Source organism: Sander vitreus, chromosome 15 (assembly GCF_031162955.1).
Source record: "Sander vitreus isolate 19-12246 chromosome 15, sanVit1, whole genome shotgun sequence".
Taxonomy (NCBI): Eukaryota; Metazoa; Chordata; class Actinopteri; order Perciformes; family Percidae; genus Sander; species Sander vitreus.
Genome location: NC_135869.1, coordinates 17,573,770 through 17,716,727, shown reverse-complemented (window position 1 = coordinate 17,716,727; position 142,958 = coordinate 17,573,770). Strand labels below are relative to the sequence as shown.

Below are 142,958 nucleotides of genomic sequence, written 5' to 3'. Positions count from 1 at the left end.
CCCCCCCAGAAATTATTCCAGCGGCGTTGACTGCTCTTTCTCCTCTGTGATGTCACCACCTCTGGGTTTGTATATGTTCAACCCGTTTGTGGCTCCGCTGTGCTGAGGGCCAAATGCAAATTGTATCTTAGTGGGCAGCTAGCAGGCCAAAGGAGGTTGTGTTCTGTCGGATTCGGGTGTGTTTGTACAGACGTTTTTTTTAAGGGTGCTGAGGACTTTCCAGCTGTGGCACTGCAGTTTGCCTCAGGACCATCTGAAAAACAACATTAACATTCGCGTTACAGAGAGGGGACTGAAAACACGATCCACTCCGCAGTGTGTTTGAAATGTTAACTAAAGAAAACAAGCTGGCTAATGGTTTTGTATTTATATTTTTATTTTGGAGGCTTTGAACTCAGAGTCCAAGTTGCATGTCAGCCCCAGGCAACTCTAGAAAATAGCCTAACTGTGAATGTAAAGACACCAAAAAAGAGCTTGATTTAACCTTTGCCTCTGAGGACTTAATATATTTCCCTACGTTTTTTTCTTTAAAGCTACATTATGTTAGCCTGGTTGACACCAGACCCTTCTCAGTTGTAACTGAGAGTGGGTCTGGGAAAGGTTCATTGACAGTTCATTTCCAAAGGGGCGTCACCAACGGATGCCGCTCAAATGCCTCTGGGCGCATTGGATAGTCCAACCAATCAGACCAACAATCCGGGTGACGCTGCTCTTCGGTAGCCGTCATGTTAAATGTAAACACAAAGCTGCTCACTCCTTGCCGTCGCTGCGCTATCGTCGTTGCGTAAAGCCCGCCTCAACGGTTGTGATTGGTGTAAAGCCCGCCTCAGCAGTTGTGATTTGTGCCTCGATTTTGGGGACATTGGAAATGGGTTTGAATGGGCTCTTCGCCAGACTGACTTGCAGAGCAAATCTGAAATTTGCCGGAAGTTCGTCAGGGTTTACCCAGGCTAACATTGTGTAAGAATTTCTCCCATCTAACGGTGAAATTGTATATGACAACCAACTGAATATTACTTTCTAGCCCTGGAGGCAAAATTAGCTCTCTCCATCGTTTACACGCAGCTGTTCTAGCCACTCCAATATTAACTTTGGTCTTGTTGCTTTGCCTGTCGCGTTGTCGTTTTAATTCTCTTTTTCGCTTACCTGGCGAGTAATGGTGCCAATAGGTGTAAGAGGGCGAAATGCGGAGGTATGTCCCTCTTTGGCTAATGTATTTTAAAGATGGAGGCGCTACATGGCTGCCGTCATTCGAGCGAGTCGCTCCTATGTATTCTGAATGTCAGATTCTACGGTTACGAGAATACTTTGATTAGTTGGTGGAAGTAATTACACATGAATGAGTACATATTTGTGAAAGAACAAAGGTTTTTTTGCTAAGAATCAACTCAAAAAATTACACAATTTACGTTTAAAGTCGTGCCCGAAATTTGTCAATTTTCATTGAAATATTATCGCCACTGCTCCAAATGCCCTCAAGCCCAAATTCATTTGTTTTTATAGAGGCACTTTCCACATGTTTGATGATGTAGAGGATTCAATGAACAAATTTCCCCAAAAAGAAAAAAGAGGATTGTTATAAAAAAACATTATATTGTTATAAAACTGCAATCACTCCCACCAGCGTTAGATTTGTTGTACTTACCCTATAGGTACAATACATAAGGCTTGTGGGTGTGTGTTCTATTCAAAGAGTGTAAGGTGGTAGCCAATACACTAAGCTAGTTACCAGTTTTTTTGTATTGTTTTGCTTTGTAGCTCAGTGATGTTTCTGTACCCCATAATTAATTTACCAGTTCATTACAATGCCCTGTAATGTCTTCCTGTCTTTTATACGTTTATACGTTTGTTTTGAGACTCTTTTGTTCCCACATAACCATATCATTGTACCCCATATTTATTGTGTAATTACCCCATAAATACTGAATTATTACACTGCAATTTTCAGGCTTTCCTCAAAAGCATTGACCCGTCTTTTTATGCCTGAAGTCTAAACTGAATGGCCATCTTTAAACATTAGTTTTTGACTTTTTTGCATTTAAGCCAAATGAATGAATTCATTGTTTAGAACTACTTTTAACGACCAGTCCCTATGAAAACAGTTAAATAGATCATTCAGTGAAATGGGGGCACTGTGTCCAGAATTTAATGTAATGTAACCCACACAAACAAAACCCCAAAATATCTGCATGGATAGATACCACCAGAGTCACATGAGAAAATACGGGGGGGGGGGTTGTTTTGTTTTCTTGTGTGTGTGTGTGTGTGCGCATGGGTGTGTGGGCTTGGGGGTTATTACTGCTTCTTGTTGGTTGCGGCTCAGTACTGTCTGTCCTGTGGGACATCTGTGGGTTGCGTGATGGGCTTTGTGGAACGGTGCTCTGTTAGTGGAGTTAAACAGGCCCAGTCACGAGCTCTACCAGACGCCATGGGCACAAGTAGCCTTGTCTCTTTGAGGCTTCGTATACACGCACATATGCCAACATACTAAAACATTAAAAAAAACACAAAAATGACACTGATACGGAAACATAACACACATTCCGTTATAACCACAGGCAGATATCCAGACACATTTAGTTTAGGTATACTTAATGCCAAGGAAAATATTTCAATGGAGGACATGTAACATCGATGTTCCCACCATCCTGCCCAAGCTGGCCAAATCGCAGAAAACTGTGAATGAGTTGTCCTGCAGCTGTTAAATGTTTTGGCCTTCATTAGCTTACCAGCACATGTTTGATACATCCCAACCGCACCAGCACCCACCATCCATTTATCAGTAATGTGTGCGGCCTGCACGTATTTGAAAGCCTTTACACATCAGCCAAGATCCTACTTTTACTCCTAATGTGTAGCTATCCAACACTTTAATAGCTGCCTTTTTATGGTTATTGATTTATTTTATTTGAGGAGAGAGTGGGTGTCTGTGTGTGTTAGCGTTTTATCTCCCTCTTTCCCATTTGTCAGAAATCGAGCCATAATCCTCCCTGGAGGTTGAGAACAGAACATCCATTACAACTACCAACCGTTTCGTTCAAAGCGACGCAAGATCCCACATAAGATGTGTAATCTGGTAGGAGATGAAGTGATATTGGCTGGTAAATGTTGTGTATCGGAGTGGTCATTGCCCCATCTCCCTCTAAGCTGAAATGTTCTCCCTTCTCATGTCAGACCCTGATAGATTTCAAATGATTTTAAGGGCAGAGGAGGATAATGAAGACCAGAGTGTAAACGGGTCAGAGTGATGTTAAAAAGAGAGGAAAAACTTGGGGAGATCAAACAGCCAGTCTATTGACTTTGATGTTTGTCTCTTTCGTTCTGAGGCGCGGTGGTTTCAGACATTTTATTAGTCTTCCACCAAGACGCTTCATCTCTTCTTCCTGCCACCTATTTTTCACATGCAAATTTTAGGTTTAACTAGAACAAAACTTAACTTCCTAAATTATTTGCTCAATGCAAAACTCTCAGATGGAAGCATAAAACCTCCTTTATCCAAAGCTTGTGTATGTATGGTGAAATATTTCATTTAAGGATCAATAACATTACCTTAAAAGAATCTGCATCTGCATACACACACACACACACACACACACACACACACACCCTCCCCCTGTGTGCATAATGACAAAAGAAAGTGGCCCTTATATGTTGTACTTTCAATCATAGGGATGCTCTTCATGCTGCCTTGTTTTGTTTTCCTCCGCTCTGATTTTTAGGAACAAACCAGCAGAGCCACACACACTGGGATGCCAGCATGGGAGGCCTGGCTGGCTTGGCATGCAGTCTCAGTCCATCAGAGCGGTCGGCCTTTTATGAGATTACATGAAAGCGCGGGAAATAACGACAAGCTTTTGATCATCGAAACCAAGCTGATTTACTGCCGAACCCAACACTGTAGCTTAGACCTGGCAAAGCATCACCTATGCCCGCCTGAGAGAAAGATGAGAGTGAAACAACACACTCTCACTTTACTGCCATGGATTTAGGTAGAGGATTGGTGCCAGGCCTCCTGGTCCCGTTCAACCGAGAAAGCTTTACCTTTACTTGGTTAAACTAATGAGCTAATGCAGAGGAAATCTTTAACTTGTATCAGACACCCACACTCAACAGAAAGGAATGAACAGAATTCTTGTCAACCAAAATGGAATGGTCTGTTTTTCATTTCTGGGCATTATGTCATGGGATCACACTTCCCTTTTGAAGTTGTTTTTACCTGAGTGTAGTGGGATTATTTACCACATGTTTGTGTTGATTAAATAGTTGATCGTGTTATTTGTGTTGGCAGTTGGAAACTAGCAGGCTATAAAATCTTCACTCACACCAAATACTTCCCCTCTAAGCACAGTCTGACACATAACCATCAATGGCTGAGTCAATGTCAAGGCCACGGGGAAAAGCAATATCATTTAGGATTAACGTATTTGTTTGATAGCGGGTTGATTTAAAAGTAAGTAGTAAGTTTGATTATTTTGTGAAATATTCTTAAATTAGAATCTTGGATTGGTGATTATGTAAAGAATGTGCCTAAAATCAACACACTAACTGGGGTCTTAAATATTTTTGCTCTCCAATGCGTGTCAAAGAGATAGGCCTTTGATGAGAGAATGCCTGACAGAGATGGAGACAGACGAGAAAAGACAGAGACCCACTAGAAACCACAGTAGTCAATGGCATGCTTTACAAGAGACAAAACATTGAACAAAAGAAAAAATAGGATAAAGGAAGTATTTGCTTCAAAGGTCTTACTGTAAGTGTAATTTTCAAAAGGGCTGGGTTGCCCCCGTTCTGTAATTAAGTTCTTCACATTGGGTTTGTCTGGAATTAAAAGGACTATTGCCACTTTTCAACATGGATGTTTTTATATGTCTATGTTTGTCTGTGGTGAAGGATGAAAGGGAGATGCCTTCCCCTGTCTCCTGAAAAGTCTTTACACCAGTGGAAAGTAGACGAGGAAGAGACTCTGCAGTGTTTGAACCTGTGTCTCGTGCCTTTCTCGTCTTCAACCAATCAACAGAGGTGGTTTCATTTTTATTGTGTGCCTGACTATATGATGCTTTTGTTTTCTGTCCATAAACTCTGCCCAGATGACTGTAGATGATCCCAACAGTAAGGACAGTGTCAGAAATGTCTTCTCTTGATGAGAGAATTCTTTATTCTTATTATTCTTTACTTGCGGCCCTTCCAAAGTCCTTCCTGATCCATTTCAGTTTCTTCAATTTGATCTCTAAAATAATCATCAGCAACTTTTTAAACATGTTTCCTCCACAGCTCTTCGATTGTCTTAAGTTTGACATCAGCGCAATGCCCTTTGTTTTGAAGGAAACTGGAACGACAATCGTTTTCAAGTGTCTTACAAAGTGAAAATCTGATGACAGTAGTTGAGACTAGTGGACTGTAAAGCATTATCTGTGGTTCCGTGGTTTCTTCCTCAAAGTACAGCTCCAGGGCAGCTCTCAGAGTTTAAACACAACCCCTGCTCTGCTTCCAAGACTACTTTCAAAATGACAATGATACACTGACGTCAGACACTGGTGTTTTGCTAAAAAAAAAAATCCAAGAAAGAAAAATAATAATAATACAATAAGACACTGCTGATTTTCCTGGAAGCTCTGATTCATCGGATCCAATGAATTGAAGCCTCTTTGCTTTCTTAGGTCTTTTTTTGTGTGTGCCAGACATTATGTCTTCCTGATGAAGGATAGCATTCTTCAAAGGCACTTAAGATGTATAATTAATAACAGAAATCAGTAATTTGAAATTACAGCAGAAGACACCCAGGTCTCTTTGAACTCATGAAATCTCCATGGATGACTTGTGGTCCTTTAATTAGCCAGGATTGAAAAATTGGGTGGGGTCTGTCTACCCTGTACCCACCAACTACCACCTCCACCCAACACTCTAGACTAAGAAGAGACGTTATTCTTAACGTGCTAACATTTTCTTCTTATGTGATCCCAAAGCACACGCTAATGTCATCCCTTGACAGTGATTTTTTCCTGTTGGAAAACATCTCCTCATAGCGACAGCGGAATTGGTTGGCCTCTCATCCTCACAGGCATCCCACAGGCTACTGACGGAGCCTCCCCTCGTCTTTTGCAGGACTTTTCTGTCAGTCAAAGCCCTGAGATGAACCACAAGCATTAACCAGAGTCTGTGGTGGTGGTGTCTGTAAACTTCATGTGGTGCAGCCCTTCACGTATTCCTCCAACCCTCTGTCTCTGGACTCCATGGATCATACCTTAGGCGGCGAAGTGGAGTCATCACGTGCTTGTCTAAACTCTGCCAGCTTTGTTTATGGCTCTCCCTTACAGCTACGGCAGTCAAGAGGTCTGTCAGAGAGACAAGAGCTAAATATAGACCGGGCCTGTCATTATCAGGATCATTTGGGAGTAAAGCTGTTCCCATTATGTGATAAGCCAGCAACCAAAACAATGACATGCAGTAGGTTGTGGGAGCAGGATCTAACTATACCGTAGAATTGATATCTCTGATGTGCTTTGAAATGATGAATTCAGACTGATGACACTACAAGTGCCGGCGTTTGTTCTTGAGATGCTTCCATCAGTCAACCAATACAAAGACAATGCCATTCACAAGAAAGGGCCACATTTCAAAAGTGTTGGGACAAAAAAATCTTCTGTCCTTCTTCTCGCTCCTTCCTGTATTGGCGGTGCCATAGAGGTCTTGGTGAAAAACAGAGCATGTGGCCAGTCTCATGTTTCTCTTTACTCTCTGTGGGTGGTCCCATGGGGGGCCGTTTGATTATTCTGGGATAATCTTTTGATTACAATTCAATATAGCCCTCTTGAGAGAGAGAGAGCCAATGGAATTTCCTTTTTCTCTCCTGTGTGAATGTGAATAAGTTGATTACGTGAGCAAAAACAGGCATCATCTCTCTGTCCTACCTTGAAGTCAAGAAGAGTTTGGCATTTGTTTTGTTAATTTACCAGTTTTAGTTTCTCGTCTTCAGTGAGTCTATCCCAAGATCTTTTGTATTTGATGTTTGTTTAAATGTCTGGGAGTAGAAATATGAAAATAAATCAGAAAAGTGTATCCATGTATGCATACTTGGCAAGATTTTGTCTTTCAACCATTCATTTTGTTTGACGTGTACGTCTGGGAAGAGTTTGGGCATTCAGTGAAGAGGTGATTAACAGACGAAAGACGACACCGGAGCTTTGGGAAAAGATTCATGAAATACCACCATATACGCAAGTGTTTGGCCTAGATGACGCAATTATCTACAGAGGAAATTAAGAGAAAGCAGAGGGGTGCGTATGTATCATTCTAGCAGACTACTTTAGCCAAGTCCCAGATCAGTAGCCAAGATGACTTTCACAACTTGGATTGCCGCCCTTGGTATAACCTCCAAGACGTATCTGAAGGATTCACTATTTTTTGCTAAATACCGTCTATGTTTTTCTTGATGTGTGGTGGTGAACAGGTGCACCTGTCCTTGCAAAGTCTGGCAGGAATTTTGTTTTTACTGTGAAGGTAAGGCTGCAATTCCTTGGGGATAACAACATGCAAGGATCTAATTGAGAAACTAGCTGCATGCCCCCCCCCCTGTTTTCAAAACCCTCACTGTCCGTTTTGCTTTCTGTGCCCATAAAGGGACAATGGATTAGCCTCCCCCCCATTTCCATGTGACCTCATCTGTGTTTGATTTTTCTGCCTACTTGAAATTGGCCATGGGGTTAACATTGAGTCCTTTGATCAGTCCTGCCAGGAATTGGACTTGTTTATCTTGTTTATCTGATGATGGCCCCTTAATGGGGGGGGCATACATTTGGCAGGGGCATGCCTTGATGTGGGCCTTGATAGCTGCAGGACACAGAGAGAAGAGAGGACGAGGACCTTGTAATGGTCGGAGGTGAAGGAAAGACGATTGCAGATGTGGCTCCAGGGCATCTGAACCTTGTCTTTCTCTGCCTCTTTCCTCCAACACTATCTGGCCCCATACAGATGGCCCCTCATCATCATCAAAAAGCACAGATATCCAGCATCCTTTCTTTTTTCAACCTAAACAGCTCCTCTCTGTAGCTCTCTGAGATTGACAGTTATTAGTCGACATTCTGACGGCTTTTCTAGGTAGCCTGTAAGTGCAGGGAATGGCACGTACTCAACAAGCTTATCAAATTAGATGTTGCCCCGTTCCTGTCTTCATTGACTTGCTGACAGAGATGCAAGGAAACGGTGCAGGTAGACAACCAGGCCTCATCCCATCCCTTGCCTGGCTCGACCTCAGCCCCCTGAAATGAAAGCTTTCCTCTCCTGCACCACAGCTGGATTCCAGGGAGCCTGCAGAGGGCCTGTTTATTTGTGCAACAATGTAATCAGGGGTCTGTCGTTACAAGGCCTAGCCTTTGCACCTTCTCTCTCTCCACCAGCCCCATCCTTTCTTCTGTTCCCATCAGCTCCCCTCCCCTTCTTTAACCATCTCTCTTTCAGCACCCTCAATCTTTTTCTTTGAGCCTCATCATTATCCAGATCCTTTCGCTGACCCTTGTTGACCTTAGGATTTGTTTGATGTGGTACTGGCAATGAGAGGAGATGGAATAAAGTTGAAAGTTTATTATTTCAAGGGGAAATTGCCATGATTAGGGTTTTAGAAATAAACTTTACCTAAAAGATTGTCGAGTCCTGTGTGTGTTCTGTGTGTGTGAGACAGCAGGAGAGAGACGTCTTGCGGTGTCCGTGTGTTAATCTACCCGGATGCCCATTGATGTTGGTCGACACATGCACACTTTCTCCTGTTCCAATCAAAGGGGTAAAACGTGTGCAGTGTGGTAACATGCTAATAATTTAGTCTGTTATGTTGTGGTTTAAATCATGAGATTCCTGTAGTTAAAAGCCAAGCGTAAGTAAACAAGCTCACACATGTGGCCACAATATTGCTGTTCTTCTGTCCAGAGAGGTTTTCTCTGTGGGGAAAGGGGGTGTTATCCATCATTTTCATTCAGTGTTTTCCACTGATACATGACAGAACCTACGAGAGCCTCAAGGTTTTGTCCAAATGTATAGGAATGTTATGCCAAACAACAATGACTGTTAAAATGTCTCACATTCATATGCCTATTTTATGCAAAATAATGTATTTTCATCTTTTTCTAGTAGCATTTTCTTATCCATACATACAAGCAGCTGAAGTGGGTGATGGTTAAAGTTGATTGGTTTCATTCTCCATTTTGTTTTATCTCCATGTTTGAATATTTTTTATTAATACATCTAAAATAACTGATGTAGCCATGTGTGCCCATTTCATATAATGTTTACAAGTTATGGAGAGTTAGTTGTAGATTAAGAGTACAATCTGAGATAGTAGTAACTAATCCTTCAAATTCCCTGCATGTTTACATCTTTATAACCTGTTGTGTTTGCTACTCCGAATTAAAAGTCTGTCGCTTATCCTGCCCTCTCACTCATAATGACTTCCAAGTTCCTCTACAAATCTATGATGTCTCGTGTTTGTCTCAAGAGACAGACAGGCGGGTTGGTTTGGGCTGGTCTGCTTTCTGAACAACAGCATCTCCAGTCTGCGCCGCTCTGCACAGAAGAAGCATCTTGTTTTTCAACTGGTGGTTTTCCTAAGCCACAATGTTTGATGTGGGCTTCCCTTAATCACACAACATGCTCTCTAAACATGAACTACATTCATCTTTGCTCCACGACTTCTGCACTCCCCCCCCTGGTTTGTCGCTGCTTTTGTTGCGTTATTGTGCAACAGAGTAGAGAAGAGTAGTGAGAGAAGAGGAAGACAGTGGCCTTGATCTCAATGAAGTGATTTTGATCTGGCCAATCCAGCAATTAGGCTACTGAGGGAAGAGTGAACCCCTAATCCCGGATGGGACACATGTGTTCTTTGTAGTCCTAATGTCTCTCTTCCTCCTCTGTCCACATCACTATCTGATGGGACACAGAGTAAGTATTAAACCAATGCCTCAGATGGAAGCCTACCATTAAGATGGAGATGCTGTGCCCTTTGAGGCTAAAGACTTTTAATTATAAACTGTAGGCCCGATGTAGTTGTGTTTCCTTCATTCTGCTGAATAGAGGGTTTGCTCTGTGCTGGCTGGAGACCTGGTGCCAGGCTCTGCAGTCAGTGTGTTACTGGCGGGTACTTTGTCGGTACGAGACAAGGCATGCCGCCACGCCAAGCGTGACTCTACAGGAGCCCCACATGGGGGCAGAGATAAAAGGCTTTTATCTCCCCTTCCCACCGTCCCCTTTCCCTCATGGCTCTGACTGGCAGGGCAGTAGGTGGAGAATAGAGCTAGAATAACCAGACCGGTTGTTAACATATCAGCCGTTGTTGAAGCTTCAAGGGCGTCCAGTGAGATCAAAGCAAAGCATTCAGTCCAAAAGCACGACATTGTCTTGCACAACAATCCATCAAACCTCCAATTCATCTGTCAGTAAATGAGGAAGTGGTCATGAACGGCAATGGAAGGCCTTTCACTGTCCCCTAATGGGCTTTGATGATCTAGCACAAAGAAAGTGTCATAATGGTCTCATACAAAGTCTAATGTCATTTGTTTATTGTTGTCATTAAACCAAGAATGACCCAACCCACACCTTTGTGTATTTAGTAAATGATGATGAATGTCTGACAAATGACTGCTACTGAGCAAGTTAGGGTGTTCTTTCTTTCTTTCTTAGTTTTTTTTTTCTTTCCCCCTCTCCCTGTTTCTTTATTTCCTCCTGTACATAGCAGCTCTTTTTCCTTCCCCCTCTGGGGTGCTGTTGTAGACATCTCCCATCCCCTGTGGGACTTCTTTATTTTTCTGTTTTGTTTTTCAGGCACTTTGCATTTACACACAGCAGCCCTTTGATGTTGTTGCCTGGGTGCTGGTGGACAAAAGAGCCTCCATCAGCTGGATTTAAGGATGGGGTGGTTGGGGGCTCGGAGGGGGGTGGGGAGGGGGGATGAATAAAGAATCAAAGTTACTGGAATGGGGTTTGGAGGCGGAGGACTCCATGTGAAACTATGAACCATGTACCCCTCTTAAATATGGGCCAGGAGTTCACAGTTGTCATTGCTTTTCTTTCTTGGCTCTGTTCCCCTTTGTGCTACATGCCATTGTCTCCATATGTCTATTTGCGGCCGTGTTTGTTCATGCCTTTGTTGGCACTGTATGTTCTCATTCTTTAAGTCGACCAATGGGACAAAAAGGCCCATATTTTGGTCTTTGTAGTCAGGTGACGTGAAATACCACCAGCGGCTGTTGCACCTTGTAAAATGTTCTTCTGATCACTGCTGCATGCCATGTTACAATGCCACTGTGGCACTGCAGTCTGTGGCACTGCGGTTATAACCTCTTCCACTCTGTGCTTTCTGCCCGCCTAGCCATGCACAGCAAGGGCTACTGATGCTACTGCAGCCCCTCACACCCCCACAGTGGGGGAGAGACAGTCTGTGCTCCCTCAGCCCATCAAATCCCCGCAGGACCACTCTGGTCCACTGGAGGTGAATTCAGGAAGCAGCTTTTGGTGGTGCCGACACAGCAGCACTCTTTTACCGAGGGCCTCATTAAACCTGACAACATCCCCTCAGCCTGGACTTCATTGTTCAGCCAGCTTAATGGTAAATGGCAATTAAAGGCATCACCAAGGTGCAGGTATTAATGCCTTTGAGGAGCACAAAGGCTTTGTAAGATAAAAATGGCAGCTCAACAGTAATTGAAAGTTGTCTTTGCCATTGGAGGAAAGATACACTTTGTGTAACCCTGTGTAACCTTTATTCAGCATTTAAATGCACAATAACAGCGTTAAAGCATCTGTAACTGATATTTTTACAATAACAGAATATCATGACAATGTAAAAACAATGCAGCAAGAGCATTCAGAAAGGGGTTGTTTGTTGCAGTGAACCTACAGGGAATTATCACCTGAATCTGCAGCTCCTACCTCTGCTTTATGGAGCTTTTATAGTAAGCTCATTGTTTAGCTGTCTGGCTACTGTTTTGGTTCACTCTCACTGCTCTCATCCCATCGTTTTCAGCCACAGCAGGCAGCTGTGAATCTCTAAAAACTCGCTGTACACTACCCGCTCAGCACCAAACAGCAGACAGTCAAGAGACTAGCTGGTGAACATAGTGGATCTTTTTTTAGCTAAAAAGCCAGATATTTATACTCTAATGAGTTTGTAGAAAACAAAAAGAGCTAAAAGAGAGTGAACATTGTACTTAAGGTTTGCCAGATACAAAACCAAAAACATTACTCCAAATGAATGATAATGTTGCTCCATAACTGCTGGTTATGTGTATAAACATGTTTGCTAACAAGTTCACATTATCACCACAACTTGTTTCTGCTGCCCCCAAGTGGCCAAAAAAAGTCTTGAGGCTACGTGTTTTCAGGAATCATTGTAGATTTGTTTGTGATTCTATAAACGCTTTAATTGAAAAATCATCTAGAACAAAGAGCTTCACCTGCTGGACCTCCACATGTATGTCTTGGACCGTTTTAGTTGTTTGCAAGGTGGAAAATTCAGGTAATGAAGTCAAACTGATCACAGCAGTTTTGTTGCCAGGTTGTTTTCCACTATAATTAGCAGATCAAAGCATAACGTTCTGTGTCACTTGTTTAACTCACTCCACATATACAGTCATCAGGGTCTGTTTAGATCTCGTACCCGCCAGGCCCCGCTGCTCCATGGGTTACTTGTGGACATACATCTTCACTTTTTATTTATTTGCATGTGTGCAGTCACGAAACAAGCAGAGGGTACAGAGCATGGGCTCCACATGCCGGAGGCGCTCCGCTATGTAAACCACCAGACTCGGGTTGGCAAATGGATCCAATTGGGAATGGTCATAGCACAGATGAATGAAGACAGTGTAAACAGTCTGCCAACCATCAATATGAACTTCAGCATGGTGGAGGGATGCAACTGTAAAATCTGTCCTACCAGCTCCACTTGAGGGTGATTAGGCCATATTTATAGGCGGCACAGGAAACAGACCCACAGCTTATCTTATTGTGGACAGGTTTAACACAGCTGGTTTGAGGGGACAATTAGAGATTCCAAGGAAAGACAAGGCAAGACTGGCTGCCTGTACAGTATTTGGTAGTCGCATAGTGTGTTGTCAAAGCTTACTCCTCTGTGAATCCTGTCCAGCAGATTTTATCGCCAGTTTTTGATTCAGAGAAAGTGCAGAAACCAGCAGACAGTTCTCTAAGATTTCACGCACTCTCTCAAAACTTCAAACACACAGTGAAATAACAAAAGGAAGTCTGGCAATCGAACGTGGCTATGTTTGTCTATCTCTATCATTACCACATTTTGAGGTTTTTGCATTTCAAAAATCATGTCTTCAGTTATATAAGATAGACTTAAGTAGTTTACTCAGCTGTGGATGAACAAGCTCTGCTTCCTCTCTCGAGAATAAAAGAATAGAATTGCTCTGATGGCTGCTGTTTTTACATTGTTGCTGAGCATCTGACCTTCCTTTTCATATTGTGACAATATTTCTTCAACTGAGAAAGATGAAGGAAGGAGATAGGTTGCTGTCAGCAAACACATGGTTTCATAACCTCAAAAGCACAGTGCGCGTTACGTTCTGTCCTTTCTGTGTTTTCTCCACCTGGGTCAGCAGCTCACCCTGGGATACGCGTTCATAAAATAGCCTATGTGTAACTTTTTCCCATAACCTCAGCGGGATGGAAATTCGTCTGCTACTGAGCCTGAAACACCTCTTTTTGACACTGAATTAATATTTGATTTATTTATTTCTCACAAGAGCAGTTTTATCAGACAAAAACATTATTAGTTATGATATTGACACATACAGTTTTAGTGAGTTTTTGATGGTTGATTTAGAAAGCATCACTTTGGGTCAGGTCAGCGTGTGCTGTGCTCCTCTGCAATTATGGTGACTAAATAATGAATTCATTAATTGAAAAAAAATGGTCAATACATCAGTCAATAATAACTAGCAGCCCTAGTGTTTTTGACAAATGTGCGTCCCATCGATGATTGATTAAAAGCATTCTTCCTATCTATCTTTGCTCTATGGATCGTTTCTTTTGTAGTTGATACATTTCATATCATCACTCTGAACTATGTCTCTGTTGAAAGTTTTTTTTCTTTTGGGAAGGTCTTCATCCAGCCCAGAAAATAGAAACCAGCAGCTCACTTTAGAGACTTTAATCAAAAGCACATTTCAGTAGAATTGTCACTCCTGCTGCTGCTACACATTTGATTTCAGTTCAGTTTTTATTTACAGTAGGTGCCATACGGGAGGGTACATGGGATTATACTGTGTGGTTATGTGGTTAGATCTATACGGTGTTGATATAATCGGCTTTGGTAATCTGGGATACCTCATACACTGAAATGCCACACTAAATTGCCGGTTTTCTTCTTTGTCAAATTGTGTCTGAGTTCCCCTGTCAAGCAGCAATTGTAAGTCAACTAAGTCCTCACTCCCACACAGCTCCACGGCTCAGTGACCCTGGTTTCAGTAGCTCCGTGGTGCTGATTGTTAGCAGGATCAGTGCTGGATGGGGGGGGGGGGGGGGGAATGGGAGAGGAACTGGGGGACACCTGACCTTTTCTCTTTGGGCACTCAGACATGTCACAGCTTTGCCTCTTGACAGGATCAGGATGCTGAATATTGCCCTCCCACTGATGAAGCTCCTCAGCCAGTGTAGTGTACCAATCCAATCAATTCTGACCCTCTTATATATGACAGAAGATTAGCTTTCAGCCCAAGTTAGGCACCTATACCCCGGGGCCATTTAGCACCCGAAAAAGACCGAGATTTAGACCATGCTGAGAAACATGGAGCTCTGTTGAAACTATCACCATAATAAGACTGACTGACAAACCTATCCCTAACCCTAAACCACTGTTTAGCCAACAGTCCCTTAGTCAGAGACCATAAAAGCCTCTGCACATAAAGTGAAAGGAGTCTCTGTTTCCTTTGCCTGCTACATCTCTCTCCGTCTCCTTCTCAGTGTGTTTCATCGCAGGGTGAGCGATTGAGTGGTTTGAGAACATACTGGTGCTTTGTTTTATGTACAGAAAAGTAATAGCACCAGCGGCCCCTTTGAAGCCCCTTTAAATTTATTGTTGTTTTTCCAGGAGAGGCGTTTTTTAAATTACAGCTCATTGTGAGTGGATCTGCTCCTTTGCTGTTTTTGGAGAGGGGTTTACATTTTATGTCTGGAAACAAGTATTGCCCTTTCCTCTCCGCCAGATGACGGTAGAACATTTAAGGGAGAAGGTTTGTGCAATTCACTTGCCTTCAAAGGTCAGAGATCATCCTGTGTTGACACCCTCGTCTTCTGTATTTGATTGTTAGAAATTCTCACAAAGAGCAAAAATCAAACCATGTGAGCCAACTGTCCCCTACAGCAGTAGCCATACATCATCCAAGCTCCCCGTGTGTGATGTGAAACTGTGCATTAACTCCGTCCCCTTTCTGCTGCTCCAGTCCAGCGTGTTTGCAGCAGCTCTGGTTTATTTCCAGTTTGATGTCAAGACAAGCTGGTCGCCCTGTTTTCATGCCAGAGAAACAAAAAGAGCCTGAATTGGCTCTTCCAGAAAAAGAGATACCTTGCAGCGCAGCACCCTGCTGTGTCTCCTATTGACCCTGAAGTTTCACCTTCCCTCTAGCACTACAAAACTACATATGTGCAGAAACAGGTGCACCTTCAAAGTCTGAGGGTGAGCAGGAGCATCGGTGCAACTGCAAATATATTTTCAAATGAAACATTCATGTCAAAGATCAAATCAATTATTAAGGGCAGACCTCGAAATCTCAAAGGTTGTGGTTCAGGATTTGTTTGAAGTAAATCGCTGTCAAATAAATTTTGATAGTGAACTTTGCTGCTACAGATCTTACATATTTCAAGCAGATTTTGTTAGATTAGAAGGCCAGAACAACTACCTGATCTGATCAATCACGTTTACTATCATCCTGCATTAAACTGTATTATTAGAGCCACTGGAACAGCGATGCTAGCGGGAGACTGTACATTGACACAGCAGTGCTTTGAGCTTAAAGCTATAGTGCGTAGTTTCTGTCTCCCCCATGAGGAATTCTAAGTAATGACAACAAAACTGTTGGCGCATCCACATGACAGAAGCCTTACGTGATCGCGCACCACCCCCACCCCTCCTCCACGTAGTTGCTTGTAACCAAGGAGGACATGGAGGATTAAAAAAACATGATGGACTCTTCAGAAGAGGTCATCATCTTCGCATGATTTTCTGGGTGCAAAAGTCGCCGGACGACACCAGTTTCTAAACAGCAATACTGAGAAATACAGAGAGAGTTTTTTGGAGCTAATAGTCTTAATTAGCTTTGTAGCAACTTATTTGGCAATGGCTTGAATGTAACGGACGTTCATTAAAAAAAAGTTGCGCACTAAAGCTTTAACTAACGCTAGCATGGCTAATTTTAACATACTGATGTTTAGCAGGTATGGACCTTTTTTACAGCAGACATTTTTGACTTGTCATAGTAGGAAAAGCACAGCTGAAATTGATAACCTTAACGATGGCTCAATTTTATTCAAGTGTCCCAGTAAGCTATTTCAGTGAGTCAGCATGCACAATACCAGGGCCTCTCCTAAGTGGAATGCAGCCATCATTAATGGTTTTGATAACCTGTGCTTTTCCTACTATGACATGTCAACATGTCTGCCGTGAAAAAGGTCTATAATGTTTACAATGATTATTAGTTAATATTAGTATGTCAGCATGCTAACATTTACTAATTATTAGTTTTGTAAGTATTTAGTCATGAACCAAAGTATTGGATAAATAAAATTTTTGAACTGGTGCTGGCACCAGATGAAAAGTGAGTGAAGTACAATTCATTCCGACATGAAAGTTTGTACCAAATTTCTAAGCAATCCACCCAGTAGTTTTCGAGACGCATCTCACTTAAAACCAAAAATGTCAACCTTGTGGTGGAGCTAGGAGAAAAGTCATGGCATCGCCAAAGTTGGTAGGATTCATCCTCTCAGCAACATGAATATTTGTACCAAATGTCATGGCAATCCATCTAATAGTTCTCAAGGTATGTGTCATTGAAATCCAAAAATGTCAACCTCATGGTGCTTCTAGAGAAAAAAGTCAGGGGATCACAAAAGCCAGAAGGATTCATCCTCTGGGGGGCCATAAATGCCCATACGAAATGTCATGCCAATCCATCCCTTAGATATTTTCATCTGGATCAAAGTGGTGGACCGATGGAGTGATGAGTCCCATACACCAGAGAGTGAGGCAATCCCTTTGCTTTGAACCTGAATCACAAGGGATTACCATTGAGGTTTGCACAACACAGCAGACAGGAAGCTGTTAAATACGAGGACAAACACTGCATCCTCACCTCTGGCCCTTACACCCTGACCTCTCCTACAATCTGACATGAGCCCTGTTGACTCACCAGGGCTAATTTAGAGTTCCGGTGCCCCTGACCACTGTGAGGACAACATGCTGTCCTATGGAAGGAAGTTGGAAGACAGACTTGTTTTGACCCAGTACCCTTAACTCTAGTTTTCACTGGCCTCCTTCAGGCTTGATATTTGTTTTAACTACATACACTGAGAGGCAATATGATGCAAAGCTGTGCTGATGCTAAAAACTCTTAACATAAGCCTGATGGTCTTTTCTCCAATAATGCTTACATTTGACATTAAAGACAGGCAGCAGTTTGTCCCAGTTTACCACTTTTGTCCAAACAATTTGTACGGTGTTATTGCAGTTAATATTAGCCCGTCGCCGATGCCTTCACATGTCTGCTAATGAAGCCCTTTAACAAGTCTCACAAAGGCCAACCTCACACTGTGCTACCTGCCAACAAGCTAAAGAGATTTTCGGTCATTACTTGCTCCTTTTTAAATATCATCAAACATCGGCCCTTTCATCATTCCAAGTGCGTGACCTTCAAGTTCACAGCTTCTCTAAGCACAACTGCCAGATCTTGTGAGGGTTAATGCTGGACTAATTTTAAACCACTGCTTTTAATGGGACCTAAAAATAGAGTGCTCCGCTGACCTCCGGTCCAGTCAGGTCTCGGCGGCTCATTTGAGGTCCACCTCCCACCACACACACCCCTTTTGACGTCACCTCGACCTAACTGCTTCTTTATTTTTAGACGCTCCCAAAATTAATTGAATGCTCTTGTTTCGTACAGTGTTATGTAAGGGGATTACTCTTTTGTTATTGCCTATGCCCTGACCATGTAGGCTACCACACAAAGGCGGGAGGTGGAGACAGAGAGTAGAGGGGACTTGGGGTGGAAGAGGAGGGTAATGTAGTTAAGGTAGTAGTACAGGGCTCCAGAAATAACCCAGCTGTGGGCCTAATTGTACATCTCTCTTGCTCCCTTTTCACTCTTCAGCTGCATGCCAAGGTCTTTGACCTTATCATCCACCTCACTGGTTCCGGAAGAATCCTTTCCGCCCCCTGTGGCTACCAAAGCCCCGACCAATACGCAGAACACAGCAGCAGACCATCTCCAGCCTCAGACTAACAGCCAAGCGCCACAACCAGTTAGAAGTGATCCCAGAAGAGCGCCCTAGTGGCTCAAACTGCCAGGTATGTTCTAATCATCCCCAGCGTGGGCCCCGTGGCTCCTTAACAAAGCTTAGCCTTAGGACCCCAGGCCCCTCAGAGAGGCCCGGGGCCTCCAGGAAACCCGCATGTCACAGCAGTATATACAGTCAACAGAGATGCTGCCTCTGTATTTGCGTTCTCTCCACACACGCAAGCTTTCTGTAAAACGCGTGCAAACCAAACGTCTGCGACCAGGTTTTTTTTGTTTTTTGACAGCGCTCTAAATGTTTGTAACCTTTCATGTGTGCGTGAGTTGCGTGTGGAGCATCTAAGAGGAATGCACTCGCTCTGTGTCCCCTGCAGCATTCCTCCATAGTTATACAGCTCCATGCCCATGAGGGGGCCACAAGGGCCTCTTGTCTCCTCAGGCATTAATGCATCACAGGCCCAGATCAAGCACAACAAGCATGCAAGCACATACATGCACACAAACATCCGAGAACAGATTTCTTCAGAAGAAAGAAAATCATATTATTACTTAAGTTTTCACTTGCAAGGATAATGCATGGCATCAAATATTTATTATGTAAGTACTCACAAACATGGTTTTAAATGTTTGGGGTAAATTAGCAATAATAGCAGATGACACCTGTAGCTTCTTTGTGGATTCAGATTTCCTGTCGTCCTGTCTTTGCAACAATTATACATTTGCTTATTGCTTATTTGTCTTTCCCTGACGTCATACTATCAACCAAATATTTTATCCAGATTCAAAAAAGTACAAGGTCTGTCAGATAAAAAGAGCAAAATGATGTATATGGTACAGTAAATGTTTTGTTATGTACACATTCCTGGTAAAAGTGAATGTTTTATGTGTCATATAAGCCTATAAACTTTTATGTAACTCATCACTTTTGGATTTTGCTTGCTTGCCATTGCAGAAGATCCAACAGTCACGGATATGGGTGTATTATGACCCTAGTTTTGGCCCCGAGAAGAAAGGGGCTTTGAGATGACAGAAAGTTGGAGAGATGGGAGAAGCTGTGTCATTCTAACAGAAAAAACAACCACAGACTAGTGAGTCAGGAATTATGAAGCGAAATCTGACATAATCCTAACAGACCCTCACAGGGACTCTCAAGACCGATGCAGACAACTCCACCCCAGACGTCACCCTAAACCACGGTTACTGTTAGACGCAGCCTTATCAGTCTCCGGAACAGACTCACAGCCAAAACAATGGACAGGTATTCTCCAAATTTATACATGCCTTTAGTTTTATTTTATCATAAATGATCATGCTGGCAATTACTGGTGCTTCCATAAAATCAGTATTGATATTGATGGCTACAATCAGGCAGATATCTTCAAGTGATGAGGGCCTTGTCCCATGTGCAGCGCTGTCCAAAGACCAGCCAGAAGGCTGGAGACAGATCAGTCTGTTCCTCCTGGGAAAAGCTTCTCACTCCAGAGCGTCTCGACTGGCTGTCGACACTCCCTGCCTTTAATGTACGATCAAGAAAAGCTTTAACTCATTACTCTCTTCAATGCCCCTCCCCATTCTTGTCCTAACTGCTTTCAAATGTTTAATAATACTGCGTTCAGATGTAATTTGTTCCACTCTAATGCATATAGAGAAATGTTGTACAGTAGTTCACTACTTCAGGACAGACCTTCCAACAACTCATTGTGGAAAAGAAGAAAGAGATGAGAGATCCAACAGTCATTTTTATTTAATCTGCAAGGATTGACAGCTGGAGAGCCATTTCATCGCTAATAAACCTCCAGAAAGGCCACAGTATACAAAAATACACCTTTTACTAATTCGTTTCTTACCGTGGTAATAAGTAAGGATGTATTGTACTCTATTAGCAAGATTATTTGGTGTCATATCTGGTAATAAAATCATCTCATCTGAGTGAGCAGGTTGTCAGAGCGGTGGATCTGCAGTTTACTACTCAGAACTAGGGGGCAGGACTTGCTGCTGCGAATGACTGTTTATAAACCCAACAAACGATTTACCTCACAAAGTTGTGTTTTGGCAATACTGGTCATGGCATCACTACAATAATCTTCAACCAACCCAAACACACCTTCTCCTGGGAAACAAATCCAGTCTGGGCCCTACTGAAAATGTGCTGCACCTATCTGAGCCTGGACTCTTGACTTTAGCCTAAGTTGCTTCCAGCTCTATGTGAGCAGCAATTGTAAGTGTAGTGAGTCACTCAAGAGCCAAACAAATAGTGTAAAGGTGTTGTAAAGCTATGCTGACTCATGGTGAAGACATGTTGGTCAAATACACCACTGGTGGAAAACCATCTGAGGCACTTGGGTTAGAAAACCCTACATTACCCTCTCCCTTGTGGGCCCAACTTCCTCCTCTGCTGTGATGAAAGGAGAGAAAGCACCTCTACTACTCGCCTCTTTTGTTTATTTACCTTCAGAATTACACCCTGCTCTTCTTGAACCATGTTCCAATGTGTTTTGTTATGGTCCCTTTCAAACAGAATATCTATGCGTGTGGTCTCTGGCCTTGTTTGGCTAACGCGTGCACACATTCGTGCACGCACACTCCCATTCAACTTTCCCCCTGTGCCAGAGGTCCCCTTTGCCCTTCCCCCCACCACTAACTAAACATCGCAGGACAGCAAGAGGGAACTTCAAAGTGGCCAGAGGGGTTACTCCTTTTTTCCTGGCACTTGTCATCATCTAAGGGACTGGCTGCTCCCCTTATTACTCTAATTGCTTCCAACTGCTCCAGGAGGCTTTGATGAAGGGCACTATGGAGCATGCTGGAAGCACCTGTTGTTGCACGGAGGAGCACAGGTGGGCCTTATTGGTGGTGGCATAGAGGCGTGTGGACAGCACCACTGCTTTCTATTTTAAATCACACAACTCAAATACATACTGAATGAGTATCTTAATGTAATCTCAAATTTTAGTGATTATGAAATTGCAGTTATACAGAAAAAATAAACATGTTGGAATTGAAGTTGTAGGATTAAAGCAGGAACACACAGGCAACACTCTGGCTCCATCTTGTGGCATCACTGTGCTAGAAGTCCAGCAGCTGCATTGGAAAAGAAATGAAAAACTGAGGAAATTGGAAATGGAACTTTTGTGCATTGATGATGTCTTATGTCCAATTTGCTTTTTATGTTTGACCAGCATTTTATATAACAAACAAACTACTAGCAGTTTAAGCCGGTCCAACATGGGGTTTCAGAAAAATGGATTTGATGCACTGAATCTCTCATATGCCTGAGCCACATTCACCAAGAACAAGAGTTATGGCTGAGATGTATAGACAGAATCTACTAAACTTTATCAACAATATAAAGAATACTAACTAAAATCCAAAAAGAAAAAGTTTAACAATACTGGGTCAGTGATGATCGCATGGAGTGCCCTATACTGTACTTGTTCTTATGATTAGCTGTAACAGGCAGCAGATGAAATAATGTATAAAGTGCATGATAGTTGCACAGATAATCAAACAATATAATCTGATCCAGCCTGAGTGTGCATCACAGAAACAATTCAGAATTCAGGAGCCCAACATGAAAAATACAATTTCCTGGATCACATCCCTAAAACAGCCTTATGATTTTAATGTATGGCTGTTGAATAACACATTAAAACTCCAACTTTGAGCTACGCACCAGCTGAGGCAGGATCTTTTCAAAGTGCTCGATGTCTACTTGGTCGCAGTCCTCAGACTCAGCTTGTTTCTGTGATCTCACAGCAGCCTCTGGAGATAAGATAACACATTAAGGTTTATCATTAAGTGATCTGTATACGACTATACCCAACAGAACTCCTTACCTTGGACAAATACTTTTAGCAACTCTGCCATGAGCAGCGCAGCATCACCACTTACTGTAACAGAGTGAGATTTGTTGAGCTGTAGAATCACAAATAAAACGCGTTTTGGATATATCAACACAATATTGATCAAACTCACATCTGGTTTTGTCCTCCTTGAAGGAACTTGACAAGAGTTTGCTTACTGTCTCCTGTAAATTGGGAGATTAGAGAACATTGTAATGTACTACAGTGTATGAGACAGACTCAATAGTTGTTGTTTTTTTTCTAAGGAGTAAGTTGCCAAAGGAAATAGTTTCCCTTTAGGATGATGATCTATGTTTATCAATGACGAAAACTAAATACGCTAAAGTTACACTCAACTAAAACATTTAGTGCACAGACCTTGTTGTGTATAGACATGAACACAGGTTAAAAAAAAATACGTATCTCATTCTCTACCTTTGCAAAAGCCCTCTAGATAACATTTTACTGCTTTTGTCTTATAACTTGCTGATGTTCTACGTGGCTTCCTTATACCAAACTGCCTTTGGAAAAACGAAAATGTAATGGGAGAAAGTACTAACGCTAGTATTCCCGTAATAGTGACTATAGAGCACTGTTTTGCATCATTAACAGTTCTTTCATTCGGCATACATAGCGTTGTATTGTTAATTCACTGAATTTCTTAGCAAAGTTGTATCGTCTGACGAAGAATTGATGTGCTCTGTTGACAGGGTCAGCGACGGCGTGAATGTTTGAGAGCAAATACATGCAATTCAGCGACAAAGAAGAAGCAATATTCGTTTTTATTTAACCACGGAGAAAACCTAGTGAGTATAAACAACCATAATCAAAGCAGCGCTTTTCTTCTACCTTTTTGAATCCAAGTTCTGCGTCTTTCTCCGCCATGTTTTCTACGCTGTGAGAAATTTGGCGCTCTGCTGCGTAGGGATTTGTCATTTGATCTCTGACGTCATTCGCACCGCCCAATATTAAGTCGACGTACAAAACTGTGGAGTAATTGATTTATTGTTATTTTTGGAAAATATATGACATGACATGCATATCTGTTCGCAGTCGCATATCTGTTCGCAGTCGCAGTTATAGTTCATTAATTTGCTTATTATTTTCACTACATTTTAAATTCACAAATTCTAAAGCAAAAATCCTATCTTTTCAGAGCTGACTGTCTACTACCAAACAATACATTTCCTCTATATATGGATGCACAAACAAAAAAGCTGCTAAAATGTGTAACCACTGTATAAGCTTCACAACGTTTTATTCATTTACATTTTTAAATTGTATTATTTTTATTTTTTTAGGCTACACAAGGTGTTGTAAACTTGCTGTTAGATTATGTGATAGCTACATCTCTTTAGGCAAATATAGATGGGTTAGCAGTGTCATATCATTTATTAATTACTAATCATACTGCATACATCAACAGTGGCTGCACAAAGGGAGTTAACATCAATCTATATTTTAACACCACTATGTTCTACACAAACATTAAACAACACATAGAATACGTTATCCACCCAAGGTAGACAATCATAAGACACAACATAGAATCAGCACAATAAAATATATATCACATCAACTCGGCTAAACAGATAAACAAATAGCCATAGGTGTAGGATATGTGTTCTTAGAACTATAGCCGAGGATTGGCTGCTTTATTTACAGTTGTGTTCGAAATAATAGCAGTCAAACATCACTAACCTCATAAATCAATTTTTTTGGTAGAAGTGATATTTCTATATGGCAAATAATTTACTAGTAAGTGTTGTAGGACCATAGAAAACCAACAGACCCAAAAGTCATGACATTCATGCTGCTCATTCTGTGCAATTGAATCTGTAATTGCAAGGGGCATGTTCAATATAATAGCAGTGTTGTGTTCAATTAGTGAGGTGATTGATTCTGTGAAGAAACAGGTGTCAATTATGGCACATATTTAAGGAAGGAAGTAAATGTTGTGCATGCTGGTTATAGTGCATTTCACACTGAAAAACTCAGCAAAATGGGTCGTTCCAGACATTGCTCTGAGGAACAGCGGACTTTGATTAAAAAGTTGATTGGAGAGGGGAAAACATATAAAGAAGTGCAGAAAATTATAGGCTGCTCAGCCAAAATGATTTCAAATGCCTTGAAATGGCATGGACATGGGAAAAAACGCTCAACTACCATTCGAATGATGATTGAAGAATAGCCAAAATGGCAAAGGCTCAACCAATGATCAGCTCCAGGAAAATCAAAGAAGACTTAAAGTTACCTGTGAGTACTGTTACGATCAGAAGAAGGCTATGTGAAGCAAAGCTATGAGATAGAAGCCCCCACAAAGTCCCATTGCTGAAAAAAAGACATACTGAATATGTTGACATTTGCCAAAGGACACATTGACTGGCCAAAGAAGAAATGGGGCAACATTCTGTGGACTGATGAGAGCAAAATTGTTCTTTTTGGGTCTAGGGGCCGCAGACAGTTTGTCCGACGACCCCCATGCACTGAATTCAAGCCACAGTACACTGTGAAGACAGTAAAGCATGGTGGTGCAAAAATCATGTTATGGGGATGTTTCTCATACTGTGGTGTTGGGCCTATTTATCGCATACCAGAGATCATGGATCAGTTTCAATACATCAAAATACTTGAAGAGGTCATGTTGCCTTATGCTGAAGAGGAAATGCATTTGAAATGGGTCTTTCAACAAGACAATGACCAAAACACACCAGTAAGCGAGCAGAGTCTTGGTTCCAGATGAACAAGATTGATGTTATGGAGTGGCCAGCCCAATCCCCAGACCTCAATCCCATAGAAAACGTGTGGGGTGACATCAAAAATGCTGTTTCTGAGGCAAAACCCAGTAATGCAGAGGAATTGTGGAATGTAGTTCAATCATCCTGGGCTGGAATACCTGTTCACAGGTGCCAGAAGTTGGTCGACTCCATGCAACACAGATGTGAAGCAGTTCTCAGAAATAATGGTTATGCAACTAAATATTAGCGCAGTGATTCAAAGTAAAGCAAACCTTTGAGACATTTTTTAGTTTATACAGTAAATGTTTGAGTTTGTAAAGAAAAATGCAAATACTGCTATTTTGAACAGCCTAATATTCATTTTTCTTCACTTTCTGTAAAGGTATAACACAAACTTGATCAATTTTGGTCATGTTTTGATTTGGAATTGAATGTGCAGTGTTCCCAATGCATTGTTATTATGGAATTAAAAGCTATTCTAAGGATTTTGAGCATTATTCACTTTTTTAAACAGACTGCTATTATTCTGAACACAACTGTATATCCTTGTGTTTTTTGTGTGGTTACAGAATATTTCACTGCAGCCACGTTGACTTTTCTTAGCCACGTTAGTTAACAATTTCTAAATTAATTCAAACATACATTTATGATTTTAAATTTAAAGACAAAGTTGCACGGTATTCGTTTATCCATCCAACTCATTATAACCACTGAGCATCTTCCAGTAAGTAGCCCAAGCCCATTGAACGGCGTGGTTGAGGCATAGCAACGGCTGCGGTGGCCTCCTCATCTGAATCCTCCATCTGAAAGATTTTTATAGTCAGCCAATGAAGACGCAGACAGCAAATGTAGCCTACGCTTTTAAAATCAAATACTGCTAAAAAAAAACACTAACACACAAACATTGCTTTTTACAAGTTTTCTAATTTTATGTCCGTTATGAGAACAGGCAGGAGAGAAACCGCTCACCTTTGGACTAACAACTTGTTTTACTTCCACATCGCCTCCAATGTAGGAGGACCAGCCCATTCTGCTCTGTCCACTTCATCCTCTGTAGACAACCTCACATACGCCACTGCCTTCTTTCCCTCCAAGTTGGAGCGCATCTTAATCTGGAATCCAATCATCAGGAGGGAATTTGTATAATTAAGTGACAAAATCTAGATCTTCACAATTAATTGAAAATGTAACAAAAAAAAATATAATAAAGCATTCTCTTTTCAGTTACCTTACATGCTGTGAAAGTGCCCCATTCTCGAAAGTAAGCTTGTACATATTTCATTTACATAGGGGTTCAGCTCTTTTATAACCAACCAATGGTCCTGTTAAATGATGAAAAATCATAACCTTCATGACATAATGTAGTTCAGGTCAAAAAGATAAAAAATGAAGTTATGGGAATGAGAGAAATTGTTTACCAGTTCATAATGTTTAGCAAAAGCGGCAACATATTTCTTTGGAAGACTGATGTACACTCTTGTTTTAGATGTCTTCACTTCCATTATCTGGAGGGAAAAATTGGTTGGGAGATTTTTTATAACACTGTGCTTGTGGGGAGGATCGTAAAACAATTACGAAATAATAAAAAAATTAGATCATTTAAGAATGTTTTAACAAGGACTTGCAAAAATCAAAAGTACGATTGCTTTACAATGTAACATTACATTTATGTGAAATTAGGAACATCATTTTTTAGTACATGAAATCAAGAAAGCTGGTACTTACCAGAGGTCGTTACGGAGAGGTTTAGCAACCCGCTCTTCCAAGTAGACCAACTCTCCAAGTACAGAGTAACTTGCTGTGGAGTGGGTTTATATATTGGGATTTTTCTTGTGACGTTTACTGGGACAAGACTGAGTGGCTAGTCAAAGAGTTACCCAACTTGTTCAGCAGCCAGGGGAAAAGTAAATGCCAAAGAAATTGTTGACATTGAGAACTTGGTAATGGAGCTGCAGACTTAACAGCAAGTTTGTTTGATGTGTGACATCAGTGTAGTACAGGTTTTCAGCTGTAGTCAATTGTGTAACATGTAATAACAATCCATTGTTTACCTTCTCCATTTTTGCTTTTTTTAAAAAACACCAGCTTCGTAGTTATTTTTTTGATGTATCATTTTTTATTCTCAGCATACATTAACATTTTACATAACATTGTGTTGAACGTGTTTTTAGAAAATCTTGAGATGCTACAAGAAAACATTTTACACTCTTTGTTCTGTAAAGCATGCTTGGAGGAAACTTAGGGCACAGCTACAATAAGGATGTTGCATTTAGTAGTTCATGTTGATAGCAGTATGTTGTAATGCGCGGTTATTTCCCCATTCTGCTGGCTGTGGTAGCAATTGTTTGACACGGACACATCACAAAAAAGTGCTAAATATTCATTTGTTTGTTTGTGTTCTGGTGAATGACATGGAGGAATACTTGTAGTGTTTGGGCCAATCAGATACAATGTTTTCAAATAAGTTGACAGTTGCATGTTGTCGAATTTTCCAAAAACGCATCAAGAGAGTTCCTCATTCCAATAACACGTTAGATGTGTTCAAACAAATGTATTTTCATACAACATGTTCAAGATCATTATTCATAAGCATTAACAGAATTTGAAAAATAACTACACATAAAAAAAACATACATCCTGAGAGAGAGAGAGAGAGAGAGACGCCAGATTAGTTTCTCCAGTACATTAAGAAGCTAAACATTATGGAATAGATTTGAAATTAATACACTTTACTGTTACTGGTTTTGCTTTGACTTGTGTTCTCATTGTAGCTGACATTCCATTTGACGTTGACAACCATCTGTCAATGCCGAGATGCTTGTCACTGCTAAGTTAATAACTTTGCATTGCTTCAGTGTGTATATTGTTCAGCCACAGACTGGGTGGAGAAAAAGAGGAAAACTGTTGTGGTCACATGAGATTGTAAGCGAGGTCATAAAAAAAAAAAAAAGTGTGCAAACAAAGACTGTTACAACCACACAGATGATATACAGTTTTCAGACTACCCACCTTAAGGGGAAACCAGACCACTCCGTTCATGAATGGCTTGCAAATTGGTGATGAGGAACTGTTTATCTTTACCCTCCTGTACACAACAGAAAATATACACATATACAATAAGATTAATATCAACATACTGTACAGTCATTGGTTTTTAGACATGCTAGCAAATGTTTCTTGCAAATGTCAACTTTTTAATTGATTGTTTAGACTTTGGTAATGCCCTTACTTTACCTCTAGCGTAGCATTTGTTTTTTTCATGGCATGTCTCGACAACTTTTGGATAGATTGCTATGTAATTTGGTAGAGATATCCATGGTGCCCCAAGAATGATTCCTACCAACTTTGGTGATCCCCCAATTTTTCCTCTAGTGTCACTGGAAAGTCAGATTTTTTAGGTATTATGGACTATATGGGTTACCAAGGGTGTCTCCCTCAGGATGAACTGTAATTGTTTTGGTATCCTTTAATTTTTCCTCTAGCGCCATCATCAGATCGACATTTTAATTTGTCCAATATGGTTTATTAGCGATCACTGATGACATTTCCATCTGCCTCAGTTGTAAATTTTCCTAATGAGCAACTGCTCTTTAAGACAATTTATACTAAATTACGATGGTGAACATTTTGAACATTACACCTGCTAAACATCAGCATGGTAACATTGTTAGCATGCTGACATAAGGTTAGCATTTGGCTCAAAGCCTAAGTACAGCCTACAGAGCTACTACGTTACTGCAATGGAGGAAGCTGCAGTTTCAGGACTACAGTGATAAGACCGCATTTCTACAACGCTATTTACCAAAACGAAACTGGAATACTGCACAAATGTCAACACGTAAGCTAGCAGCTAGCTAGCAATGAAGGATTAAGTTAAAAGACAGGGTTTAGGTAACTACATTCCAGCATTTACACAAAAAACTAGGGTCCCAGGAATGTGGTCCTGAAACTGGAGCTTCCTCTATTACAGGAACATGTATGAACTATTACTAGCATCCCTGCTAGAAAGAAAAAAACAGCATAGACCAGCATATATAGCTGTCGATTAAGCATACATTTTCAATTTGCTTTTCTAACCGACTGATGATTCTCCTTTGGCCATCAATAACCTGAGTGTGAAAATATATCACCATTCTGAAAATACAGAAAGCATAAGAGATCAGTTCAAATTGAAAGAGCATAAACATTATTAAGACACAGTAAATGTTTCTAGAAGGCAGACACTTTGTTAATAGCATTACCACCACAATACATTAATAACAATACAACGAATGAATACAATGAAAAATCATCATATAAAAATTATTACATCCCCATGTCACCACTTACAGAAAGACTCCAGTGGCGAGGAATAAGAACAGTGGGTTCTCCACCAGAGAGTTGTAGGCCCTGCTGAGCCAAGACAGGATCGGGTGGGCGTTCTCCAGCTCCTGGGCCCACTGCTGCCCGGACTGAAACATTGTAGTGAGATTCCTAAAAGGACCACACCCTGACGAAGGTTTAATCCTGTGGGCATCAGATTGATTTGAAAATATGGTGCCGTTTGTAATTATTTGGATAATAACAACTTTTCAATTGCTCTAAACTCAAGCACATTGGATTTAAAGATGAGAATAGCTTGGGTTGTTATTCTAGATCTGTGGTAACGTATCACATAAAGAGAGCAGAACCATTAATGTGTTAGTCCATCACGCGATAGTTTCCCTAGCCCATTCAATTCAAGACATAAATCATTAAAAGGAATAGTGTAACAGAGACATGAGAGTGGTATCAATGTTCTCATCTAACTCTCACTAAGAAAGCAAATGAGTATATTTTCCCAAAATGTGTTGACTACTTTGAGCTGTAGATTAATACACATTGTGATTCATCATAATGAAGGAATATGTCACAGAGTGTAACTCTGATGCTAATTGATGTGTTTATTACAACAATGGATGTCTATGGCACAAAATAATAGCTATATTAGGCACACAAACTTACTTGTTAGTAGTTTAAATGATTGTTGGTTTTGGTCTTTTCATGGGATTTGTGACAATAAAAAACAGAATATAGCCCCAGCCTTACACTACTAGGATACAAGGATAAGGGTAATATCTAGTATTTGTATTTATTAGGAACATCAGCTAATGTAAACATGGTGAAACTGAAATGGGATTCTCCTTTTAGTCACTGTTATATTTTCAATTTAACATACACTTCAAGTACAGTAAATGCCTGCAGTATATTGAGAGAGTCTTTATGTTGAAAGTCTGTTTTCAGAAAGCTGCGTGTCTGAGATTGTGGACTTCATGCTTACTTTGTCATTATGAGAGGGGACAGTGTTTGTTGTACTCACGTCCAAATTGTGTAAGTGACAGACACGGCAGCGCCAAGAAATGAGGGGAAGCACAAAAGAGAAACGAAAAATGTTGTCATCTGATTGGCCCTCCAGGGCTTCCTCGATGCCTGACAGTTCAGCACCAGACTGCTCTTTTGAAGAAACCAGAGGAAGAATGTGAAGTGTATCATACAAGTCAGTGTCTGTACAATGTTGAAACAACACCTGCTGTACTTACCTTCTTCATGTAGAATAGCACAAACAGTTTTATGATCTGGACTGCAGGAAGCAGTGGAGCAAACAGCACCCCGAACCTGGGAAGAACTGAAGATCATTAATGTTTATTTAAACTTTTATTTGTTAAATAAGTGTTGGGTGTAATGTTGCATCATTACCAAGTAAGGGTTTGGCCATATATGAGTTCCAGCACATTACGAGCAATGTCAAACACTGGCATCCTGTTCCTTTTCAGCACTTGCTTGGTAAAGAGCCTAGATGGAAGACGCAAAACATTCAGTGAATGGTTTTATAAACAGCAAACAACAGAATCAAGTTACGTGATTCGTGGGTAAAGCGCCAACTTGCCTCCACAGGAACTCTCCGAAAAAAGTGTAAAGCACTGTGAAGACAAAGTCCATCAGGAGCAAGCGATACAGTTCTTGCCCCACAAAGGTCTCCCAACACTAAAGGACAACAGAAACATATTGTAAAGATCACATCATAAGGGAGAATTGGGTCAAAACCAAACATGTAATTACTTATTGTGTCTAAATCCTTAAGAACATTGCATAGTGTCGCTCCACAACTACAATTATGAGAAGTTTAAAATGTATATGAGAATGTTTTTAACCTGTAAACCATAAAGTTCTGGTTCCACAGCAATTCTCCCCAGCCAGCGGAAACACAGCACTCCAACAATACTGACTTTCAACAACAGGTTCCTGAGAAAATAATGATTACAGCCATGATTATTGCTAAAAAAAAAAAAAAAGTAATATTTTAAGGCTAGACACAGCAGGCAAAAACTGGATAATTGGATTTATGGGCTGGCATTTCAGGTTGGCACTGGATTTGGGCTATTTTGCTTCCATAACATTTATTTTTTCAGACTAATGAAAAGAAAACATCCAAAATACACATTTAGGTGTTTATTTTTATTAATTAATAGTTCATTTTATTTTCATTTTGCTTCTACCCTGCACTTTGGGACTAATCTGTCAGTGAAAAGAGCTCTACAAATAAAATGTATATTATTATTATTATTATTATAATAATAATCATCATCTATTTGCATTTTTATTGAGGGTATAGGATATACGCCTATGCATATAGAGCTATAGGATGCTGTTGTGTTTGTAAATAGTGGTTCCAATTAAAATGTAATCTATGGAATTTTACAACATATCTTTAAAGGCTGTGTTTTCAAAAAGTTTATTCTCATAAACAGACATGTAATGATTCATTTGGGTGATATACAAGGGGAATACATAATATTAGATAAATATTCTCTACACTACAATAATACTTCATAGAATGAAATTGAAGAGGGATAATTAAAGCTAAAGTTTATAATAAGACACTGAAAGCTCCAGATTTAAACGACTGACTGAAATAAATGGTAGAGATAACATTTTATGAGTCTATGTACAGAAACTTTAAATAAGTGGAGGGAACATTTTTTGGTCTCTCCCAATTTTGTATGTGCTCGTTATTTTTATTTGTTTTTTTAAAACTTAAATGCCAAAAAAATCTTCTATGCAAATAAAACAAAATTAAAAGAACATTTATTTTCTAAAACATTGGCTGCGTTTCATGCAGTTCTTTTTCTCACCTAAAGATGGAGACGTAGACGAGAACACTGGGTGAGTCATAATTCTCGACCCAAGCACACAGATTGAAGAGGCCCGGGAGTAACAGGTTAATGCCTGACACCACTGCAGCCAAGAGCAGCAGCTCAGTTTCTTTCAAATGACTCGGTTTAATGGCATCCTGTGAAAGAAAATGGACAAATTACTGTAATAACTGCAGACACCTCATGAGAGAAACTAAAGTTGAAAAGACCTCTGAATCTGATTCTTTTGGGAACAACAAAGAAACAAGATAACTCCGATTCGGGTTACCAAGATTTATTTAGAAAGCAAAAATCACAGGTTTCAGAAAGTCAAGAAACAATCATTGGCTAACTGGTCTGTTCTAAAATAGAAAGTATATCTTGCTCTCAGCAGGACACTTGTGTTTTGTGTCTCTGGCAGTGTGCGCGCAAAGTTGAACAAATACTAGTTCCCTCAATGTTTTACCAGTTGATTAAAGTTGCCACGTCAGGTGAGGATGCAGGAATTTCTCCAAAAGTAGGAAATAGTTTAGGAACCACTATGTTGAACATACTCTTGAATTTGTGCTGATTCTCACGCTTAGCAGTTTTGTAAAAACCCAACAGACCAAAAGTGATAAAACATCTACCGACAAAGAAAAAGAAGAAGTAAATAAACTGCAATTGTAAGGCACTTCTTTAGCAGAGCTGTCTTGAGAAATGTGCATGAAATCTGTCATGGCTGGCTACACAGCACCTCTAACCTCTGACAGGCAGTGGACTGCCATAGCGCTCAGGAAGATGGTTGCCAGACATGTAGCCCATGCCACCAGGTGCACCATGAGGCAGCAGAATTGCTGCATGCAGCTCTTTTTATTTTCTCCATGGAACATCTCAGACAGCAGTTCCTGTTGGAAGAGCAGCAGTTTGTAAGGATCTTGGTGACATATTCAGTTGATTATGTTTAGAACAGGATATTAAAACATCATTCCTTCATAAGAAAATGGCCTTCTTCAGCCTCTTTGTGCATGTTGAGGAGCCTACAGCTAAACAGTCACAAGCTTCCTGTGTTGAACTGGGTTGGTTTGTGGTTGGGTAGGAGACTTAGAGGGAAGTGACACACTGTTTTCAATATGCCTTGTTCACCATGGCCTGTGCTATGTGTCACCAAAAATGTAAACTTAAAAACTTCCTGTGTGACATGGAAGCTATGCAAATTATGTCAAATATCTATCACTGAGGATCATTAAAGATTATTATCTGCTTTAAGAGAAGTATGTGTAGCCAGTTTGTTGGAATCATCATCTCGACTTCTGAAATCAGTTTGTATTTATATCAAAAATCTCTCTCTCTCTCTCACCTTGAGCTGAGTACTGATTTTCTCAGACTGCAGTCTGACAGACGACTTCTTGCTGACTTTAAAGTCCCAGAAGCAGAAAACTTTTATCGCCAGATTCCCATTAGACTTGAGGACTTGAAAACCTCTCCCGAAGGCCTTGGACATGCTGCGGGAGAACAATTTAGCAATACACAGATGAAGTAAAATAAGGTCTATAAGTTACATAGATAAGTTATTTTGTAAGTAATCTATTTATTGTCCAACCTGTACACGAGGATGATGCAGATTGTGACGAAGGCGATGGTGATGGTAAAGAAATAGGCTGCAGGTATACTGTACGGCACTTTCTGGGGCTTGTTGGAATCACAGACTGGCAGATCAGGGGATTCAGCAGCAGTGGAGTTAACAGCTCGACAATTTTTGGGAATGGTGTTGGTGTAGTAGCCATAAAACATCACACTCTGAGAGAGGTAGCCCTGAGGCAACAGATAGTTAATTTTTAAGAGAGTGCCACAGAAATAAGCATGCTCATACTGCTGTGATGTATCTTACAGTGCCTGCGAGAAGCTCAAGGCCAGTGAAACTGTCGAGATCAGAATCATGAGGACGAGGAGGAGGGTTGACGGCTTGAGGGAAGACCAGGAACAGGCCGTTGATGACGAAGAGGAGGAGGTTAAAGAGCAGGAGGGTCCGGAGAAACAGGAAGTAGGAAAGTACCCCGGTTCCGAAACGTCCGCTCAGTCTCTTTATGGGTGAATGCCACAGCTTGAGGGAAGTGAGGACAGGTAGGCAGCTAAACAGGCAGTGATGCCAAGTCTGGGGGGAGAAAAACATGAGTGAAGGACTGATACACAAATAAAAATGGTTTATATCTTATGTAGCACACTTATTTGTACTCACCCTTGAAATTGACATACTTAGACGACTGTAGCATGGGATATTTCCGATGAGTGAACTCTCAGCTACATCACTAAAAGCAAGTTGCCTGATAAAAGATAAGAAGTTACCACAGTGCTTGTAGCTTTATTTTGCAGGGCATTGAATGTTCAGTGCCACATGTACCTGACTTCCATCTTATCTGCCAGGCTGAGCGGCGAGGCTCGCAGCTTGCTCATGCCCTCGCTCACTGAGAGGCCTCGGAGGATGGACACCAACTGCTCCTTCTTGTTTTCTGTAAACCAAAAAATAGAAACGACCAAATTACTGACACATTCAAAGACGAGTTGCTGCAGCCAACACTGAATCTCAGTTCAGTTTCTGTAGACCTTCATTACTGATTTCCTCCTCGATATTGGCCTGGACAAAGTCTTCCTGCATTGGTCTGGAGGGCTGAGAAGAATCTTGGCAGGTTTGGTGTTGGTGTAACCGAGACAGGTTTCTGGCATGTCGGGGAATTACTGCAGCACTATTTATTCCTGTGTGGACAAGGAACAGTCACTTTAATACCTCGAATATGTGTATAGATTGTAGCAGATACCCGGACATTAGTCTCACTTTGCCAGACCGTCCTCCAATGCGCGCTGAAGGAGAGTCTGGCTACTCCACATAATCTTAAAAAATAAGAGAATCGTCATGGGCAGTGCTAAACTCCGCACAGAGCCACTTTTTCACACACACACACACGAGGGGAGGGAGCGCACACACACGGCGCTGCAGGCCCTAGAGCTCCATCAGGGCCTCGGCATTTGGTAGTCCAGTAACGGTGACTTTGCACGAGTATGGAGTGCCGTGGGCTGCCAGCCGTGACGGAGCTCCATCTACCTGTGATGGTCTGTAAAGGAGGGCAGGCCAGGCGGCAAGGCAGCAACACAGGCAGCACTGGCCGCTAAACTCTGACACACAGTCGGACAAAATTTGTAATTAGCCATCAATTTTCGTAAAACAGCCCATATTTGACCTCTACATAGTTGATTTCTCGCATAAAAATGTCTCAGAAGTGAATTTAGTGATGAAATAGCAGACGAACAATGTATAAAATTTCGGAGATCTGCACGATCTAGATTCACAAGACAAACTGGTCCCAGATCAGTTAGTGGCCTATGTAAATGTTGGGGCGTTACAAAGATAGAAGATATAGAGCCAAATAAGGTAGGAGTTCAGGAGTTGACGTCAACTTTTAGCTTTGTTGAGATTTGCCCATTTTCAGCAGCAGTTTCAAAGATTTAAAGAGGGGTCAATGGGACTTTGAGGTTCTCTGTATGTTCTTTTTATCCACCAAACTGTCGTAATTCAACTATGACAATGCCCATTGCATATACTATGCACTAAACCGTTCAGACTCTTTTTTCTTATGTTAAACAGCTATTTTGTATATTTGTTTCTGTTTTTATTGTTTGTCTCATATTAATGTTCAATATGTTTGTTTATGTATGCACCAACCACCAAGGCAAATTCCTTGTAAGTGTTACTTACTTGGCAATACATACTTGTCTGATTCTGATATCAACATTGCCAAGAAACAAATAGGACAGTAGAGGAAGGTTTCATCTCACCAGCAGTGCGACTGGGCATTGAGGCAAGGACTTTTAAGGTAGCAGCTGACCAGTGATGCCTCTGTAGACAGCTCATCTGCTCCCTGTCGAGTGTCTCGTCTCTCATGTGGCTGCTTGCAGTAAGTGGCAGTTGTTCTGTATTTATACGCGTGCATTCCCTAAAAACGTCCATTTGTAGGGTTTGAGGACACCTCTGGGTGCTGACTGCTGGCTCTGCAACAAGCTGGAAGGAGTCCTGACCTGGTTCACTTTCTCCCAGGTTCCTGAGGGAGAGTAACCATCAGAGGAAATAATGACCCAGAGTCCCCAAAGGCTTCCGATTGCTTTCCAGTTCTAAATACTTAAGAGCAAGATGCCTAAAATAATAACACGGAGTCGAGAACATCAAGAAGATAAAACTAAACTAAAATCTAGTTTTTAGTAACACAATTTGATTAAAGAAATCAATCAATGTTTATACATGGTAACATCTACATTATGTTTAGTGCTTCCGAAGACAAAATGAAAACAAATATGCAGAGGAAACAACAGTTGGGTACAACTAAACAACAGAAAGTAAAGAAACTCTCAAAAGGACTTACTCAAAGTCAGACTCTGAATCCGTTTGACAAATGTTGACACTGTATGCCATGGTCCTCGATGAGCTCCGTTTATTTAAAACACACAGCTCCCAGTGTCAAAGACTTTACCATCAGTCACATAGTGTATCACAGGGCAGTGGGTTTATTACTAACATTGTAGCAGGCTATTCTTGGCTTTTTGTCAAAACCCATCATACAGACTTCCTCTCTCTCACTCAGCACAGCTGTGTCTAATTTGCAAGTTATCTGCATGTTACTGATGAAGTGCAATCAAAGCATCTCTGACATGCCTTGTAAATAAATATAATATTAATAATACTATTTAATATGTATATTATATATAATATATATATATATATAATATTTAATACTAATTGGAAAAAGTGCCACTGCAGGTGTCAGTATGGTATTATTTTGTCAGCTTTGATGATTAGTGGAGTTCATGTTTGACCAGACTAACCTGAGTGTATTAGTGTTCACTGCCATCCAGTGGTCACATGCAGGAACTGCAATACTGCATTCAATAAATATAGTACTGCCTAAAGCAGGGGTGTCAAACTCAATTTCACTAAGGGCCACACTGGAAAAAGAGAATCACATCCAAGGGCCAGACATGTATAGTTTATTGACATGCTTTTATTTCATCGAAAAAGTAAAATATCTTTGACTCAATTATTGCATGTCTCATATAGTCATCTCACTTACAGTTTGGTCCACATAAAGCCCTGAAAAAGTGAGCAAAAAAGTTCCAAAGCCATCCTAGAATTTAGCAAATCAAGCAAAACAATGATTACATTTTCTAAGTAGGCTACCACACAGCTGACTCTCAACAACCTCTTTCACAGCAAGAATATGCAAACTCTGGTTCTGTGGGAATTTTTGAGTCTCAAAGTCGGCAAATTTGCCAAATTCTGCTCTGAGTGTCGTGTAATTGCAAGTTGAAAAACAGTTTCGCATGTTTTTGGTTTGGTGCACAACTAGGTGGGCCAAAATGTATTGTGAACCTAAATTGATATGCAGACCAGATCAGAATGAGGGGCCGGATTTGGCCCACGGGCCTTGAGTTTGACACATATGGCCTTAAGTGAGCACTGGGTGATTCTATTGTTATGGCCTTTTTCGAAAAAAGCCGGACCCAGAGAAAATAAACTAAAATATAACTTCACTTTTAAAAAAAAGAACTAAACAAAATGTCTTGTGTGATTATCTAGGGGTTAAAATAAATGCGGAACTATAGCCATAGCCCACATTTGCAATATTACATTTTTGTTATTATGTTTTTTATATAATTATTTTTTGTTGTCTTTTGTTATGGGAAAAAAATGTATATTTTTACATATTACTATTATTTAGAGGTATTATTGCTAGGGGTATATTGAGGGTAGTAAATATGAATACTACTAACATTACACTCATGTTAATAGTAAACCTATCTGCATTAATAACATCATATTTGGAAATGTTTTTACGGTTTTAAGTCTGTTTTGTTGAATGCCATGTCTGTGCTGTTGCATTTTGGCAAATTCCAAAGACATCTTTTATCTATATGTAGGCCTACCTTTGCACCTTGTAAAATAAATAGCCCTGCCATGTTCCATTCCCCATAGCCTCATGCGTTAGTCCACCTGGGGGCTCAAAGTCACTGCTCATGCCTAGAGTTACAAAATGGTTCTTTCTTCTTTGAGGTTTTAGCCTATGGCAGTTGGCCTCCACACTGTTGCATTACTGCCTCCTTTAGATTTTACTCTCCCTCCGTTTCCATTCATCTTAAACTCGTCTTTCCAGCCCAGCCCCAATAAAAAACTAATTAACACTTTCCTTCCTTGACCATTCTCTAATATAGGGCTTACTTTTAACATTACTCTGATCTCCCTATTTCCTGTAATTGTGTCACCATTTCTTGCCTTTCCTGTGTACATTTTCTGCATGACAGAAGGACATGCTCAACTGTTATAGCCTTCTGACATCAGAACACAAGAGCACAAGACCCATTGGGTGTTTTTAATGAAAAGTGTAGCCTACTTTTTTGGAGTGTAAAATGTTTCCCTTTTATTGCGTTATTCCAAATACTGTTTCCACTGCTGATTTGCCTTTCTCCAAACTTCCCTCTGATTTTGATAATTTAATATTGACTTCAACAGTTCCCTATTTTACTGCCTCTTTTGCCAACCTGGCTGCTCGCTTTTTTCCGAGGATACCTGAATGTGCTGGGACCCACCAGCGTTATTTTCCCCCCTGTCTAACCATTAACCAATATTTCCGGTGTACTTCTTCCTTAACTCGGTGACGGCAGTTTACGAGGAGCACGAGAACGCATCAGAGCAGGGGCGGTCTTTGAAAAGTTTTCAGGAAGCTGTTTGACAAAACGAAACTGTCCCAACTTTGACAGGACTACTTTTTCAGCTCGTTTTTAAATTGTTTGACAGGCATTATTCGGGTGAAAATGCAGAGCAGTGCTTACGGGGCGTCGTTGGCTGGCGGTGCTTTTGATTTAGTACATTTTGTAAAACAGCCTCAAACCATTTTGCGCTTCCTGAGCTGGGTGAGTGACTCCACGGAAACATTAGCTAGCATCAAAGTTAGCCAGCTGTCACATCACCGATGTTAACAGATATGAGCTGCCAGGTTCGACACAAATCATTCGATAATGTAACTTGTTCGCGTTATGCGCTGCTAACACCGGACATGAACTGGGTGTTGGGTTGAAAGCTTAAATAAACGTTACATGAAGTGAAAATTAGATTTGTTTTTTCTGTTGCACTTGTTGATATTAGCTTACGTTAGCTAGCATGTCCAGTGCTGTGTCACCGCACTATGCCAGTTTTCCAACTGAAAGACGGACGATTTGTTTGGCATTTGTGTTTATTCTGCTATGAAAAGTGGACCAGGGTGAATTAAAACTCACACAAGATGTCTCTCTTTTTTATTGTAGTGTTTAACTAACTTACAGTGTGAGGAAAAATACTTTTCCAGCGTCATCTGTTGCGCTCCACTTGCCCGCACTGTTGTTTTCAGGTGCGTACATAGCGTTAGGTCAATTAGATTAAGTTCTGGTTCAAGCTAAATAATGTAATGACAATAATACACTTTAACCCTCTTTAAAACACATATTATACAAAGTGCTGTACAATAAGACAAATCAAAACAACAGAAAACAATATAAATTGTACTAAAAATCTATTTAAAAAATGTGTAATTTGAAAAGAAGATGCAGTTTGCTGCCCTTATATCTTCAGGCAAGTCATTTCATATTCAATTTTATTCATAGAATCAAATCATAACATAACTTATCTCAGGACACTTTACATATAGAGTAGGTCTAGACCACACTATAATTTACAGAGACCCAACAATTCCCCTAAGAGCATGCATTTGGTTCGTCTTGTTATAGCCAATGCCCTGACAGCAAAGGCTTTGTTACCTTTGTGTTAAATCTAGATTTGAGAACAAGAAGAAGGAAAGCAGTTAAGGAACTCAGGGAGTGAGAGTGAACATAAGGTTTAAGTCTTAATAAATAAAATATTCATTTGAATAAAAACAGGTAGACCGTACAAAGATGCCAGGATCAGTGAAATATGAATGTAGAGTTGCATCTAACAATTATTTTCATTATTGGTGACATCTTCAAATTTCTTGTTTTGTCTGACTGAAACCCAAATATGTTCATTTTAAAATGATTTAAAAAGGAGAAGCAGCACATTTTCATATTTAAGAAGCTGCAACCAGAGAATATATGCTTGGCTAAACTACAAATGAATCTTGTATCTAAATTGTTGCTGATCTCGGTGTAAAAAATGGACCAGGAACAAGGATCACTTACACAAGATGTCACTCTCTTTTTATGCCATATTTAACGTGTTGAAATGGATCAAGAATTGAAACTTTTCATCTGCCTGGCTTCACTTGTCTGAACTGGCTTGACAGATGTTTTGATAGGATTTTTTTTTTTATGGTGAAAGCTTTCTTGTCATGTGATGAGAATCACATGGCCCCTGCAGTTGCTTAACCTAAAACATGTTTCACTCCTTCCCCCTGGCATTAACCCTGTGTGTCTCTTCTTTGCAGTTATTCTCCATTGTGGTCTTTGCAACCATCATAGCAGAAGGCTACGTTAACACAACAAAGGAGTCCGATATGAAATGCATATTCAACAAAAACGACAGCGCCTGTAGCTACGGGGTCGGAATTGGAGTCCTGGCCTTCTTGGCTTGTGTTGTCTTCCTCATGCTGGACGCCTACTTCCCGCAGATCAGCAATGCCAAAGAGAGAAAATGTATTGTTTTAGGAGATTTGGTCTTTTCAGGTGAGAGTCAGGTTTCACTGTAGACTGCTCATACTAGAAAACAGGAACTGTGCCCAAAAACGGGAAATGTGCAGCCTTGTTGAAGTTAATGCTGTCGTCATACTGTATTTCATCTTAAACCAGACAATTTTTATTTATCTTTTTTTTTTTTTAAATCATTTTCATCTGGGGACAGCGGCTTGGACGTTCCTGTGGTTCATCTGCTTCTGTGTCCTGGCCAACCAGTGGTCCAAAACCGAAAACATGGGGACTGCTGTCGCTCCTGATGCCGCCCGGGCCATCGTGGCCTTCTCCTTCTTCTCGATCATCACCTGGGTGAGCCTTTCATCCATTCCGTGCGTGGCCAGCATTTGACTAACAAAATCCTATGATAACACATGAACTCAGCTGGTTGAAAATTTGCCAGAGATTTGTGTAAAAGCTCCATTCACTAACTCTAAACTTCACTCAACAGGGTCTCTTGTCCTTCTTTGCACTTGGAAGGTATCGCCAAGGCGTCAATGAATTTGACCAGGAGTACAGAGACCCAGCCAACGACCACAGTACTCCATACCCGCCCACTCCATACGCCAGCAGCAGCGGTCCCACGGGCTACCAGCAGTCGCCTTTCTCCCACAACCAGGAGCAGCCGGGAGAATACCAGCCTCCAGCTTATTGAAGGACTCAGATTCAAACCTATGGATCCGAACGAGGGTTTTGCTTTTTAAATAAATATGTGTGCCGATGGTTTCATTTAAACGGTTCTCTGCACTCGCATTTACTTCCTGCAGAAGCGGTTTGCGTATTTTTGGGTGCACTGATGTGTTTATAGTTAATTACATTGTTGTAAGTTGTGTGGTGGATGTTTGCTGTGTTGTTCAAAGTGCCACACAGATCAGAACATGTACTTTGTTTTGTAAGGAGAGGAATGAGTGCCATTGTTGTCTTTGTACCAAAGCAACTATAGTTATTTCTGTACCCCTTTTCTTTATCTTATGAGTGCAAGCGGTTGATGTCAAAGTAATCAACTAATCAACAAAACAGGTCAGGATTTACTTTGTAGGAAAATCTGCTTTGCATTTATTTTATTTTTTTTTATGTAATATGTTACTGTTTAGTACATATACATATGTTTTTGATTACTTTCAGATTCATATACTGCAGTTCAACAATTTTGTGATACAGTACATTGTTTTTTGACCTCAAAACAATCCCACATTACTTAATCAATAGGTGCAATGTAACTACTGTAATGCCCTGTTTTTGTTTCTTACTAATCAACCACTGAAAAATGGCTTGTATGCACTGAAAAGCACAATTAATTTCTTTGGGGCAATTAATTGCCAATATCTGATCTAAGAATGTTAATTTTAATGTTTTAAATCCAATTCTGCCACAATGACTGTGTAGTATTAGTATTTAAGGGTGTTGGGTTTTATTTTAAGGTAGCCAAACCATGGATTTGTATCAGCTACCTCCCATAGGAGTTGAATGTGCCTTTCTTTAGTTCACTTACTGTAGTTAAAAATATCCAATTCAGCAAATCTTTCAGCCAATTTGGTTTCAGGAATTCAGTAATGTGGTAAATTGATGTATTATCTTACTTAATCCTTTCAGTCCAGGTACATGACAATCATACCATTTTTTTCTACATTGCTTTTTCCTCTTGCTTTTCTTGCGCTGTAGTTGTACCTGTGCATGTGTTGCACTTACACTGTTGTGCTCAATGGCTTCATAACAATTCCCCATTAAAGTGCCTTTATACAGTATTCTGTATCACACAGGGGTTGCCAAATAAAAACTGTTCTTGTTTTGAACCTCTTAGTCGGCACATCATTTATATCCTCTTCTAAAGAAAGACCCGGACCTTGTGCAGAGCTGTGCTCCCTTGGCAAATATTTGAGTATTGTGTCGGTGAATGTGGATTAACTTGTAAACTGTGGAAACAGACCCGTAGCAGTGTAAATACATTATGATACATGCATACTTTACAGAAGAGCATCTAAAACAGATGTGATAATGTGTATTTCGACATATCTAGACTATAACCAACATTGCATACATTTATTGCTTCTGAGTTAGAGAGTTCATACAGTCAGTTCTTGAATGAAAATGTTCATTTTGAAAAGATTTTGCGAGGATTGGAAAACCACTTTTCACATTTGATGCATTAACAAACTGGAATCAATTTCACCATTGGCAAATGCAGTTTTGGGTAAAATACACAAAGCTCTGTTGAATGTATGTATGCACACAGCCACTTCAAAATAAAGACAACTCGGTTAATGAAGTTACATTTTAACCTAAAAATGTCTCACATTTAAATCCACGCATCAATAAAAGTATTTTAAATGATGGTGTAAAGTCTCGGCTCGTAGTTCTCAAATTTCAGACAGCACTTGAATGCCCCGTTTGACAAACCCCGTTTCGAATCCATGCATGCACAAGCAGTAGTGCACGCTGCCGTCGTCATCGGTACATACAGGAAGTAATGAGCGGCTGTCTGGAGAACGGGGGACGGAGGAAAAGGAGCCGAAGACCGATACAATAATGGTACAGCTACAACCACACGGACTGTGAGCTGAACATCTAACATCTGCGGTGAGTAGGAAACAAAAGGTGAAGGTTTCAGATCGCTCATGTACGCAGCCATTTGTGATGGCATCTTTGTTAACCTCTGCGCTGCTGGCAGGACAGGTCAGCTAACACATAACGATACATACAGATAGGATGTTTGTCTGTGTGTTTGTGAAGGAGTAGAGGGAGACCTAAAATCGCCACAAAATAACTCTCTAACTAACAGATTATACCATATTAAACTACTGCTCAGATCTTTAGTGAATTTAAGGCCTGTAGATCAAGGTGGGAATATTCGGTCCCAGTGGTCTGCAAACTAAATGAGAAATACTCGAATATCAATATTATGGATCTATTTAGCATATTCTCATTGGATAATACCACAAAATCAAGTCCTTTGTCTAATGCACATATGTATGGTGGCGTCTTGATATGCAGAGGTTCGGGCCTTACAGCAATAAGTGAACTATTTATGGGCCTCACACACACTCTCTCTGTCCTTGATCTGTTTCCTTTGAAATTCACCTCCCCAGATGTCATCCTTTATGGCAGCACAGAACAGAGATACTCTTCACATCAGGAAACCACTGGCGTTATATTTTATAGGGGCTTGTGTCAGGACAGGACTCTGTTCAGAATTACACAACTGCCTATGCAATCAGGGAGGCACTGTACACTTTCATGTTGTATATTATGCCATGCCATTGGCCAAAATTACTATGAGAACCACTTTGAGACACTCAGAAGTATGGCTGGGCGATATGAAGAAAATCAGATAAAACGATATTCTTGACCAAATACCTCAATGTCGATATTACAACGATATTGTAGGGTTGACAATTGGTGCTTTCACAAAATATCTTCACAATTACATTTTAGATAAATAATCATCAATAATGTGAATATAATGATTATGTGGTTAAAGGCAAATAATAGCTAGAACAGTGTAGTAAGTTCAGAAAATGACATCACTTTACTGTAATGCAGCCTTTAAAACCAGGAAAAGACAACACTTATCATATTGTGATATTACGATTATTACGACGTCACCTTGGACCTTGGGCATTTTTTACTATTTTATTGACCAAATAATTTCTAGAATAAATGACTGGTTGGTGATATGCATAACATCTTTTATCAGAGTATAAATACTTTTAGATTGCAATATTGTTATAAATATAATTATATACCAAAACCTTTTGGAAACAAAGTTGATAAACATTTATAGATAAAATAACTAGATGTGGAGTGTCTCTTCTAGCTAATCCAATGAATTAAATACCTTTATCATTCATGAACTTGTAAATCAAATATTGCTGTATCTTGCTCACTGATTTGCAATATGGTCATGCAAACAGAGATATTCAATAGACAGCTACCTCATACAAACTGTATAGCAGAAATGGCACATTTCTAATGTCCTATGTTGTGTGTGTGTATAAGTGTATTGTCATATCTCCCAACCCTAAATTTTATATTTTGTCAGTCTGAATTTAAACTATTTGAAACAGTTGGGGACCACTTTGAGAAGCTGAAGTTGCTTGTCGATTAATAATTCACATCTCAATCACCTAACCTATTTTTGGACATAAGGAGTTAAATCAGTTCCTAACAAATGTTACTACAATAAAAGTTAGTTTGAGTTTGTGTAGCCTCCCTGTTGACTGTGTAAACGCTCTGCTGTTGTTATCAGGCTGATCTCAGTCCTCAGTCCAGTACCAGCACTCAGAGTGCTGATTGCATCACAGAAACACCTCCATTATGTACATGTTTCAAATCCTTGTAGTGACAGCAGGTTTGCTTTTAACTTCTATTTAGCCAGCAGGATTTTCAGCTTTCCACCTTTTTTATGCAGGTGAAGTTATTGTGCAGGCCAAACATGTTTCCCTAACCTTTACCTGGCCCTTTGTTGCTATAGTGAATGATAACTTAGTGAATTGTGTCGGCCTTTTGCACGGTTTGCCCCTTTGGACTGGAACATAATCCTCCAACTCTAGTTAAAGTTCACAAGCATTGTATCAATCCTTAGCCATGGTTCCACAATGAAATATCTGTGTGCAGAAAGAGCTCAGGACTGATTGTGGAGGTCTGCTTTTAAGATAGAGATGACACACGGTGAGCGTTCTGGCAAGAGGAGACGAAGGGGTAAGCTTTCAATTTAGTTTCAGTGAAGGTGATTTTGGCAAAATCAAAACGGTCTTTTAACTTTATAAATATCTGCCACTTGTTGGTGTATTTCAGCGAGGATAGTTTTCTTGCCTCAGAGTGCGGCCCCTGATGGTGCTGCCATAATGGACTGCTGTTTGGCTCGGGGCCCTCTTATGAAAGAGTCTTTCAGCTCCTGCACTCCTTTCGAAGAAATGCAGCCACGTTTAGGCCACAGAGTATGAAGCTCCTGAGGCCGAGTTTAGAGGTCCCTGGAATTTGGTCGGAATTTCGTTAGGAGCAGATTGCACACATTTCTACTCAGAGCCTGGCGGTTACCCCTCAAGTGTAGACAGACAAGGTCACATTAGTTTGTGTTGTTTAGGCAAATATCAGCTGGAAATACAGTAGGATTTTTGAGACCTTTCTGTTTGCAACATCACATCATTCTGCACAGTCAGTTATGTAAAGTTAAATAAAAATGTAAATTTGTTTAACTGAACTAGGGCCCCAACTAACAATTCATTTTCTTATCAATTATTCTTGTGATATTGTTCTTGAAACTAATCCACTATTCACTTGGTCTATTATAAGTCAGAAAAAAGTGAAAAATGCCCTTGAAAATTTCCTAGAGCCCAAAGTGGCATCTTTAAATGACTTGTTTTATCCGACCAACAGTCCAAAAGCAGAGTTTTCATATTAAATAATAATGCTGCAACTAACAATTATTTTTCATTAGTAATTAGAGTAAATATGTTTATCTTTTGATTTACAGTTTGGCCTATAAAATGGTAAAAGTACAAGGGGATGTGTTTTAAATGTCCTTTTTTTCATTTTGACTAATTCCCCAAAACTCAAATAATTCAATTGTCAAAGATATAAAACTCACTTGATATGAATGAGTCATTGACTTGAATGAGTAATTGATTATCAAAATGGTTGGTGAATCATTTTCTGTTGATTTTATCATTAATATGTAACAAATGAGGACGGTGGTTTGTGCTAGACCAGCTGGCTGTTCCTACTTTCCCTGTTCACAGCGGCCCTCCCTTCCTTGTCACTGAATGGGCTCCTCCCAGCCTCTACGTTGACAATCACCATGGTGGCCACTTAATATTCATCCAACCTACAACAGGGCTACTTCCGGCTTCTTGTCATGTACCTTTTACCCCAGCATACACTCACTTGTGTGAGCTCCTACGAGAATTTAAAATACAGGCTTAAATGAAAGATCTGCCTGCATACGCAAGATTTGATTGGCGAACAGAGTATGTGTGTTTAATCACCTAAATGTCTTGTTGTAGGCTGGGTCAGAGTATGTTTGAAAGAAATGTGTTCAGATCATTTTCAATGTTCAAAGATTTTTTTTATTGAACTGGATTTTTATTAACTATATTTTATTTTAAATATAGTGTTATAGTGTAATATGGTTATTTTCCCCTCAAATACAGGTCACCATTCAGATTATACAGGATCATTTTTGACTAGGAACAATCCATAAATTGAGCTGTACAGATACAGCTGGAATTTAGATCTATAGAGTTTCAGTTGGCAGGAAATAGTTGCTAAACCTGCTTATATATAGTTGCTAAACCTGCTTATATATATATATATATATATATATATACACACACACACACAAACACAAACAAGTGTAGTGCGTTTAAGGAACAAGCCCTTCGGTTTAGTTTTGGTATTTTCTCACAGGGCAAAGCAGGTTTAGCAACTATTTCCTGCCAACTGAAACTCTATAGATCTAAATTCCAGCTGTATCTGTACAGCTCAATTTATGGATTGTTCCTAGTCAAAAATTATCCTGTATAATCTGAATGGTGACCTGTATTTGAGGGGAAAATAACCATATTAACGCGAGACTATGTAACTTTTTAAAGAACAAAAAAACACATTCCTTCTTTTACAAATGAAAAGTTGAATTCATAAGCAATAAAACACACCACAGCTCAGTTGAATACACTCTGGGCTTCTGCTGCTCCAGCTTTACTTAGTCTGATATAACCAGTAGCTTTGGTTGCTAAACATTAGCCAATGTTAACAACCTTTAGATAGATATTGCTCTACGTACAATGGATATTACTGTGCCAATTTGCTGACTTTATGACTCCTCTCTACTGTTGATGTTACACTATGTTTTAGAATATACCATTATCCCGTCACTTGGGACTACAGTGGCTACTGTTTACAAAAGTTCTTACTTTAAAGTGATCGATTGTAACAGACAAACAAACAGGACCTGAGCCACAGGACCTCCTCTCTACCAATGGAAACCTGGAAAGAGGAAAAAATGCACAAACACACGAGAGACAAAACGTAGCAGTGTAAATGTAGCATAAGCACACCATTCACACAGATACGGAGACACAATGGAAGGAAACAAACACACACAAAGGGAGAGAGAGACAACATGGACAACATGCGCACAGGGCTAAGTGAGAATATTTTTTTATGTTTTACAGGGACAAAAAAGATTTTGATATAGAAAAATACTCAAATGATTTTCTTACACATATATAGCATGTAACAAGAGATAAATTGATAATTCATTTTCATTGTGCCTTTAAAACTGTGATATTGACTTTAGAAGAGGCTTTTGAAGGAATCATACATGAGAGAATAGAAAATTCCCACACACTGTCCTATTTACTTGCAATAAACTTTATTTTTTTTATAACTTCAATTAAAGTTTATTGCAAATAAATATCTTTTCTCTCACCTATTGTCATTTCCTCCTCCTGTCCATAATATATTGAAGCCTTCAGTCAAGGAACCATACATGACATTTTTAAGAAAAATGTTAATGGTTTTGCTCTTGATTTAATAACAGGAGAACCAAATTGACCTACTTCTAGAGCTATGGGGTCACCTTAAATAAAAGCTATTATAGACTAGTAGAAACTGTAATCCATCACTCATTCAGTCAGTTTTTTTGTTGACTTAACCGTCTCTCTATTTTGCTTTAGGTCTCTCCAGGCCTCCGTCCTCCATGCCTGCTCCTGCAGGCTTCACTCAACTGGGGCAGAATGAGCCTATGAACAGTCTGCGTATCTCTGTCGGAGGTCTCCCTATGTTGGCTTCCATGGCCAGCACCACTGACCCTCGTTTCCGCCTTAAATGGAGGCCCATTGTGGCAGTGGCCTTCTCCCTGGCTGTGCTTCTGCTGCTCTTCATCCACTTAAGCATGGGTTTGCGCTCCCGCTCCTACGACTCCCCCAGCTGGGGAGCCAGTCACAGTGACCCCCAGTGGTCCGATTCCCATTACAACGACACCTACCCTCTCAGTCGACCTGAGCAAACGCCACAGGGCACCCGCTATCGCATTGGGGTCATTGCCGATCTGGACACAAGCTCTCGTAGTGACAAAAAGCTGACGTGGTTCAGCTACATGCGGCGAGGGCACCTGTTGGTGTCCCAAAGTGGCGACAAGGTAGCAGTTGAATGGGATGCGGACAGGGTGGTGCTGGAAAGCCACCTTTCGGAGAAGGGCAGGGGTATGGAGCTCTCTGAGCTGGTGGTGTTCAATGGGAAGCTCTACAGCGTCGATGACAGGACGGGCATTGTCTACCAAATTGACGGTGATAAGATTGTGCCCTGGGTCATCTTACCTGACGGCGACGGCAGCGTTGCCAAAGGTTTGCATTACCCTCCTCTCATACATGTGCTGTAATACAATATTTAACTTGAGTATTTCCATTTTGTGATACTTTATACTTCTACTCCACTACATTTCACAGGGAAATATTTTACCTTTTACCCCGCCGACAGTTTTGTTGTCATTACTTAGAATTCCTCATAGGGGTGGCAGAAACTACGCACTATAGCTTTAAATATTGATGTATCAGTATTAACAATCTTATAATGTAACCTATAATAATACTTCAATGACAGCATCCATTTTTCTGTATTATCGGTGCTTGACTAATACTTTAAGTATCTCCTGATAATACTTCTGTACTTTTACTTAAATGCAGGACTGTTGCTTGTAATGGAGTATTTTTATCTGCTTACTTGGTACCTATGTACTTTTTCCTGATAGGGTTCAAAGCCGAGTGGCTGGCGGTCAAGGACAAGCACCTGTATGTTGGCGGTCTGGGGAAAGAGTGGACCACCACTCAAGGCGAGTTCGTCAACAACAACCCAGAGTGGGTCAAAGTCGTAGGCTTCAGAGGGGATGTACAACATGAGAACTGGGTTCCCAAATACAAATCTCTCAAGTCTGCTGCAGGGATAGAGCCTCCAGGTGAGCACGTAAATCTGGTCTCGCTTACCATTGCTTCTATTTCCTTCCCTTTGTTTACGGTATTCCCCTGAATCTTCGCAGGGTATCTCATCCACGAGTCAGCAGCGTGGAGCGACATCCTGCAGCGCTGGTTTTTCCTCCCTCGCCGTGCCAGCAAGGAGCGCTACGAGGAGACTGCAGACGAGCGTCGAGGCACGAACCTCGTCCTTAGCTGCTCGCCAGATTTCAAGGACATCATTGTAAGTCGAGTGGGTCCGCTTAACCGCACTCACGGATTCTCCTCCTTCAAGTTTGTCCCTAATACAGATGACCAGATCATCCTGGCTCTCAAGTCAGAGGAAGACGCCGGAAAGATTGCCACGTACATCATGGCCTTCACGCTTGATGGACGCATCCTTTTACCCGAAACCAAGATCGGGGATGTAAAATATGAGGGCTTGGAGTTCATATAGACTGAAAGACTCGTTCTTGAGGCCACTGCACTGTTGTTTTATATTGTTTACAATCCAGTCACTGTTGAAGTTACTGTACTCGCTGCTTCCTCATTGAGACACAACTCCAATCCTTAAAGGATCGCCTTCATTGCAAATAGAAGCTGAGACTGTAAAATATGGTGGTCTTGTTTTGGGTTTTGAATACAAACAATGGCAGTACATCTGGTGGGGGATCATCTCCTTCCTAGGACAAATGTGGCCCTTAAGAGTACTGTAGCCTTTCTCATTATGAATGTACAAATGATTGATTTATCCGACTGTGAGTTCTTTTCTTAAAACACACAGTTTCATGCACATACTGTACACTCTCAAAAGGTCAAAGGTCTCCCCTTTGCTCCATGTTAAACATTATTCTGTACACATCAAACATGTTGTCATAAAACGCAACAATATTTGAAGGATATTTTGGTGAAAAATTAATTATGTAATGTTTTGGGTGGGATTACTTCTTTTAGTAAAAATCTTGATTCCTATTTACCGGGTCTTGTCCTTTAATACACAGCCTGTTTGCGAAACCAGTTCAATAAAAGCTGGACTTTGTCCTCAAACAAGTTGAGACAGGACTGAAAACTGTTCAAACTGTGCAAGCCCATGGTTTTCTTTCTTTATCTGAAACGAAACTTAAGGGAAAGCAGCGGGAATTAAGAAGTGAACCCTATTTTAGGGGTGGGATTTCCCATAGGGTTCACTTCTCACGGGCTGTGACAGACTTCAAAAGAGAGAGGCACATTTTGGGACAATAGCACTTCATAACCTGAGGGGAGAAGGTAATGTGGTTTTATTATATGTAAGGATTTAACATATTTATTAGTCTTTTAAGTTTTACCTGTTCATTTTTTTCACAGATTTAGTACAGCCAGTTAAAATAAATTTCATATCCATCTTAATGAAACCATAAAGTACAGGTTTTATAATTGACCTTTTGAAGAAATAAAAAGACCAAAACAACACTACGGTTCCACTCTTGTTGCTTTTGATTAAGATCAAAACCATTCAAAGCGTAATCCTACATTGTGAAGTAAAGCATATTTCTTACATTGCCTCTTCTTCTTTGTCATTGTCTGTCTGTGTCAGAGTCCTACACTGGCGCTTGGAAATGCTCGCACAACGAAACCTATTCACTCTGTGGCTTCTGCTACTTCTCCATTTCTCTGGAAGTGCAATGAGATTTAACTTGTTCAGACGTGAGTCCAAAGCACATCTCATTTGTGTGAAAACTAAATAAAATGCTTACACTTTTGACTTGAAATTAATTGTATGTAAAGGAAAGGAGTCTTCATACTGTACTAGTTTTCAGTGTATAACTGTAAACTCTGCAATGCCTATATTTTGTGACTTCCGATTCAGATTACTTTATTGTCTATTAGATTTGCATAAAATGGAAATTTGTCTTTGGCATATAAGACACCACACACCATGCATTAGTATGCTTACTAGGACTACATGTTAGAATCCCTTGATAATTCAGCACAAGCGCTGTTGTTGGAGATGTCCTCTTGGGTGGTGTTGGGTTGAAGGATGACAGCCTGGTGCCTCCAATACGACACATCATCAGTTGTGCACCCTGGCCTCATTGGGTGTTTCGGCCTTTTATCACAATACACCCTCACCCAAGGCTGGCCCACCGCAGGCTGATCAGACCTGGGTGTGTGTTGCACTGGAGGCTCCATGAGGTCTCTTGGCAGCCCATACAGTCTCCTTCCGCTTCAGCCACAGCCAGTGACTGCTTCTTTCGGCAGCAGTTGCAAGGTCTTTGATGAACTTCCGCTGAGCCTGTCCTCTGATTCCAACCTCCTTTAGTAGCCTTGTGGTGGAACTCGCTACAAAGCCCTACACACAACAATTATGCATCTTAAAATGTTAGAGTGACCAAGTGGCAGTAATACAAGTGGTGAATGGATTGTTCTTCCACTGGCATGTAAGTCCATTAAAACATCACAGCAATGCATGATACTCAGAAGTATTTAGCAATAAATAAATGTACACTAAAATGTGATAAGTGATGGTGTATGTTGCAGAATGTCCTAAAATCAACCTTAATGGTTGGGAGCGGGATTTAGGGGAAATATATTCTGACCATGCTAACTCAATCAAATGTTTGTATAATCTCTCTGCTGTCATGGCCTTGGTTAGTATCCTATGCCTGTGTTTGCAAACAGAAAGCGAAAGAAACCCTGTGCCACAAGAAGGTGATGTGAGGCTGTTTGGCGGCAGTGTTTCCGAGGGCCGTGTGGAAATCTACCATGAGGGTTATTGGGGAACGGTGTGTGACGATGGCTGGGGCATGGCTGAGGCCCAAGTGGTGTGTCGTCAGCTCCACTTCCCCGGAGCCAAATCTGTTGTCATTGGGAAGGACTACGGAAAAGGTGCCCTCTACTTCCATTTACCCCCCACCAGAGGGCAGTGAAATTATTGTAATGAGTTAGGAGCTGTGCTTCAATACTAACACCATGAAAAAGGTCATTGTTTTATGTGTTACTGCCAGAACAATTAACAAATGGATTCCCTTTTTTTACATCATAGCATCTGGACCTATTTGGCTGGATGATTTAACATGTAAAGGCACAGAGAACCATCTGTTAACATGTGCTTTCATAAGCTGGGGAACAACTGACTGCAGCCACAAAGAGGACGTCGGAGTTATTTGTGCAACAACCGGTATGTATCTAAACTCTCTTCATACTCTCCATGCTCTATCAAATGTTAATGAATTGAATGATTTGTGATTTCAGGCACCAATCTGACCATCAGTGATTCTACACACTCACTGGACCACAGCATCACTCTGTCTGATGAGCTCGGCCAAATCTTTGACAGCGGGAATGGCTGTGACTTCCTGATCTTGGTCCAGAGTGCGACTGGAAACAGAGAGGAGGACGGGACCCCGGAGATGGTTGGGACAACGATTTGCACACACAAAATTATCCTCTCACAATTCCCACTCTTCAATGCTTCAGAGGGGATGACCAGCATCACGGTCCCCATCAGCCAGTCTTGCCAACCACATTTCACGTCCTTCATCAGGTATACTAAACTACAATGACTTGTAACGATTTAAGATACAGAATTCATATTGATACCATCCATTTGCTTTGTGAGAGTGAAATAGAAAGCAAAATCGCTGGAATATATCTGAAAAAAAAATCTAATAAATATTCTACAATCTCAATAGGTACATTTACACCCGCAAGGTGGATGTGACCTTCTCCTCTGCCCAGTGCCTCCACTGGATGGCGTATAAGTTTGGGGTGAAGCAGCTGATGGAGGACGCAGGCCGGCTGTTCTCTAAAATCCTCCCAGAAGATCCCTTGTTTAACACCCAGGTGTCCCTTTATGAATATGCAGAGGAGACCGGGGACTTTGTCCTCCAGGAGACATGTATTCAGTATCTGGCCTGGAACTACCAAAATCTGACCAGGTCCCCTGCTTGGACCCACCTCTCCGTTAACCTCCTTGGATCCCTTCTAACCCGCTCAGACCTGGTGGTGCCAGATGAATATTTTCTGCTTCAGACTGTGGAGAGCTGGATCACAGAGAAGGGCAACTTGACCAGTTTGGAAACCCAGCTTGACCTGTTGAATCGCATACGTTTCCCTATGATCCCTGCGGAAACACTGTATGACCTGGAGTACAACTCGTCTCTCTACAGCACTCATAAGAACATGTATCGTGAAAAGATCTTGGAAGCATTCCAGTTTAATGTTCTGCTTTTTAGCGATCTGATTTCCAACCCAAAGTTCAACAGAGAAGATGATAATTTCCAGCCCAGGTTCTACACCACTAAGCCATGGAGCACTGTTATAATTCCAGACCAAACAAGCTCTTATTCTCAATACGGGGGGCTTCATGGGTATTATCAAACCCCAACCAAGTCGCTCAGCACACCTGTCCACAACAGTCTGATCTTTAAGCGCAACAAGGTTAACTGGGAGGCAAGTGTCTTTAAGAACCAATATGAATGTTCAAACCGAGGCATGAGGTGCGACTCGTTGCCTATGGCAAGGCTGATTACCTACAACCAACTCACCGATCAGAGCAACATCATCTTTCGTAACCGGCTCCTGCTGATGTGCCAAGGCAAGTACATCTGTCATGTCCAGGACTTCAAGGCCAACGTGGCTTATGTGAATGGGACCCAGGTTCTTACCTATCCCTGTCCTGATGACCAGTACACCTACCACTTCGTGGTGAGACCGGAGTATGTCTGATCCAATAGCAAGGCCTGGCTCAATATTTCTCACATCTGATCAATTTGTCTGCTTATTATTCAATAGATTACAATGATTCTACAGTATTACCCATGTGATTTTTTTCATAAATTTTTGTTGATTAGCTACAAATGTATCCTTTCCTGCTTTCATTTATATGGCAAATGAATAAAGTGATTTCTAGATCATCTTCAGTGTGTGTCAGTGCTTTGTTTTTTATAAATATAAAATCCTAACCTGAATTCAGTTTGTTTAATCTGTAAAAAAAAAAACACTCCACTGTTTTTACACTGAGAATTATAACATGTTTCGAAATTCCAAGATGGCTGGTTACACACGAATGCTACCAGCACTTGGTAGGTGGGTGTAAGTTTTGTTCTACATTCTTCTCTACATTGTTGTATTTTACATGCAGAAATCTGAACAATTAAGATCTTCAGTAGTTACTTAATGGCATTTTCTTTTGCAGGTATTTACCATTCAACTAGATTACCACTGATTTGAAAAGACCATATTAATTGGTGAGCTTTAGAGGTGCTGGTGGGCAGATTATGTTACCATCAGACAGAGCCAGACTGTTTCCCCGTTTTCCATCTCTGTACTAAGCCAAGATATGATAAGGGCTACTTGCTGTAGCCTTATACTTAACAGGCAAAAGCCTATTTCCCATAAAACATATTCCTTTTAGGTGGCTCGCTAAAATAATTCAAATCTTGCTTTCAAATAGTTGAAAGTCCCATTTATCATCACACACTAACAGTATGAAAACAAAAACCTTCAAACATGTTGGCTTCATTCAGCACCATCAGATAAGGTACTGATTGTGAAAGGGATGTGTTTACATGAATTTGATCAAGGATAATAACAGTTTTCCTCTTTATGAATCATGGAATCTTCCCCGAGCATTGCACCACACGCCAGACAGTCTTCAAGTATTCACACACAACACACTTTGATAACATGAGGGCCTACATGTCTGGACAGGTGGGTAAAACAGCCACCCATAACTGAATCATGGATTTCTGAGAAGTGTTAGTGACTTTTGGCGCACCAAAGCATGACATGACAAAGATGATTGATCAGTGTCAATCATAACATGACTACTGTGTATATTTAAAGATGACTCCTCCACATGGGCTCATGTTTCAGGGTTGTACAAACTCCTAGCAATGGTTTTGTCTGACACAGGAAAGAGTGCTGTACAGCAGCTGTGATTCATCCAAAATTAATCCGGTGCCAGGTTACATGCAATGTAATGTGCTCACTAGAGTAAGCGGGAAAGTACAGATAATTAAGAAAGAGTTATCTCAAGACACTTTACAGATAGAGTAGGTCTAGACCACACTCTATAATTTACAAAGACCCAACAATTCCAGTAATTCCCCAAAGTGGTGAGGAACAAATCCATTTTAGGCAGAAACCTCGAGTGGTGAGGAAAACTTCCTTTTATGGAGAAACCTCGGACAGACCCAGTCTCTTGGTAGGCGGTGTCCGATGGTGCCAGTTTGGGGTGTGATGAACTGTGGCAATTGTAGTCACAATAAAGATAATGGAACTATGACTAGTAGTTGTAGTAGTTCATGGCGTAGCAGGGCGTTACAGGGTGTAGCAAGGCGTAGCAGGACACTGATAGATAGATAGATAGATAGATACTTTATTCATCGGGAAGGAAATTTTAGGATCCAGTAGCTTAGACAACCTTAACACAACAAACACATATACACACATATTTCACACATACATAAGAATAAAAATAAAAATAAATATCACGCACAGAAATGCAACAACCATGATAAGGTAAGGTGCTATGGTAGACTGTGTGCAATGGTGATAGAGCAAAAGTGAACAGGGCAGGGATTGAACAGTTCAGTAGAGTATCATTAAATATTAACTATGACTATGAAATATTAACATAATAACATATTAACTGACTGATTGAATAAGAATAAGAACAATATATAACAGGGAATAAGTTATAAGATGTAGTTGTTATGACCACAGTCCAGATTGTGTAGGAGGGCTAATATAGCCTATAAGACAGTTGTACAGCAGACAAAGTGATATAATGGTAGGGGCTGAGAGAGACAGGCTCATGCTGAAAAGTCTATGTCTCTCCTTCCCCTTTGTTTGTTATTGAAGAACTGGATGGCCCTGGGAACAAAGGACCTCCTTAACCTGTCTGTTGAGCATGACACGACAGAAGTCTGCCACTGAACATGCTCCTCTGTTGGATGAACGTGCTGTGTAGTGGGTGGTGGTCATTGTCCATGATCGCCAGCATCCTACTCATGGTCCGTTTCTCTGCAGTTGCTGTGAGCGACTCCAGCTCAATGCCAACAACAGAGCCAGCTTTCTTACCAGCCTATTCAGTCACCCAGCGTCTCTCTTCTTAATGCTGCCTCCCCAGCACACCACAGCATAAAACAGGACGCTGGCAATGACTGGTAAAACATCCAGAAGGGCTTACTGCAGACATTGAATGAACGCAGCCTCCTCAGGCAGTAGAGCCGACTCTGCCATTTCCTATACAGCGCATCCGTGTTGGCTGACCAGTCCAGTTTATTGTCCATGTGTACCCCCAGGTACTTGTATGTGCTGACCACCTCCACATTGACCCCTTCAATGGAGACTGGTAGCATGTGTGGCTTAGATCTGCAGGGCATTGCAGGACTTAGCAGGGCACTGCAGGGAGTAGCAGGGCACTGCAGGGCATAGCAGGACGTAGCAGACCATAGCATGGCGCGGAGCAGGATTACAGTGACAGCTGCAACCATGATTTAGGTGCCACCCTAATCTAAACTGCGGGGTGAAAAAACTAGCATTTGTGGGACATGGATGCACACAGATGGAAAGAGAGAGGAGAGAGGAGCTCAGTTGTTCAAAGGAAGTCTTCCGGCAGTCTAAAACTATAACAGCATACCTAAGAGCTGGTCCAAGTCAAACCAGCTCTATAAGGGTTGGTAGATGAATCTGACAACTATGAAAAGAAGCAGAGAAGGGGCTCCGCGTCTGGAGCTTTACACCCTCCCGGACAGTAATATGTTTTCATTATTGTGTCATTTTACCCAACAAGTAATTGCCCCCCACAAGTCATGACTACTATGTTTGTTTGGTTTGCCCAGAATTTTGAAATTCTATTTAGTGGGTTTTATGAACAATGATTTAAGAATATATTTCAAAACCTCAAACTCCAATGCCCTTCTAAAATTTTGCATTTGCAAAAAAGGAAGTGTGTTGTGATCACACACAATGAAATGGAAAATTCTATGTTGTGTAATTCAGGACAATGTATTTGATTTTAAAGCTGCACTGATAACTATTTTAATATCTACAATGGATTGAATTACTACATTAACTCCTAGTGATGAACTCACACATAATTATTACCTAACTTCCATAGACTGTAAATATTAACAGTCTATGGTAACTTCCCATGAATGTACAAAGTGTTTAGGCATTTCTATTGAATTGTTTTTATGTTATGGCCCACAACTTTACTGTTTTGATTCAGCAGCAGATAAACTGAGTATATGCTGCTTTCCCAGCACTAAATGACTACTCACAAACTTAACAATCACATGGGGGAACATAATCGACCATTTAGTGGCTAAAGAGCCAGATATTTCCCTCGGGAGTTGGCTCAGACGAAAACGGAGCTTAAGAGAGAATTAATACTGGACTTAGATGTGTCAGGTGAATTTTCCTCATGTCCACTGGATGTGTGAATAGACAGTACATTCCCTGAAACATTTTAAGTTGAGTTGAGGTGATACTGTGTAAGCGTTGTCTTTACAGTTAGTTCCCCAACCAGCCAAAAGAAATCAATAAATGCTGCTTTAACTACAATCAATAATAAAGTTCTTCTGGCTTGATCAGCTTCACTTCAATCTTCAAAAAATTGTTCCAAGGGACATACATGAGGGGATCCCCATTGGTTGAAAAACAATTGAGAACCTCTGGTTTAAATTGTTTATCAGTTAAAGCGCTGCCCCAGGCATCTTAATCATTCACTGGTAGCATTGTGGAGGAAATGACTACAATAATTGACATTTTATTTTACCAGTATGGGTCTGTTACGTAAAAATAAAAGTTCCTGTAAATGAGTTTTGAAGGGCTGCAACATTTCTACAGAAACCAACTTAAGACAGTGATGATGCTTTTTGGACGTTACCAGCCAACTCATGATGACTAACAGCGACAATGTGACGCCATACTGACAGTCCAGACCATTTGACCCCAGAGTCTGAGTAGGGTGTAATTTTAATGGGGCTTCTTTTTTTCAAGCAGATGTTTTCCTCCCTGTCCCTGAGGCCAATTTGCTAATGTTGATTCATTGTCTCACATTGTCACCAATAAAATCGGAAAAGCTGTACAGATGAATGGAAAACGGTGGGAATTACCCCTGGACTGTGGCTTGGTCGGATCAAAACAAAGAAGAGGGGGCGGACATGCAGCAGAGGGATGGATAGTCAAAAAAAGCCACGTGTTGGTCAGGTCATGTGGCATGTGTGCAGGCAACAAGGCAGAGGAGGTGGGAGTCAGAGGATGTGGGTCACTGCCACAGCACCCACCAGTTCCCGCAATGAGACCCTCTGTCTTGCAGGGCACTTCCTTTTGAGAGTATTCCTGGCCTTGCAAGTCTGTAATTAAGGGGAAGGAGGTTCAGGCCATTCCTGAGCCCCTTTTGGAGTTTGTAGTGGGTAAAGTACACAGGGGGCTGCTTACATTGCACTTCTTTGACAAATCTGCCCTCTTTCAACAAATTAAAACCAAATGTTGATACAATAATCCAGATCTCAACTGGCAAGTAAAACCCTGTTCTAAAGCGAGAGTTGCAGTGTGGGAAATAGCTCAGAATGGTCATGCTGTGAGGTCATTTGAAATATGCCCAGGAGCCGGGGACACGGCTGCGATCTGAACAGAGCCCACCACATCAGTCAGCATCTCAGTGCAGAGGAAGCCGACTGTTTGAACAGCGGGCGGCAGGCTTTTCCCAGAAGAAGACGTCTGCTGTTCCTCTGATGCCTTTGGTAAACTGTGGAAAGAGACAAAAGCATATTTCTATTCATTTGGTTTTGGATGTGTCACTTCCTTTCATGTGTCTTAATATCTGTCCAACACCCAACATCTGTGTTTTTGTACCTGTTATGTCTTTTGTGTCTGGTAACCACCCTGCTTACGGCAAGTCATACTGGCTTGCAAAATGTCTAACAATTTGGGAATTTACCTTATCTAACTGACTCTCACTCTCTTCCTGCCTGTTTTAACACAGACATCAAGTAACAGAGACCTGTGGAAAAGCAACCAGGCAAAAATGCTTAACTATGGAAAAGAGTGGAAATATTTGTTGGAGTGACCAGAAGACTGACAGTCGGTGGCCAAATATGATGTCAGGGAGCAAGGCAGCCACAGCAGATACAGTCCTCACTCTCCCTCTCTTCAGTCCTCTTCATTATTCATCATAAACTCTAATCATCAAACACACTATGCCCTAATTGTGATCCCTCGCTTCGAAGCCAGAATCAACACGGAAGGCCACAAAACCCAAAACTCTTGAGATTCTTAGTTTCCTGAGGTGGTGCTGCAGCGGTGAACTTTCCAACAACAGAGCCATCTATTTTTGTGCATGAGTAAGGGATGAGAAACAACTAAAGAATTTGACTATAGCATAATGTTTCTTTCACAGAAGAGCAGAGGGGTTTGGGTAGCTCACGCTTGGGGGAATCGCCGCCAGATTGAATCTATTAAGTTTAAGGCGATGATGTCACTTCTCTCCACTACTCCACTCCTACTTCACTTCTCAGTATTTTCATCTGTTACAAACAGTGTTTTAATAGTTACTGAAACTGACTGTGCGTGCATAAACACTTTCACTGAATTAAAACCACAAATACTGTGCGGCGTGGGCTGACGATTACTCTGTAGGACCCACGTCAGTATTTTCTCAACTGTGAATTATCATTAGCATAAATGTTTAAAGGGGCTGTAATCAATTTTAATATAACAATGTATCAAATGACAATGTAGCAACTATGTGACAAAATGTAAGGCATTGCTCATAGTGATGAATTTACAAAGAATTATCACCTGAATCTTCAGCTCCCCTTAGCTTTACAGAGCTTTAAAAAGTTCTAGCTCATTGTTTAGTTGTCTGGCCCACAACTTTACTGTTTCACTCTCACCTCTCTCATAGCTATGTTTTCAGCTGCTGTTAAAAAACTGCAGTACACACCTGCTCAGCACCAAACAGCAGACAGACACAGTTAACTACAAGCTGGGGAACATTGGGGAGCCAGATATTTCCCTAAATAGTTGGTAGAGACCAAAAACAGAGCTTAAAGAGAGTGAATATTGGACTTATATTCACTGTGTGGTCACAAACAAGACTCAAAATGAATGATAATTTTGCTCTGTAACTGCTGGGTGTGTAGATGTACTGTTTGCTAACAAGTTTGCCATATCAACTTAAAATGTGATTATATGTAAATATTGTGTTTTATAGCTTGTTTTTCCTGTTGCCAAGTTGTCAAAACAATCAGTTGTTGCAGGTTTAGGCTGTGTATTACATTACAAACAATTGAGGAAATATAAATATATATAATATCTCCACAGAAATGTGTGAAAATTGTCCAATTTGTAGTGTCACCACAGGTGTTGTAAGATACTGTGTATAGTTACTGTTACCACAGACAGTGTGACCTAAGGTTGGAGGTAAGATGGAGGTCAGTTCAGAGCCATGACCCTCATAGTTACTAGTCAAACTTATATTAAAGAAATAATTAGAGATTTTAAAAAAAGCAAATTGTTGTTTTTACACTTTCCACTTCCACCACTTACACTGGTTTTTGTACAGATGAAACAAACAAAATGCTATGTGTTGATAAGTGAGCTTCAGAGATGCTGGTTGGCATATATTTTGTTACGTTTCGACAGAGCCGGGCTAGCTGTTTCTGGGCCTTCGCATCGCTCACTCTTTTGGAGTCTCTGCACTGTCATAGCAGCCGGGGAAAGACTTTAACAGCACTGTAGCAACACTTTCTACCTATATATAGTTGTGACATCACAACCGTACGAAAGTTCTGATGCGGTTTCTGAATCCAGGCTACATGCATTTCTCTGTGGAATGAGCTTTTTACTACTTTCACTACTTTCACAATATTTATACATACAGTATTTATATAGCACCTCGGCATGCTTTATGATAATAAAAAAAGACATGGCAATTTTACTTCTTACAATATGGGACATTTATAAGTATTTCCAAAATTGTCAAAGTATTTCTTAAACTTTATTGTTAAAGTTCATGGCTTCCAGAAAATTAATCCTAGTGAAACTTTCCTTTAGCTCTGTCATCAAGCCAAAATTACCTCTTGTACACACACACACACACACACACACACACACACACACACACACACACACACACACACACACACACACACACACACACACACACACACACATAAATCTACATCCAAGACCAGTTTTCCATGAATTTCACTGAGCACACCCATGCTCCCCAGAGGATCCAGAACATTGGGGAGCCAGATATTTCCCTAAATAGTTGGTAGAGACCAAAAACAGAGCTTAAATAGAGTGAATATTTGACTTATATTCACTGTGTGGACACAAACAAGACTCCAAATGAATGATAATGTTTCTCTGTTTGCTAACAAGTTTGCCATATCAACTTACAATGTGATTATATGTCAATATTGTGTTTTATAGCTTGTTTTTCCTGTTGCCAAGTTGTCAAAACAATCAGTCATTGCAGGTTTAGGATGTGTATTATACATTACAAACAATTGAGGAAATATAAAAAAGAGGAATAACTCCGCAGAAATGTGTGGAAATTGTCCAATTTGTAGTGTCACCACAGGTGTTGTAAGATACTGTGTATGGTTACTGTTATCACAGACAGTGTGACCTAAGGTTGGAGGTAAGATGGAGGTCAGTTCAGAGCCATGACCCTCACAGTTACTAGTCAAACTTATATTAAAGAAATAATTAGAGAGAATTGAGAAGATTGATACCACTTTGATGTATATGTGTTAAATAAAAGCTACCACAAGAAGCTGGTTATCTTTGGGTTGGGGTGGTGGACTATGTCTTGCCTCTGAGGAGTTGCCAGGCAACCAGCAGAGCCTCTGGGAAACAGTCCAACACTAGCGACTAGGTGTTTCCGGGCCTTCACATCTCTCACTCTTTTGGAGTCTCTGCACTGTCATTGCAGCCGGGGAAAGACTTTAACAGCACAGTAGCCAGTAGCCTAGTGGCATAAAGTTGTGACATCACAACCGTACGAAAGTTCTGATGCGGTTTATGAATCCAGGCTGCGTGCGTTTCTCTGTGGAATGAGCTTTTTTTACTACTTTCTACAGTATTTATACATACAGTATTTATATAGCACCTCGGCATGCTTTATGATAATAAAAAAAGACATGGACAAGTATTTCCAAAATTTTTACCGTTAAAGTTCATGGCTTCCAGAAAATTAATCCTAGTGAACCTTTCCTTTTAGCTGCTGTCATCAGGCCAAAATTACCTCTTGTACACACACACACACACACACACACACACACACACACACACACACACACACACACACACACACACACACACACACACACACACACACACATAAATCTACATCCAAGACCAGTTTTCCATGAATTTCACTGAGCACACCCATGCTCCCCAGAGGATCCAGAACATTGGGGAGCCAGATATTTCCCTAAATAGTTGGTAGAGACCAAAAACAGAGCTTAAATAGAGTGAATATTTGACTTATATTCACTGTGTGGACACAAACAAGACTCCAAATGAATGATAATGTTTCTCTGTTTGCTAACAAGTTTGCCATATCAACTTACAATGTGATTATATGTCAATATTGTGTTTTATAGCTTGTTTTTCCTGTTGCCAAGTTGTCAAAACAATCAGTCATTGCAGGTTTAGGATGTGTATTATACATTACAAACAATTGAGGAAATATAAAAAAGAGGAATAACTCCGCAGAAATGTGTGGAAATTGTCCAATTTGTAGTGTCACCACAGGTGTTGTAAGATACTGTGTATGGTTACTGTTATCACAGACAGTGTGACCTAAGGTTGGAGGTAAGATGGAGGTCAGTTCAGAGCCATGACCCTCACAGTTACTAGTCAAACTTATATTAAAGAAATAATTAGAGAGAATTGAGAAGATTGATACCACTTTGATGTATATGTGTTAAATAAAAGCTACCACAAGAAGCTGGTTATCTTTGGGTTGGGGTGGTGGACTATGTCTTGCCTCTGAGGAGTTGCCAGGCAACCAGCAGAGCCTCTGGGAAACAGTCCAACACTAGCGACTAGGTGTTTCCGGGCCTTCACATCTCTCACTCTTTTGGAGTCTCTGCACTGTCATTGCAGCCGGGGAAAGACTTTAACAGCACAGTAGCCAGTAGCCTAGTGGCATAAAGTTGTGACATCACAACCGTACGAAAGTTCTGATGCGGTTTATGAATCCAGGCTGCGTGTGTTTCTCTGTGGAATGAGCTTTTTACTACTTTCACAGTATTTATATATACCGTATTTATATAGCACCTCGGCATGCTTTATGATAATAAAAAAAGACATGGACAAGTATTTCCAAAATTTTTACCGTTAAAGTTCATGGCTTCCAGAAAATTAATCCTAGTGAACCTTTCCTTTTGCTGCGTCATCAGGCCAAAATTACCTCTTGTACACACACACACACACGCACGCACACACACACGCACTCACGCACGCACGCACGCACACACACACACACACACACACACACACACACACACACACACACACACACACATAAATCTACATCCATGACCAGTTTTCCATGAATTTCACTGAGCACACCCATGCTCCCCAGAGGATCCATTAGTATAATATGATGATTTTCCCATTCTAGGCCATGTTGGAATGGCAAAACCACAAAATAGCTGTCTGATGTATTTTTCTGAATGTAAGCACAAAGAGTAAGATAAGGAAATACCTCACACGTAATGACATAATGTCCCCGTGTTTTCTAAGCTGATAAACGATGGTTAGGTTAGGCTATAAGTTAAGTTGATGTTAGATAAAGCTAAATCTTGTTATAATGCTGGCTTCTAGATTTGGGGAAAGTTCAAGGTTAAAAGTTGAGGTTATGGTTTAAGGAAACTGGTAATACAAAGAGAAGTGTGTGTGTGTGTGTGTGTGTGTGTGTGTGTGTGTGTGTGTGTGTGTGTGTGTGTGTGTGTGGCTGAGGCTGTATTACAGTAAAGGATGTTGCATATATCACACATAGTCATCCACCTCTTCATGCGACGATACTGTGACAGAAGGTGACGGGATGTGAAAACGTTTGGAGCCCCTGGGCTCCGCAGTGCTGCTGCAGCTCACTGGCTGAAGCCCCCCAGCGGGGGAGGAGTCTGCCGCCAGTCTGCACTAATAAAACGCGGCTGCTCCTGACGGTAGTGGAAAACAGATTTGGAAGAGGAAGTCTCTGTGCCTGACTGCAGTCTTCAACAGGAAAGAACTCCCTCTCATGCCTTGTGCATCTCATATTCTGACAAGTGGACCGTCTGTAATTCACTTCAAGTTGCAGGGGACATTTCTGATTCATCTCCTTTAGGCTTGCAGGACTGCTCAACTTTTCCTTCACGTTTTTTTTACCCTCACCTCTTTAAATTAAACAGTTTTCTAAAGATGACTTGGACGGCAAACAGTTGTTTTGTCACTCTGGCCATCCTGTTTCTTTGGCGAGTGGAAGAAATAGCAGAAGCCTGCAGCTGCTCCCCAGTGCATCCTCAGCAGGCGTTTTGCAACTCAGATGTCGGTAAGTTGATTTAGTGAGTAAAATGAATGCATGTAAGGCAGTATTTAGTCAATATATGTTTGAATATAGGTTCGTTTGATTTATTTCTGACAACGAATATGTAAATGCTGAGAGGGAAACTTTCCCTACTCTTGTGTTTACAATTACAGGGGGAGGAGGATGGAATTTTCTGTCTCTCAATCTTTCTTTCCACTGCCCTCCTCTCTTTTTCCTCTTTCTCTCTCTAATCATCTGTTGAAATTCTCTTAGTCTTGATACTGACAGAAATGTACTTTATCTCATTTGTAGTGGTGGAATGTAACCAAATACATTTACTGAACTACTGTATTTAAGTACTAATTCAAGATACTTTACTTGAGTATATCTATTTCATTTTACTTTGTATTCTACTTCACAACAGTACATCTTGGAGACAGATATTGTACTTTTTACTCTACTAGATTTATCTGAAAGCTTTAGTTACTTTTTAGTAACCTTCCTGTCCAGATAAAAACATGCATCTCCAGTGTTGATTTTGAATGTTTGTGATAAGCTAAAGAAGAATGAAGTGTTCCTTTATGTGTTGAGAAAAGTATCCTTCTTCTTAAGCTAAATAAACTATTTATAAATCTTCCTGGATCCGCTGGAAAATGCATCATCACAAAGCTGAAAACAGGGCTGTTTTTATTATTATTATTATTATTATTTTTATTTAGATATATGTGGTTCTCACAGGGCAAACATATGATGAGCTTATAGAATATGATGCATTGCTTTAGATAAAGCTACCCAACAGTATATAAAGTAGTTAGAATTAGCACAACCTTAAACATCTACAGCAATTAAATGCAACATACACATTAATGCAGAAGTAATATTAATCCAAAAGCATCATATGTATTAGTAAAACAAAATTCTTAGTAATACAATATTTCTTATATTAGCACTTCTGCCATATAATTGCCTGTTATTGAGGCTGATCAGAGTAACTGTGTGGAGTGTATGTTTCAGAGAAGAAGACAGCACAGACATGATAATATCTCATCCTGGTGAGTAAACTATGGATCAAGTAGCCTAATGCTCATCAGGATGATGCAAAATAAAATGACTCCTCCCATCTTCAACTCAGCGGTTGAGAGTTTTTTGGTGTACTTTCTTAATGACTACTAAATGGCTATTTAATTAGCTCTTTCTCAATGGTCATGTGGATCCTTTCCCTCTTATTTTTCACCTATTACAAAACACTGCTTGTTGCTGCCTTCAACACAGGCCTTAAGCTAACGGGAGTCTCAACAGTGAGCAGCTTGTGTAGCTATTTAAATTGGTGGTTTGCTGAGGGTCTTTTTTCTTGGTTGTGAGCTGGCTGAGTGTGTGGTATGTATACAGAAGCTGACTTATTCAAAGGTTTCTCTTTACCATTGGATTCCATGGCTCTGGAGGGTGAAGAAACCACATTATCCTGCTGAAGAGTTTACTGTAAAGGAAAGTCTTGATTTCTCGGCAGTTCCATAGCCCTTTTCGTTGAGATCATTTAAAAAGTTGCCACTTCTCAAATGCAGCCAGGTAGCTCATGTAAGACACTTGGAAAGAGTGAAGGAAGTTAGCTAAGATGACATTTAACTTAGGTTGAACTACTTCTTGTTACAAATACAACAGTATCAAAGGGTATAGAATATAGTATAAGCCACCACTACTACTACTACTACTACTACTACTACTACTGATAGTAAAAAAAATAATAATAATGATAATAATAGTAGAAGTAATACAAATAATAATACAAAAAGTCAATTTCTTCCAATAGTCTTACTTTTATATTGAAACAGACTGATGACGTCACACTGCGACAATGTCTAACCTTTGGCATGAAAATAAGGTCAGTTCCTAACATGACTTTAACCCCCCTGCTCCTGCTTCAGCACCATGGATAGACCCTCCTACTTAACATAAACCACCATTACCACCACTGGCCAAAAGGTTCTTGATACCAAAACTTGTTCATTTTCCATAGGAAATATATGGGTGGCCAACTTTGCGAAATTATGAGTTACTACGTTGAGCTGGCACATTCAAAATGAAAGTCATTATCTACCATAGCTCTGCCTTTACTCTGCAGGCTTCCCCTTCTAGCTTCTGGTCTATTAGTGTAGACAATAATTCGTATGGTATTTGCATGCTGTTAATGCACAGTAAGACATTGCCTTGAGGAACCCCTACTTACTGTCAGAAAGTTTACTGAAGTGAAAGTACTTAAGTTGCATGGATGTAGAGTCAGAGTCAGAGTGTCTAGGAGTCTACGGAAAATTACTCAAAAACATGAGTAGCTTGCAAACTTAGTGTTACAAGTGAAACTCTGAAAAATAAGGAAGAAGAGTCAGTCAAAGTTTGCAGAAATTGTAACTGCAATGTCAGCTTTAAAGATGATCTATTTCGTAAAGAATAGTTGTCGTGTGAGACAAAGTCATGATACAGTTAAGAATAGAGGTAAAAGTATAAATCCTAATGTAAAGTATAAGTATATTGCAGTGTAAAACCATTCATTTAAAAGTCTGATCAAAGCAAACTGTAGTTTTTAACTGGTTAGTTTCCACCTCTACCCCTAGTTGACCTCAGCTTACTGTATTTTAATAAAGCCTGGCCTATTTTTCTCTTCATATACTAGAGTAAACAAAACCAAAATACCAGCTATAGTTGCAAACATGTACAGTAGTTCCATATGTATTGTCAAGACAGAGCAAGAACAAAAAAGTCTTTCCTCATTAATGGAAATCCATTCCTTGGGTTCTTGGCTTAGGCAAAGAAATACACGGACGGTCATATGCTGCGCTCATTATGTATTTGCAGTTTATTTCACAATTCTCTGTGATTCTAGAGTGTACCACTTTTGTGAACAAGGAAAGCGAATCATTTGAGATTATGAAAGAAAGCCAGCTTTCTAACACGACTCCTAGTACAATCACAGACCTGTGCTGCAAGCAGAGTTGCCATTAAAACCAGACTGAATGTGTGCATGCTCTCACAACAGCCGCTTTAAACTCCAGGGTAGATAATGCATTGCATCAATCTGTCCGGCAGGTTCATTTAATGTGCTCTATGATTTCATAATTTTATGCAGAGAAACTCACCTGTTGGGATGTGGGCAGAGAGAGAGTAAACATTCAAATGTCAAGTAAACAGTAAAAATGTGATGCCAGAAAGACAAACTATTACCATATTTCAGCACTGATGGAATGAGGTTTTAAACTAATTTAATTTTTAAGTATAGTAAATAAATAGACAATGGTGGGTAAACCCATGTATGCTTGGAGAGTGTCCAGGAGGAGTCAGTTTGAATTTGTAGTCCAGTTTTTCTGACCACTTTGTGGCTTCTCAAAGGGGGAAATGGATGTACAGGCCCTGCAATTACATGACATGCATTTGCTTTCTTCTCTTTTTATCTTTGTTTTCTAAAGCACTCCCATGACCACAATACTTTATACAAAATGATGTGTTTATTGTTTGAGTTACTAGAAAATTAGATGGTTCCCTTAATCGCCAGCTTTCTGAAACTTATGATTTTCATAGGGCTTGGTCAGCCTGTTCCAGAAAACATCTTCATGTCCTGTGAGAATTAGGTATACACTGTAAATCAGTACAGGAAATTAGGAATAGGCATCAGAGCTTGTTTTGGATTTTTTTTAATTTTTTTTTTATTGTTTATGACTTAAATAGCTGGAATGTGGATGTTCTGCAAATAATGAATGGCAGAACATATCTTTTTAGAATTTGTCTATTTTAAGCATACTGCATGGAGTTTAAAGAGCTTACCCTCACCACTGCAGTGTACAGCTTGTTTGTCAGTATATCTGCTACTTCACAGCAGCCCTGCAGCACACAGAAAAAACACACAGCTTGCACACTCAGTATTTTGCACATTTTCCTGGCTACAAACTAAATCCTCCCCCTCTTGGTTGTGCTCTCTACCTCCTCTTCTCCCTGTCAACTTGTATGTTTGTGATAGTATTGCTTTGAAGGGCTGGCTTCTCCCTGTACACATACACAAGACACAGGCTACCTCTGCAATGTGACTGCTATTCCTGTCCCGTTCTCTCCTCTGTTCCCCTGCTCTTTAAGGGTTGACTCTTTAGACCCTTAAAAGGAGATATTCTCTAAGCCTCTATTGTCATCGAATTAGGTCACATGGCCCGCAGCTTAATACCTTCGTCATATAAAAAGCAAATGAAAAGGCTTAAACTTATTTGGTAAGGAAGCGGCCTGGTGATGGTCTGAGGCACTCAGAAGCTGCCACCAAGAGAAAGCAAGGACTTGAACTCAGACTTCAGAGAGAACATCTGGTTAACACTAACTCTGTTGCTAGAAAGTGTAGTAGTCATTTGAATGTGCAGTAATCACTGCATGATTCCAGTTATCCACAGGTATTTAGCTATGACTGGCATATAAATAATAATAAACTGTACTTCAGTACTTGGATTCACATGACAGAGGCAGTGATTGTGAAACACATGAGTCATAATTTTTTGTTGAATACTCACAATTTGAGCTTGGGCTTATCCGTGTGGCTCTGATGAAATTTTCCACTTGAACTGTTAGATTTTTTCCCCCATCCAAACCTCTCTGAATCTGGAACCAGAGAGAGAGAGAGAGAGAGAGAGAGAGAGAGAGAGAGAGAGAGAGAGAGAGAGAGAGAGAGAGAGAGAGAGAGAGAGAGAGAGAGAGAGAGAGAGAGAGAGAGAGAGAGAGAGAGAGAGAGAGAGAGAGAGAGAGAGAGAGAGAGAGAGAGAGAGAGAGAGAGAGAGAGAGAGAGAGAGAGATTTGCATTTCAGCACCTCCATCCAGACAGAGAGGCAGGCCGGCAGAGAGACCTGGAGGGGGGGGGGCAGCAAAGAGGAGCATTCTAGTTCAGCTTTTCAGAGATTGCTGACTGGCTTCCTCCTGTGTCGGCCCAGGAGCCTGGGAGCAGGCAGCACACATTCCTCCCTCTGATTGCAGCTGATGAAACACTCATGTTGCCTCTATCTTCCCAGCACCTGGCAAATGCAAACTCCTCAGGTCCAAGCCACAGCAATGTGTTGTGGCCGACTCCAGCATGCCAAACCTGGGCTAGGCTTAGATCAGATACAGACAGACCCAGATCCTGTTCAGTTTTAACATGACAAAAGTGTTTGAATTTGAAACTTTGCCTTTTAAACAGAATGTATGTAAATGTGGGTTGTTTTTGTCTCTTTCCAGTTATCAGGGCAAAGGTAGTTGGAAAGCAGTTGGTTGATGTTGGCAATGACATCTATGGAAACCCCATCAAGCGTATCCAGTATGACATCAAACAAATCAAGGTATGTGCAATAAAGCTATCGTTTTCATTTTTGGGTATACACTTAATTCCCAAAATGAATCTAAATGTTCTTTTCTCTGTTTGAATTGTCAGATGTTCAAAGGTCCCACCCATGTTATCGATGCTATCTACACTGCTCCCATCTCTGCAGTGTGTGGAGTGACTCTGGAGAATAATGGCAAGGAGTATCTTATCACAGGTACAACTTTTACCACATTACAAATCACACATTATAAAAAACATAACAAATTAAATTAGTTTTCTTGTGGCCGAGTTGACTCAGTGGGTAGAGCAGGCACACATATGCTGAGAGATTTATGCCTCGACGCAGAGGTCCAGGGTTCGAATCCGACCTGTGACAATTTCCTGCATGTCTTCCCCCTCTCTCTCACCTAACTGTCCTGTCAAAAAAAAATTAAAAGGCAGAAAAGCCCCCCAAAAAAAATCTTTAAAAATGAGTTTTCATGTCATTTAATGCACTTTCCTTCCTCTACAGGTAAACTGGAGACTGACGGGACGATGCATATCACACTGTGTGACTTCATTGAGCCCTGGGAGGCCATGAGTGCCACCCAGAAGAAGAGCCTGACTCAGCGCTATGAAATGGGCTGTGATTGCAAGGTAGAAAAGTTGATGTATATACAATAGTTAAAGTAGAATTCCCCCAGTGCTGAAGTACCACAAACTAAAATAATCTTGAAGATTGCATTGTTTGTTGTAAATTTAATCCCCAACTGGTTCTCTTCTCCGACCCTAAGATCACCCGCTGCACCTCCATACCCTGCATGATCAGCAGCCCGGCGGAGTGCCTGTGGACGGACTGGGTGATTGAGAAGACAGTCAATGGAGGGCAGGCCAAACACTTTGCTTGTATCAAGAGGAGTGATGACTCTTGTGCCTGGTACAGAGGGGAAGCACAACCTAAAAGGGATTTCCTGGATATCGAAGACCCTTAACTCCACCACTGTCCAGTAGTCTGAGGATGTCTTAGATAGTAAGATACAAATACCAAAAACACAAATAAATACACAAGTCAAATTCTTATTTTGTTTTAGCCGTAATGTGTGTGCTCTGTGGTGAGATTGTTTTTATTTGCAGGATTTAGTATGTTTTTAATCAAGCACTTTTAGACACTTCTACCCCTAAATCCAAAGAACTTCCTCATAAACCACTTCTCCCTCAGCTTTTTTTCAGCTATTAATTTACCTTTTGAAGCAAAGGTATTGTTTAGAGTGAACTATAATTATATAATGCAACACATACACAGCTATAACTCAAAGTGTAACAATTCTGTGAATCTGTGTGTTCATGAATAACATTAGCTGGCAATCGGGGCCTTCATTTGTGACAGCAGAGCTATCCGGGAACTGGTGCCACCTGTTGCCTGTCCTGCATAAAATTCTTTCTTGTACTAAGAATGCAAAACTCTTCCCCTCTGTTTTTTTTTTTTAAAGGTATGGCAAACCTGTTTCACTTAAGCACAATCAGTGCTTTTGCTATTTGTTTTCTTTAAATAATCCTGAATAGACAAGAAAGCACTTTGAACACAATTGCCACAGTAGTCATATTTTGTCTCTTATGAAAAATGTCTGAAAAGAGGATTGAATCCTCCATTTTGTATTTTTTTATATTACTGCTCTTCTCTTTGTAATGCTTTAGTGTAAGAACATGTTTTATTTAAGGTTATATGATCCACCATATTCTATTGAAGATAGACCACATTTTGATAATTTTTGTGACTAGTGACAACATTGGTATTGTATAAAGAGAAGACCAACTATTTTAACAGTTTTATAAAAATACACACATTTTATGTTCATGTCAAATTGTAAGCCTAAATGTTAACTGTCTGACTGGCTCGTCCTTTAGGACAGAGGGTAAAGAACATATTGTAGCCAATCATCCATTTACGCTACATGCAGAGCCTTTGATATTATATATGACTTTAATGATTAATATAAAAGTGTAAAAAGATTCCTTATTTGAAACTGTAGTCAAGTATGATGTCTTGTGCTGGTTTCACATGAGACTTTTGAGATGATTTTGCATGCATGTCCAGCTGAAACAATACTGTACATTTGACTATTATATTAAATGCCAAACCCTGTTTTGATGTTTTGTACTGGTTATTTTCACGTCAATGTGTGCAGATTAACAAGACTCCAGCATTCAGTTGTTATCACTAATTCCAAAGGATTTCAATTCATCAAAGGATCAGAGTTGCTTTGTTTGCTAGCTGTGTACTTGCAATACACCAATTTTGGTTTTAAGTTACAGACACCGAACTCATAGTATTAGTCCAAACACACACATGCTGCAGAGAGAACAGTACTAGGCCTACTTTTGTTCAAGGGAGGCACAAGTCATATAGCAGGCAACAGCAAAAAGAAAACTTAAGTATAATTTTCAAGTTCTTGAATCAATATTTAATAGACTTAATGGAGGCATGGATAGTAGTTACAGTAGCCTAACTACTTTGCTGCACTTCAACAGCAATCTGCTGCCGCTTAGTGGAGACAACAGTATGTCACATTCACAGACCTTGTACGAGCCTATCCATGTGCTAAAATGTGCAATTAGAAAATTATACTCTCAGGATTTCACTAGGCCTATAAATAATTATATATATTGCTAGAAAGTTATTGTAATTTGGTCAAGGTTTAAATGCAACCGCAATCTTTTCTTTGATTATACTGTAAGATGAGTGACTTCTGCGCTAATACTAGTTTTAGTTCACTCGAGTCTACATTAATCTGCGGGCATTTTACGATAATCAAATATTTGGGGAAATTGAGAACTGCAATTTAATTCCTCGAGGGAGTTTAATGTGAGCGAGAGCAGCTTCGCTTCAGCACAGTGATGCAAGCCTAACATAACTGTAGCATACAATTTTAGGATTTATCGGCCCTCTCTGTTGTTACATTAAAAATTATTAACAATGTATCGCGCCGATAGCATTAATGGTAAACAGCGCTGGCTGGAAGTCACGTGCGGTTCTCTCCCGACAGCGTTAGTTTAAACGCTGATTGGCTGAACCTTTCAGCTACGGCGTGACCTGATCTCCGATTGGCCTTTCATCACTGTCAATCATTGTTGTCGCCGCCCTTTGATAATGCAGCATGGGCGAAAATACCAGACCCAAGAGCTACAGCTGAGGAAGCGGACCCCTCTACTGTAAACGTTTTTGGGCAATTGAAGGAAAGGTGAGCGAACAAACACCTTTTGGACGTACTATTTGTTAACATATTTTTTCAGGATGATGTAACGTTAGTTAAAAAAAAAAATAGACAGGATGTGGCGGCTAGGGATAGCCACCTGGACGCCGAGATGCTAACCCACATTGCAACACTGAGGGAGGCTAGAGGCTCTCGCCACGTTAAGTTAGCTCGCTGGCTAATTTGCTGCTGCTACTGTCAAGCTTAAAAAGACAGAAACGATACAGCGGACATGACCAATAATTAAACATAGAAGGACAGAGGTATATATCGAGGTAATGACGACGTTTTGTCCTCAAACTTGAGACAGTTCAGGTAGACATTAACGTTAGCTGTGGTCGATGTTAGCAACATAGCATTGAAGCTATGATGAGTGGCCCTAAGAGTAGACTCTAGCTGGTGTACAGAGGCTGCCCGGCTAGTGGAGTCGATAACGATAATTACGATCCAGGGAACTAAAAAACCGTAAAATCAGGCAGCTAAGTAGTTGTCTAATCAGGCAATAACAATGAAGGGATGAAGTGACAGCAATAGCTGTGCTGCCTTCAGGTGCTCCCTATAAAGTCCATCGTTCGCCTTTTTAGTCTTCGAGTGAATGCTTGTGATTTTAGGTGCTTATTGGTATTTAAATAGTCTTTGCGATTTGGTTGCTGTCGTTGTCATTTAAACATTAACTGGCCCAGCCGCTTTATTTGTATCAGCACAATTGCGTTAATTAAATAATTTGTCAAAATAAAATAATTTTCTCTATGATCTAGGACGATAGTCTAAGAAAGTAGTACTTATCGCAAAATAGTCCAGCTATTTTACTGGTAGCTGTTGTCTCCCATATGTTGACACATTGTGTTTCTCGGCCCCTATTGTTGCTGCAACACAGCATTTACAAGGTAACTTATGTCTTTTTTTGTAGTCTATAGGTTTGCACACAAATACATGGGCTTGAAATGAATGGAGGAAACAATTCTTAAAAAAAAGAAAAAAATCTTGGATATTCGCCGACTTTTTTTTGGATGGGCCACTTAAATATATTGTATCTCTCGTAAAACATAGGCGTACTCTATTGGTCCTAATATGAAATGCTAATGCATCTTTATACTTATGAATATTATCTTGGATAGTTCTGTCTATTCATGTATATTGTGCTATGATTGATCAACATCACTATCTAGTCCACACTTTGCACAAACTGTACATTGACTCTTTACTTCATCTCAGCATTTATCATTCATATAGACTGTCTTTTCATGTATGCTGTGTTATTACTGATCTACTCCACTACCTAGACAAATATTTGCACTAACTGTATATGGACTCTTTACTATATTCAGCATTTAGACAGACTGTCTGTCTGTGTTTACTGTGTTATTACTGATCCACATCACTAACTAGATTACAACTTGCACTAACTGTATATTGACATCACTACTTCTCAGCATTCATATAGACTATCTATTTATATATTCTGCGTTAACTGATTTACATCACTAACTAGACCACAATTTAATTTAATCTGTATTTACAACATCTCTGCAGTGTTATAGATTGTCTATTAATGTATATTGTGTTGTCACCATACCACTTTCGCATAACCATCGACTTACTTGCCTCCCTTTGCGCCGGCTTTTGAAATGCCTACTTAATCTGTACTTATGTAGCCTATTGTATTCTGTTTTCTTGTACTTTATTAAATGTGAAACTATGTATGTTGTCCTGTATGCTTACGCTTTTCTTGGCCAGGTCGCCGTTGCAAATGAGAACCTGTTCTCAATGGCCTACCTGGTTAAATAAAGGTTAAATAAAAAAAAATCTTTGCCAGAAACCTAGGAAAATGCTTTTGGTTTGGTTTTCTTGCTGATATTTGGCCTGTGATTAAATCATTGAATGTGTCCACTGATGTATCTAAGCATGCTAGTATGAGGCATACCTGCAAAATATGAGACAAGCTGATTATAGTAACGATAAATGATATTAAAAAGACAAATACATGTGATGGACAGTGAGCTGTGACATTGTTTAAACAAAAGTCATTAGTCATTATATGTCACTAGAGGACATAAAAGTGAGACTTGTTTTCATTTTCATATTGAGTGGTCATTACATATTACACACAGCCATTGCTTGAAATAGTTTAACAGGAGAGTACGGATATACCTGAATGCAAAACTCTTAAAATGTCTGTATTTTCGGGACATACAGTGATTTGACGTCCTCATTGGTGGTGGTATTCAAACATGGACAGAAGAGGCAGTAAGTCCAGCCACAGGCTTGCCAGACAAAAATGATCGAACAGAAGGTGCCAAGCTAGGTGTAATGTAAATAATAATGTTTTAACCATCCACATCTGAAGGTGATATCTTTTGTGATTTCCCATGCGTGATTCTGCTCTCAAGATCTCATGCCAGGCGGCGACTAGCCGTCTCATGTTACCCGATGTAATTTCATACTGTATGTAAGCTGGAGTTGACAGTTGACCATATACTCTATCTATGCATGGATATTGGCACTTGTAGCCTCAGCTAATATCCATGCATATATCACTATTTGTGAATGGCTCATTTCACCTTTCAGCATCAGAAAAATCAGAACTACCCCTTTTAATGACACTATTTCAGACACTTGCTCATTGTCGCTCCTCGTTGTCACTGCTAAGACATTCCAAATGCAAACCTTAATATTAGAAAGTTTCTTTGCGCTACATCAGATAAAATGACTAGTTGTCGAAACAGAATTCTGATTAAACACCTGTGTTGTGGTCAGTGTATCAATGTTGCTCCTGCAGTTAGCTGCGTCCCTGTGTGCTGTTTCGTTTTATAGTCGTGTCAGTGAAGGTCAGCGTGCCCTTGTGCATTCAATGCAGGTTCAGACCTCCTTCCCTCTGCACGACGTCACTGCCCCCTCTGATGAACACCACTCTCATGGTGCTCCATGCCTTTGGCGTTTTAGTGTCTTACTATTACATCTACGTGATGTCATGTTTTTACTTTTAGGAGGGTTTGTTGTGTTTGGGGCACCTCAGCTACATCCTCAGTAAAGTGAGGCGATAGGAGACTGAATGATTTGTTTACTCACTCTTCGGTCAGCATTGAACACATTTTGCCAGCCTGCTGCCTTTTGTAGAAAATAACACGTCAGAAGTCATTCACTGGGCTGACTCTGGCAGACGATTGTTGTTATCTACACTGTAATGGTCCTTTTTAGTGCACTCAGCTACACTGTATTTAAAGGGACGGCAGACAGCCAATGTTTTAATTTGATGATATACAGCTTTACTGAAGAAGCATGTTAATTGGTGGAAGATAACAATACAAACATTGATGCAGGCAAAATAAATGATAAGAATTTGACCTGGCAGTTAACAGCAACTGTTAAGACCCGTGTGTAAGACAAATGATCGTCTTCTCCTTATCTCATACACTCTTCGCCACCCGATGTTACCAACGTCTGCTGTCTTGCATAACTGTGGGGACAGCTGCCAAGACCCAGCTGGCTCCTCAGATGCATTCAGTCTTTATATCTCTTGTGGAGCCACGTCAGGATATGTGGCCTGGGCAGGGTGTTATTGGGCACTTAGGTGATTATCTGAGAGATAAATTTAACATTTATTTGATCAACTGAAGGTTTGATTTTGGTTCTGTTTAGCTCAGAGGACCATTACCATTGCCATAGTACGTTTAAAATCCCTACACATTAACCATGTAATAGAAAAAATAGTTATGATACTGTGAGGTGCTTTTGAATACGGTGGGGACCTAATGAGGTGATATGTCCTTTTGGGAAATGAGTGTCATTTGTTTTGTGCAGCTTCATGTGGGCCTAGTGAAGTGAACATTTATGACACTGACAATCCAACTTTCTCTGCAGTGATGTTCCAACAATGCCGATAGTGGATAAACTCAAGGAGGCATTAAAACCTGGTCGGAAGGAGACGGGTGATGAGGGTGACCTCAACAAACTGTTGGCCTCTTCTGCCAAGAAGGTCCTCTTGCAGAAGATAGAGTTTGAGCCTGCCAGCAAGGGTTTCTCCTATCAACTGGACAGCCTGAAGAACAAGTATGTGATACTCAATCCACGGAATGAGGGCGCTACGGGCCAGAAGGCCACAGAGCCTGCCCAAATAAAGAGGCAAGGTAAGCTCTCAAATTGAACTGAACATTTTGATAGTTTGACATTTTCCATATTCACCTTTTTTTTTCCATTGGTGCTAGCCATTAAAGCTCAGTTTCTGTATTACAGTTGTAATAATGTCATATATTTGACTGCACTCCTCTTTCAGTCTCAGAGAATGTAGTTGGGGGCCAGAGCGATGGGATCCCTTCCCCACAGAAGATGCTCTTTCCAGGGAACAAGCTTACCCTTAAATGGGAGCGTGTGTACAGGGTGGGAGCCGGTCTCCACAACCTAGGGAACACCTGCTTCCTCAACTCCACAGTGCAGTGTCTCACCTACACCCCGCCACTTGCCAACTACTTACTCTCAAAGGAGCACAGCCGTGCCTGTGAGTATTTGAGTCATGCTCTTTAATACTGCCAGACTCCCAGCATTTACACTTTCATTCACTTATATTTACATCCTTGAGTTTTCCATTTTGGAAATTACTTTAACCCCGCTACTTGTGCAGACACATTTGACTGAATGTCACTGTGGAATGCAAGCCAAAGCAGCTGAAGAAGAAAAACAAAAAACGCTGCTTCAGTTGGCAAGTTTTATTCAGGCTGTGAAACATTTAGCAATCTATGATTTAACAAAAAAGAAAACAATGAATCACTGACCTCAAAGTTTCAGTGCTGTAAGTGAAATTGTAAAATAGTAAGCACCCTAAATAGTACTTTGGTCCAGACCAGTGGAACCAAGACTTAAATTGTGGTATTACAGGTGACGAAGGCACTGAGATGCCATGATTAAGCCTCTAAAACGGCCCAATTTAATTTGCCCATATTTGTAATGAGGGACAACCTGCTTAAAAAAAGGCTCCACAACCATTCCGTTGTCATAAACAAACTGTATGTAAGGCTCATCATTTTCATTCATTAGCCAAGCTCACTGAAAAATGGATTTTTTTAAAAAGATCGGTTTGAACTGATTGTCACCCGACTTTTAAGTAAATGCAGTAAAGGCAAAGTAAGTCTTTCAAATTGATTGAAAAATATCCCAAATGGTAATTATTTTTTTTTTATTTAAACACAAATACAATTCTGAATATTTTTTGGAAAAAATAAAATCAGAAAATGATCAGCATGTTGCTTGTTTTACTATGCTTTTAAGAAGTATTTCTGTGAATACCATCACCCTAATTCTGACAGTGATTTTTAATCCAATATGTTTTTACTCTGTTCAATGTGAGTTTTTTTACTTACTGTATGAAGGAGCCACATCAAAGACCACTGTGATAACCATTGTGTTGTGATGAACAGTAAGAGTTTTACATTAGATAATGTTTTACATTGCATTCGTTATGAACAATAATCTGAACCTGAATACTGTCACAATAACACATTTCTGTACTCTACCTTTGTGAGCCTTGTGGCTCTGATTATTGTTGTTGTTGTTGTCTGTGTTTCAGGTCACCAGTCAGGCTTTTGTATGATCTGTATAATGCAGAACCATATCATCCAAGCCTTTGCCAACACAGGCAATGCCATCAAGCCTGTCTCCTTCATCAGAGATCTGAAAAGTAAGACCACCAGCTTCCTTCAACACGGTGTGAACGTGTCTGAGCAGTTTGTGCTCGCGAGTTTCAATGTAGGTTGTTTCAGGAGTAGGGCTGCACGATATGAGGAAAATATCTAATTGCGATTATTTTTGACTGAGATTGCGATATGATTCACGATATTGGAGGGAATGATCGTTTTTGTATCATTATTTTCATTGAAAGAAATTAAAATGATTATAGTGTGATTTTATTTTTATTTTTTTTGTGAGGATCTGTACCAAACAAAGATTGTTTTCTTTAGTCTGTAGGATACGATTTGTAGGCCGGGACATCTCTGCAGCACCACAGTACTTAATTCAGAATGGTTTGACACATATTTTGCCATTAACAAATATTGCGCCCCCCTGCTATTTGGATATTGCACTAGTCCATATTGCAATTCATTGTGCAGCCCTAGTCAGGAGTCACAGGCACCTGGTCTTTGGTTGAATACTGCCAGAGGTGTGATGACGCAACACTGGCCAAAGTGTCCCATGTGACAACAGCCAATAACTGCAGTGCAAAAGTGGAGCGGTGAGACTGCGGACTGTGAATGAACACCATGTGGAGAGTAGAGATGAGGTACTGTGCTGTAGTCTCACAGAAGCACCCCCCCCAACCTGCCTGCTACTTATGTGCTGCTGCAATCATGTCTCCCCATCCTGCACCTTCTTTTTTTTTTATTTTTTTATATATCTCTCCCTCCCCCCTTCACCCCCCTCCTTCCCCAATGCCCTCTCTGTCTCCTTGTGACTGCGGGCTGAGAAAAGCAGCTTAAGCACAAAAATGTACACTTCACCTTTTCAACCAGGACTTGGAGATGTACTGTATGTGTTTCTATGGTTCTATCTAGCTGGTCGCCACCCCCGCAGTTAGAAATGTCCCTCCACACAGCTAGAACAATATAAACGCATACAATGAAAATGAAACATCTGTGTAGGGTTGCAATTAAGGATTATTTTCATTGTTGATTAATCTGTCAATTATTTTCTCAGTTAATTGATTAGTTGTTTAGTCTATAAAATGTCAGAAAATGGGGGGGGGAAATGTTCAATCAGTGTTTCCTAAGGTCCAAGACGACACCCTCTATGTGTTATGTCCTCAAATAATGAATAATCATTTTACTGTCATAGAGTATTAAAGAAACTAGGAAATATTCACATTGAAGAAGCTGGAATCAGAGATTTTTTTAATTATCAAAATAGGTGGCAATTAATCGATTAGTAGATTATTAAATAAATCTTTGCAGCTCTACATCTGTGCCTCACACACTTTTTTTAAATACAGCGTAGAGCTGCACGATTATGGCCACAATGATAATCACGATTATTTTGATCAATATATTGATCACGATTAATTATCACGATTATTTGTTTTTAACCAAAACAAATTTTATTATCATATAGGCTAATTGTAACTGCTTTCACATCCATATTGTGCTACATTCCTCCTTTTGTTGAAGGATACTATGAAGTATGCCATTTCAGCTGTTGTGCGACCGCTTTACAAACATGCACGTTTGCCGTGAAAAGATACAGGCAACGCAATTTTCCGTTCATGTTAACGGCGCATGTTAAAATCCCGTGCCCGGTATCTACCGGACGAAATAGCAACACGGATTATGGTGCCACTTAAATGTCTGCGTTGCGCTCTGATGCTCCAAAACAGACGTTGGAGGCAACAGAAACATTGCTGCAGGTCACGCTAGTAAACACTAATAACACGTTACACAGCAGCTAACGTTAGCCTACCATTAGCTACAGTAGTAAACACGGCTAAAATGCTGACAGCTAAACGGTGTAGTGTGACTGTATTTCACTGTAGAGGATTCCAACAGCGGGACATACAACAGTCTGCTGCTAAAGCTATGAGCTAAAAGACTCGAACTAGCACTGGTCACTGCTGTTGTCTGAAAAACAATACAGACGGGACAAAATGTTGCGTTTACTGGTAAACTGGTAAACATCGTGACGACTTATGACCGACTGCTATCTGTTGTGGAATTATTGTGTGAAATACTCTGTCCTCTGTGACTGTCTACATATAAACTAAGCTGCGCGGTGCAGGGAACGACTCTGATTGGCTCATGGAGGCACGTGTTCAGAGAGTGGTTTACAGAGCTTTGAAGAAAAAAACTAAAAGTTGATACGGAGCGTTCTATGAACGGAATGAAGCATTTTAAATATCGCTCGATCGCGTGAATTTGATCGCGAGAAGCCAAAATCGTGATTAAAATTCGATTAATTGTGCAGCCCTAATACAGCGCAATGTCATCACACTAAAATTGAAAGAGCTTACTCCAAACAAAACCACAAATGCGCCCAGAGAGTTCATATCTTCAGGATGTTGTCTAAAAAGTGCCCTGAACAGGTGCAAGCATGGTGTCTTATTCCTCTTTCCCACTAAGGGGTGACTCATTGTCGTAAATGTGCAGCGATGCTATGCTGGGAATGTGGTGATGACCACATAATTCTACCAGCTTACACGTTCCCTGTTTTCCATTAGGAAATAACGGTAGAGGCATAGGGTTTAGAACTACATTATAATGTGACACTTTTAGATGAAACATCAGTCTGTTGAAGTCGGTAAGCTGCTTATGAGGTCATGGTCATTGAGCTGCATGTCTGAGATATATGAGGAACTAGCTCTAAGTACCCAGTAAAGTGTACTCTTTAAACTTTGAAACATACATTATCTTCACTGATTATTACTTTATATGTGCATATGCCTAATTGCCATGTGTAAACATATTGAATAGTTAAAGCAACACCAAAGATTCTTTTGTACCTTTTTAAAATAATGTTTCCAAAATCGTTTCAGTGGTTCATCAACTCGTAACAGGGTGAACGGCACTTCTATGGGCTATAACCGCACTATGCAAGTTTGCCACATCGGGTAGCGAATCTGTAGTGCGAATGAGACATAAGGGTTACGGTAATGGACAATTCCGCTTCCAACCTATAGGGGGACTGAAGAGGTGCTTTGGTGTTGCTTTAAAACCACATTATAACCTCCTACTCTATAATACTATGAATGGTTTTAGAAATAAAGACCGTCGTTGCCATAAATAAACCCTTTTGCATCCATTAATTCTGACAGGAAATTGTCAGGTTATGAATTAGAGCACTTGTCTTTTATTAACCTTTTCTCTGTTTCGCATAAATTTATTTTTAAGGAATAGAAATGTTGGCAGAACAAAGGATTGCTAATACTTTTTCTCTAGCTGCTCTTCGTCCTCTTTGTTATGTGTCGGTGGATTGTCTCTGACATAATTCAGATATAAAAAATGTGGGCTTTCAATGGTTAACATTTATGCAATGAACATTCTGTGCAGTGACTAACACACAGGCTCAGCCTTTTTTTTTAAACTTAAATGTTAAATATAATTGCAACATCTATTCTGAATTGTTTCAGTAAGTGTTGTGGCTAAATAAATAATAAATAATTGTCATAAAGCACTTAATTGTGTTAATGCACTCAAGGTGGGAAACATTCAGGTAGCCCAAAGCTTACATGCTCTTTTGTCTCCCACAGAAATTGCCAGGCATTTTCGCTTTGGAAGCCAAGAGGACGCCCATGAGTTTTTGCGGTACACCATCGATGCCATGCAGAAAGCTTGTCTCAATGGCTACCCTAAGTAAGGCTTTATTATTGTTTCTTAAAACTGTTAAACGTATGAGTATAAAATTAAAAACTGCCTGGTTTTTACGGGGACCCACGTGGAACCAGACCTGGGAGGGAAGCTCGCCGTCGAGCGTTGGCCAGGGCGTTGTACCGTGATGCGGGCATTGTACTGGACCGAAGGCAAAGCTTTTGATTTACCAGTCGAACCAACCCTATGGTCATGAGCTTTGGGTGGTGACTGAAAGAATGAGATAAGATGGACTATTAATCCCACACTGGGGAAATTCATGTGTTACAGCAGCTCAAAAGAAAAACAGTCAGAATAACACAAATACACATTAAGTACATAGCTGCAAACTAGTCGCTTTTCGGGGAAAATCGCCGTTTTGACTGGGAAAATGTCATCCATGTGAATCATGTAGATTCACAGGTAGAGTTTTTATTTGGGGGGGGGGTCTGAGACCCGGTGCTAATACGGCACCGGTGCCTTAACGACCGTTCTCTACCGGACCGAATAGCAACGCGGGTTTCGGTGCCTTATTTAGGTGCCACTTAAATCCCTACGCTTCTCTCTGATGCTCCGAAAACGGACGTTAGAGGGAACTGAAACATCCCCGTACGGGACGCTTGTCAACACTACACCTGACAGCAGCTAACGTTAGCCTACCGTTAGCTAGCAGCTGGAGTAAACACGGTTAAAATGCTGACAGCTAGCTAAACGGTGTAAAAGTGCGTCTGTATTTCACTGGAGAGGATTCCAACAGTCTGTAGCTGCCATTGTCTGAAAACTGAGTGCAACAGAGTTCACTTGAAATTCGCCTTGCCAGCCTCGTGCTGCATTCAACGTTGTTGTAAAATACCCTTTTCCCATCTAGTGGTTGTTTTTGTTGTGTAACAGGAATTTACTGGTTAAATAAGTTATTGTTATTCCATTTTTAATAAATCATTTAATTTTGACCCTGTGGCCTTAGCAATACACAAGCCGTTCTTTAATGTCGCTGACTGTTGTTTTGGGCTCTTTGTAGATCAACTTTTTATTGAACAAGATGCTCCTTTTATTTTTATATATGTGTGTATATATATATATTTTACATGTGTATATATATGTATCGTTTTAGCACCAGGAAAATGTTGTTTTCCCTTTATTATGTTAATAATTTTCAATGAAACTGAGAATAATGATACAAAAACGATCATTCCCTCAGCTCTTCTGAGTTTGTAGGTATGTAAGTAGACACAGGAGATAAAAAAAATATATATACATAAAGTATATGAACAAGAACATTGAATCAGTTGTTATAATAATAGTATAATAGTAATAAAAAAGACATTTACACAATAAACACCCTTATATAAACAGACAGTGTATATATACACAGATATACAGATAAGTAAGGTGCTGGTGAATAGATATGACAAAGAGTGATAAATAAATAAATATGCATAGTGCAGAATATTGTCCAGTGATGGCTCATATTGCAGAAATGGCTAGCAGTGTTACATTACAATGTTGTACAACATTGAATGAGATTGCAGATACAAGTGGACAAAATGAGTTTCCTCCACAGGGTGGCTGGACTCACCTTAGACATAGAGTAAGGCGCTCAGACATCTGGAGGTAGCTCGGAGTGGAGCCGCTGCTTTTTTTGCATCAAAGCTAGTTGAGGTGGTTCTGGCATCTGATCAGGATGCCTCTTGGGCACCTCAATTTGGTGGTTGGACCCAGAACACGCTGGATAAATATCTCATCTGGCATGGGAACACCTGGGGATCGATCCCCAAGGAGGAACTGGAAAACGTTGCCCGGGAAACCCTGCTTAGCCTGCTGCAACCGTGGCTTGGTCCAGGAGAAGTGGCAAAAAATGGATGGATGCCTGGTTTTATATTACTGTTGTTTTGATGATTTTTTTTTTCTTGTCTGTAGGCTTGACAGGCAGACCCAGGCCACAACTCTGGTTCACCAGATCTTTGGAGGTTACCTCAGGTCAAGAGGTATTGACTTTTTTCACATACAGAAATGTAGAATAAAAACTGGCTCTAGAGCTGTGCACTTTTATGAATTTCCACATTTGTGGCTTTTAGTATTGCGTTATTGAGCCATTACCCAGCAGACTTAGACTAACGTCTGTGTCAACAAAATATATATTGCCAAAACAGCTAAATGTAGTTCAATACTCGACACACTTTACGCTGAATTCACACATGCTGTTTTTAAGATGCAGCATTAAAAACATTTTCTGCAGGTGTCAGTTTGGTCTAGTATCTAATAATTATGATCTGAATGTAAAGTGTGCTACATGTAAAGTCATTTCCCCTTAATGTTTGATCTGAGAGCCAGTTGGGTTGATGTTCTTGCTAGTCGTCTGTTTACAGGAAGTGGAACAGAGGCTTGTGTGAATCATTCCTGTCATCACTGATCACCCTGTTACATTAACAGATTGTAGTTCTTAAAAAAACTAGCCCCAAGTGATTCCTGCTTTTTTCAAATTCTGTCTTTCAGTGAAATGCTCTATTTGTAAAAGTGTGTCAGACACATATGACCCTTACCTTGACATCGCTGTGGAGATTCGGGTATGTTGCACAAGATCTCAATATAACCTTTATTTCCATGAAAATATTATATCAATAATATTTTCAAAAACTTTCCTCAGCAACACCACGTGTCTCTGTTTTTGTCTGTCAGCAAGCAGGAAACATTGTGCGAGCCCTGGAACTGTTTGTTAAACCAGATGTACTAAGTGGAGAGAATGCCTACATGTGTGCAAAGTAAGTGCACAATTTTACATCTGCAGGGCATCAAAAGAAATGTACGTGTTTATTCACATTGGAAATCTTTTCTGTAACATGACTTTCTTTTTTCTCTCCAGGTGCAAAAAGAAAGTGCCAGCAACCAAGCGCTTCACAGTCCATCGAACATCTAATGTACTGACCCTTTCACTGAAGAGGTTCGCCAACTTTAGCGGAGGAAAAATAACAAAGGTTAACAAAGAATTCTCACACTATTGGCTGGTTTGAAAGAGCTGTCTAATTTCTCAGTGATCTCATATTTCTGTCTGTCATTTTCTTTTTTTCAGGATGTTGGTTACCCAGAATTTCTGAACATCCGCCCCTACATGTCTCAGAGCTCAGGTGATCCTGTTATGTATGGCCTCTATGCTGTTCTGGTGCACTCTGGCTACAGTTGTCATGCTGGCCACTACTACTGCTATGTCAAGGTAAGATGAGTGGATGCACATCCTTTTTTAATTATGTCAAATTCTGAGCATAACCACCTTGAGATGAGCCACCTTGTTTTTTTTCCAGTGTCAGAAACATGACATTAACAGACTATAAGGTAAAATAAAACAAGACATTTACATTATAAAATAAAAACAAAGGAAGGAAAAAAGGCTCAAAGTAAATGTCTTATACTTTTCTTCCATCATACCTGGTGGCTTGATATTATAGGAATGATACTAAAACATGTAGAATAATAGATAGAAATAGTGAAATGGCTGTAAAGATGTAAGGCCAAAACTTTAATGGTTTAGCAACTTGTTTTGTTTGAAGCTGCTGTTCAAGAACTGCGCTTATCAGAGAAGTAACATTTAGTTGTAACATTAGTATTTCTTTCTAATATTGTATAACTTCAGTTGCATAACTTTGTACCTAAACTTTTCTTTTTTATTCTAGCTCTAAAGAATCTTCTATCATGGTATATGTCATTTTATGTCATTTATTTTATACCACATTATCAAGATATAACCAAATATAATATATTTCTTGGGAATTCAATTGATAAACAAATAAGTAGTCTGTTTTTGACTAATCCAGTGAATTAGTGAAATACATGGAGATATCACGTAGTTGCAATCCTATAAATCCAGTATTGCCACAAAGCAGTCCTTCTTATTAATGTGCAACAACTTTGCCCACAATGGCCTTATGCAGCCAGAGAAATTAAAAGGTATAAACTGTATAGCAAAGTCTGACTGTTAACAAATTCCTATTGTCTCATAGTATATATCGTCCCATCAACAACTGTCATGGTGTCTAAAGATTTATACCTGTGGTGGTATTATATACTCTAATCTGATCTCAAATGAAACGGGCTATTTATCTGCCTGCAACTGCTTTAACTGAGCCTGCATTTTTTTAGTGTTCTGTTTATCTGTTTTTGAATTATAGTTGTAAAAAAAAAGTTCAATTAATACATTTCACAGCTGGCTTCATTTTAAAGTTTTACGTCTTTTTTTGTTTTCTCTTAGGCAAGCAACGGACAATGGTACCAAATGAATGATTCAATGGTGCACTCTAGTAACATCAAAGTAGTCTTGAACCAGCAGGCTTATGTGCTTTTCTACCTGAGGTAAGACACTGTGGAGTGCTGCAAGAGATCAAACAAGGTGTTTTCTGGATATATCAATAAATAAACCAGAGTTTTTATTTGTATATTGAAGGATCCCTGAAACCAAGAGGAATGCAGATGGACAGGCCACCAAGCAGGGGATGTTGCATCCTGGGAAGAACAGTGTGTCTTCTGAACAGATAAAGAGGGCCAACCTGAACGGGCCTCTCTCCTCCCCGCAGGTCACAAAGGTATGAGACAAGATGACATCCAGCTTACTGTTAGATGTGGACTGTATGTGGGCTGAAGGTATATGTGCAGTTTTTTAATTAAAGTTCTAAATACAATACTTCCCTTTTCAGAAACTTGAGCCTGCACAACTGCGTAAGATCCAGTCCATGGATGGTGGTTTGGGCCTGCCCATATCCAGAAACGGTGTGAGCTCTCAGCCACAGCCCAGACTTTCCAACTGGACGTCCTACTCCAATGGTCCGCCAAAGCTGCCAGGTGGACCCACAGTTATCGAGGAGCCTTTCAAGAAGCTGAAGAAGCCGTCTCCCCAGAGCCAAGTGCAGTACCGCAGCTGCACTCCAATCCCTTCCAACAACGGGTTTAGCAGGACTGAGGGAGATAAAAAGCAAGGTGGCGAGGGCAGAGGCATGTCAGCGTCTACCTCATTTAAGTCTTTGTCCGACTCTTCTTCTGCTGACACCACTGACTCGAAGGTAATATTTGCCCTGAAAAAGCACAGACAAAAACGCAAATCTTTCAAAGGCAGGATCATGGCGTTTTTTTTTTTTTTTTATCATCTCACTACATCAATTAGATAAGCCTTGGTACACCAAAATGTGCAAAGAGTATTATCATCTAACCTAGATGCCAAAGTGTTAAGACTGTCATTGTGATCTAAAAAGATATTCTGTCCGCAAAATGCATACAAGCTATTTAACAATATAGGGAATAGAAAAACAGTAATGCTGACACAAACTGTCCTTATTGTTTATATCGCACACTAAGAAAACTTCTGTGCCAAATTCGCACACAAATTAGAGCTGCGATTACTTTTGATGATCGATTAATCAAGTAAAGTCAAAGGTGCAATCTTAGAAGCTAAACTTGGTTTGTCCAAGTAATTTGAAAATGTTCCAAAACCCAAAGATATTCAGTTTACAATAACATAAAACAAAGAAAAGAGGCATATTCTCACATCTGGAATCTGCAATTTGGGAATGTTTTGTTTTTTAAGAGAAAATGACTGAAACGATTAATCATCAAAATGGTTGCCAAATATTTTTCTTTGTCCGATTTAGCAATGGATTAATCAATTAAATGCATATTTGATTTTCTGTTTATATTATGTGCAAGTGTACGTACAACATCATGTAGCCACCTTGAACGTAACATTTTTATTTTCTGAGTATGCGATGCATACTGCAAACTGTATTTGCGATAGTTTGTACACAGATTTGTATGGGGTTTAAGGAGATGCATAACAGCCATTTCAGGCCAAGCGTAGCTGTACAGAAGCATAACCACAGCATATGATTGCCTTTGTTTCGGCCAGGACTCGGTGGGTACCAAAAGTGCGCCAGTAGGAGAGACTCCTTCCACCCCACGGAAAGGCTCTAATGGCCTGGCGTCTCCAGCCAAGAGCGTGGAGCGCTCTCAGAGCACAGAGGAGCAGAAGACAGCGAAAATTAAACCCCCGGCCCTCAACAACATCACTTCTGAAGCCACCAGCACCATGTCACCTCCACCTGCCAAGAAACTGGCCCTGTCAGCCAAGAAGGTGAACTTCATTCCCATCCACAGCAGCAGCACCTCCTCCTGTCTTAGTGAAAGCTCATGATACCTTGGTTTCCTGTTGCCTCAATCTACACTGCTATCCCAAATTTGACCATTGATTTCAATTAGTAGTTTTATTAAGGCAAGTAAACGCTCTCATTTTCTAGTTTATTTTCTGCTCTATGTAATGTTATTTCTCCAGTGTGCCTGTCTAATCAACCACAAGGTAGCACATATTTAGAGTTTGTCTTTCTTTCCTTAGTTTGTTCTTTTTTTCTAACCATTTCTAATTCTTCTCTGCCATACCCTTTCCTCTTTGTTTTCCTCCCTCCATATTTTCCTGCCATCCATTTAATCTTCCTCTTCCTTATTTGATTCTCTTCCTTATTTTTGTCACATTCATGGCTATTTTTTTAGACCACCAAGTTTTTATTTATGTCGATAACTGCAGGCTCGCAGCCGGAGACCGAGCAGCATTGATGCTCTGCCCTCTTTGCCACGCCAGCTGTCCAGTGACCCCACGCATAACAATCAACTTAACCCCCTCACCTTTGCCTCACCTACTCACTCACTCAGGTATGAACTCTGAAGCCCGCATCACATAGGAAATGCACAAAACATTGTCTCAAATGAAAATGGCAGAGTAACTCCAGATGTTTTCTCTTGTTCTCTTCCCAGAGCTGTTCCATTCCATTCACCCAAAGTCCAATCATCGCCTTTTGCCCACTCAAGTGAATCCTTCAAACAGCAGAGCCCTCAGAAACAGTCCCTTCTCTCCACACTGCAAAAACCAAATGCCAGCCTTTCTCATAAAACCAATGGGCTCCACAGTGCCAGCCCAAAGAGCCCCAAGTCTTCCAGCAACCTTAGCTCCGTGGTCCAAGAACCAGACCTCAACAGCACTCCAGGTCACAAGGTCAACCAAAAGAGGAAGAAGAAAAAGAAGCGGCGGCATTCTGAGGTAGAGGGCGACGCAGAGCCGATGACGTCCGCAGCTACAGTGACACCGGCCAACCCTGTGGAATCAGCCAGCGACAAGAAGCGGAAGAAGAAAAAGAAAAAGCGAAAGAAGGAGCATGAAGACGGGGAGAAAGTATTGGAGAGGGAATGTGTCCCGTCACACCTGGATACATCACACCAGGAGGAGGATTGGTGTCAGGGTGGCATGTGGAGTCTAACATCCCATCCAGATACAGAACAGTCTAAGCAAAAGCCCCCGTTAGCTGCCACAACCCCAACGCAGTGTGAGTCAAATCAGAAAGAACAGGGAAGGGACTCTGTAAAGCTGAAGAAGAAAAAGAAAAAGAAGAGTCAGCTGGTGGAAGCTCTGCAGGACACTTCAGCATGCTCTGCATCAGAGACGTGGGTTGACGTTCATGATTCTTTTATTTATACGCGTTTTTTCCCCCCCAATATTCATTTCTGTTTAAACACTGCAACAACCAGTTGCCTTCTAGAAACTCCCACAATGCCGTCTGCATACAATAAACTTAATGAACTTACTTTTTCCCCCAACAGCACTTCTGAGATGAAGGCAGCAGTCGTTCAGAATGATACGGAAGATTTGATAATGTTAAAAAGTAAATTAAAGGTGAAGAAGAAAAAGAAGAAGAGGCTAAAAGAAGAGGTGAGACTGTGGGAGGAGAGCAGGCGATGCTCAGACGTGCAGAACCATGAGCCTGAAGAGGTGGAACCCCCTTCCAAAAAGAACACCACAGAGAACGGCAAAATGAGTAAACAAAGCACAGGTATGTGAGCGTGCAAACAAAAAATACACATGCATTTATACTAATGCTTTCTTTCAATGCCTACACAGAACGTATAATACTGCTCTGTATTGATTAGAGCCATTTGCCAAAAAAACACTACAGCCTCATTTATTTGACCAGTCATTTCACAATCCTACTAATAGGTGTTTTTACAGTAGCCGCAGCCAATGTCAAAATGACGTAGATCTTGCTGGCGCTCCCAGATTTATAGCGCGCGGGCAGAGGTTGTGCACCACTCTTTTTTTTCAGCGGTGTGCGACAAAGCGGAAACAGGAGGCCTGAACGAGTTCGCCGAGGACTCTCGGAGTGACTGCAAGTCTCTCTTGTAAACTTACTAGGTTAAGATGAGTTCTTTTATGGCGAATGAAAGGTTTGATCTGACGAAGTAGGTCATCGAATCAAATCGAAGCATTGACGGCAATGCTGCTGCCAGTTCTGCCGCTGTTTACCTTTTTTCTTCTTCTTCTAGTCCGTAGGAATAGCAAAGTCGGTAGCCTTTCCTCAATAGCGCCATTTCTGTTCAGGAGAAGACTGCAACTAGTGTCGTGACCACCAGCGCGGGTATAAATAGTTACAGCGATTTTCTATGACGTCACATTTGCACGCGCCAGGTTGGGAACGGCCAGTATCATTCACGCTTAAGAGAGCATGACTCACTACATTTTGAGAATGCCAGATTGAATCACTTTTTTGCTGATTGTTCAAATCCAGCCACAGTGGTAATTTGGGACAGCCAAGTGAAGGACAGCTACAAGCGCAGCCGGGCACCAGCGGCTGATGGAAGTGAGTTAGGAGACAACCCTAGCCGTGCTGCTCCTGTAGCCTGGGATGGGAAAAAGACAAGTGGGGTGGTAGAGGAGCTGCTCAGGAACGCCACAGATAAGGCCTACGGAGCAAACGGTGAGACGCAGAGTATAGATCAAAATCTTTGTATGGCAATAATTTGTAGCAAAAAATGATTTTATATGCTTTTTTTTTTTTTTTTTTTCTTATCTAGTCCTCAGTTGGGATGGAGAGGTCTCTGCTATTAGTAGAGATGCTGCTGAAGATGTCCGTCACGCCAGGTTTGACACTGTGATCGATGAGTGGGATGAAGACTTTGACAGGGGAAAGGTAAAGAAGAAGGAGGACATTTTTATTTTATTTAGTTCAGCTAATCTTGTCCCATTGTCGCTGTCCCTCGACTTCAACTTTTCCCCGTTTTTGTACAAATGAACAGGTGAAGAAAATGAAAAACTATAAAAGAGAGAAGTGGAGAAGTGGCAGCAGCATCTTCCAGAAGATCCAGGACAGGCGGAGCAAGTGGTCTGTAACACCTGGAGGGAAAAGAGTTTTTGGAGTCCGTCGCTGAGAGTCCAGATTGCTGTTGAGGTCATAGCTGACTGGAAATCGAGACAACAATACTGTATACCAAACTTCTGTACTTCCCCTCCCCTCACTTCTATTTTTATTTTATTTTTAAAACTCTATCTTATGTCATGTTGAGACACAAAGTCCTTAATTATGTGTCAATTTCAAAGCAGCACAGACTACATGGACAGTCTGACTCACAGCCCCATCTATCTCAATTGTAAACGAACATGAAATGTTGGCTTCAGTATTAAAAACTCTTTTTAATATTGCAGTATTTAAAAGAAGCCCCCACACCTCCATGTCAAATTAATAACTATATGTTGCCCTCCTTTGAGCTTTGGTTATTGCCCCAATAATCTTGAGCTACTATAACATTAAATACAGTTATATTTGAGATGGGTAGGCTAAGAATAAGAGTATATCTGCAACACTTGTTTTAGAAACTGTACACTATCTCAGAGCCTACTTTGGCATATATATATATAAGAGCTCAGTTAGTTGGAGTTGTTTTAACATCTTGAAATTATTCTATACAAAATTACAAAGATCCAAAATTATTCATACATTAGTGTATATTATTTTAGATTTCTGTATGATTTTCCTATTTTATACCTTTATCCGCCAACATTTTATTTTGCTGCAGTGTCTGTGCCACGTGGCTTGTTTTTAAGGACCAAATTTTGCCTGCATATTGTTGGTAAAATTTAAGCTTTAAATTGCCACTATTTTCTTGATATGCATGTTGAAATTGGTAAAATTTTACTAAGGTGAATTTTGTTTTTTAGTTGTGCTATCTTTTGGTTGTGTCATTTTTGGTCCTTAACAAAATTAATTTAGTTTCAGATTAAATGGGGATACAGTTTAGATCTCAAAAGAATGCTCTGCTGAATCGTATCAACAGTTTAACTGTTTGTGGAAGGGTTTACATTGATGAACAGTACATTGGGCTTTATAAGTTTCATCATATCTATAGGTTTACCTGGACATTGTTATTTTCTGACTCAGTGCATTTGCAGAGTAGAAGTTGGGCTTGTTGGGAGGAATACTTGTTTTCTACTGTGCAGCTATTTAACTATGTAGCTCACCTCATCAGTCCAGCATTCAGAGGCTTTCAATGTGGAGATTTGACCTTTCACGAACTGTTCTCCACCAATGTACTGAAATAAAGGGGTTTTATATATACTTAAGGCACTGTGTTAGAATGGGACTGCCACATGCTAATAATTTATTTCCCCCTTGTATCTTATATCTCTATGCAATTTTCTGATGTTCATGCTGGTCACCTAGAAACTGGGCTAAGACTCAGGAACCCACACATCCTGTATCCCATCTTCATATCTGATCAGACTCCCCTGTTTCATATCAAGAATAGTTCCTCTCCATTTTGCATCCTGTAGAAACGGTTTTATACAAAGTATTTCAGGTGTGGAAACCATGGGATCATCTTGCACCAATCCGGCACAGATGCGTAGAGAAACTAACATAACAAAATGCTTTGCCAGCGTAGAAGCCTGTACAGTCCATCTTGTGCTATCCGTTTCCCACCAACGCTGTAAAGATTTGCCCATGCATTTCTTTTCATTCTAGAGATGTTGCCTTGAGTTGGCTATAAAAAAGTATAGGATTTAATGTTATAAATATATAATTTAAAGAAGAAAAGACATTGATCTTTAATGTACTACTCAAATCAGTTGGTGGATGTTAACTTGAGAATTAATCTGCAAATGTGCTCATTTGTGTCTAAGAGCTGTCTGTCTTCATGCAAGACCTTCCCTATGTCACTGTAGTGTGTACAGTACAAGATAGACTACGACGGTCCAATTTTCATAGGACGCGTTTGTCAGCTGTGAAATCAACGTAGGGTGTGACTCTCAAACTGACACCGAGGAACATTTGCCATTGTGAATGGACGGTCCAATGTTTGCATTGATGGCTCTATATTTTGCACCACCTTTTCTGACCAGGGAAGAGACCTTTCATAATGAAAGTGGCTCTTACCACACTATAGTTATGAAGGTGCAATAAAGTTGTGACTTTTGTGAGCTGATGGTGTATTTTTTTGTCTTCTACTGCTTTGAATGAATGCTTTTTTTTGCTTGTAATTTGATATGTAATTCTGAGGGCTTCTTACACTTCTGACCATGCCACACTCAGTGATGTTTAACTGGTGTTTTCTCTTTGAAAGCTGAGGCCAAGCACCTACTGACATCACTGATTAGCCAGAGGTGAGGAAATTCTGAAACTTTAAAGCAGCTATATTTAATACTTTATAATGTCTCACAATGTAAAAAGTGATGAACCCACAGAATTATCAGCTGGACCTGCAGCTCCTCTCGGCTCTGCATAATTGTGCGTTTCAGCTCATTGTTTACCTGTCTGTCCAAAAACGTTACAGTTTTGTTTCACTCCTACTGCTCTCATAGGGTCGTTTTCAACCTCAGCACACAGCTCTTTTCCATGAAAAAGCTCTAAATCTAGATATGAAATGAACTATATCGGGACGGAGGATTTTGGCCAAATTGCCCAGCTCTCTCCCAGACCATATGGTAGAGCTAAAAGAGAGTGACTATTGGACTTTAAATCACCAGTGGCCGAAAACGGTACTGTTTGCTAAGAAGTTTGCCTCATCAACTTAAAAAATGAAATGTGTTCAAAACTTACATTTATGCTGCCCCCAAGTGGGTAAAAACATTATTGCAGTTTGAAGCAACGCACCAGCAGTTTCCTGCCCTTTTTTCATTTATTGTGGACTCTGAGGGTAAACATTATGCTATATCTATATCTTTTAGACTTAAAAAAATTGTGAAAAGTTTTTCCCACCTTAAACATAAATACAATAGTATTTTATGTATATATATATATATATATATATATATAAAGAAATATATATATATATTTCTTTTTTTTAATTATAATTATAATAGTGCTTGCATGAGCAATGTCTCTACTCTAGACAGTTAATGTCTTACATCATTCCAGTGTCGTTGGTGAAAGATAAGTTAGCGTGACATCACATTTGGTATGGGCGGGGCTAACGTGCACCGGCCTCTCAATGCATAACAACAGTCCGCCAACATCGGCAGACACACTCACCAAACGGCAACTAGGGACAAACAAAGCAGCAACAAGCTAAAAAAGTACCACTTTAGAGTGAGATAGCATATTTAGAGAGGCTGCCATTAAGTTGAAACCTGGGAGGTGAGCGAAGGGAGAGCTAAGAAGAAACCGGAAAGGAAAGGAAGAAGGTATCCGGATTGCTGCGGGCGCTTGGCGAGAGACATCCCCGGTCTGTGACTCGTTCAGCTGCATCAGGACCACCAGGATGGAGGGGGAGAATCACGGTTAGTCTTCATCCGACTCTTACAAAGACTGTTTGGCATGTTGTGGACGCTTTGAGCCGAGCCCTGACAGTGTACAGTGTACATGTTTTTTTTTCAGCATTGCTTACCACGGTGTTCCTGCTCTGCTGTGCCAAGTGTACAGAAATGGCATGCAGTCTACTAAGCATAGATGTTCATACTGCTGCCAGTCTGGTGGGACTGTTAGAGTTAGAATGACAGACTACTGTGCACATGTATAATTTCCTAAAGTCGTAAAGGGACTCATGAAGTAGCCCACCATGTTGGGGTTTTATAAGCCATCTTAAAAACAGGTGTCCCCTGTAGTATTCACTGCCAATGCCAAAAGGATAAAATGATCTGTATGATGAATTATTACGTATCACACTGCAGCTGTGACTGCATGGTGGACAGTGTAGAAATCCACATATTTACACAGTAGAGTTAATGCAGTGAAATATAGAAAAGTTCCAGCTCTTATGGGAATTAAGTTGCAAACAGATTTATTTATACCATGCGGGCACAAAGGCTCTTCAGATGACACAGTTTCACAAAATGCCTTCTTATAAAACTTATAAAACCATCTTTACAGGAAGTTCAATGTCCTGACATCATGTCCCCCATGATGATGTCAGGCCATGATGAGCTAGCTGATGGCTCAGCTTAGGCTATGATAGAGGCTTCATCTCAATTATTTAGCAGTTTAGTTTTTCTGGGAGCTTAATGCATCTCAAAATAGAACCACCAGCACTGGCCTCATTGCAAAACTGATGCTCTGTAGAAAGAAGGGAGGGCTGGTACCCCACATTGCTTTCTGTGAGTCCCATCAATGTACCCGTGTAAGATAACAGTCTAGAATAAAATAACGTTTCACTAGAATTGTACCTGGTACTATTTCATGTGACAAATACAATTGATTGATTGATATTAGCGATTAAAAAACGAACGAAAACGTATCTGAAGACGTAAAAGATGTAAACTGAGACAATTGTACTAATGCTTCGCTTACCAATCTAAAGTATTTGCCTTTTGATTTGGATTTGTTATAAGACATAAGGCACACAGGGTCCAGAAGTGACTTCTTGCATACAGTGTTTTTGCTCTTGGCTCCCAAGAAGGATAGTCATATTTATTTGCAGTCGTCTTCCCTTGTCAGTTTTTTCCTATTTGCAAGAAGAGTCGACAGTTATGTAATTATCTGCACAAGTGTGAGGCACAAGAGGAAGGACATGCCAAAGCTCTCAGTGCATTCAAATAAAACTCTCTCCGTCCCTGACACCTCCTTAGTCGAGTCAGTGGCTTGTGGATCTGAATGAGTAAGTATAAGTCATCTCTTCTGTCCCTACGCACTGTCTGTTCAGCATAATTGAAGTCTGAGAAGGAGAGAGGATAAAAAAATAATCCATCCACTGTCAAGACTTGACTCCAACAGATTTAATCATTTTATTTTGGCACAGAAGTCCTACAATAACTTTTAGAGCAGCCTAAAGCATTTATAGATCATTTTTTTGCATAAGCTTTAAATAGCCTAATAGTTGTTGGCATGGTTTTATAAATCATGTTTTAATGTTAACCCTTAAATGTGAAACAAATGTGAAACAGTCAATCCTTTGGGATGAACTGTATCTGTGGATGGCTACCTTAGTGACTACATTACCTATTGGCCAGTAAGCCTACCATCAGTGGGGATTTATATTTGCTAATACTATGTTGGAATCATGTTAAGACTTTAATTTTTGAAACAACTTTCAAAAATTAACAATAATTTGGAGGCCCCCCTGGAGTGACTCTGAGGACCCCCTGGGGGTCCCGGACCCCTTGTTGAAGACCCCTGCTCTATTTTATTATTTAAGTAGACGTATGCATTTGCAGTGTGTCTGAGGACAATCTCTGTATTTTACAGCTTTGCAATGTCATATCTAGCATCACCTTCTAAAAATTAAGATAGGGTTACCATACTGTGTTTTTGCACTCTGTTCCTGTGATGTTGCTAGGTGCTGGTGCCCTAAACCAGCTATCTTGGGATTCATTGGGTGCATTCTGTTTCAAGACTCACTTCAAAGGTGACTGTTTGATCTTTTTTTCTTTTCGTGCTCTTTTGCCACACCTGCACCTGTCAGTGCAGCTCTGTTTCCTTTTGCATAATGAAATTTGTGCACACAAAGGAAACAGTGTGCTAGTTTATAGGTGTGGTGCACTATAGTGACAGGTACATGTGGTTGCTGTGGTTATGGGTGTCATCTCTCCTCTCAGTTTGAAAAATAGTTGCTGCTGCTGCTGGCCTAAATGTGTTGTTTTCTACTGTATACTGTCACTCTCAACCATGTAATCCGACAGGTTTACTCCAGGTTTAAGCTCCTCTCTCGCTCAAAGCACACTCTTAGAAAAAGCTGTCAAAGCAGCAGCAGCAAAATCTCAGTGGATTTATGCAGACATATAGTAGGCTATTCCTGGTTATAAAAAACAAGTGTCATGAAAATCAAAAGATAAAAATGATAAGAAGTTTAAATCTGTCACTTTTGCACTTGTGTTGCAGTTGTTCTTACGTAACCATGTAAGATACCAGTCTAGAAATAATTCAACATCATCCCTTTGTTTTCCATCATTAAATCTACACCAATACAAAAAGTTGTAGATAAAGAGAAGCACACAAAGGGAGGATAGGAAAGCTTTGAGACGGCTAAAACAAAAAGTGGGATGGGGTGCTGAATGATGTTACTTAACACATTCAATCCATATTTAGCCTGTTAAGCTTTATTCTGGTGAGTATTCAGTTGTTCCAGCATAGGTGCTTATTCTACTGTTAGCCAGTTCTTAGTCACTGGAGGTGATGCTAACAGTGTACTGCTATGTAGGAGTTCCACCAACACAGACCAGGAAGCTCTCTGTAGGTTTTTTACCCAAATGGGGAAACACTTTCATCACATAGAAAACTTTCCTGCCTACATGACTGTTTGAAGACAAATATATGAGTGATTTTCTTTAGAATCTCCTATAGACTGCTTGCAGCTATTTTCTGCTTACAGTGTTTGTACATGAGTTGTTCAACCTACGTACAGTTCCAATTCAATCTGCTATAAGGTAAACTGCACTTGGTGTGTGAGTGAATTCTTCTGGCCTGTTTAGTGAACTAAGAATAACGGTGTTGTTACATGCAATGTCCACCCGGTGGCATGTATGCATAACAGCTCAACTAAAGTGTTGATGTGGTTCCAGTTCAAGGCCAAGACTACATACAGTATGCAGCACTGTGCAGTTAACAACATCTCAGCAGCCACTGTACGTGCTAAATGAAGATGTTTGCCTCATGATCTACTTACATGTGGTTGCACCAGATGTTGTAATGCGAAAATGTATTGGTTGCTATTAGGAAGCTCTATTTTTAAAGGGATGATAGAATGCATAACCGATTTTACCTTGTCATAGTTGAATAACAACAGTTTAGTGGGTAAATAGGACACACATAGAAGCTCAAAATCCCATTGACACCCCTTTACTCTGCAAATCTCACAATTTGAAACTGCCTCTGAAAACGGGCGAATCTCAACTAACCAATGAGTTGACGCCAACTCCTTATTTGGCTCTAGTCTTTACCTTTGTCATGCCCCAACATTAACATAGGCTACACCACTGATCTGAGATCAGGTAGTCTTCTGAATAGGTTGCGCAGAAACAGAATCTCAGAAATTGTATACATTGTTCATCTGCTGTTTTACCACTAAATTCACTTCTGAGACTTTTTTATGCTAGAAATCAACTATGTAGAGGTCAAATATGGGCCGTTTTACGAAAATTGATGGCTAATTGCAAATTTTGTAGGACTGTGTGTCGGAGTTCAGCGGCCAGTGCTGCCTGTGTTGCTGCCTTGCCGCCTGGCCTGCCCTCCTTCACAGACCATCACAGGTAGATGGAGCTCCGTCACGTCTGGCAGCCCACGGCACTCCATACTCGTGCAAAGTCACCGTTTCTGGGTTAATGGACTACCAAACGCCGCTGCCCTGACAGAGCTCCAGGGCCTGCAGCTCCCCTTTTCCTGCTAAATGGCCGGTGTGTGTGAGTGAGAGCGCGGTCAGCGAGCTTGTTATGCCCGCAATCTCTTACCACAGGTTCATCTTAATCTTATAATGTATATGTGTGTTGAGTTATTTAAACAAACGATCGGTGAAATAAACGCCTCTTGTCCGCGAGTCTCATTAATAGAGCCTGTGGCTGGATGAGGCTCTATCAATGAGAGCTAGCTAGCCTCCTCTTAGACCTGCATTAATTAATTAATTAATTTAATTAATGCATTAAATTGAAATCGGATATATATATATATATATATATATATATATATATGTCTATCTCGAATATAAGTGGCGTGACGAAACTGTAAATATACTCAGTTATACCGAAAGTGAAGCTAACTAGCCGCGATCTGTACACATAGGATTGAAGGGACAGTAGCAGCTAACGAAACCCCTAATTTTCACATTAAATTGAAATCGGACACCATTGTTAGCTTTATAAGACCTTGGGGTAGCTGTAATATAAGCGGCGTGACGAAATTCAAACTGTAAATATACTCTAGTTATGCCAGCAGCTGGCAGCCGGCCAGCCCCGAGCCCGGGTAGTCCAGTAACGAAAGTAAGGAAACGGTGACTTTCACTGGGTATGGAGGTTCCCGCTTTCTAGTCAGACTGTGTGGAGCTCCTAAAGTCCGACACGTCTTACTAAATTTGCAATTAGCCATCAATTTTCATAAAACGGCCCATATTTGAGCTTTATAAAGTTGATTTCTCGCATAAAAAAGTCTCAGAAGTGAATTTAATAACAAAATAGTAGACAAACAATGTATAATGTTGCAGTGTCTGAAATATGAGACCTGCTGTCTTGTCTCCAATGTGTTTGTATGTGGTTCGCTCAAACCAATCAGCGCGCAACTCATCTAAATATTCATGAGCATACCATATTTGGAAGAAAAGCTCTTGTTACAAATAGGGCCATATTCACAGGGTAGTTAAGGGCCTAATAAAATAGCATTCGGGCAATTTTCAGCCCAACCAATGTTACATACCCTATCAGGAGACCTTAAGGAACAGTGTGAAATACCCTATATAATCATTCTATCAGCCCTTTAATGAATAGCCTCCACCTGGAGGTAGAGATTAAAGGATCAGCTACAGAACAGCTGTAAAACTGTAAAATCTTGATTATACAGGATTAATGCTCAATTAGAAATATGTTATTGTGGAGTTTTATATATTATGCTATTATAGTGGGCAACATGTTTCCCCTGCAGTTTGACTGCAGACTGTTAAGTATTCACAGTTAATTGAACTGAGCATGCATGTGAATATTTGTGCACCAAAAATCATTAGTCTATAACTTTAAATATTAATGTTACACGCAATAAACAAAAGGGAGACCCACTCCTGCTTCATGGCACTAGATGTCAAAAACTCCACAGGGAACATTTAAGGGATCTCCAGGCTGTCAGTGACTGCAATTGGTATCTATCTATCTATCTATCTATCTATCTATCTATCTATCTATCTGTCTATCTATCTATCTATCTGTTTACTTATTAATACGCTGCAGGTGCAGAGCGAGGTGCTGACTGCTGACAACACACTCTTATTCAGCAGAAGGAGCGGAATATGCATACTAAAAATGAGAGGAAAACATTTGTGCTGACTTCGCCTTGCCGCTGATCCTTTTGTGACAGAGCTGCTCCTCTGGGTGATTGCATTTTTAAGTGGTCAGGACTGACTTTGCAGTTCATGCTGGGGTCCCTCTGAGACAATCTGCCCTCTGGCGATGACCTGGGCAATGATTGTTAAATCAGAGGTGATGTCATCGCCATGCAGACTGTAGAAATGCAGCATGTGTCAGATCTACCTTGTCGCGTTCTGTAATTGCCACCTAGCCTGAGTTGCTGACATGCATGCCCCTGATGACAGGGAGGGCAGAGTTGAAAAAATAATAAATGACTGACACTGAATGAGATGGGCTGTTATTAAAGAGTGAGAGACACTTTGTACGATTGGTAGGGTTGGGTACCGAATCCTGTACTTTTGCCGGTACCGACCGAATCACGTCGGTATTACCGAGTATTGGTTCACGTAAAATCAAACGGTGCCAAATTTCGGTACTGTTTGTTTGCCAACTTTGACATCCCGCAGCATCCCGCCAGGTTTTCCTCTTCACATGCTGCTCGGAGAGCTCACAGGCCGGCCAGACATTAATATCCCCGTTATTATTATTGTTAGCTGCCGCTGATTCTGGATGTGAATTAGCCTGTGAGGCATTCAGGTTTATTCAGAAATAACCTCTCTCAGCTAAAGGCTGGAGGTAGGACGAGACACGACAACATCCCGTCTGATATTTACTGGGTCTGTTTGTGAAATCACCGCTGCTAAAGCTGCTAACGTTGGGCAGGTCAGTTAGCTCCCATTAGCTAGCTGCTGCCCCTGGATGCAGCCAGGCGGCCAGTGTAGCTCCCTGTTAGCCCCGCAGACCTGCGGAGCAGACCAGACTGAGCCCCGGGAGTCAGTGAGGCTGTGGCGGGGACACACTCCTCAGTCAGCCAATTTGTTTCAGTGAGCAAAATGGCTGAATTTATTGTGCCGACCTTGAAAGTAATAACGAGATGACATATTATTTACAGCAAGCTAACTGTTCAGGTGGACTGCACGGCAGCGCGAGCTTGCAAACAAATATCTTTGTGTTCCACACTCTCAGAGCGGGGAACACAGTGAGTGTTGAGCGCGCTCTTACCTGAAAGAGTTGACATGCTAGTCTTTCTTAAAAAGAATTACGTGAGAACTACGTAGTAGTAGTAGTAGTAGTAGTAGTAGTAGTAGTAGTAGTAGTTTGATCTATGTTTGAGCTTGACCGGGTGTGTTTTTTATTTATTTAAATGTTTACTGTCCATTGTTCATATGTTCATATTTTTGTATTTTTAGGATGGGGATAACATTTTCATATAGGGTGGGGAGGGTATTTGTATTGTGTTTAAATAAAATGTTTAAACTGAGAAGTTGTGAGTTTTTTTTTTACTGTAATCAAATTTTGTAGTTGTTAGAACCAGGTGTTAAGAAAAAAGTACAGTTGAATACCGAGAACGAACACCAGGCACCGGTACCGGTAACGATATTGGTTAAGATGCGAAAGGTACCCAACCCTAGCGATTGGCAGGTAGGCTAATTTAGAGTGGTAGTAGTTCAAGAGTGGAGGTAAACATTCCTGCTTTGCTCCACAAGAGGATGTGAAAATCCAAACAAAATAAATTGGCAGTGATTATGAGCACATCTGTGGCAGAACCAGACCAGTTTATTTTGTGTGTGTGTGTGTGTGTGTGTGTGTGTGTGTGTGTGTGTGTGTGTGTGTGTGTGTGTGTGTGTGTGTGTGTGTGTGTGTGTGTGTGTGTGTGTGTGTGTGTGTGTATGTATGTGTAAAAGCCCCATGTGTGTTATGTGGCTTCAAGACCCCTAAAATGTGACTGTGTCGTGGTGAAAAACCTCAATAGGCGTGTGAAGATATAATCTAATCAAAACAAAAACCTCAGTGTTTTGCCCAGGAGCAAATGATTTCTCCACCCCGTTGCCAAGCAACAATGAAATCTTGATTTTATGTACAAGGCTTCTGAAGACAAAAATGATGGATTGACTAGAAGCTAAAAAGCAACAGAGGGTAGAGATGGAACTCAACAGAGCAACGTGCTGCTGATAGGTCGCCATGATTCTAATACACAGTAACAGTTTCTTCATAATTGTTTCTTTATAGTGCTTTAATTATGCTTATTTCCAGGTTCATAATTGTATTTAGAGGTTATATCAGAATAGGTTTGCATGGTTTAATTTTCAAAAAACACCATATTTTTGTTCTACTGCACATTGCTGCAGCTCCTCTTTTCACCCTGTGTGTTGAGCTCTCTGTTTTAACTACCGAGTGAGGCATCATACTTCTGTACCATCTTTGTTGGGAGTCGCACATGCGCAGTAGCTAGGTAAGGACCACTACCCAGTCAGAAGCAGAGTATGAGGGCGAGCCACGCTAGCAGCTAGGCGAGCATTACGTGTGTTACAAAGCGACGCACGTTCATCACAGAAGTAAAGGCTGGACTACAATAAAGCTGTTTGGAGCAGTTTGTGAACAGTGTTTTCTGTTGGAGATGGTAAGTGCCTTTGGGGTGAACTTTGGGCTTTTTCATTTTGGAAGCCTATTACATGCACAAAAAAGATATAACACAATAAAGGAAAGGGAAAATGCCAAAAAGCATAATATGAGCACTTTACACTTCCCTTTGTTTCTACATTTTATCAGGCAAACTTGGTTGTAGCAAAAACAAAAAGTAATAGAAAGCAGAAATCTGTCCTTAAGGTACATTAATATATGCATTAAAATACAACCTGAATTTTCCATGTGTGTGTGTGCAATGTGATGACTGTTGTGTCTAAGAATATCTACTTGAATTAGTATGGAAAGTAGCCAGAGAGTGTAAATGGGTGAGAACGAGAGAGAGAGAGAGAGAAAGAGAGAGCAGAGGAGGATAGAGGAGCTGAGACACCAGCACAAAAGGGGAACTGGGAGAAAGCAGAAGTAATTTCAGCGTCCTGGCAAGTTGCACATTCTATTCAAGGCGGAAGAGAGAGAGAGTGAGAGTGTAAGAGATTGGCTGGGGGAGAGGAGGACTCATCAAGCCGGGGGATTAGGTGAAGCAGAGTGACAGAGCGCAGGACCTAACAGAGTCTCTACATGGACTGAACAGCTGGGAGCACGGAGGGACTCTCAGCAGCCACAGCAGGTAGCCTGGGCCTCCCCAACTTCCCTTTTTCCTCCATCTAAATCTGAATCGTCAGGAGGGAGCATTCCCACAGCCACTAACAGAGACATACCTTCACACGCACACATACATTACACACTGAAGCTATGGGGTCAGTGAGTGAACTTTGTGTGTCCAGCCTTCAGACATTCTTGTGTCCAGCTGTGAAGCCGCTCCACCAAGCTCCAGGTAAAGTCACAACTGTAGGCCTTATAATGCATACTGTGTTGTAGTCTGTTTTGGTTGCTTGTTGGAATTGTTATTATTATTATATATTATTGTTGTAGCATTGGTATATGTAAGATAGCTTAAAATAGATACTTTTAAACTATCATCACCATTAGTATTTTAAAGACTTCTCACTTAAATGATAAAAACCTGTTGATTGACGGTGTATGTGTACTTGTGCGTGCTTGTGTGACCAGTGACCACTGGCACAAACACATGGCTCCACCAGAGATGATAACATTGGGATGGAAATAGAGGGAGCTCCTTGTCGCTAAGGAGGCTCTCTCATTAAGCACTACTTAAACCTCTGTGGGCGCAAACACACTGAGAGATGGAGCGAGCTAATGTTATTACTTACTGAGATCTAATCACCAGCAGGTCTCACACACTATCCACCGCCAAACTGAATTGAACTGCTCATGATGACTTCGCATACTAATATTCACACATGTAGCAGATCCACATATTGTATTAGCAACATTGAATCCCCGGGTAAAAACACAGCCACACAGAGTGACCATGCTCCTACAATACCCTGCTCGGCTGTGCATGAAAATGTCTCTTCTGGTCCCTTGCTGTTACTAGTAGTCCTTCGATAACGGGGGTTAGGTTTACTTGAGATCACCTCCTGAACCCAGATAAACAACTTTCAGTGCTTCCCAGTTTAATTACAGATGGACCAGAAGTGGAGCTGGCTAAGACGTTGGCCTTTATTCTCACCATCTGTGCTCAGATTTATCCTGTAGTAAAAATAGGATCTGAATTGTGATGGAGCTAAGGTTTGTTTAGTTTTGGTTGTAAAGTGTTGCAACTGCATTACACTACACTGCTGGGTGGTGCACAGGTTCCCATTGGGAGTGTTTGAAATTGTGTTGGCAGACAGTGTTGACGTGACTAAAGCAGCTTCGCTGGGTTGTGGTGAATCAGCTGACTGAGTGCGTAGCAAGAGGAAATGGTGCTGCCTCAGTGATTTCAAAACCCCTGAATCAGCACCACAGACCAGCGCGAAAAGAGGGGACTTTATTTTAGTTTGGGATATTCAAGGCAGAAGTAATCTGGATTGTCCTGGTGTCAAGAACATGGTGACAGCAATGTTTTACAGATTTTCTTCAAGCTAACAAAAATGACTTTAACATATTGGGTAAAATTGAGGAAAAAGTTTGATTAGTTTCGTTAGATATGACACTGATTTTCCATTTGAATATTCAGCCTCCAGTAAAAGCATTCCCAAAGGCTTAAAGTGCCCATATTATGAAAAAAATCCCTTTTTCTGGGATTTGGGGTGTTATTTTGTGTCTCTGGTGCTTCCACACGCATACAACCTTTGAAAAAAAAAACATCCATGCTGTTTTGAGTGAGATACGGGTTTCTGAATGTCTCCTGCCTTCAGTCTCCAGGTGAGCTGGTCAAAATCTGCACGGCTTTCTACGTAACTAGCCGAGACGAGGGGCCTAGGGGGCTAACCCTTAGCATGCTAGCTGATGGCAAAACACTGCTACAACACACACAAATTCACCCTAATCTGCAGCATAAATTGTATAGAACTACTTACATGTCCCTGTTCTGCAGGTATTCCATGCAAAGTTGGAAGTGCGCCCTCGTTTAGAAGAAGTCTCCCAGCTAGTCCTGCCTTGTACAGGCCGAAGTTGGAGAAACAGCTAGCTAGCTCATGTAATCCTTACCTAGCTACTGCGCTTGTGCGTCTGACAATAAAGATGTTACAGAAGTTGAGAGGTCTCGCTCTGTAGCTAAAACAGAGACCTGAACACAGTGTGAAAAGAGGAGCTGCAGCAGTGTGCAGTACAACAAAAATATGGTGTTTTTTGAAAATTAAACCATGTAAACCTATTCTGATACAATCTCAAATTACAATTATGTAGCTGAAAATGAGCATAATATGGCCACTTTAATTCCAGCGGTCACCTGCCTGCAAGTGTCAGTTTTTTGCTTAAACTGTATTAAAAACATTGATGTCGTGATGACAGCCATTACATTTTGGACCCCTTGTGGTGGGAAGAGATTGGGCAGTGTTCTGAGAGTGTTGGTGTTTCTGTTTTTAATCATGACTCATGCAAGTGATGCATGTGTGACTCATCGAATGGTCATCCAGCAAGTTTACATTGTATCAGCAGCACTATTAAATCACTCCTGAAATATAGCCAAATGCTGTTTGACATGAAAAAACAACTGCAAACATGAGAGATAAGTTAAAAAAAAAGTCACTTGACTTATTTCCCAAGTCTTTCTCAGGGGACACAAATTGATTGCTTCAGTCTTCTTAGCCACTCTCCTTTTGCATCTAAATGAATTAAGCACCACAGTGGAATGGCAGTGCCCTTTCAGACTGTAAATGTTACTGTGAGTCTAACTTTCACAGTCACTGTAAGTGTGACTCAACATGCCCAATTCATCTTCACACTGCACAGGCTGGGACTGATAGCGGGCAGTGTATCGCCCAAAGCAGACGTGATAGTAATTTAGCTGATTGATATCAATGCAATTACGAGGGTCGTCTGTGCTGTGAGGCAGGTGTGCCTGTGGCTTTGCCTTGCTTTTCTGTCATGGAAATGACTCCATATGGGCCCCATGGTGCAGCTTAAGACAATGTGATGTCTTTGGGAGCACAAACAAGCCCATCAGCAGCAGCCAGTGTTTAGACTATTTGCCAAATCAGCTGGTTGTAAAGGAGGGTATGGTGCAGTGACAGTGGGTGATGATGCTAATGTGATTATGGTAGTGGTTCCCAACCTGTCTGGCTTGTGACCCTTTAACCCTAATTTTCTGTTTGGGGTCCTGGAGAGCCTGGGCCTTTGTCAGCTTGATACTAAGTTGTTTTAATTTTATGAATATTGGGTATAAACATGATATTGAACTGAAAACTTGAACAAAAAATACCTTGGTTTGGGGTCTCAGACAGTCCAGCTGTAAAACATGGTTTGCATGTTTTTGCCAACAAAGATTCATTTGTGAAAATTTACATTTCCAATGAAGGCTGTGATTACAAATCAGAAAACCACAAGATTTTAAAGACAAGAGTTAGATCAAGGACATTGGATTCACAAAACAAGCTGTCAAATCAACCTAATTTGTGTATCAGAAAATGTTTTTCTGTTCTACCCGTCTTGTGATCATTTTCCTTGTGACTTATTGGGGTTTTTTCAACCCCAAAGTTGTAAACTATTGGGTTAAAAGATAATAATGTTGATATCTTCACTTTCTTCTTCACATATCTTCACAGTTTGACGTGTTTTGGATGCTGAACGAGACAGGCTCTGCTAGCGAGCTGCTTCAAAGAGTCAGTGGTGGGAATCAAAACAGAGGCAGATGAAATCCACACACCTCTGTAAGCCAAATAAATTAATTGTGGTTGCACTGGAGGATTTATTTTTTCTAAGTTCTTGGTTTTTCTCTTGATGAAATGGCATGAAATGAACAGGTGTGGTAGCACGTTCACTGGTGAACTGGAAAATAACATGCTATCTCTTTTGACATAATGTAACTCGTATTGTTGTACAATAAATGTGTGGACATGCTGGCCTTCAACTAATCAAGCTTCAATGCTTGCAGACACAATCCATCTATGAACAGAAGGGGTTTTATTTAGTCTTTCCCTAAGACTGCTTGTTAGTCAGACTTATATAATAATATAATATATAATATAATAAATTACAGATGAGCAAATGCTCTGTCAGCCTGTAGTCTACCAAGGCTTGTTGGGGTGATGTCAACTGTAGAAATGCATGCAGTGCAATGAATCTAGCCTGAGGAAGAGTGACTTCTAGACAGGCTGTCATACTTCAGTAGGAGCTCTCTGCATTTCACACCCTCTTACTAAAACGGACTTGCAAAGTCACATCTCCTGACAGCAGTGTTTCTGTATGCATATTCATGTAAGTGTCGGTGAGGTCTGCTGGGTGCTGCTACAAAGAAAAAGATTAGAAAGTCTTGCTGTTGAGAATATGTGGAGAGCAATATTAAAATACAGCTTTATCTTTGCACTTTTAAAGTGATTGGCCGCCCACAGAGTGTTTTTCTCTCACAACCATAAGAGAAAAGTGACACGAGAACTAGATATTCTTGTATTTATGTTATGACTCATGTCACTAATTAATCGCTTAGGTATGTCTGCACACACCCTCTCATTGGGGAAATTACAGGTTGGATTGACCCAAAGGTCTCATTACCTTCGACTGCACCCGTAAAAGGAAAGCAGTGGTTTCAGAATCAGCTTGTGCTATGAAGCATAGAGCAACAAAACTCCAGCCACAGCTTATGCCAAGGGGGATGGGGGGGGCAGTGCCCAGGTGAACTGGCATCTCTCCAGCTACCAGTCCGCACTCCGTACGGGGACTTAACCCAACTCCCTACGGACTGAGCACTGCCACCCCCAAACCTCTTATTTCTCAATATGCCTCTGCTTTTGCAAGTCATTTTATCATTCAGAGTTAGTTTTAGAGATGGGTGTCAATATATTGTTTATGGAACGCAGTTAAACAAAGTTTCTCTACATGCCCTTTCTTTTTTCTGCAGTTTGACTGTAATTACTGCAGATGATCAGCAGGGGTCACTCTTGGCATCTCTTCTCATAGGATGGTTAAAAGATTATTTTCTCACTTTCCCATCTAATTCAGTCTATTTAAACACAGATTTACTATTGTAACTTCAGGTGCTGACAGCATTATTATCTGTATGTATAATAATAGAGCCTTGGGGTTTCAGGAATAACCACCATTGTGCAGTTGCGATTGTGAAGAGTTGGCCACTTCATTGCCCCAGGCACATACAGCTGGAACCCGTCACAAGTCCTGACCCTAACCCGTCAGGCAATATACCCATTACAGGGTCGTTCCACTGATTTTATCAACATCAGTTCATTTGTATTATAATGTATTGCCATCTTTAGATGGTCTTTTCTAAAGTTTAAAGAAATTACCCCTAATATAAAGTTTGTGTTATAAACTGGGAGCCTGGTGTTTGAAAAACATGGGTATTTACCAAACATGGAAAAACGAACAGAGACTATCATGTTGCATTTTGGGAAGTGTGGGATCCAGTGTTTTTGGAGCTTGGCTCATACTAGAGACTAAAAGTCAGGATAACTTGGCCTTTGCTGCATCAGTTTTGACCGTTAATTTCATCTCAAGTCCCCCAACTTGGCAGGACAATCCCATAAAGTGCTGAATCTAGTATATTTCAGAATTTAAAGCCAGGGGTGTCTATAAATACAATACTGTGAAACATCATTGACCTGCATGGAGAAAGCATTACAACAGTACACATTCTCTCATGCTGATTTGCTGTTTAACGAAAATTGGTCTGATTAGATGGTCAGCCAGTAGACAGAGAAAGATGGAACACCTTTCAAACATGAGAGCCAGGATTGCTCCAGAGAAATGGCTCCATCCCTTTTCAGCAACACTGTAATCCAAGTATGCTAAGTCCGAACAACCGATATTTCATAATATGACCAAGGCTTGTGGGAGGTTAAAATCTGTTTGTGAACTACTTTTGGCTTATACAGATTTAGCTGCTGTAAAGTTGTCAATAGAAGCTCTGTCTTGATTGTCTAACCAAATCTAACGTTTCTTCATTGCAAACAGAGCATATTCAAGTCCTTAAGGAACAAAATCACAGATAAGGGCAAAATAATAGTATAACTTTATCCAATCTAGTCTTATAATGTATTTCCAATCTATGTCTGAAAGGTGCTGATGCATATTGTTGTAAACTGTATCGTATTACCTTAAGTTGTCAGGTGTTCCTGTTGTTTTCAAACTGAAGGATCCTGAAAAGTGTGAACTAAAACCCTATAAACAACAGAGATGAATACAGAAGGAAACTTTGTCATTTTGAGGAATGTATCCATCTCATTGAAACTAATTATCAGCTGCATCTTTTAACATGCAAGAACAAAACCCTCTTTACTCTTCATAATCTAGTATGACGCTGCTTTGAGGTTTGCATAAACACTCTAGGATCAGTTCTACATGGCTTTGTGTTGATCAGGAAGTTGCAGATAACGTGTTGATATCAACTGACGATCTTTTCAGTTAAAGGTCAAACGGCTCCCTGGTTTTACTTGTTCTGGGTTCTTTAACACAGATTTACAGCAGTGCTCTGGGGAATGGATGAACTCTTAACAATGAAACCTTGTGTGAACAGAGTTCACTTCACACAGACTACATTGTCAGTTGTTGAGTTTGGGCAGCACAACTGAGGCATTCATGAGCCACAGCTTGAAGCTGAGCCCCTCAATGAAGTGGCCATGCAGACTAGGGCCCTTTAAGGTGGGTTTATGCATTGATGCTTTAGGTGTCTTGATGATTAAACTATTTGAGCCAATATGGTCTTCAGAAAAAGGGAGTGAATCACAGTATTTGGTTCTGATTTGATGATGGTTACTCAACACAGAGAGGAGGTGTAATCTCCTGGCTTCTTTCATTGGCTGTAAGTGCAGCATTCCTCTTGGCTCTCCTGTATTCATCAACAGGCAGGGACAGGCTCGGCCCATCTGACAGCAGCACAGTCGAGCAGGTGTTATACAAACAGCAGGCTGATTTATTCACTTTTAACAAGAGGACGGAAAGCTGGGTAGCTATGCTGTCTGCCCTTACAGTTTTCCCTAAAATATGCTGCCAAGAAATGTCTCCTTTCTGGAGCAGCCATCAGATGCACCTTTGATGACAGTCAGCATACCATGTGAATATACTGTGTGTTGATGGGCCAGGATGAAACATTGAAGTTAAAAATAAAAAAAAGATGATACTTTTATTTCTGAGCAGATGCTGGTATCTGGCAAGTTGAATCAGACATAAAAAATGCTGCTCAGTCTCACCTGGATTTTTGCAGAACAACTTTCACCAATAATGACACATCTGCGTACATGGTTGTAGTCTTGTTGGAGTGATTCAACACAGTTGTGTAATAATTACAGTGTAATGACAAGCAACTCTTTACATGAACCAGGGAAACAACAATCAATAGAGCTGCAGTATTTCCATATAGCTTTTAGGGCTGTCAACATTTCTATGTAGGCTAGGGAGGGAATAGGGAATAATACAAAATACCATAAGTGTTGTAAGGCAAGTTAAAACATTAGTTTTTTGTGTTGATTTCAGGTGTATGGGATAGGCCTACTGTGATTTTATTTGAATGTTCACCAGGTTTGTAGGCAAAGTGTTATGCTAGCCACAGACAGGTGTCTTTATACTAATTTCTAAAGAATGGTTTACATTTGTTTCCGAGGTAGAACACACGTCTACTCTGCTCTCAGCGGATGTGGTGAATCAAACGCAAGCGCAATATCAGCAGCAGTGAACTGCTGTCTGTGTGTGTCAATCACGTTTCTCTCCCTGCCCCCACTCATTCCCTGTCGCAAAAACAGTTCTGTGTGTGTGTGTGTGTGTGTGTGTGTGTGTGTGTGTGTGTGTGTGTGTGTGTGTGTGTGTGTGTGTGTGTGTGTGTGTGTGTGTGTGAAAGGGCATTGCCCAAGGCAACAGGGTGCAAACGCAGACGCGTCATCTGGCCCATTTGCTGCACCTTTAGCAACGTCAAGTCAGCAGAGACTGTTACCGGATAGGGATCAGACCTTCCTAATAAATAAGAGTCTATATTAAATTAAGTATACTTCTTGTAAACTAGTAGGTTTATATTTTTATCTTTATTTCCAATTTGCTGAGGGGGCGTATGTATTTAATCTAAGTCAAAATGTAATGCAATGTAAAAGTCAAAATGTAATGCAATGAAAGAGGAAATCTGGGCCATTTGAGTATTTTATTTTAATCTTTATTTAAATGTATATTATTTAAATTATTTATATTATATTATTATTTATTTATATCACCTTTAATTAATAAGTTGAGTATTTCTGCTTCCTTGATGCAAATTAATAACCTGGCTATCTAACTTGTAGGCCCAGTCAAACGTGCAAAAAAAGAGAAAATGATGTCAATATTCAATAGTTATTCAAATTTGTTAAGCTCACCAATCTTTTCCAGTCCTCACTGGCACTGCAGCCAGGTGAAAACGTGTATCTGCCTGGTAAAAGCATTCACTTTTTTTGATTAATTCATGATGGTTTTATTATGAAAGTCATGACCGGAGTCTCATTGATTTTATTTAGCGTGTCCTGACAGAGCATCGCGCGCAGGGAAGATTGGTGGTTGGCTAAAGTCTTTCGTCTCGTCCAACAACCACTCCCTTGAGCTGTCGACAGAGACAACCTTCACTTACCGAGAGCCATTCCAAAGTGTGTTTGTTAACTCGGTAGAAAACGTATAAAAAGCTCAATATATTTGTCTATACTACTATCTGGTCAAAGTTTTAACGCTCGGAAACCACTTGAAACTTTTTGAACTCGGACCTGCCAGCCGGAGAAAGCATGGTGCTAAAATCGGAAGACGGAGTAGGTGAGTGAAACAGTCAAGGAACATTTTTCTTCGTCTAAATATCGTTTAAATGTCTTCACAGAAATGTGTTTAGTTGAAAACATGTTATTCAGACGTTTAAACTGTGTTTATGGGTGAAAGTTTTCAGGTAAATCTCAGGAACAAAATGTGTGAAGTGAGTGCTGATTCGTCTGGCCTTGTTTACAGTGTTTACTCTGCCATGTACTATATTGTTTTTTTCTGAGCCAACTTGTGTGCGTCTTATCTCATTAACCCCCTGTGGGCTAAACTTTATTACGTGCCTTACCTAAAAAACTAAATTAAATTAAACAGCGTAATAAAATAATAATATATAGGCCTATTGTAATTTATGGTGTCAGTCTGCAATTGGAGATTTAGCCTACAAATTAATTTAAAAAAAAACATAATTTTAAGTAAAATAAATAAATAAAGACCCTGTTGGATCACTATGCTATTCTGAAATTGTTTTTTTTTTTAATTATTATTTTTGTTAAATGGTATTTGGAAGTTGCCACAGTTTGTCAGTCTTTGCAGATGGCAATTTTAGCATTGTGTGTGTTTTTTCTTAACCACACTTTGAAACATTTATACATTTGTTGGCCCTTGGTACAGAACGCAATTCACCAGCTTTTCCCTTAGGGAGAACATCTTCAGTGTCATTTTTCAGTGACTGCTGAGCTGTAAGAAGCAACAGGTGCGAGAGCAGATAGTTACTCCTCCAGTGTCAGCAGCATGGCCGCAAAACATTGTCATTGAATGTAACATTCAAGTTTTCTTTATTTTTCCTGCCTTTTGAGTAGAGTTTCTTAGTTAAAATCCGTATATTATCCTCATAGAAGCCCATTCCAACAGCTGTAGTATGTAGTTGCAATTCCTTTACATACGGTTATTATTTTTTTTTATTACCACAGAGTGAGTGAATATCTATATAATAATAAATGAGTGTTCAGCCTTTGAAGAAAGAAATCCTTTGTTGCTGAGCATGACGCTTTCATCTCTTTGGCTTGGTTAGCCTGGCAGCATTAATTAGCACCCTCGACTTGCGTCACTGTTAATCGTGTTAGAGAACAGTGAACATCTGACTGAGTGATCCTGTTATATGCTGCTGCTTGTTCATTCTGCTGATGGAGAGGGAGAAGAACTTACACACTTAGTGGCCCCATGGCTGAGTCTGGCTGGCACACCGCTGCATTGTGTTTACAGGGATGAGAGCTGAGATGGAAACAGTCAATTCTCTTTGAGTCCATTTGTCTCTGCCGTTTAGAGGTGGGTGGTCTGGGAAGTTAAAGTAGTTGTCACTAATGGTTCCTTAATGAGCGGCGCCGAGAGCTCTAATGGGCCCTCCAAGAACAATGTGCCCTGCCTGGCACTAATGCCCCAGTGGTTTGATAACAGTCATTTTCTCCACATAATCATATTTTAGCCTTCTTTCTGTATCGGTTGCAGCCCTCCTTTCCTCTCAGGCCAGTGTTTATTCTGCACAGTTACTACTATAATGCAACTGGACAAATGTGTATTTACTATACAGTGCAGTAAGGTTTTTGGTCTCATGTTTGGTAGCTCAGCACCACACACTAGGCTGCATTGCTGACATGTTTTATGGCAGAAAGAGGCAGAAAAACAATAGTATACAGTATTTTAACCACTGCAACCTGTCACAGTAATGTTTGGCTAGATGTAGAGCTGCGATCAATAGGTATTTTTATTGTTTAATTTTTTCAATTAATTAAATAATCACTTAGATTACAACAAGTCAAAAATAAGTGGTCCAGCACAGGTTGCCAAAGCCAAAAGATATTTTTAAGAAAGCTTTAGTTTCATTAGCAGCCAATTATTTATTTTATTAAATTAATTAAATATGATTTATTAGCCAAAATCATGCAGCTCTGTCCAAGTCTAAATTTTAGCCAAAACAATAAATTGATTAATCGAATGAAAGAAAATCCCAACATTTTTGATAATTTAGTAATTGTTCAAGTCATTTATCAGGAACAAATTCCAAATATTTGCTGGTTCAAGTTAGAGATGGTCTGATACCATTTTTTGCTTACTGATTCTGATACCTGAACTTAGTACTAAGTACTGATCAGTACAGTACTGACCAGTGTGTCATATATTTTATTATGTTTTAACAACTGTATACTACTGTCCCTGTATGGATGTGATATGATTTCTATCTTTGTTGTCGGTCTGGCTCAGGTTAAACTCTTTGTGAAACATGAACAAACACAAACAATGAATGCCACAGAACTTTCTTTTATTCTGCAGTTTGACAGTCAGTTATACCGGAAAAAGAACATAAATAAACTACTTTAACGTAGATTTTCTTTAGGGCGTTATTACTTGGTATCGGATTGGTGCATAAACTCCAGTACATCCTGATACTGATACCAGCGTTTTAGGCGGTATCGGAGCCGATCCCGATACTGGTATCGGCTCATCTCTAGTTCAAGTCTCTCAAATATGAGAATTTACTGTTCTCCTCTCTTTTATACGATTGTCAGTTTAATATCTTTGAATTTAAAGTGGTAGTCAGACATAATCAATTTCACTGCGTCACCTTTGGCTCTGGGAGCTTGTGTTTGTGTGTGTTTCACTATTGTTACACAATGCTGCCTGTCAGAATAACAGGAGGATTTACCTGATAGGCTCATAAAGTCACTACATTTTGCTGTTGACAGTTATGGCTGATTTGCATGGGAGCTGTTTTTGTTCCAATGAGCTTGTCATCAAGCATATATATATATATATATATAGCGTCTCAGAACTGTGCACCTTACCCCCCCCTTTTTTTTTTTTGCACTACTTATTTTATTCCATGTTACATTTCCTTTACGTACACGTTGGCACTGGAAAAGGAGTTGCTTTTAATCTCGTTGTACATGTGTATACAGTAGTGACAATAAAAGGCATTCTATTCTATTCTATAAGACTGTGGCAGGGGTTTGTCAGCCACTTTGCGCCTATGATTCATTTGGTAATGATCTATTCCTTTTTCTCTGTCAAAAACATGCTGACACACACACACACACACACACACACACACACACACAGCTTTTGTTTCTCAGGAAATCAAAATTGCACTCAATTTTTCATTTCTACTTCTGCTTTTTCTACCAGTCTCGCACATTTTATCCTGCAGTTCATTCTTCTCTCTCTCCTCTCCCAGCACTGATTTGAGTGACTTTCAGGTTTCTTTGCAGCAGGTATAGACACGCCTGGAGTCATTTTCTTCATACAGGCCAAAACTATGTGATCAGTCCTGTTGATAGGGCCCAGAAATTCAAAATGGCAACTGGCAGGAGCTCCATAGTGAAAGCATTTTGAAGGAGTGTGCTTACTTGCCTACTGAACAAAGCTTTGGTGCAGGTCAGGCTTTGTTTATGATCTGGTTGTGCTTGCATAGTCTGCTCAGCATTATTTGTGTATATTTTTTGGGGGCTGCAGGAAAGTAATGCAAAGCTGAAAGCATCAGTACATTACATTCTATGCTTTGCTCCTGACGTGACTGGTTGATTTGACAAATTATTTACTATTTGTATGGTGTGTGTTGTCTCTTTTTGAAAATGCAAAGGATGCATTGAAAAGGATCTGGCACCATAGAAATTTTGTCAAAGATATAAACAATGCATGCTGAGTAGTTCGTAGTAGAATGGCTATTTCATTAAATTTCCCTCAGGATGGGTGGGTTTAGTCACAGCTTTCACTCCTCCCCTGAAGTATGAAAACGGCTCACAAACAGGAAACCAAGAGTTTGACAATATGCTTGAAAGGAAATGACATCCCACGGTTTTCGTGTGGGTTAAACATTCTACACTTCTTTACTACAAAAAAAGCAATACAGAAATAGACTGAAAGAAAGATTAGTGGCTCTTCTAGCTTTCCCATCATGTGTTTTCTGTGCATGTGTGTGTGTGTTTTACTGGCGAGAGAGGATGTTGATAGTAGGACAGCCCCGATAAGAATCAAGGCCAGCAGCATCGGAGGACAAAGGCATGCATTGTGGGTAGAAATAGCACTTCCGTCTTTGAGGAAAAACATTGAAAAGGGTTCACATTGCCCTATCAAAACAATTAACCTTGAAAAATGCCAATAAAACAGTATGGGGATTATTTAACAAAGCTTATCTTTTGTGTTCATAGTGACGGATGGTATGTCTGTGTCTGCGTGCAGCTGCAGGATGTTTATGCTGTGGAATCATCTGTGTGTTTGCTTTACACTGAAACTGTGTGTAGGGGATGCTCTCCAGCTTCCACCCAGTCACATCCTCCGGTCCCAGCATTCCTTCACAGCAGCCTCAACACAGCTAACTGAGATTTTCATGTTCTCTCGGGGGAGCAACAGTCATATGAATCCCGTGACTCGATAGTGTGGCATACACCTGACCTGACTCATATAAATACAACAATGCCAGGTTGTTTTTGCGGGGCAGTCAAGGCTCCAAAATGTGGGATGTTTTGACCGTGCAGTGCAGTGGTTCCAAACCTGGGGGTCGAAAGCCCACAACGAATCTCGAGATTAATCTACAGGGTCACAAGATGATTAAAGGGATAAGAAAGATAGACATATATCTGTTCAGTTAACTTTTTGATTTTTCTTTTATTTGATTCTTCAAATTGAACAACCTGAGAAGAAGAAATCCCTCTTTGTTTGTTTGCTTACAGCTCATGTTCGTACTAAGGCTGTAACGAGGGGTAATGAGAACACATTGCTTCATTTTAAAAGGTCACCAGCCAAAAAGATTGGGAACCACTAGTGTCGTAAATATGGGCTCCATTCATGTTTATTTATTTATTTCGTTCTCTATCTGGCATATCTACTTATACTTTACTTTGTGATTTCCTACAACCCAGAGACAAAGTGTCTGATCATGATCTGCGTTTTATGAAATGTATGTTTTAAAAGAGTATTTAGCAATACTGATAGTGATAGCATGACCAAGTGAAGTTTTTCCTGTCACATTGCATTATGGACTTTTTATAAGTCTAATTTAGGATATAAATCATCACTTGTCAGAACTGGGTATAACCCTACTACTAGGCCTGTCACAATATGCAATAAATCAATTAATCGCACGATAAATAAAAATGAGCTTGATAATTTTTAAATGGAAATTATCGCGGCCGGGGGAAAAAATGCTTCCATTTTATTTATTGTTTTTGATTGTGTTTGGTTTTTATTCCAGTGCATTTTTTGTTAACAGAGACTGAGAGTCCATTTTATTTATTGTTTTTGGTTGTTTTGTTCATTTATTGTGGATATTTATGTCTTCCAGTTCCAGTGTTAAATATTCTTTAGAAATAAAAGTGTATTGATATTTGAAAAGGTGTACCTGCATTATTATGCTATTATCATTATATTAGATGAAAATGGTCTCAGAACGAGAATATTGTTTATCGCAAAAATTTCTGGGACAATTTATTGTCCAGCAAAATGTGTTATCGTGACAGGCCTACCTACTACACAACACATGGATCCCATACTGACACTTCACTGTCACTGTAGGACTGCAGAGAGCAGACGGGACAGCAGAGGGCTCCAGGTTGACTCATAGAGACATACAGACATGAGGCAAGAGCTCACATCTGCTCTGGGATGCAGACATACCCAGGGCAAGTATACACTCATGCTCTAAAAATTCGAGACATGACAAGGAGGAATGCTGGGAATCTTGCGCAATCTTTTGGCATGCATCTTTTGCATTGGGATAATGCTCATGCACTAGTCTCAACACAAACATGCATGATTGTCTTCAGGAGAGACTTCATTGTTAAACTGGAGTTTGGAGGTGATAATGATAGCATGCCTGGTCGCATGACTGATCAGTGGGGAAAGGACCTGGCTTAAAGTGGTGACTCATACCTACAGCTCATGGCTTCCTCACTGTGGTGACCGGATGTGTCCAAAGAAGAATGAATACTTAGATTTACTGTTCACCATCAAGTTCAGTACTATTTGTCTTTGTATGCCTTTTTTTTCTTGACATGTTATATCTGGAGTCACTGCAACGATATAACATTAGCTACATTTGACTTTTGAATGAACCTTTTATGGAAAATATGACCTTTTTTTTAAAACAAGGCTGACTTTATGTTTTCTCTTTTAGGCCGCTGGTTCTGAGTCGTATGATATACCATCTTAACCTCCAAAACACTGTTTGTGTAGTTTTTTTTTTTAAGCAATGTGGGCTTGTTAATCTTGTTTTGTTAGGCCTAATCATTGCAATCCTATCATTAGGGCTGGAGTCAAACATCAATATTTATATTCATAATCGTATTTGTCTTCATTTCATGAATACAATTCCTGTAACCACAACACAATATATATATAATCCTAGATATCTGTATTGAATGAAAGTTGTTTGGATATTGTGATATAGACCTTTTATTTGTATTACATGTGCATGTGTGTGGAGGCGGCAGAGAAAGGAATGACCAGTGGGTGGAGCCTTCATGTTAATGGTAGTGACAGCAAAATAGAGAGAGAGAGAGAAGAGAGAAGAGAGCAGCAGAGGGAGAGGAGGGAGCGAGGTGGTGAGTAAGGCTTCTTCCCCAAATGGACTATGTCAGTGTGCTGTGAGCATGCTGGGAGCTGATAGCTGTGCTGTGCAGTTGAGGAAACCTGGCAGTATCTCTCTCCCTGACTGGAGGAGGAGCAGGCTCCTTCTCTCTGCCACTTGTCATGTGGAAGTCCAGCTCTCCTGTGTTAAGCCACAGGAGCTGACAGAAAAGGGGACTGCTGGGTCTTTTTTTTGTATCAAGGAAGAGAGATAAGGTGGAGTAGAGAAAGAAGAGGAGCTCTCTGAACAGACACAAAATCGACACTTTGGAGGATTTCTCTCACAGGTTAGCACATAAATTTGCTGACGCTCATGTTTTTATTTATTAAATTGATCTTGTGTTGTTTTCCACAGGGCTGTTTGTGTAGCTTGTCATTTCTGGTACTTTGCTGTCATGTGGATCAGTTTTCATCAACTCTGTGTCCACCCCCATCCACACTTTGAGTAGAATTGAAAATTAAATCAGCAAAGCTGGGTGTAATGCATGTTGCCCAGATAAACCAGCTAGGATGCGAATTATTTAAAGTGCAAGTGGTTTGACTTTTCATTTGCTGGGCTCTCCTGTCATTCTCCAGCCTGTTTTGATTAAGGTAGATCAGAGGTAGAGTGGGTCGGCCCTCAACCACAAGATTGGTGGTTCGATCCCAGTCTGGGAACACGTCAAAGTGTCCTTGAGCAAGACACTGAACCCCAAGTTGCTCCCCGGACGCTGTATGTGGCTGTCCACTGCTCCTAATGCTTAGGATGGGTTAAATGCAGAGATTGAATTTCACTACATTGTACTGTATGATTGTATGTGACGAATAATAAAGTTGTTCCTTCTTCTGACTGTGACATTTGAGAAGATTGAGTACTGGTGCAGCAGGCCAATGAATGGGCAGTGTGGTGCTGTCAGTGGGGGTGAGCAGAGGCGTGGATGGGATAAAGGTGTATATTTCTCTCTCGGATCATATATCTGAGCAGTAAAAGTACAACCAGAGGCAAAGCTTTATGAGTACGGCTGCAGAAGTCAGACTGCGATTTTACTTTATTATGGAACTCAGTGGCACAAAAGGAAGCTAGGATGACCAACAAATAAATGTAGAGCCTGGACACAAGTAAAGCCAAGGATGCTGAGGCCATCAGTCCCCCTGCATGGGCCTTGTTGAGGAATGTCCTAACAGGCCACTTGCAGACACAAAGGGAAAGCTGTGATCGTCCCACTGCTCTTTTCCACTGTCTCTGTGTTCCCCTGCCTTACGCCGTCCCACGCCTCCCCGGCCAAACACAGGGCTCCTTCTCCTGTTATCTCTTATCTCTCAGTCCCCTATGCACCCCCTCCCACCCTCAGGCCAGGTCAGGTTCAACGCTTTGTGGCTTTTTGATCCATAACTGGTGGTCCATCTCGTCCTATTTCAGGTTCTGTTTTTGTGTTTGGCAGCAATGGATCTGGAGGTTAGAAATGAACAACTTATTTCGGACAGGTGCCCATATTAAAGACTGGCATTCCTTTACAGCCCCTGCTCCGCCTCGGTACAAGCTGTCTGGTTCAGAAGATGAAGGGGTATGTGTGTGGTTTTACATATGAGGGAGAATCCCCTTAGGGTAATGAGATTCAGATCAAAGATCAGTGGCTGAGACGGCTCCCAACGTTCACGTTTTAAATCATCCTTTATTGTTCAAGCAGCAATATTAGGAAAGATCAGAATGCTTGGAATCATTTTAACAGATCTTGGTGTAGTCTTGTGTGTTTTTGCCCATTCTAGCTCACATAATCAAATGTTTGTGTGCATGTGTTTTTTGCTGAATGCGTTAAAGTCCATCATAAAGTAGACTTCAGCTGACACTCTTGGTTTAGGGGTCGAGTGATTGGAGCCTACAGGGACTTTTGCGGGGGGGGTTAGTGGTTGCGTTTTGCAGTTTAAAGGGAACTATCTAAAACTATAAGGACAAAGGCAGTACAGCAGCAACATCAGCCTTAAGGAACAGGGGGAGGGGAGGAGGTGGAGAAGGGCTGGAGAAGATTAGCTAGGAACAGAAAGAGGAGTGTACAAAGGAGTAGATGAGAGGAGAAATGATAGAGAAAAAAGAATAAGAGTAATTAAGCATAATGTAAAGAATGTGAGGCCCAGATGGATGCTGTTTCTTCCGCAAAGATATTGAGGAAAGAAGATGAAGCACCATTGCAGGGAGCAATTTCTGCTATCGGCGTCATCCATCTGCCTCGATCAGTGCATGCACTTCATCAAAATGCAATTATGTACAGGCACACAGACACGTTGCTGCAGAAATGGTATGTATCTCTTTGCATATTCCTTCAGTCAGCAGATCATAGGCGGCGTTGTAGCGTAAATATATTCATTAATGTCTCCATCTAGTCCAGTAGATATAGAGGGAATAGATCCAGTGTCATACTAACCTGTGTTATTTCAACATGTCTTTAAGTTCACCTATATGTGTATCTTGTGACCCTGTTCAGTAGCTGTGTCACTAGGGGCAGCCTAGGGGAGGAGCTTATTTAAAAACAATTTGAGTCCTTGTAAGCTAAGAGGAGCTCCCTAAATTGGGTCACATCTGCAGGGAAGGGGGGCTGAGAAATCCTACATGCACTCAAGAACTCTAATTTCCTTATTTTCCAATGAGAGTTCTTCAGTGATCTGGTTGGAAATAAGACGTCTGCCTCTTCTGCCAGGATGGCAATCAGGATGTGTATTAGTGGGCTCTGCCGCTGTGGGAGAGAGCTATAATTGCTCTCTCCCCTGATGTCACCTCCCCAGTGCTCTCCGCTGACCCAGCCCTCAATAAAAACTACTTCGCCCATCTAGGAACTCTGCAGATACTCTAGAAGCAAAGGATAAGGACATATACTGTCAGACTGTGAAATTGGATTTAGGGGTCAAATGAAGCATTGTGGTGAGTTAAAAATATTAAAGGCACACAAGTTTTGCAAGAAGGGTTTATGTAAAACAAAATGCAGTTGTAGTAGGGGATAGGGATGCAGCAATTCAGTGGGCACCATGATTATACTCAAAGGGCCAAATCTCAGATTATACTGTCCCAGATTAGGCAAAAGGGCACTTGTGTCTGTACCTTAACATAGGGATATTGTCATATTTTGCTTTCCACTTGCATTTTTCCAAAGCACTTTGCACCACCTTTGTGTTGGCAAGTTATTTAACCCAGTATAGGCTGCATCAATACTTGATGTAGGTATTACTATTCTTTCAAAAAAGCTAATGTGAAGAGGTAATTTCAGTACCATTTTATTGCTCCTATAAATGTCCTTCATTGTTTCCTGATACTGACTTTGGTTAATAATCTTAATTATTCGAAACATTTTTGCAGGGAAGTAATGGATTTAGTCTGAATATCACTCTGCACAGTTCCAGTCAGATGGTGTTAGTGTTGGAAGTTAAAACAAAAAGCAAGTTACTGAGTGCTGACACAGCGCCAGGCACAGCATGAGACGTACAGTCGGCCCAGGGCGTCGGTGTGTGTGTGTGTGGGTGTTATGCATGTGTGCGTATGTGAGTGCAAGTGACTGTAGTGTACCCTGGTCTATGTGCATGACTGCACTCCTTCCACGCACGCCTCCAAGTGAATGTGATTCCTCTGAATGACCTGCTTTCCACGCAGCATGAGTCCCCAAAGGAGTAAAGATGTGGGCGGCCCGTGTTTCTCCTTCAGCCTGTGGAAATCACTACATAGAGTGCTTTAGGGGCCCTCTGCTTCTGAGAGACTCCAGGAGTCAGAGATATAAACGAGGCAGATGAGGAGTAGTGCATGTTGTTTTATTTGAGGGGAAAACACCACATTTCCTCTCATATAATTTTCTTATTGAGATAATTAGCTTTTAGAAACAGATTCTCCCCATCACGCTTCTGATGACTGTCTCTTTTCATTGGCCTTACCAGTGCATACGTTTTCTGAATTACAGCCAAGCAGCACTCAGCATTTACTTAAGTGGATGGATTCCCCCCTCATCTGCTGCGTTCAGGGAAACAACACCCACTTGTTGCCCACCTCTGGCAAATGCATGAGTGGGGCCTTTCCCTTGCTTGATTTTCTTTTAGGTGGAGTCAGGAAGGCAGTGATGTAAGTCCTGATTGGCTCCTTGAGTAAGTCTGATCGTGTCGGTGACAACCTGATGACATGTGGGGTGGCAGGGTAGAAATCCTGCCCTTTAATCCTAATACCAGGGTGTCATCATGCACATGTTCTGCAGATTGGCTAAGATACTGATTTCCTACAAGCTCCTCCGCTTCTCTTGAAGGAGGCAAGTGAACAGATGATTACCATCCTCAAATAATAACGTTCCTTTGCTCAGTTTCTTTTTTAATTATAGTCCTCTGCAGCTCTTCTCTTCTGTCAGTCCTTTACTTTGTGGTCCTCCTTTAAGACGGAAATGCTGTGGTTGTGTTGGGCCAGCTGTCTTGTTTTGTGTGGCGTGGCTCCCTTCAGCAACTGCCAACTGCCCAACCTGACATCATATTTCCAGAAAGGGAATGGACTTTCTGTTTTAGGCTGGTCCTCTGTTACTCTTGTTTCGGTTGTTGAACGCACGGCCTACTCTGGGTTTACTCAGCGTGACATTAACTTGTCTAGCCGATAGGGAGATTGGGTCCTTGAATGCAAGAACAATATTCTCAAACCTGTCAGCACTTTGTTTCATTACAAGTTTTCAGTTACATTTTAATTTTAATGTAAAAAGCAAGTTTCCTAAAAGTAAAAAGTAAAATAATTTGCAATTTTTGCAAACAAAATAAATTATTTTAAATATTGCCATGTCAAAAGTAGAAAATAACCAGCATCTCTTGCAAACAAAATACATTTTACATATTGCCATATCAAAAGTAAAACACAAGGCTGTGGAGTTCATGTCCAGGACAAGTTAACAAGACTTCCGTCGCTACACCATTCTCGTTTTGTCTGCTAAACTTAACTGAGTGGCCGCTGAAACGACCGGGACCTCACGGTGATCGGTAACCAGCTCACAGTCACCTTTGTCAGCTAAACTTACCATGGTGTTGTCTTTACTGAAGCCAAATGTGTTCAAATGACATACACAGTGTCTTTTTGTTGTTGGTATAAGCTGCTCCGGTTGCTCAGTTGACTCATTGTTTTCAGGGATTGACTGGATGGGGCGAAGTCACGTGACTACACACGCGGTAGTATGTTTTTAAGGGTAAAGTACATACCTGAACACGCACAGTGGGCAGAGTATTAACAGGATTTAAAAAAACGAAATGGGAAAATTACATTGATTAGAGGTTCTGAATTTCGGTTTCGGTTACTTTTCAATTAAAGGGAGCTGTCTAACCAAAAACAAAGTTTGTGCAACTATTTATTTTGGTGTCCGCTCCCCTTGTATGTGAGAACAGTTGTGTAGAGCAAACCATGGTTTCCATGGATACCCTGAACATTTGGGATGAATACAGTTTGCCAGGGATACTGTAGGCTGTGAGGTATGTGTGAAAGGTCAATCTCGTGCAGACTGCCCTGCTCCCGCAGTTGTCTGAAAACAAGACGGGAAGACAACATGGCTTTGTTTTGGAGCCCCTTAACAGCCCGCTGTGAGGCTCTTGCATGCACTTCCATTGTCTATTATCTCCATGTTAAATATTAGCAGACATTCCATTAAGTGTCATGGGTATTTGCCTCAAGATGTTTAGGTCAGCATACCTTTTGTTATTAAAATACGTGCTCTCTATTATGCAGCATATATTTTCTCTTTAGGATATAATTTATTTAGCATTTTACCCTTTCATAAAATCTTCTTTACGGTAAAATTGTGTGTGTGTGTGTGTGTGTGTGTGTGTGTATATACAATGAAGCTCATAATTTCTGGATGGCTGGCCTCGTCCTTGGCTCATTGATTGCTGTGCCAGATATTTAGCTTTTCACTGACCTCTTACTACAGGTACACTGCATCCACATTTTAGCCGCTGACATTTAGTTGTGAACCTTTGCGGTTTTATTACAATTATGTAGGACCAATATTGAATTAATGTTTTTTGAAATAGAGTAAAGAAAAAGGGAGATGTTTTTCAGGTCATTGTTGGTGTCGTAGAGAGTTGTGAAATGAGTATTATAAAACCTTGTGTTGAAGATTCCTCTGTCCTAAGCTTCCATTTCTCTATAACCACTACCTTGTTAACCTTACAGAGTCCACCCTTGTCTCGACCTCTTCAACCTTTGAACCTTGCTGCTGAGGTAATGAGGGGAGGAGGAGGGGCTTGTCCACTTGGGGAATCAGAGAAAGAGTGAGAGATGATCTGCCAACATAACTGCTGTGACTTGAGCAGCTTATGTCACTGTCAGGGTTCAGCAGGGTTAATTGCCACTCATGCTAAATATCGCTATAATACTGCTACAGTGTCTACCGAACAACGCTTTGCAGCAGCTTTTTTGCTTTTTTGCCGCTGTCCAAAGGGTTGATTTCTCACACAGGCTTTCGTTTTCTTTCGCAGGAAGTTCAACAAAAATGTAGCATCTACTAAAGGAGATTGTTGTTGTACGTTGGATCCTGCATCATGCATTTCTTCAGCAAGTGAAAACACGTTTTGTAAACATGAAGAGGATGAAATCCGTTCCCTCTAGGCATCACAAATGTTTTTTTAGAAATGCATAGAAAGTTACATTTTAACTGTATACTTTCAAAATTGCCTGCCAATAAAAAGATTTTGATTCAGGCAAGTAATCATTGCCTTATTTTAAGGGTTATTACCAAGTCATTTGGATACAAGAATAACTTTTGATGAATTCTTTTAGACAAATTCTGAGGGAAAATGCTCCCAGCACAGTGTTGTAAAGGCAACAGAGATTGTCCTTGGATTCCTGTTATGATTAGAGTGCTGATACTAGTGGTGTCCCTTTTTGCTTGTAGTGCAGGTAGGAGTTGTGAACACAAACGCATTGTCCATCAATCGGGACACATTGCTCACCCCTCAGTCCTTGCCACAGACAAAGCTATATAGCCTATAGTGTGAGTGACAGGAGGACTGGCAACGCTTCGAGACCTGTCACATTTGTTCTACTCTGGCCCGATGCTCAGTGCTGCATGGATGACCTGAGCTGTTTTATTTAGTCAAACAGATTACACACACAAGTTAAATCTTCTTCAAAGTGCATCTGGCTGCTGCACACTTGGCTGTCTGATCTGTCCCCTTCTGCTGTCCTCTCCTCTGACCACATATCAGTTGCTGCTGAGAAACAGCTTTTATGATTGCCATTGCCACAGTTACATTTCATGATGCAGACTTCAAACCCCTTGCCATGGGCTTTCAATCACCTTCAGATATCAAGGAAAATTATAACAAGTTATTTCTGTGCACTGAAGTACCCTCAGGGACATGCCTCAGGGGATAGATATGCATAGAGAAGGATTAAGGTGCATTATATTTTGGGCGCTGCTGTCCTCCTAACCCTTCATCCTCTCATCTTTTCCCAGTGCCGGACGACCTCACTCCAGAGGAGCAGCAGGAACTGGAGAATATCCGCCGGCGCAAGCAGGAGCTGCAGGAGGATATTCAGGTAATCAAGAAATCTTAACACAGTAGATAGGTACAAAAAACAAAAACAAGCATGTACTCTATATGAAAATGTCCATTTTAAGCTTATTTACTCTCATTTTCAGGTGTACTGATCTTGTGTAGAAAAATGAGACAATTACACATTTTTCAAATGTAATTGTACTTGTTTCAGGAGTTCTCAATCTCTCACTGCAGCTGCCTTCAGCTACAACTGCAAATTCTCTGCTTTTTGGTTAAATATTTACCTCTTATCCAGTTGTACAAATGTCTCTTTTTTAATGAGTCCTTAAACCATTTCAACTCGAGTGGAATGTGAGGTATTTCCTGCCAAGTGCTCACTTCCTTAGCAAACCATTTATGTTTACTCTTTAGCCATTTAGGTTTTGAAGATGTACAGTACTGTGTCAACATAGACCTCTATTTATGGATACAGGTTATCTCTTTTGGGCGTTTTTATCGAAAAGTGAATAAAGGTTTTGAATACATCGCAAGTATAAAAATAAAATAAGCATACAGATAAAATAGGATTATGCTCTTATGAGGAACGTGGTCATGCAGTCAGTCGGATATCCCTCATATACTCCCTGATTTTCAAAAAGAGCCAGGAATTCAAATCAGCTTGGCCGAATTTCCCTAAAGTGGTTTGTTTGTTTGATTCCTGTCCATGGCACATCATTTTTTGGCTGTTGCCTTGACCCAAGAGCAGAGCTGCTCATGTCCGTTCTGTCATTCAATAACCAGCTCCCTAAGCAAATGACACACAGGGGTGACAGAATTGTCATGCCCTGGCAGAGAGTTGGCCTCCAGATGTCCCAGTGGGCGACTCAGCTTCCACTGGCCCTGACAGACAAACATTGGAGGCATGATCCGACACCCCCTTTTTTTTTTTTTTCTTTTTCTTTTTTTATGAACCCACCATCGCTTCTCCTCCCCCCTCTCCGGTCAACACTGCTTCCCCCCATCCTCACCTCCTCTGTTTTCTGCACACTGACCTCTCTCCTCCTCCTCGACTCCCACACCCTCCTCTGCTGGTCCTGCATGTCAAGGCCCACCCCACCACAACCACCCACTTTCCTGTATGAGCACAGCTTTTGTTTGTGGAGGCAAGCATCTCAGGAATGTGTTTGATTGCGCAGGTCTTGAAAACACAGATGTTCCCTTTGTGGTTCGGTCTATAGTGAGTTGGTGTTATGCACGAGGAATTATAAACTAACACTGCATATATGGATGGATATGGATATGAATGGAGAGGCTCGGTGATTATAACATTTTACTTAAAGAGTTGCAGCCTCTCATGATCAATAGCTTTGTCTGTATACAGGACCTCTCTTATGCTACAGTCTATTATTCCACACTTTCATCAAGCTCACTAGGGTTGGGCATCATTTGGATAGTAACGATTCTGATTCCAATTCCGATTCTTTCTTTCGATTCCGGTTCTCATCGATTCTCGATTCCGATTCTTTGAGGGGTGGAGTTGAAACAGGTCACATGCTTATTTCACAAATAAGAGGAACGTTTTATTTTGATCCAATGGTGGGTTGCAGTTTTACCGGGCTTTTTCAACGTAAAATAAAGCCACACTAGAACTCCACTTACTGTGCTCCAAGGCTGCAACACAACAAGCGCCTGGCCGCTACGGAAACCAAAACTTGCTCATGTGGAACCCATGATCAGATTTGAAACCAAATCCTCTAAACGATTCCAAACAATTCCAATAAAGAAACGATTCAATTGGAATTGTAATTTTTGAAATGATTCCAAGTAGGAATCGGTTCTCGATGCCCAACCCTAAAGCTCACCCTGTCCATCCTCTACCCTCTGTAATGCCCTTACTGCGCCAGTCTGGCACCAGCGGTCCTGGCTTGATTGACTAAATCTGCTTCTAAGGCCATTAATCACTAAAACGCTACAGAAAATATAATCCACTTTTACGCTTTCTTACTCCATTTGTATTGAGGTTATCCGCCTAATCTAATTCAGATTGAAAGGATTGTTTAGGAGAGCACACGTGCAAACATGTTGCTATTTGTTTTTAGTTTAAGGCAAGTGAGAAGCTCTGAATGTGCAGCAGTGTGTGTGAAGTTTAAGTGAGTGATGTGAGGATTTACTGGATATGATAAAAGGCCACCTGGCTTATAGACAAACAGAAGTGATTCAGAGAGGAAGGCCTCTCCCTTGGCATTGTTTAATAAAGCCATACAAATACTTTGCATGTTGTTTGTATTGGTCACACCCGTCCACGCCTCCTGGTGTCAGGGAAATTGGTCGGCAGATGATGAATTTGTCCTCATAGTCATGACATTTTAAGACGTAACATTTATGTCTTTTCTGCAGCGGCTGAAGGATGAGATAGCAGAAGTGACAAGTGAGATCGAGAACCTGGGTTCCACTGAGGAGAGGTAAGAAAAAGGGATTCCCCCCCTCCCCCACACACGCACATTTCCCTCTCTGTTTTGCCTAAATTAGCTCGTTGTTTGCCTTCGATTAACTTACCAAATGAATCTGTCAATTATTAATGTTTGATGGGTAGGTCGGGCAATCCAAATACGCTCCTCAAATTGGCTACGCTTTTAAGGCAGTTTAAATGTTTCATCAGGCACACCTTCATGATGGGAGGCCTCATTGAATAATGCAGTGGGTGTACGGGGAGAGGCAGACAATGGATGGTCCCAGGGGAGGGAATGCTGATGTTTGGTCTACTCAAGTGGATAGGGATACCATCAGCTACCGAATAATCCTAAAGCACTCTTTCATGGATCTAAAACCCATTAAGGGTTACAGCACCTCAAAGTTTCCTTCGATCCATTTATTACATTACATTACATTAAATGTCATTTTGCTGACGTTTTTATCCTGAGCGACTTCCAATTAATTGTAATTATTGAAGAAAGTACATGATAGTCTGTGCTCTGTTTAGTTGAGTGTTAGATTTTGGCAGACAAGGGCTGAAGGAATGCTGGTGAGAGTGAATCAGTGGGAAGAAGTGGTGACCTCTCACCGGTTGGAGATGGAGATGTAACCATGGTGACTGTGAAAGTGCACTTTGATCCCTGAATAACTCAAGGCCTGAGAAATGAGACATTCCCATATGCATGATGTTAAACACTATCAATGCTTAGTCATGACAGTGGAGGGGGGAGGAAAGGCTGACCTCTGCCAAACAAATGAAAAATGTTAATAGGAAAGACACTTTCAGGAAATTAAGCAAATACATTTATTGTAATGGACCGAGCCCGGTTGGATTTGCATACTTAAAAGGTCAAAAATCTAAATGGATTCATGAGTGATGATTGAGTTGTTTATCAAGCAAAAATGTCAAAAATGTGTGGTTCCAGCTTCTCAAATGTACAAATATTTCCTAGTTTTCTGAGTTATCTGTGATATTTAACATATTTGGGTTTTAGACTGTGTTTGGCGAAATAGTTTTTACCATTTTCTGACATTTTTTAGACCAAATGCTTAATAAAAAATAAATAAACTCAGATTAATCGATAATGAAAATGTTAGTTGCATCTTTTTTATATACCAATTTGTTCATCAAGCACAACTAACAACAACCAACCATCTTATGTTTCAGGAAAAATATGCAGAGGAATAAACAGGTGGCCATGGGCCGTAAGAAATTTAACATGGACCCCAAAAAGGTAGGTGGAAGAAACTGTTTTTTGAAATGTGATTTGTCCCATATGTTCTCATAAGCAGAAAGTAACCTGGGGCCCTGTCTCTTTCTTAGGGGATCCAGTTCCTAATTGAGAACGACTTGCTGAAGAATACTAGCGACGACATTGCTCAGTTCCTCTACAAGGGCGAGGGCCTCAACAAAACAGCCATCGGAGATTACCTCGGAGAGAGGTCAGGATGAAAATTGACTTGTTTTTTCCCTCTATCTAACCGACTCCCTCTCCTACTCTATCATGACTCACCAGCACCCATCCATGTGGTGGATAATGGCATCGTCTAGTGAGTGCATTCTTTCTGTATTGCTGTGTTTCTTCTTAGTCAGGCACACACCCATCAATTCTAGTTTATTGGCCCCACATTTAGACCATCCTCTCAATGATGTCCATTACCTAATAGCCTCCATCTCTCTATGATTATCTTACTCGTTAATAAGTAACATGATCAAGAGACTCGTGACTCTGTAATGCACGTGTTTGCAGGCAATTCCAGATTCCACTCAAGAGCTGAGACCATCCTCATTAGAGTGAACAGATAATACAGGAAATAGTAATGGGCCTGGTGTACAGTATGCATTGTTCAGGGACTATAGCGCAGGCAGGGTTACAGTCAAGGTGTGTTCTGTGAGGTCAAACCAGGAAAACAAGCTCAGGCTTTTGATGGATTGCTCTTAGTTTGATTATTATCAAGCTCTCCAAGTGTTTTTGATTCTGTGAAGGAGGGGCAGGAACAGCGTGAGAGCCTTGAGACACGATTGGTCACTTGACCACTGGGAGTGATATGACTCTGTCAGCGAGAGCTCCTTAGAGCCTTCCCATGATCCCACAGGGCAGATTATTTACTCTGAAGGGCATGAAGGTCGCAGTGATGTCATGGTAGAGATTAGATGATAAATGAAAGGGAAGTGGTGGGTGTTTTTCCTCTTCTATTGGGTTTAATGGGAGTATGCAGTATACCACCGACCTCTTAAGCCCGTGTGAGCCAGATCACACCCTGAGCTGAGACACGCTCCTCATGGGGAATACTTTTCAAACGAGGCAGCGATTTAAACTTTTACGAGAGCTACAATACAAACACGGTTAAGTCTTGGCTTTCCTCAGCATCCACCAAATCACTCCTTTTTTAGAGCTTCACAGATTAGTCGATTAGACAATAAACAGAAAATGTATTTATTAACTATTTAGTTTGATTAATAATTTTAAAGGTAATGCACCCAAAATATGCATATTAGTCTGTTTACAGTTCTTGGGGAGTATTACTGCATTTATTTTGTAGATTGTTTTTCACTTCACACATCGTAAGTCTGGACAGACAATGTTATTAGAGTGCAGTACTGAATTGGTGTATTACTCTTTTAAAATCGTTTTTCAAGCAAAAATGCCAAACATTCCCTGGTTCCAGATTCTCATTGTGAGGATTTGCTACTTCTCTTTGTCTTATGTGATGGGAAATTTAATATCTTTGGGTTTCAGACTGGGGTCAGACAAAGTTAGAAATTACTTTTGGTCATTTTGGGCTTGTGATGGGCATTATTTACTATTCTTTTTACATTTTATAGACCAAACAACAAGACCAAGTTGTTTATTTGTGAAAATAATTGGCAGATAAATCGATAATAAATATAATTATTAGTTGAAGCTCTAATCTTTTGTATATTAATTTTGTCTTGGTTATGCAGAAAAGAACTTCTACATTTTTACCAGTAATACATTTGCTTACTATGTTTTGTCTCCTGTAGAGATGACTTCAATATCCAAGTCCTCCATGCCTTTGTGGAGCTTCATGAGTTCACAGACCTTAACCTGGTTCAGGCCCTCAGGTAAGACCGCATCTCCCCAGGAACGTGAATCCTGAGGTCTGCTACAGTTCTTGACTAGATCCTCATAGCTTTGCCCCATTTTTATGTAAATCATGTGAGATGCAGGCCATTATTTGGCAGTGGTGGCCTAAAGGTTAAAGAAGCGAGCTTGTGACTGGGAAGTCATCGGTTCAATCCCCAGACCGACAGGATAAAATCTGGGTGGGGAAAGTGAAAGAGCAGTGCTTGTCCCTCCCTCATCACTGAGGTGCCCTTGAGCAAGGTCCTTAACCCCAACCGCTCAGTGGCCAGCAGATCAGACTGTGGTTGTACTGGGCAGCTTCCATGTATGAATGTGTAACTGTGTGTCAGAATGTGACAGGTCGTCATTGCAAATGAGAATTTGTTCTCAATCGACTTACCTGGATAAAGAAAGGTTAACAAATGTTAAGGAAATATGCAGATGTCAGTTTCAGTCTTGTGCCTTAAGAGAGCTTATTCAGCCTTTTCACCGTGGAAGTGAGTCTGTTGCTGACTACTGAGCTGTGTCCCCGGACAGACAGTTCCTGTGGAGTTTTCGGCTACCAGGAGAAGCTCAGAAGATCGACCGCATGATGGAGGCCTTCGCTCAGCGCTACTGCCAATGCAACCCTGGTGTTTTTCAGTCCACAGGTAGCGCCGTCATGCCATACAGCCTGGCTTCTCAACATTTACATTTTTAAGGGACTATACCAGATAAACTTGTCTCCCTAAAACACGTAAAGATCTAATGACATGTCAATACACCTCATAGCTAAACTGCTTTGTTTAGCAGACACAAAGTCTGCTGAGGTGAAGTGTGCTCTGAAAGAGTGTCTGGCTTTTGGGAAATAATGCCCACAGCAGACAGCCGCCTGCCTCTAACATTGATACAGATGGATGTGAATAATGCATGGGCCAGATAAAGTGCTGCTGCGTCAGCTGTGTGCTGGCCACGTTGTCTTTTAGCAAACGCACACATTAGATTGCACATCCAGAAACACGCATACATACTTAGCTGCCCACTTGCAGCCTTTCACTCCCACCCACTCTCCTTGCTAACAAAGCTTTGTCTATTTGTTCCTCTCTGTGGTGTTGTGGTCCCCTAAGTGCAGTCCTTTCAGCTCAGCTAATTTACATTCATATTCAAAGACTAAATTAAACATCAGCAGCAGTTTTATGGTAAACAGCAACCTATTGCTTATCTTTCTCTTTTGGTGTGATCTTGTTTGTGTGTGTGTGTTACAGACACCTGTTACATCCTGTCATTTGCCATCATCATGCTAAACACCAGCCTCCACAACCCGAATGTGAAGGACAAGCCTTCTGTGGAACGATTCATCTCCATGAACAGAGGAATCAATGAGGGAGGAGACTTACCTGAGGACCTGCTCAGGGTCAGTATGGCTGTAAAACTCAGTTATTTCCATCCTCATGAGTGATTTTTCCACCTGCAATCTCAAACCTGCTCTGTGTTCATAGTCAACTATCATTATTGTAGAATCTGTATGACAGCATCAAGAATGAGCCTTTCAAAATCCCAGAGGATGACGGCAATGACCTCACACACACTTTCTTCAACCCAGACAGAGAGGGCTGGCTGCTAAAACTGGGTGAGTGACACTGGAAATACATGCACACAGTTATTTGAGCACATAATGAATGGCACAATTAATGGTGCTAATCAATGTGACTGCGCCGATAGATGGGTTTTCATAGCAGCAACACATATTGGTAGATTATCTTAAAGCGTAACTCTCGCCAAAATGCAACCTAGGGTCTTTTTGTGAATGTACCCGAGTCAAACGTTCGTTTAAAAAGCATAATTAGGACGGGAACGCCACTTTTAAGATTGACCGTATTTTCATTTTTGGCCAAATGGCCTTTTGAATGGGAGTGCTAGGGGCACTACTATGATCGCATCAAAATTGTTATTTTTAAAACACTAAGAAGGCTCGACACAACATGAAACTTTGCTCAAAGTTTCACCAGGGGCTCTACACATGAACTCGAGCATTGACAACATTGTTTGTGTACGCAGAGTTTACTAAAAAGCCGAGATGGCGGAGAGCGTAAAAAAACCAACAGCTAAAGTGAGTTATTCTGTTCTTTTTAGTAAACTCTGTGTACACAAACAATGTGTGTTTTAAAAATAGCGATTTTGATGCGATCATAGTAGTGTCCCTAGCACTCCCATTCAAATGGCCATTTGACCAAAAATGAAAATACGGTCAATCTTAAAAGTGGCGCTTCCATCCTAATTATGCTTTTAAACGAAAGTTTGACTTGGGTACATTCACAAAAATACCCTAGGTTGCATTTTGGCGAGAGTTACGCTTTAAGGCTGCATAAAGTGATAACCAATGTCTTCCCTGAGGTCAATTACCTGTGTTGTGTATGTGTTTCAAGGTGTGAGGGAGATGTGTGGATAGGTTTGTACACACTCGACCTGAGACATCTGAAGACATCTCTGCCCGCTTTCATGTATTATGAATGTGGCCTTGAGATCAGACCACTACATGTGGAGGCCTTTGAATTATTTAAGACGGGGCATATTCATACACCGACATGCACACACAAGCACAAATACTGACTTTAAAAGCTTATAGATCAAGTGTATGCACACACAAACCTACACATACTGTACATACACAAAGTTTAGAACATTTTACTTGAGAGGGCTTTTTTTTAGTTTGATCAGATTGTTTTTCCTTTTTCTGTGGACATTTTGATCCTGATTTTATTGGAGATTTAAAGCACATACTTTGTCCCATTGTGGAAACTTGCAGCAGGCCTTGGAATTTTTTAATAATAAAGGGTGTGTCTTAGTGTTTATAATTATTTTTCTTATCCGTTTTGCTAATTTCTGACTTTGACATATATTTGGACAAATACACATATTTTACAGGATGTCAGCTGTTACTGGCACTGGTCACAATCACTTTACAAGCAGAAAAGCACAACCCTGGACCCCTGAACTCTTCATCCTCTGTTTCCTCTGAGATCTCTCTCTCTTGTACAGATTCACAATGAATTTAACACAAAAAAGCATGAATGTTTGAAGTAAAATTGAATCTTCCAGTCGCTGTGAATCTTTACAACTGACTACACCAAGAAAGTAAAAAATTACTCTTTCTCCAATGACTCAAAGTTGGCAGATCTGAGTAGAACAATCAGGGTGGAAGGTAAATTGCTGGCTATAACATAAATGGACCCAAGTGGAGGCGATATTTAATGAAGTGCTTTACTGCAGCTGTGACATTGAGTAGAACTCCCACTTGTGGCCTGATTATAACAACAGCTATGGAAACTGTTCAAACTCATTGCAAAATAGAGAAAATTAAAAATTAAAGCTGTAAAGCAGTGCATCAAAGCCTCACTGGAACCAGATTAACAGGACTGTGGTGCAATAATTCCTTATCATTTAATTTGATTTTTATTTTTGTTTTCTTTTCCTCTTCGTTTGTTTGTTTGTTCCATGATTTTGGCTGTTGTCTTTCCTCAGGAGGTATGTACACCTGCTCTTCCCAAACGCTAGTCCATCTCTCAGCTCTCGGGTGCTTTTGGTTCACGCGGGTTTATTTGTCTGTAGATTTTTTTAATTTTTGTTGTCTCTCCATTGACTCATTTGAACTTTAGATGTTTGTCTGTTCAGTCTGTCATTGAGCTGGTGGTTAGTCCACACTCTTTTATCTCTGTGGGTGGTTGCCGGGCGGTCGCCGGGTTCATTTGCCCCCCCCCTGTGGGCTCGGCTCAGGGAGCTGATGCTTTGTGACCACTCTACTGAGCAGTTTGACCCTCTTTTCTCTGTACCTTGTGGTGGTCACTCTCTTTGATCTCTGTTTGTATTTTTGCTTTTAAAAGCTGCATTATTATACCATTTCTCCATACAGTGAGCACAACAAAGGAATTGTACTCAATTCTCCAAATTGATCATGAACCCATTTACCCATTGGCGTATTGTTGTTTGCTCTCTGGTTGCATGAAAATGGAATACTGCACCTTTTCAACAATGTGGCTCTGCTCTCCTTATGCTGTAAATGGATCTGAAGTGTAACAGTGTGGCTGCGCCCCGGTGTGGTGCTAGACCGGACTGGACCAAACTGTGGGAGAGAAGTGTGGGCAGAGGATTGTGTCGAAAGGGATTCAGGCATGGTTCTACAGTAATGATTCAAAAAGCTGCAGTGTATAATGCTTATACACTTACAGTGCACATGGTTGGTAGTTTGACTGTGCATTATTCTAATGTATGCATCTTTCCTATTAATTACAAAATAGGATATAAAATAGGATATTAGGTAAGAAGAGAACCAGTTGCTAATGTATTTTGTTGAGATAAATCATTTCCAAAGGGAACCTAGATATGATATACAAGAAAACCTGTTCCCTCTGAACCTTTACTCGCCCAGCCTCCCACAGCCCCGTCTTGCATGGGTGCCCCCCTCCACTCAGCTCCACTCCGGTCCAGCCCCATGCACACATCTCTGCAACAATCTGCTGGGATGTCCCGCCTCGTCCCAGACATTCTTGCACGGGAGGAGGTCATCTCTCTTTCTTGGGAGTGACAGTAACTGACATGACCATGAAAACAAACCGAACTCCAACTGACCCAATCAACTCTCAGGCCGTCAGCTGTGTGATTCTGCCCATCGCGTCTGTGTTTTGTGTTTGTCCGCTTTGTGTTGCAACACGCTGACGAGTCGAGATGTGGCGAGGGGCTCTCCATCTCTGCCTGTCGAGTGAAGCGTGTGTCGATGGCGTCTTTAGATTATAACACGCATAGACTGATGTGTTTGACCTATCATTGCCCTTTGATGGGATATCATATACAGTGCTACTGCTGTTATATGATAATACAAGTGTGTTCTACATGTCTGTATACAAACATCCTCAAAGCCTCCTCTATCCTGGTAGATAGGTTTCACATTGAAGCTTTTTACTAACATTGGTGGTGGAAAAGCCTAGTCTAGACAAGGCTTAGGTCTTTATCAGGTCATGTTCAGCTGCTCCGATATGACTGAGAAGTTACTTAACAAAGCCAAAACCGGAAATTCATGTCTGAGATGGCTATTGAGAAGCCGAGCATAGCTCCAGGCGCTGAGCTTCCTGCACCTTTCAGTTTGTTGGCATCCCATCCTCCCAGAGCGAGAGTGCCATCTGCTACTGTGATCAGGTTTCCCGTCACAGGAAGTATTGGTGACAAAGGGGTCAGAGGTCAGCTACAGATCAGCGGGCACAGGGTTAACTAAAGAGCCCCTATTGGGTGTGAAAGGGAAGTTAATCCTTAGTCGCCCCATTACGTTACACATTCAGCCATCCTATAGTCATTGGAGTGCTTTTCCTTATTTTTAGTTACGTTTGGTAGGTAGTTCAGTGAGTGCAAAACACGTGGATCTATATCCTGCCCATCGATAAGTCAGCAACTAAGGAAAAAGAAACAAGGCCAAGTGAGCAGTTTCTAGACACATAGACATGTAACTTTATTGTGTAACATCACATCGACTCCAATTAGCCTTAATATGACATTTATTAACTATTTGGGATTTAACTGTTAAGTGGTAATTAAAATGTACTGTAGGTGTGAACATAGCGAAAAATTAGAATCAACACATAAAAGGGGAAAGGAATAAGTAGTTATAAAATCAAGAAAAATAACCAGAGGTGTAGGCCATGCAGTTGTGGTGATGGTGAGCGCATGGTGTGATGGTGGCTCAGGGTGAATAGCGGGATGTTATGGGTGAAAGGAGTCCTGTGGAGCTGTCATCTGTCTGTCTGCCCATACATCTGTCTGCCTGTCTGCTGCTCGACCCGGTGCTTAGGTGCTCGCTTCTCTCTCTTTTCTCTTGCTGAGCCTCTCTAACGCTTGCTGTTTGCACCACAGGGGGACGAGTTAAAACCTGGAAGAGGAGGTGGTTTATCCTCACGGACAACTGTCTGTACTACTTTGAGTACACCACAGTGAGTACAGCTCAGTTTCTCAGTCACAGTGAAGGATCTGCCCACTCTAGTCTTGTTGTTTCCTGTGTGCAGCACTCTGTCACTCACATATTTGATATTTGTCCAGGACAAAGAGCCCAGAGGAATCATCCCATTGGAGAACCTGAGCATCAAGGAGGTGGAGGATAAGAAGCCTGTAAGTACAGCTCCCTCTAATGGTTCATTCTGTGATTACACACAGTCAGGACTAAGATTTTACGACTACCCACTTTTTAAATGAACAATAAAGAAGGACTCTTCAGTGCTGCCCTTTTAGAACACTCACAACTGGGATTATTTAAGCTGAATTTCCACAGCTGTGTTGTGTACCATGCACCGTTTTTGACAGTTGAGGACGACAACCATTTTTACTGGCAGTTACGTCCTCACAACATTGTATGAAGCAGTATACAGAGGTGAACATTATGCCATAAAGACCGATTTCTAAATCTACACAGTGTACACATATGGAACTGTAGGTACATGAGCTAATAGATGATAGCATTTTTGATAAATAGTTATTTTTGTCTTTACGATACTTCTTATAATTGTTCTATTCTATAATTCTTCTATAATTTCTAACCTCCATCCACTTCATTTCTGTAGAACTGCTTTGAGCTTTTCATTCCTGACAACAAGGACCAGGTGATAAAAGCGTGCAAGACCGAGGCTGACGGACGCGTTGTGGAGGGCAACCACACCTTCTACCGTATCTCCGCCCCCACTGCTGAGGAAAAAGAGGAATGGATGAACAGCATCAAGTAAATGTTTTTTTAATAGTATGATTAGAGCTGGGCAATATATCGATACTCCGTCTGGGTTTGCGGTATATTCTTGGGTTTTCTCCGGCCAAATATTTGGTGGTCCAATCAGCAAACAGAGGGAGTGGCTGAGAACAATGACGTTGAGGACGTAGAAAGATGCGAGCCAGAGCCCGAGCAAGAACAGTATTTGCTGAGTTGTGTTGGTGGCTATGATATTGTGGCCCTCCTCCCCACGGGGTTCAGGAAAAGTTAGATTTTCCAGCTCGCTCTGTTAATGGTGAAGGAGTTAGCTAAGGCCGGCTACACACTGCCTGCGTGTCAGCAGCGTGGCGGCTGTGTGGATTTTTCTGTCTTTACACACCAGAAACGTGTCTGACGCGGCGCTGCTGCTGCTAGCCTTGTTTGTACACATGTATGTTTCCCATTGATAAAATTAAATACCATATTAAACATAAATATAGACTGATTTGATTACAGCAAAGACGTCGGCAGTATTGACGGCAAAATAGGCTTCAGAATATTTCGTTCTGTATGGACAGGTGCAATAATAGAAAATCTATATATATATTTTTTTTTAATTACATTTATATCAAAACCTAGATACTTTCAAACATCAACATGTCATTTATTAATATGTATTAGTGTCAAAATGACATATAAACATCTTTTTGTGTTCTATTTTGCCCGGAAACGCTTCCAACACGCTTGCTTGCTCACGACGTGCGTGTCACGCAGGCAGTGTGCAAGCTCTATCCTGAAATATAAACGGACACGCCACGCAGCTGACTTATCCAGTGTGTAACCGGCCTAATGCTAACGCTAGCGATGCTAATGCTAAATATAAGCCAATAGTTGTCGGTCTCCCCTCTTGTTGCACATGCGCATGACATATGTCACGACCAAACGTTAGCGATTGGTTATGGCAGATTCAGAGTGGCTCTGGACAGATCCAGTAGTTTTAAACTTCAACAGAGTACCCACCTTCAAGGAAGTTAACACTTGTCAATGGAGAGTGGCCAGACTCTGTACAAATGAAATGTACCAGAGTCTGGTAGGACTAGGCTAGCCCTAAGTATGATTAGGCCGGTCACAATATGCAATAAATCAATTAATCGCATGATAAATAAAAATGAACTTGATCATTTTTAAATGGAAATTATCACGGCCGGAAATTTTTTTGGGTTGTTTTGTGCATTTACTGTGGATATTTTAAATGTCTTCCAGTTCCAGTGTTAAATATTCTTTAGAAATAAAAGTTTATTGATCTTTGAAAAGGTCTACCTGCGTTATTATGCTATTATCATTATATTAGATGAAAATGGTCTTAGAACAACAATATTATCGTTTATCGCAATAATTTCTGGGACAATTTATTGTCCAGCAAAATGTGTTATCGTGACAGGCCTAAGTATGATACAGTGTGTGTTTGTAACTTGCATTGCTGTAGGCCTGAAGTTTTCAAAGTTACTCCTGTTATTTATATTTGTCTTGCTTCGATTTTCGGGGATAATCATGCTTTAAGTTTATTAAGGCCCCGATAATTCAGGGGCTTTGGGGAAAATAAACACGAAGTATAATGTTGTGTTGGAGTCAGTAAATTAGCTGTGGCTACAACTTGAGCCCTGTAGCTGTTTACATTTCGGCATTTTGCCATCATTAAAACTATGTTGAATTAGCTATTAGCCCACCCAATGTACATGGATACAAAGACAACTATCAATAGATTACTATGATTGTCAAGTTTTGGAGTCATAATGTTTTTCACCAAAAAATACATGATTTTTTTCATTTGGAGCAAATTGGTTTAAACTGATTTTCACTTCGATATTATATCCTCACCACAAGTTGTTTCAGCACAGTTTAGAAGATTTTACTGTTATAGAGCGTAAAGACCAAAATGGGGGATAAAAGCACACATGCTGAATATGCTGTGCAGTTCTTCCTAAGTATTTGTTAAAAACAATAAAAGGTTAATCGTGAATCGGGTATTGCAGATGCTATTTTTCTAATCTCACACGTCCACGTAAATTCTAAGCATTTAAGTGCCGCAATTTGCACACTTATACCATAATGCTTCTCTCACTGACATTTTCCTCTGTGTCCACAGAGCTGCCATCAGCAGGGACCCCTTTTATGAGATGCTGGCAGCCAGGAAGAAGAAGGTGTCGTCCATGAAGAGGCACTAGAGCTGCTCAGCGCTGCAGATGTTGCACTTGACAGAGCAGGGGGTCCAAGTATCTACTTGCCCTATCTGGGTCGGTGCAGAGGCCACGGTTGGGGTCTGCTTCAGACCTCTTCAGGGGATTTTTCTAGGATACATTCTAGGTCGACTTTGGGACTCTACAGGTCAGAAAAACAGGAAGCATGCTGAAGTTTCTAGATAAGAGTCTGGGCCAATGCGTCCTCTAACCTCCTCTCTCTTTCTCTCTCAGCTTTGTTTGTGCTCTCTGTCTATGAGGCTGTAAGGAAATCTTGCTGTATAACTCAGCAAAAGCCCCTTCAAAGATGCTTTAAAAACACAATTCCCATAAACATTGCACACATACACAACATGCATACACTCATGCAGTCCCCCGTAGCACACATCGATTTAAACTCAGCAGGTCTGACCAAGTGTGGCACTCTAACCAAAATATGTCTCGCTTTGTGAAAAAAAAGTAAAGACTTTTTCTGATGTGCTTTGAAACGTTAGGGTAATATGTGTCTATTTTTACAGCTTTAAATGTCAATTCCTCTTCAGTCTTTTTTGTTTGTTTGCTTTTGTAATAATAAAAAGGTTTGCAACAGAAACTGCGGAGGGGGGGTGATTTGCTAACTGTTAATAATTTTATAAAAAAAAAAAAAAAATAGTTGCCACTCAGGAGATTGTTACGATGTTCTGAAACTTTCCATGTTGGTGTTTACATGGATCCTGTTTACAACACGACAGCCATGTGAGGAATGAAATCCTCATCTGTGTCCCAGACTGAAGTGTTTTTGTAAATGTGAAGCTGCAGTGCGGGGACGGACCACTGCAGGTGAGGGTGTGTGCTTGTCTGGACAGGCTCTCAGTGTTGGATCTGGCTCTCGCTGTTCATTTCCCGAAGGTCCTGGAGATGCATCTTGGTGATTAGTGTTCATCACCCTGGGCTTCTTTTTGAGGTTTTAGGTTGTCTGGGAATTAGAACTTTTTCATTTTCTCTTCCAATACATTTTTCTTCCATTTTGTCTCAAACACACCACTTTCTGTTACTTAATTTCATTCACAGGAAAATGACTTTACTGTTGCACAGTGCCTGGCAAGCTAGGTGAAATATGATGAGAAAAGCTGCTGGTTAGTGACAGTAAATTAGTTTTCTTCTCCCAGACGAACAACATTTAATCTTTGTTCCC

The 142,958-nt window shown here is 40.7% G+C and overlaps 8 protein-coding genes across 16 annotated transcripts; 6 read left to right on the top strand and 2 right to left on the bottom strand.

Moving 5' to 3' along the window:
- Positions 1-20,227: 20,227 nt before the first annotated feature.
- Positions 20,228-23,286, bottom strand: cenpx (centromere protein X). The gene is made up of 5 exons (XM_078270090.1): positions 23,198-23,286; positions 22,482-22,533; positions 22,343-22,396; positions 22,180-22,268; positions 20,228-21,587 (listed from the first exon to the last, which is right to left on the bottom strand). Exons 1-5 carry the CDS (start codon positions 23,282-23,284, stop codon positions 21,573-21,575), a joined length of 297 nt encoding a protein of 98 aa, XP_078126216.1. The 5' UTR covers positions 23,285-23,286; the 3' UTR covers positions 20,228-21,572.
- Positions 23,287-27,731: 4,445 nt separating this feature from the next.
- Positions 27,732-38,879, bottom strand: LOC144529882 (transmembrane channel-like protein 6). 6 transcript variants are annotated; one of them, XM_078269231.1, is made up of 19 exons: positions 36,629-38,878; positions 36,048-36,310; positions 34,821-34,970; positions 34,618-34,726; positions 34,456-34,540; positions 34,108-34,371; positions 33,820-34,031; positions 33,577-33,721; positions 32,981-33,124; positions 32,238-32,395; positions 31,257-31,347; positions 30,992-31,089; positions 30,802-30,897; positions 30,645-30,720; positions 30,425-30,558; positions 29,416-29,592; positions 29,164-29,220; positions 28,096-28,171; positions 27,732-27,964 (listed from the first exon to the last, which is right to left on the bottom strand). In XM_078269231.1, exons 1-19 carry the CDS (start codon positions 36,676-36,678, stop codon positions 27,938-27,940), a joined length of 2,412 nt encoding a protein of 803 aa, XP_078125357.1. In that variant the 5' UTR covers positions 36,679-38,878; the 3' UTR covers positions 27,732-27,937. The 6 variants fall into 6 exon arrangements, with proteins under 6 accessions (XP_078125357.1, XP_078125358.1, XP_078125359.1 ...); XM_078269232.1 differs by having other exon boundaries at positions 29,142-29,220; positions 36,629-38,877; XM_078269233.1 differs by lacking the exon at positions 29,164-29,220.
- Positions 38,880-38,949: 70 nt separating this feature from the next.
- Positions 38,950-42,727, top strand: syngr2a (synaptogyrin 2a). Its single transcript, XM_078269240.1, has 4 exons — positions 38,950-39,170; positions 40,694-40,931; positions 41,107-41,246; positions 41,386-42,727. The coding sequence occupies exons 1-4, from the start codon at positions 39,072-39,074 to the stop codon at positions 41,587-41,589; spliced, it is 681 nt and encodes a 226-aa protein (XP_078125366.1). The 5' UTR covers positions 38,950-39,071; the 3' UTR covers positions 41,590-42,727.
- Positions 42,728-43,356: 629 nt separating this feature from the next.
- Positions 43,357-51,427, top strand: cant1a (calcium activated nucleotidase 1a). The gene is made up of 4 exons (XM_078269239.1): positions 43,357-43,511; positions 48,611-49,279; positions 49,684-49,887; positions 49,969-51,427. Exons 2-4 carry the CDS (start codon positions 48,634-48,636, stop codon positions 50,337-50,339), a joined length of 1,221 nt encoding a protein of 406 aa, XP_078125365.1. The 5' UTR covers positions 43,357-43,511; positions 48,611-48,633; the 3' UTR covers positions 50,340-51,427.
- LOC144529884 (galectin-3-binding protein A-like) lies at positions 51,057-54,783 on the top strand. The gene is made up of 6 exons (XM_078269238.1): positions 51,057-51,148; positions 51,456-51,565; positions 52,541-52,747; positions 52,905-53,039; positions 53,114-53,405; positions 53,554-54,783. Exons 2-6 carry the CDS (start codon positions 51,478-51,480, stop codon positions 54,587-54,589), a joined length of 1,758 nt encoding a protein of 585 aa, XP_078125364.1. The 5' UTR covers positions 51,057-51,148; positions 51,456-51,477; the 3' UTR covers positions 54,590-54,783.
- A 10,293-nt stretch (positions 54,784-65,076) lies between these two features.
- Positions 65,077-72,844, top strand: timp2b (TIMP metallopeptidase inhibitor 2b). Its single transcript, XM_078269409.1, has 5 exons — positions 65,077-65,429; positions 70,638-70,738; positions 70,831-70,936; positions 71,234-71,358; positions 71,496-72,844. Exons 1-5 carry the CDS (start codon positions 65,300-65,302, stop codon positions 71,691-71,693), a joined length of 660 nt encoding a protein of 219 aa, XP_078125535.1. The 5' UTR covers positions 65,077-65,299; the 3' UTR covers positions 71,694-72,844.
- Positions 72,845-73,840: 996 nt separating this feature from the next.
- usp36 (ubiquitin specific peptidase 36) lies at positions 73,841-92,566 on the top strand. The gene is made up of 20 exons (XM_078269048.1): positions 73,841-73,940; positions 77,814-78,079; positions 78,226-78,447; positions 79,513-79,623; positions 83,176-83,278; positions 85,190-85,257; positions 85,766-85,836; positions 85,949-86,031; positions 86,133-86,244; positions 86,340-86,480; positions 87,513-87,613; positions 87,705-87,843; positions 87,955-88,317; positions 89,157-89,381; positions 89,829-89,953; positions 90,056-90,739; positions 90,896-91,125; positions 91,858-92,046; positions 92,144-92,259; positions 92,366-92,566. Exons 2-20 carry the CDS (start codon positions 77,827-77,829, stop codon positions 92,495-92,497), a joined length of 3,468 nt encoding a protein of 1,155 aa, XP_078125174.1. The 5' UTR covers positions 73,841-73,940; positions 77,814-77,826; the 3' UTR covers positions 92,498-92,566.
- Positions 92,567-95,561: 2,995 nt separating this feature from the next.
- cyth1a (cytohesin 1a) lies at positions 95,562-142,361 on the top strand. 4 transcript variants are annotated; one of them, XM_078270564.1, is made up of 13 exons: positions 95,562-95,840; positions 127,268-127,350; positions 129,687-129,751; positions 130,930-130,996; positions 131,086-131,204; positions 132,769-132,849; positions 133,388-133,500; positions 134,095-134,243; positions 134,348-134,460; positions 138,726-138,804; positions 138,911-138,979; positions 139,429-139,583; positions 141,694-142,361. In XM_078270564.1, exons 1-13 carry the CDS (start codon positions 95,822-95,824, stop codon positions 141,770-141,772), a joined length of 1,191 nt encoding a protein of 396 aa, XP_078126690.1. In that variant the 5' UTR covers positions 95,562-95,821; the 3' UTR covers positions 141,773-142,361. The 4 variants fall into 4 exon arrangements, with proteins under 4 accessions (XP_078126690.1, XP_078126688.1, XP_078126691.1 ...); XM_078270562.1 differs by lacking the exon at positions 95,562-95,840 and adding an exon at positions 104,641-104,832 and having other exon boundaries at positions 134,348-134,459; positions 138,728-138,804; XM_078270565.1 differs by lacking the exon at positions 95,562-95,840 and adding an exon at positions 108,133-108,214.
- Positions 142,362-142,958: the final 597 nt, after the last annotated feature.

Excerpts from the sequence above, each read along its gene's own strand:
- cant1a (XM_078269239.1), top strand. The coding sequence starts at position 48,634 with ATGCCTGCTCCTGCAGGCTTCACTCAACTGGGGCAGAATGAGCCTATG. Across the intron at positions 49,280-49,683 it reads CGACGGCAGCGTTGCCAAAG|GGTTCAAAGCCGAGTGGCTG; the intron begins GTTTGCATTACC and ends TTTTCCTGATAG. Across the intron at positions 49,888-49,968 it reads TGCAGGGATAGAGCCTCCAG|GGTATCTCATCCACGAGTCA; the intron begins GTGAGCACGTAA and ends GAATCTTCGCAG.
- usp36 (XM_078269048.1), top strand. The coding sequence starts at position 77,827 with ATGCCGATAGTGGATAAACTCAAGGAGGCATTAAAACCTGGTCGGAAG. Across the intron at positions 86,032-86,132 it reads AATGCCTACATGTGTGCAAA|GTGCAAAAAGAAAGTGCCAG; the intron begins GTAAGTGCACAA and ends TTTTCTCTCCAG. Across the intron at positions 88,318-89,156 it reads CTGACACCACTGACTCGAAG|GACTCGGTGGGTACCAAAAG; the intron begins GTAATATTTGCC and ends TGTTTCGGCCAG.
- syngr2a (XM_078269240.1), top strand. The coding sequence starts at position 39,072 with ATGCAGAGCAGTGCTTACGGGGCGTCGTTGGCTGGCGGTGCTTTTGAT. Across the intron at positions 39,171-40,693 it reads TTTTGCGCTTCCTGAGCTGG|TTATTCTCCATTGTGGTCTT; the intron begins GTGAGTGACTCC and ends TCTTCTTTGCAG. Across the intron at positions 40,932-41,106 it reads AGGAGATTTGGTCTTTTCAG|CGGCTTGGACGTTCCTGTGG; the intron begins GTGAGAGTCAGG and ends ATCTGGGGACAG.
- cenpx (XM_078270090.1), bottom strand. The coding sequence starts at position 23,284 with ATGACAAATCCCTACGCAGCAGAGCGCCAAATTTCTCACAGCGTAGAA. Across the intron at positions 22,534-23,197 it reads CAGAACTTGGATTCAAAAAG|GAGACAGTAAGCAAACTCTT; the intron begins GTAGAAGAAAAG and ends CCCAATTTACAG. Across the intron at positions 22,397-22,481 it reads CAAGGAGGACAAAACCAGAT|TAAGTGGTGATGCTGCGCTG; the intron begins GTGAGTTTGATC and ends ACTCTGTTACAG.
- LOC144529884 (XM_078269238.1), top strand. The coding sequence starts at position 51,478 with ATGCTCGCACAACGAAACCTATTCACTCTGTGGCTTCTGCTACTTCTC. Across the intron at positions 52,748-52,904 it reads TGGGAAGGACTACGGAAAAG|CATCTGGACCTATTTGGCTG; the intron begins GTGCCCTCTACT and ends TTTACATCATAG. Across the intron at positions 53,406-53,553 it reads CATTTCACGTCCTTCATCAG|GTACATTTACACCCGCAAGG; the intron begins GTATACTAAACT and ends CAATCTCAATAG.
- cyth1a (XM_078270562.1), top strand. The coding sequence starts at position 104,751 with ATGGGGTCAGTGAGTGAACTTTGTGTGTCCAGCCTTCAGACATTCTTG. Across the intron at positions 104,833-127,267 it reads GCCGCTCCACCAAGCTCCAG|TGCCGGACGACCTCACTCCA; the intron begins GTAAAGTCACAA and ends ATCTTTTCCCAG. Across the intron at positions 134,244-134,347 it reads TACCTGAGGACCTGCTCAGG|AATCTGTATGACAGCATCAA; the intron begins GTCAGTATGGCT and ends TCATTATTGTAG.
- LOC144529882 (XM_078269231.1), bottom strand. The coding sequence starts at position 36,678 with ATGGCATACAGTGTCAACATTTGTCAAACGGATTCAGAGTCTGACTTT. Across the intron at positions 30,898-30,991 it reads TTCGGAGAGTTCCTGTGGAG|GCTCTTTACCAAGCAAGTGC; the intron begins GCAAGTTGGCGC and ends TCTTCCATCTAG. Across the intron at positions 30,721-30,801 it reads TATGGCCAAACCCTTACTTG|GTTCGGGGTGCTGTTTGCTC; the intron begins GTAATGATGCAA and ends AGTTCTTCCCAG.
- timp2b (XM_078269409.1), top strand. The coding sequence starts at position 65,300 with ATGACTTGGACGGCAAACAGTTGTTTTGTCACTCTGGCCATCCTGTTT. Across the intron at positions 65,430-70,637 it reads GTTTTGCAACTCAGATGTCG|TTATCAGGGCAAAGGTAGTT; the intron begins GTAAGTTGATTT and ends GTCTCTTTCCAG. Across the intron at positions 70,739-70,830 it reads ATGACATCAAACAAATCAAG|ATGTTCAAAGGTCCCACCCA; the intron begins GTATGTGCAATA and ends TTGAATTGTCAG.